Below are 144,179 nucleotides of genomic sequence, written 5' to 3'. Positions count from 1 at the left end.
CAGAGAAATTATTTAAAATAAATTAAAGTGGTAATATTAAGCAAAAAGGATCAAAGATCGTTGGCGAGAGACTTCAATGTTCATATTGAATCCATGGCAAAGCGCTTCATGCCTTTTGCCTTTAAGAAATTTTGCAGAAAATGTAATTTAATTAAAAGTTGATGGATCTGCTAGATCACAATTTCAATTTCCTTCAGAGAAATTATTTAAAATAAATTAAAGTGGTAATATTAAGCAAAAAGGATCAAAGATCGTTGGCGAGAGACTTCAATGTTCATATTGAATCCATGGCAAAGCCCTTCATGCCTTTTGCCTTTAAGAAATTTTGCAGAAAATGTAATTTAATTAGAAGTTGGTGGATCTGCTAGATCACTATTTCAATTTCCTTCAGAGAAATTATTTAAAATAAATTAAAGTCGTAATATTAAGCAAAAAGGATCAAAGATCGTTGGCGAGGGACTTCAAAGTTCATATTGAATCCATGGCAAAGCCCTTCATGCCTTTTGCCTTTAAGAAATTTTGCAGAAAATGTAATTTAATTAGAAGTTGATGGATCTGCTAGATCACAATTTCAATTTCCTTCAGAGAAATAATTTAAAATAAATTAAAGTGGTAATATTAAGCAAAAAGGATCAAAGGTAGTTGGCGAGAGACTTCAAAGTTCATATTGAATCCATGGCAAAGCCCTTCATGCCTTTTGCCTTTAAGAAATTTTGCAGAAAATGTAATTTAATTAGAAGTTGGTGGATCTGCTAGATCAATATTTTAATTTCCTTCAGAGAAATTATTTAAAATAAATTAAAGTGGTAATATTAGGCAAAAATGATCAAAGATCGTTGGCGAGAGACTTCAAGGTTCTTATTGAATCCATGGCAAAGCCCTTCATGCCTTTTGCCTTTAAGAAATTTTGCAGAAAATGTAATTTAATTAGAAGTTGGTGGATCTGCTAGTTCAATATTTCAATTTCCTTCAGAGAAATTATTTAAAATAAATTAAAGTGGTAATATTAAGCAAAAAGGATCAAAGATCGTTGGCGAGAGACTTCAAAGTTCATATTGAATCCATGGTAAAGCCCTTCATGCCTTTTGCCTTTAAGAAATTTTGCAGAAAATGTAATTTAATTAAAAGTTGGTGGATCTGCTAGATCACAATTTCAATTTCCTTCAGAGAAATTATTTAAAATAAATTAAAGTGGTAATATTAAGCAAAAAGGATCAAAGATCGTTGGCGAGAGACTTCAAAGTTCATATTGAATCCATGGCAAAGCCCTTCATGCCTTTTGCCTTTAAGAAATTTTGCAGAAAATGTAATTTAATTATAAGTTGGTGGATCTGCTAGTTCAATATTTCAATTTCCTTCAGAGAAATTATTTAAAATAAATTAAAGTGGTAATATTAAGCAAAAAGGATCAAAGATCGTTGGCGAGAGACTTCAAAGTTCATATTGAATCCATGGCAAAGCCCTTCATGCCTTTTGCCTTTAAGAAATTTTGCAGAAAATGTAATTTAATTAGAAGTTGGTGGATCTGCTAGATCAATATTTTAATTTCCTTCAGAGAAATTATTTAAAATAAATTAAAGTGGTAATATTAGGCAAAAAGGATCAAAGATCGTTGGCGAGAGACTTCAAGGTTCTTATTGAATCCATGGCAAAGCCCTTCATGCCTTTTGCCTTTAAGAAATTTTGCAGAAAATGTAATTTAATTAGAAGTTGGTGGATCTGCTAGATCACAATTTCAATTTCCTTCAGAGAAATTATTTAAAATAAATTAAAGTGGTAATATTATGCAAAAAGGATCAAAGATCGTTGGCGAGAGACTTCAAAGTTCATATTGAATCCATGGCAAAGCCCTTCATGCCTTTTGCCTTAAAGAAATTTTGCAGAAAATGTAATTTAATAATAAGTTGGTGGATCTGCTAGTTCAATATTTCAATTTCCTTCAGAGAAATTATTTAAAATAAATTAAAGTCGTAATATTAAGCAAAAAGATTGTTGGCGAGGGACTTCAAAGTTCATATTGAATCCATGGCAAAGCCCTTCATGCCTTTTGCCTTTAAGAAATTTTACAGAAAATGTAATTTAATTAGAAGTTGGTTGATCTGCTAGATCAATATTTCAAGAAATTTCAAAAAGGCGAGAAAAAGTTCATATTGAATCCATGGCAAAGCCCTTCATGTTTTGCCTTTAAGAAATTTTACAGAAAATGTAATTTAATTAGAAGTTGGTTGATCTGCTAGATCAATATTTCAATTTCCTTCAGAGAAATTATTTAAAATAAATTAAAGTGGTAATATTAAGCAAAAAGGATCAAAGATCGTTGGCGAGAGACTTCAAAGTTCATATTGAATCCATGGCAAAGCCCTTCATGCCTTTTGCCTTTAAGAAATTTTGCAGAAAATGTAATTTAATTAGAAGTTGATGGATCTGCTAGATCACAATTTCAATTTCCTTCAGAGAAATTATTTAAAATAAATTAAAGTGGTAATATTAAGCAAAAAGGATCAAAGATCGTTGGCGAGAGACTTCAAAGTTCATATTGAATCCATGGCAAAGCCCTTCATGCCTTTTGCCTTTAAGAAATTTTACAGAAAATGTAATTTAATTAGAAGTTGTTGGATCTGCTAGATCACAATTTCAATTTCCTTCAGAGAAATTATTTAAAATAAATTAAAGTGGTAATATTATGCAAAAAGGATCAAAGATCGTTGGCGAGAGACTTCAAAGTTCATATTGAATCCATGGTAAAGCCCTTCATGCCTTTTGCCTTTAAGAAATTTTGCAGAAAATGTAATTTAATTAGAAGTTGATGGATCTGCTAGATCACAATTTCAATTTCCTTCAGAGAAATAATTTAAAATAAATTAAAGTGGTAATATTAAGCAAAAAGGATCAAAGGTAGTTGGCGAGAGACTTCAAAGTTCATATTGAATCCATGGCAAAGCCCTTCATGCCTTTTGCCTTTAAGAAATTTTGCAGAAAATGTAATTTAATTAGAAGTTGGTGGATCTGCTAGATCAATATTTTAATTTCCTTCAGAGAAATTATTTAAAATAAATTAAAGTGGTAATATTAGGCAAAAAGGATCAAAGATCGTTGGCGAGAGACTTCAAGGTTCTTATTGAATCCATGGCAAAGCCCTTCATGCCTTTTGCCTTTAAGAAATTTTGCAGAAAATGTAATTTAATTAGAAGTTGGTGGATCTGCTAGATCACAATTTCAATTTCCTTCAGAGAAATTATTTAAAATAAATTAAAGTGGTAATATTATGCAAAAAGGATCAAAGATCGTTGGCGAGAAACTTCAAAGTTCATATTGAATCCATGGCAAAGCCCTTCATGCCTTTTGCCTTTAAGAAATTTTGCAGAAAATGTAATTTAATTAGAAGTTGGTGGATCTGCTAGATCACTATTTCAATTTCCTTCAGAGAAATTATTTAAAATAAATTAAAGTGGTAATATTATGCAAAAAGGATCAAAGATCGTTGGCGAGGGACTTCAAAGTTCATATTGAATCCATGGCAAGGGCCTTCATACCTTTTGCCTTTAAGAAATTTTGCAGAAAATGTAATTTAATTAGAAGTTGGTGGATCTGCTAGATCACAATTTCAATTTCCTTCAGAGAAATTATTTAAAATAAATTAAAGTGGTAATATTAAGCAAAAAGGATCAAAGATCAGAGACTTCAAAGTTCATATTGAATCCATGGCAAAGCCCTTCATGCCTTTTGCCTTTAAGAAATTTTGCAGAAAATGTAATTTAATTAGAAGTTGGTGGATCTGCTAGTTCAATATTTCAATTTCCTTCAGAGAAATTATTTAAAATAAATTAAAGTGGTAATATTAAGCAAAAAGGATCAAAGGTCGTTGGCGAGAGACTTCAAAGTTCATATTGAATCCATGGCAAAGCCCTTCATGCCTTTTGCCTTTAAGAAATTTTGCAGAAAATGTAATTTAATTATAAGTTGGTGGATCTGCTAGTTCAATATTTCAATTTCCTTCAGAGAAATTATTTAAAATAAATTAAAGTCGTAATATTAAGCAAAAAGATCGTTGGCGAGGGACTTCAAAGTTCATATTGAATCCATGGCAAAGCCCTTCATGCCTTTTGCCTTTAAGAAATTTTGCAGAAAATGTAATTTAATTAGAAGTTGGTTGATCTGCTAGATCACAATTTCAATTTCCTTCAGAGAAATTATTTAAAATAAATTAAAGTGGTAATATTAAGCAAAGAGGATCAAAGATCGTTGGCGAGAGACTTCAAAGTTCATATTGAATCCATGGCAAAGCCCTTCATGCCTTTTGCCTTTAAGAAATTTTGCAGAAAATGTAATTTAATTAGAAGTTGATGGATCTGCTAGATTACAATTTCAATTTCCTTCAGAGAAATAATTTAAAATAAATTAAAGTGGTAATATTAAGCAAAAAGGATCAAAGATCGTTGGCGAGAGACTTCAAAGTTCATATTGAATCCATGGCAAAGCCCTTCATGCCTTTTGCCTTTAAGAAATTTTGCAGAAAATGTAATTTAATTATAAGTTGGTGGATCTGCTAGTTCAATATTTCAATTTCCTTCAGAGAAATTATTTAAAATAAATTAAAGTCGTAATATTAAGCAAAAAGATCGTTGGCGAGGGACTTCAAAGTTCATATTGAATCCATGGCAAAGCCCTTCATGCCTTTTGCCTTTAAGAAATTTTGCAGAAAATGTAATTTAATTATAAGTTGGTGGATCTGCTAGTTCAATATTTCAATTTCCTTCAGAGAAATTATTTAAAATAAATTAAAGTGGTAATATTAAGCAAAAAGGATCAAAGGTCGTTGGCGAGAGACTTCAAAGTTCATATTGAATCCATGGCAAAGCCCTTCATGCCTTTTGCCTTTAAGAAATTTTGCAGAAAATGTAATTTAATAATAAGTTGGTGGATCTGCTAGTTCAATATTTCAATTTCCTTCAGAGAAATTATTTAAAATAAATTAAAGTCGTAATATTAAGCAAAAAGATTGTTGGCGAGGGACTTCAAAGTTCATATTGAATCCATGGCAAAGCCCTTCATGCCTTTTGCCTTTAAGAAATTTTACAGAAAATGTAATTTAATTAGAAGTTGGTTGATCTGCTAGATCAATATTTCAATTTCCTTCAGAGAAATTATTTAAAATAAATTAAAGTCGTAATATTAAGCAAAAAGGATCAAAGATCGTTGGCGAGAGACTTCAAAGTTCATATTGAATCCATGGCAAAGCCCTTCATGCCTTTTGCCTTTAAGAAATTTTGCAGAAAATGTAATTTAATTAGAAGTTGATGGATCTGCTAGATCACAATTTCAATTTCCTTCAGAGAAATTATTTAAAATAAATTAAAGTGGTAATATTAAGCAAAAAGGATCAAAGATCGTTGGCGAGAGACTTCAAAGTTCATATTGAATCCATGGCAAAGCCCTTCATGCCTTTTGCCTTTAAGAAATTTTACAGAAAATGTAATTTAATTAGAAGTTGTTGGATCTGCTAGATCACAATTTCAATTTCCTTCAGAGAAATTATTTAAAATAAATTAAAGTGGTAATATTATGCAAAAAGGATCAAAGATCGTTGGCGAGAGACTTCAAAGTTCATATTGAATCCATGGTAAAGCCCTTCATGCCTTTTGCCTTTAAGAAATTTTGCAGAAAATGTAATTTAATTAGAAGTTGATGGATCTGCTAGATCACAATTTCAATTTCCTTCAGAGAAATTATTTAAAATAAATTAAAGTGGTAATATTAAGCAAAAAGGATCAAAGGTAGTTGGCGAGAGACTTCAAAGTTCATATTGAATCCATGGCAAAGCCCTTCATGCCTTTTGCCTTTAAGAAATTTTACAGAAAATGTAATTTAATTAGAAGTTGTTGGATCTGCTAGATCACAATTTCAATTTCCTTCAGAGAAATTATTTAAAATAAATTAAAGTGGTAATATTATGCAAAAAGGATCAAAGATCGTTGGCGAGAGACTTCAAAGTTCATATTGAATCCATGGTAAAGCCCTTCATGCCTTTTGCCTTTAAGAAATTTTGCAGAAAATGTAATTTAATTAGAAGTTGATGGATCTGCTAGATCACAATTTCAATTTCCTTCAGAGAAATAATTTAAAATAAATTAAAGTGGTAATATTAAGCAAAAAGGATCAAAGGTCGTTGGCGAGAGACTTCAAAGTTCATATTGAATCCATGGTAAAGCCCTTCATGCCTTTTGCCTTTAAGAAATTTTGCAGAAAATGTAATTTAATTAGAAGTTGATGGATCTGCTAGATCACAATTTCAATTTCCTTCAGAGAAATTATTTAAAATAAATTAAAGTGGTAATATTAAGCAAAAAGGATCAAAGGTAGTTGGCGAGAGACTTCAAAGTTCATATTGAATCCATGGCAAAGCCCTTCATGCCTTTTGCGTTTAAGAAATTTTGCAGAAAATGTAATTTAATTAGAAGTTGGTGGATCTGCTAGATCACAATTTCAATTTCCTTCAGAGAAATTATTTAAAATAAATTAAAGTGGTAATATTAAGCAGAAAGGATCAAAGATCGTTGGCGAGAGACTTCAAAGTTCATATTGAATCCATGGCAAAGCCCTTCATGCCTTTTACCTTTAAGAAATTTTGCAGAAAATGTAATTTAATTAGAAGTTGGTGGATCTGCTAGATCAATATTTCAATTTCCTTCAGAGAAATTATTTAAAATAAATTAAAGTGGTAATATTAAGCAAAAAGGATCAAAGGTCGTTGGCGAGAGACTTCAAAGTTCATATTGAATCCATGGTAAAGCCCTTCATGCCTTTTGCCTTTAAGAAATTTTGCAGAAAATGTAATTTAATTAAAAGTTGGTGGATCTGCTAGATCACAATTTCAATTTCCTTCAGAGAAATTATTTAAAATAAATTAAAGTGGTAATATTAAGCAAAAAGGATCAAAGATCGTTGGCGAGAGACTTCAAAGTTCATATTGAATCCATGGCAAAGCCCTTCATGCCTTTTGCCTTTAAGAAATTTTGCAGAAAATGTAATTTAATTATAAGTTGGTGGATCTGCTAGTTCAATATTTCAATTTCCTTCAGAGAAATTATTTAAAATAAATTAAAGTGGTAATATTAAGCAAAAAGGATCAAAGATCGTTGGCGAGAGACTTCAAAGTTCATATTGAATCCATGGCAAAGCCCTTCATGCCTTTTGCCTTTAAGAAATTTTGCAGAAAATGTAATTTAATTAGAAGTTGGTGGATCTGCTAGATCAATATTTTAATTTCCTTCAGAGAAATTATTTAAAATAAATTAAAGTGGTAATATTAGGCAAAAAGGATCAAAGATCGTTGGCGAGAGACTTCAAGGTTCTTATTGAATCCATGGCAAAGCCCTTCATGCCTTTTGCCTTTAAGAAATTTTGCAGAAAATGTAATTTAATTAGAAGTTGGTGGATCTGCTAGATCACAATTTCAATTTCCTTCAGAGAAATTATTTAAAATAAATTAAAGTGGTAATATTATGCAAAAAGGATCAAAGATCGTTGGCGAGAGACTTCAAAGTTCATATTGAATCCATGGCAAAGCCCTTCATGCCTTTTGCCTTAAAGAAATTTTGCAGAAAATGTAATTTAATAATAAGTTGGTGGATCTGCTAGTTCAATATTTCAATTTCCTTCAGAGAAATTATTTAAAATAAATTAAAGTCGTAATATTAAGCAAAAAGATTGTTGGCGAGGGACTTTGAATCAGGCAAAGCCCTTCATGCCTTTTGCCTTTAAGAAATTTTACAGAAAATGTAATTTAATTAGAAGTTGTTGGATCTGCTAGATCACAATTTCAATTTCCTTCAGAGAAATTATTTAAAATAAATTAAAGTGGTAATATTATGCAAAAAGGATCAAAGATCGTTGGCGAGAGACTTCAAAGTTCATATTGAATCCATGGTAAAGCCCTTCATGCCTTTTGCCTTTAAGAAATTTTGCAGAAAATGTAATTTAATTAGAAGTTGATGGATCTGCTAGATCACAATTTCAATTTCCTTCAGAGAAATAATTTAAAATAAATTAAAGTGGTAATATTAAGCAAAAAGGATCAAAGGTAGTTGGCGAGAGACTTCAAAGTTCATATTGAATCCATGGCAAAGCCCTTCATGCCTTTTGCCTTTAAGAAATTTTGCAGAAAATGTAATTTAATTAGAAGTTGGTGGATCTGCTAGATCAATATTTTAATTTCCTTCAGAGAAATTATTTAAAATAAATTAAAGTGGTAATATTAGGCAAAAAGGATCAAAGATCGTTGGCGAGAGACTTCAAGGTTCTTATTGAATCCATGGCAAAGCCCTTCATGCCTTTTGCCTTTAAGAAATTTTGCAGAAAATGTAATTTAATTAGAAGTTGGTGGATCTGCTAGATCACAATTTCAATTTCCTTCAGAGAAATTATTTAAAATAAATTAAAGTGGTAATATTATGCAAAAAGGATCAAAGATCGTTGGCGAGAGACTTCAAAGTTCATATTGAATCCATGGCAAAGCCCTTCATGCCTTTTGCCTTTAAGAAATTTTGCAGAAAATGTAATTTAATTAGAAGTTGGTGGATCTGCTAGATCACTATTTCAATTTCCTTCAGAGAAATTATTTAAAATAAATTAAAGTGGTAATATTATGCAAAAAGGATCAAAGATCGTTGGCGAGAGACTTCAAAGTTCATATTGAATCCATGGCAAAGGCCCTTGGCGAGGGACTTCAAAGTTCATATTGAATCCATGGCAAAGGCCTTCATACCTTTTGCCTTTAAGAAATTTTGCAGAAAATGTAATTTAATTAGAAGTTGGTGGATCTGCTAGATCACAATTTCAATTTCCTTCAGAGAAATTATTTAAAATAAATTAAAGTGGTAATATTAAGCAAAAAGGATCAAAGATCTTTGGCGAGAGACTTCAAAGTTCATATTGAATCCATGGCAAAGCCCTTCATGCCTTTTGCCTTTAAGAAATTTTGCAGAAAATGTAATTTAATTAGAAGTTGGTGGATCTGCTAGTTCAATATTTTAATTTCCTTCAGAGAAATTATTTAAAATAAATTAAAGTGGTAATATTAAGCAAAAAGGATCAAAGGTCGTTGGCGAGAGACTTCAAAGTTCATATTGAATCCATGGCAAAGCCCTTCATGCCTTTTGCCTTTAAGAAATTTTGCAGAAAATGTAATTTAATTATAAGTTGGTGGATCTGCTAGTTCAATATTTCAATTTCCTTCAGAGAAATTATTTAAAATAAATTAAAGTCGTAATATTAAGCAAAAAGATCGTTGGCGAGGGACTTCAAAGTTCATATTGAATCCATGGCAAAGCCCTTCATGCCTTTTGCCTTTAAGAAATTTTGCAGAAAATGTAATTTAATTAGAAGTTGGTTGATCTGCTAGATCACAATTTCAATTTCCTTCAGAGAAATTATTTAAAATAAATTAAAGTGGTAATATTAAGCAAAGAGGATCAAAGATCGTTGGCGAGAGACTTCAAAGTTCATATTGAATCCATGGCAAAGCCCTTCATGCCTTTTGCCTTTAAGAAATTTTGCAGAAAATGTAATTTAATTAGAAGTTGATGGATCTGCTAGATTACAATTTCAATTTCCTTCAGAGAAATAATTTAAAATAAATTAAAGTGGTAATATTAAGCAAAAAGGATCAAAGATCGTTGGCGAGAGACTTCAAAGTTCATATTGAATCCATGGCAAAGCCCTTCATGCCTTTTGCCTTTAAGAAATTTTGCAGAAAATGTAATTTAATTATAAGTTGGTGGATCTGCTAGTTCAATATTTCAATTTCCTTCAGAGAAATTATTTAAAATAAATTAAAGTCGTAATATTAAGCAAAAAGATCGTTGGCGAGGGACTTCAAAGTTCATATTGAATCCATGGCAAAGCCCTTCATGCCTTTTGCCTTTAAGAAATTTTGCAGAAAATGTAATTTAATTAGAAGTTGGTGGATCTGCTAGATCACAATTTCAATTTCCTTCAGAGAAATTATTTAAAATAAATTAAAGTGGTAATATTATGCAAAAAGGATCAAAGATCGTTGGCGAGAGACTTCAAAGTTCATATTGAATCCATGGCAAAGCCCTTCATGCCTTTTGCCTTTAAGAAATTTTGCAGAAAATGTAATTTAATTAGAAGTTGGTGGATCTGCTAGATCACTATTTCAATTTCCTTCAGAGAAATTATTTAAAATAAATTAAAGTGGTAATATTATGCAAAAAGGATCAAAGATCGTTGGCGAGGGACTTCAAAGTTCATATTGAATCCATGGCAAAGGCCTTCATACCTTTTGCCTTTAAGAAATTTTGCAGAAAATGTAATTTAATTAGAAGTTGGTGGATCTGCTAGATCACAATTTCAATTTCCTTCAGAGAAATTATTTAAAATAAATTAAAGTGGTAATATTAAGCAAAAAGGATCAAAGATCTTTGGCGAGAGACTTCAAAGTTCATATTGAATCCATGGCAAAGCCCTTCATGCCTTTTGCCTTTAAGAAATTTTGCAGAAAATGTAATTTAATTAGAAGTTGGTGGATCTGCTAGTTCAATATTTTAATTTCCTTCAGAGAAATTATTTAAAATAAATTAAAGTGGTAATATTAAGCAAAAAGGATCAAAGGTCGTTGGCGAGAGACTTCAAAGTTCATATTGAATCCATGGCAAAGCCCTTCATGCCTTTTGCCTTTAAGAAATTTTGCAGAAAATGTAATTTAATTATAAGTTGGTGGATCTGCTAGTTCAATATTTCAATTTCCTTCAGAGAAATTATTTAAAATAAATTAAAGTCGTAATATTAAGGAAAAAGATCGTTGGCGAGGGACTTCAAAGTTCATATTGAATCCATGGCAAAGCCCTTCATGCCTTTTGCCTTTAAGAAATTTTGCAGAAAATGTAATTTAATTAGAAGTTGGTTGATCTGCTAGATCACAATTTCAATTTCCTTCAGAGAAATTATTTAAAATAAATTAAAGTGGTAATATTAAGCAAAGAGGATCAAAGATCGTTGGCGAGAGACTTCAAAGTTCATATTGAATCCATGGCAAAGCCCTTCATGCCTTTTGCCTTTAAGAAATTTTGCAGAAAATGTAATTTAATTAGAAGTTGATGGATCTGCTAGATTACAATTTCAATTTCCTTCAGAGAAATAATTTAAAATAAATTAAAGTGGTAATATTAAGCAAAAAGGATCAAAGATCGTTGGCGAGAGACTTCAAAGTTCATATTGAATCCATGGCAAAGCCCTTCATGCCTTTTGCCTTTAAGAAATTTTGCAGAAAATGTAATTTAATTATAAGTTGGTGGATCTGCTAGTTCAATATTTCAATTTCCTTCAGAGAAATTATTTAAAATAAATTAAAGTCGTAATATTAAGCAAAAAGATCGTTGGCGAGGGACTTCAAAGTTCATATTGAATCCATGGCAAAGCCCTTCATGCCTTTTGCCTTTAAGAAATTTTGCAGAAAATGTAATTTAATTATAAGTTGGTGGATCTGCTAGTTCAATATTTCAATTTCCTTCAGAGAAATTATTTAAAATAAATTAAAGTGGTAATATTAAGCAAAAAGGATCAAAGGTCGTTGGCGAGAGACTTCAAAGTTCATATTGAATCCATGGCAAAGCCCTTCATGCCTTTTGCCTTTAAGAAATTTTGCAGAAAATGTAATTTAATTATAAGTTGGTGGATCTGCTAGTTCAATATTTCAATTTCCTTCAGAGAAATTATTTAAAATAAATTAAAGTCGTAATATTAAGCAAAAAGATTGTTGGCGAGGGACTTCAAAGTTCATATTGAATCCATGGCAAAGCCCTTCATGCCTTTTGCCTTTAAGAAATTTTACAGAAAATGTAATTTAATTAGAAGTTGGTTGATCTGCTAGATCAATATTTCAATTTCCTTCAGAGAAATTATTTAAAATAAATTAAAGTCGTAATATTAAGCAAAAAGGATCAAAGATCGTTGGCGAGAGACTTCAAAGTTCATATTGAATCCATGGCAAAGCCCTTCATGCCTTTTGCCTTTAAGAAATTTTGCAGAAAATGTAATTTAATTAGAAGTTGATGGATCTGCTAGATCACAATTTCAATTTCCTTCAGAGAAATTATTTAAAATAAATTAAAGTGGTAATATTAAGCAAAAAGGATCAAAGATCGTTGGCGAGAGACTTCAAAGTTCATATTGAATCCATGGCAAAGCCCTTCATGCCTTTTGCCTTTAAGAAATTTTACAGAAAATGTAATTTAATTAGAAGTTGTTGGATCTGCTAGATCACAATTTCAATTTCCTTCAGAGAAATTATTTAAAATAAATTAAAGTGGTAATATTATGCAAAAAGGATCAAAGATCGTTGGCGAGAGACTTCAAAGTTCATATTGAATCCATGGCAAAGCCCTTCATGCCTTTTGCCTTTAAGAAATTTTGCAGAAAATGTAATTTAATTAGAAGTTGATGGATCTGCTAGATCACAATTTCAATTTCCTTCAGAGAAATAATTTAAAATAAATTAAAGTGGTAATATTAAGCAAAAAGGATCAAAGGTAGTTGGCGAGAGACTTCAAAGTTCATATTGAATCCATGGCAAAGCCCTTCATGCCTTTTGCCTTTAAGAAATTTTGCAGAAAATGTAATTTAATTAGAAGTTGGTGGATCTGCTAGATCAATATTTTAATTTCCTTCAGAGAAATTATTTAAAATAAATTAAAGTGGTAATATTAGGCAAAAAGGATCAAAGATCGTTGGCGAGAGACTTCAAGGTTCTTATTGAATCCATGGCAAAGCCCTTCATGCCTTTTGCCTTTAAGAAATTTTGCAGAAAATGTAATTTAATTAGAAGTTGGTGGATCTGCTAGATCACAATTTCAATTTCCTTCAGAGAAATTATTTAAAATAAATTAAAGTGGTAATATTATGCAAAAAGGATCAAAGATCGTTGGCGAGAGACTTCAAAGTTCATATTGAATCCATGGCAAAGCCCTTCATGCCTTTTGCCTTTAAGAAATTTTGCAGAAAATGTAATTTAATTAGAAGTTGGTGGATCTGCTAGATCACTATTTCAATTTCCTTCAGAGAAATTATTTAAAATAAATTAAAGTGGTAATATTATGCAAAAAGGATCAAAGATCGTTGGCGAGGGACTTCAAAGTTCATATTGAATCCATGGCAAAGGCCTTCATACCTTTTGCCTTTAAGAAATTTTGCAGAAAATGTAATTTAATTAGAAGTTGGTGGATCTGCTAGATCACAATTTCAATTTCCTTCAGAGAAATTATTTAAAATAAATTAAAGTGGTAATATTAAGCAAAAAGGATCAAAGATCTTTGGCGAGAGACTTCAAAGTTCATATTGAATCCATGGCAAAGCCCTTCATGCCTTTTGCCTTTAAGAAATTTTGCAGAAAATGTAATTTAATTAGAAGTTGGTGGATCTGCTAGTTCAATATTTTAATTTCCTTCAGAGAAATTATTTAAAATAAATTAAAGTGGTAATATTAAGCAAAAAGGATCAAAGGTCGTTGGCGAGAGACTTCAAAGTTCATATTGAATCCATGGCAAAGCCCTTCATGCCTTTTGCCTTTAAGAAATTTTGCAGAAAATGTAATTTAATTATAAGTTGGTGGATCTGCTAGTTCAATATTTCAATTTCCTTCAGAGAAATTATTTAAAATAAATTAAAGTCGTAATATTAAGCAAAAAGATCGTTGGCGAGGGACTTCAAAGTTCATATTGAATCCATGGCAAAGCCCTTCATGCCTTTTGCCTTTAAGAAATTTTGCAGAAAATGTAATTTAATTAGAAGTTGGTTGATCTGCTAGATCACAATTTCAATTTCCTTCAGAGAAATTATTTAAAATAAATTAAAGTGGTAATATTAAGCAAAGAGGATCAAAGATCGTTGGCGAGAGACTTCAAAGTTCATATTGAATCCATGGCAAAGCCCTTCATGCCTTTTGCCTTTAAGAAATTTTGCAGAAAATGTAATTTAATTAGAAGTTGATGGATCTGCTAGATTACAATTTCAATTTCCTTCAGAGAAATAATTTAAAATAAATTAAAGTGGTAATATTAAGCAAAAAGGATCAAAGATCGTTGGCGAGAGACTTCAAAGTTCATATTGAATCCATGGCAAAGCCCTTCATGCCTTTTGCCTTTAAGAAATTTTGCAGAAAATGTAATTTAATTATAAGTTGGTGGATCTGCTAGTTCAATATTTCAATTTCCTTCAGAGAAATTATTTAAAATAAATTAAAGTCGTAATATTAAGCAAAAAGATCGTTGGCGAGGGACTTCAAAGTTCATATTGAATCCATGGCAAAGCCCTTCATGCCTTTTGCCTTTAAGAAATTTTGCAGAAAATGTAATTTAATTAGAAGTTGGTGGATCTGCTAGATCACAATTTCAATTTCCTTCAGAGAAATTATTTAAAATAAATTAAAGTGGTAATATTATGCAAAAAGGATCAAAGATCGTTGGCGAGAGACTTCAAAGTTCATATTGAATCCATGGCAAAGCCCTTCATGCCTTTTGCCTTTAAGAAATTTTGCAGAAAATGTAATTTAATTAGAAGTTGGTGGATCTGCTAGATCACTATTTCAATTTCCTTCAGAGAAATTATTTAAAATAAATTAAAGTGGTAATATTATGCAAAAAGGATCAAAGATCGTTGGCGAGGGACTTCAAAGTTCATATTGAATCCATGGCAAAGGCCTTCATACCTTTTGCCTTTAAGAAATTTTGCAGAAAATGTAATTTAATTAGAAGTTGGTGGATCTGCTAGATCACAATTTCAATTTCCTTCAGAGAAATTATTTAAAATAAATTAAAGTGGTAATATTAAGCAAAAAGGATCAAAGATCTTTGGCGAGAGACTTCAAAGTTCATATTGAATCCATGGCAAAGCCCTTCATGCCTTTTGCCTTTAAGAAATTTTGCAGAAAATGTAATTTAATTAGAAGTTGGTGGATCTGCTAGTTCAATATTTTAATTTCCTTCAGAGAAATTATTTAAAATAAATTAAAGTGGTAATATTAAGCAAAAAGGATCAAAGGTCGTTGGCGAGAGACTTCAAAGTTCATATTGAATCCATGGCAAAGCCCTTCATGCCTTTTGCCTTTAAGAAATTTTGCAGAAAATGTAATTTAATTATAAGTTGGTGGATCTGCTAGTTCAATATTTCAATTTCCTTCAGAGAAATTATTTAAAATAAATTAAAGTCGTAATATTAAGCAAAAAGATCGTTGGCGAGGGACTTCAAAGTTCATATTGAATCCATGGCAAAGCCCTTCATGCCTTTTGCCTTTAAGAAATTTTGCAGAAAATGTAATTTAATTAGAAGTTGGTTGATCTGCTAGATCACAATTTCAATTTCCTTCAGAGAAATTATTTAAAATAAATTAAAGTGGTAATATTAAGCAAAGAGGATCAAAGATCGTTGGCGAGAGACTTCAAAGTTCATATTGAATCCATGGCAAAGCCCTTCATGCCTTTTGCCTTTAAGAAATTTTGCAGAAAATGTAATTTAATTAGAAGTTGATGGATCTGCTAGATTACAATTTCAATTTCCTTCAGAGAAATAATTTAAAATAAATTAAAGTGGTAATATTAAGCAAAAAGGATCAAAGATCGTTGGCGAGAGACTTCAAAGTTCATATTGAATCCATGGCAAAGCCCTTCATGCCTTTTGCCTTTAAGAAATTTTGCAGAAAATGTAATTTAATTATAAGTTGGTGGATCTGCTAGTTCAATATTTCAATTTCCTTCAGAGAAATTATTTAAAATAAATTAAAGTCGTAATATTAAGCAAAAAGATCGTTGGCGAGGGACTTCAAAGTTCATATTGAATCCATGGCAAAGCCCTTCATGCCTTTTGCCTTTAAGAAATTTTGCAGAAAATGTAATTTAATTATAAGTTGGTGGATCTGCTAGTTCAATATTTCAATTTCCTTCAGAGAAATTATTTAAAATAAATTAAAGTGGTAATATTAAGCAAAAAGGATCAAAGGTCGTTGGCGAGAGACTTCAAAGTTCATATTGAATCCATGGCAAAGCCCTTCATGCCTTTTGCCTTTAAGAAATTTTGCAGAAAATGTAATTTAATTATAAGTTGGTGGATCTGCTAGTTCAATATTTAAATTTCCTTCAGAGAAATTATTTAAAATAAATTAAAGTCGTAATATTAAGCAAAAAGATTGTTGGCGAGGGACTTCAAAGTTCATATTGAATCCATGGCAAAGCCCTTCATGCCTTTTGCCTTTAAGAAATTTTACAGAAAATGTAATTTAATTAGAAGTTGGTTGATCTGCTAGATCAATATTTCAATTTCCTTCAGAGAAATTATTTAAAATAAATTAAAGTCGTAATATTAAGCAAAAAGGATCAAAGATCGTTGGCGAGAGACTTCAAAGTTCATATTGAATCCATGGCAAAGCCCTTCATGCCTTTTGCCTTTAAGAAATTTTGCAGAAAATGTAATTTAATTAGAAGTTGATGGATCTGCTAGATCACAATTTCAATTTCCTTCAGAGAAATTATTTAAAATAAATTAAAGTGGTAATATTAAGCAAAAAGGATCAAAGATCGTTGGCGAGAGACTTCAAAGTTCATATTGAATCCATGGCAAAGCCCTTCATGCCTTTTGCCTTTAAGAAATTTTACAGAAAATGTAATTTAATTAGAAGTTGTTGGATCTGCTAGATCACAATTTCAATTTCCTTCAGAGAAATTATTTAAAATAAATTAAAGTGGTAATATTATGCAAAAAGGATCAAAGATCGTTGGCGAGAGACTTCAAAGTTCATATTGAATCCATGGCAAAGCCCTTCATGCCTTTTGCCTTTAAGAAATTTTGCAGAAAATGTAATTTAATTAGAAGTTGATGGATCTGCTAGATCACAATTTCAATTTCCTTCAGAGAAATAATTTAAAATAAATTAAAGTGGTAATATTAAGCAAAAAGGATCAAAGGTAGTTGGCGAGAGACTTCAAAGTTCATATTGAATCCATGGCAAAGCCCTTCATGCCTTTTGCCTTTAAGAAATTTTGCAGAAAATGTAATTTAATTAGAAGTTGGTGGATCTGCTAGATCAATATTTTAATTTCCTTCAGAGAAATTATTTAAAATAAATTAAAGTGGTAATATTAAGCAAAAAGGATCAAAGATCGTTGGCGAGAGACTTCAAAGTTCATATTGAATCCATGGCAAAGCCCTTCATGCCTTTTGCCTTTAAGAAATTTTGCAGAAAATGTAATTTAATTAGAAGTTGGTGGATCTGCTAGATCAATATTTTAATTTCCTTCAGAGAAATTATTTAAAATAAATTAAAGTGGTAATATTAGGCAAAAAGGATCAAAGATCGTTGGCGAGAGACTTCAAGGTTCTTATTGAATCCATGGCAAAGCCCTTCATGCATTTTGCCTTTAAGAAATTTTGCAGAAAATGTAATTTAATTAGAAGTTGGTGGATCTGCTAGATCACAATTTCAATTTCCTTCAGAGAAATTATTTAAAATAAATTAAAGTGGTAATATTATGCAAAAAGGATCAAAGATCGTTGGCGAGAGACTTCAAAGTTCATATTGAATCCATGGCAAAGCCCTTCATGCCTTTTGCCTTAAAGAAATTTTGCAGAAAATGTAATTTAATAATAAGTTGGTGGATCTGCTAGTTCAATATTTCTATTTCCTTCAGAGAAATTATTTAAAATAAATTAAAGTCGTAATATTAAGCAAAAAGATTGTTGGCGAGGGACTTCAAAGTTCATATTGAATCCATGGCAAAGCCCTTCATGCCTTTTGCCTTTAAGAAATTTTACAGATAATGTAATTTAATTAGAAGTTGGTTGATCTGCTAGATCAATATTTCAATTTCCTTCAGAGAAATTATTTAAAATAAATTAAAGTGGTAATATTAAGCAAAAAGGATCAAAGATCGTTGGCGAGAGACTTCAAAGTTCATATTGAATCCATGGCAAAGCCCTTCATGCCTTTTGCCTTTAAGAAATTTTGCAGAAAATGTAATTTAATTAGAAGTTGATGGATCTGCTAGATCACAATTTCAATTTCCTTCAGAGAAATTATTTAAAATAAATTAAAGTGGTAATATTAAGCAAAAAGGATCAAAGATCGTTGGCGAGAGACTTCAAAGTTCATATTGAATCCATGGCAAAGCCCTTCATGCCTTTTGCCTTTAAGAAATTTTACAGAAAATGTAATTTAATTAGAAGTTGTTGGATCTGCTAGATCACAATTTCAATTTCCTTCAGAGAAATTATTTAAAATAAATTAAAGTGGTAATATTATGCAAAAAGGATCAAAGATCGTTGGCGAGAGACTTCAAAGTTCATATTGAATCCATGGTAAAGCCCTTCATGCCTTTTGCCTTTAAGAAATTTTGCAGAAAATGTAATTTAATTAGAAGTTGATGGATCTGCTAGATCACAATTTCAATTTCCTTCAGAGAAATAATTTAAAATAAATTAAAGTGGTAATATTAAGCAAAAAGGATCAAAGGTAGTTGGCGAGAGACTTCAAAGTTCATATTGAATCCATGGCAAAGCCCTTCATGCCTTTTGCCTTTAAGAAATTTTGCAGAAAATGTAATTTAATTAGAAGTTGGTGGATCTGCTAGATCACAATTTCAATTTCCTTCAGAGAAATTATTTAAAATAAATTAAAGTGGTAATATTATGCAAAAAGGATCAAAGATCGTTGGCGAGAGACTTCAAAGTTCATATTGAATCCATGGCAAAGCCCTTCATGCCTTTTGCCTTTAAGAAATTTTGCAGAAAATGTAATTTAATTAGAAGTTGGTGGATCTGCTAGATCACAATTTCAATTTCCTTCAGAGAAATTATTTAAAATAAATTAAAGTGGTAATATTAGGCAAAAAGGATCAAAGATCGTTGGCGAGAGACTTCAAGGTTCTTATTGAATCCATGGCAAAGCCCTTCATGCCTTTTGCCTTTAAGAAATTTTGCAGAAAATGTAATTTAATTAGAAGTTGGTGGATCTGCTAGATCACAATTTCAATTTCCTTCAGAGAAATTATTTAAAATAAATTAAAGTGGTAATATTATGCAAAAAGGATCAAAGATCGTTGGCGAGAGACTTCAAAGTTCATATTGAATCCATGGCAAAGCCCTTCATGCCTTTTGCCTTTAAGAAATTTTGCAGAAAATGTAATTTAATAATAAGTTGGTGGATCTGCTAGTTCAATATTTCAATTTCCTTCAGAGAAATTATTTAAAATAAATTAAAGTCGTAATATTAAGCAAAAAGATTGTTGGCGAGGGACTTCAAAGTTCATATTGAATCCATGGCAAAGCCCTTCATGCCTTTTGCCTTTAAGAAATTTTACAGAAAATGTAATTTAATTAGAAGTTGGTTGATCTGCTAGATCACAATTTCAATTTCCTTCAGAGAAATTATTTAAAATAAATTAAAGTGGTAATATTAAGCAAAGAGGATCAAAGATCGTTGGCGAGAGACTTCAAAGTTCATATTGAATCCATGGCAAAGCCCTTCATGCCTTTTGCCTTTAAGAAATTTTGCAGAAAATGTAATTTAATTAGAAGTTGATGGATCTGCTAGATTACAATTTCAATTTCCTTCAGAGAAATAATTTAAAATAAATTAAAGTGGTAATATTAAGCAAAAAGGATCAAAGATCGTTGGCGAGAGACTTCAAAGTTCATATTGAATCCATGGCAAAGCCCTTCATGCCTTTTGCCTTTAAGAAATTTTACAGAAAATGTAATTTAATTAGAAGTTGTTGGATCTGCTAGATCACAATTTCAATTTCCTTCAGAGAAATTATTTAAAATAAATTAAAGTGGTAATATTATGCAAAAAGGATCAAAGATCGTTGGCGAGAGACTTCAAAGTTCATATTGAATCCATGGTAAAGCCCTTCATGCCTTTTGCCTTTAAGAAATTTTGCAGAAAATGTAATTTAATAATAAGTTGGTGGATCTGCTAGTTCAATATTTCAATTTCCTTCAGAGAAATTATTTAAAATAAATTAAAGTCGTAATATTAAGCAAAAAGATTGTTGGCGAGGGACTTCAAAGTTCATATTGAATCCATGGCAAAGCCCTTCATGCCTTTTGCCTTTAAGAAATTTTACAGATAATGTAATTTAATTAGAAGTTGGTTGATCTGCTAGATCAATATTTCAATTTCCTTCAGAGAAATTATTTAAAATAAATTAAAGTGGTAATATTAAGCAAAAAGGATCAAAGATCGTTGGCGAGAGACTTCAAAGTTCATATTGAATCCATGGCAAAGCCCTTCATGCCTTTTGCCTTTAAGAAATTTTGCAGAAAATGTAATTTAATTAGAAGTTGATGGATCTGCTAGATCACAATTTCAATTTCCTTCAGAGAAATTATTTAAAATAAATTAAAGTGGTAATATTAAGCAAAAAGGATCAAAGATCGTTGGCGAGAGACTTCAAAGTTCATATTGAATCCATGGCAAAGCCCTTCATGCCTTTTGCCTTTAAGAAATTTTACAGAAAATGTAATTTAATTAGAAGTTGTTGGATCTGCTAGATCACAATTTCAATTTCCTTCAGAGAAATTATTTAAAATAAATTAAAGTGGTAATATTATGCAAAAAGGATCAAAGATCGTTGGCGAGAGACTTCAAAGTTCATATTGAATCCATGGTAAAGCCCTTCATGCCTTTTGCCTTTAAGAAATTTTGCAGAAAATGTAATTTAATTAGAAGTTGATGGATCTGCTAGATCACAATTTCAATTTCCTTCAGAGAAATAATTTAAAATAAATTAAAGTGGTAATATTAAGCAAAAAGGATCAAAGGTAGTTGGCGAGAGACTTCAAAGTTCATATTGAATCCATGGCAAAGCCCTTCATGCCTTTTGCCTTTAAGAAATTTTGCAGAAAATGTAATTTAATTAGAAGTTGGTGGATCTGCTAGATCAATATTTTAATTTCCTTCAGAGAAATTATTTAAAATAAATTAAAGTGGTAATATTAGGCAAAAAGGATCAAAGATCGTTGGCGAGAGACTTCAAGGTTCTTATTGAATCCATGGCAAAGCCCTTCATGCCTTTTGCCTTTAAGAAATTTTGCAGAAAATGTAATTTAATTAGAAGTTGGTGGATCTGCTAGATCACAATTTCAATTTCCTTCAGAGAAATTATTTAAAATAAATTAAAGTGGTAATATTATGCAAAAAGGATCAAAGATCGTTGGCGAGAGACTTCAAAGTTCATATTGAATCCATGGCAAAGCCCTTCATGCCTTTTGCCTTTAAGAAATTTTGCAGAAAATGTAATTTAATTAGAAGTTGGTGGATCTGCTAGATCACTATTTCAAGTTCCTTCAGAGAAATTATTTAAAATAAATTAAAGTGGTAATATTATGCAAAAAGGATCAAAGATCGTTGGCGAGGGACTTCAAAGTTCATATTGAATCCATGGCAAAGCCCTTCATACCTTTTGCCTTTAAGAAATTTTGCAGAAAATGTAATTTAATTATAAGTTGGTGGATCTGCTAGTTCAATATTTCAATTTCCTTCAGAGAAATTATTTAAAATAAATTAAAGTCGTAATATTAAGCAAAAAGATCGTTGGCGAGGGACTTCAAAGTTCATATTGAATCCATGGCAAAGCCCTTCATGCCTTTTGCCTTTAAAAAATTTTGCAGAAAATGTAATTTAATTAGAAGTTGGTTGATCTGCTAGATCACAATTTCAATTTCCTTCAGAGAAATTATTTAAAATAAATTAAAGTGGTAATATTAAGCAAAGAGGATCAAAGATCGTTGGCGAGAGACTTCAAAGTTCATATTGAATCCATGGCAAAGCCCTTCATGCCTTTTGCCTTTAAGAAATTTTGCAGAAAATGTAATTTAATTAGAAGTTGATGGATCTGCTAGATTACAATTTCAATTTCCTTCAGAGAAATAATTTAAAATAAATTAAAGTGGTAATATTAAGCAAAAAGGATCAAAGATCGTTGGCGAGAGACTTCAAAGTTCATATTGAATCCATGGCAAAGCCCTTCATGCCTTTTGCCTTTAAGAAATTTTGCAGAAAATGTAATTTAATTATAAGTTGGTGGATCTGCTAGTTCAATATTTCAATTTCCTTCAGAGAAATTATTTAAAATAAATTAAAGTCGTAATATTAAGCAAAAAGATCGTTGGCGAGGGACTTCAAAGTTCATATTGAATCCATGGCAAAGCCCTTCATGCCTTTTGCCTTTAAGAAATTTTGCAGAAAATGTAATTTAATTATAAGTTGGTGGATCTGCTAGTTCAATATTTCAATTTCCTTCAGAGAAATTATTTAAAATAAATTAAAGTGGTAATATTAAGCAAAAAGGATCAAAGGTCGTTGGCGAGAGACTTCAAAGTTCATATTGAATCCATGGCAAAGCCCTTCATGCCTTTTGCCTTTAAGAAATTTTGCAGAAAATGTAATTTAATTATAAGTTGGTGGATCTGCTAGTTCAATATTTCAATTTCCTTCAGAGAAATTATTTAAAATAAATTAAAGTGGTAATATTAAGCAAAAAGGATCAAAGGTCGTTGGCGAGAGACTTCAAAGTTCATATTGAATCCATGGCAAAGCCCTTCATGCCTTTTGCCTTTAAGAAATTTTGCAGAAAATGTAATTTAATTATAAGTTGGTGGATCTGCTAGTTCAATATTTCAATTTCCTTCAGAGAAATTATTTAAAATAAATTAAAGTGGTAATATTAAGCAAAAAGATCGTTGGCGAGGGACTTCAAAGTTCATATTGAATCCATGGCAAAGCCCTTCATGCCTTTTGCCTTTAAGAAATTTTGCAGAAAATGTAATTTAATTAGAAGTTGGTTGATCTGCTAGATCAATATTTCAATTTCCTTCAGAGAAATAATTTAAAACAAATTAAAGTGGTAATATTAAGCAAAAAGGATCAAAGATCGTTGGCGAGAGACTTCAATGTTCATATTGAATCCATGGCAAAGCCCTTCATGCCTTTTGCCTTTAAGAAATTTTGCAGAAAATGTAATTTAATTAGAAGTTGGTGGATCTGCTAGATCACAATTCAAATTTCCTTCAGAGAAATTATTTAAAATAAATTAAAGTAGTAATATTAAGCAAAAAGGATCAAAGATCGTTGGCGAGAGACTTCAAAGTTCATATTGAATCCATGGCAAAGCCCTTCATGCCTTTTGCCTTTAAGAAATTTTGCAGAAAATGTAATTTAATTAGAAGTTGGTGGATCTGCTAGATCACTATTTCAATTTCCTTCAGAGAAATTATTTAAAATAAATTAAAGTGGTAATATTATGCAAAAAGGATCAAAGATCGTTGGCGAGAGACTTCAAAGTTCATATTGAATCCATGGCAAAGCCCTTCATACCTTTTGCCTTTAAGAAATTTTGCAGAAAATGTAATTTAATTAGAAGTTGGTGGATCTGCTAGATCACAATTTCAATTTCCTTCAGAGAAATTATTTAAAATAAATTAAAGTGGTAATATTAAGCAAAAATGGAAAGCCCTTCAAAGATCTTTGGCGAGAGACTTCAAAGTTCATATTGAATCCATGGCAAAACCCTTCATGCCTTTTGCCTTTAAGAAATTTTGCAGAAAATGTAATTTAATTAGAAGTTGGTGGATCTGCTAGTTCAATATTTCAATTTCCTTCAGAGAAATTATTTAAAATAAATTAAAGTGATAATATTAAGCAAAAAGGATCAAAGGTCGTTGGCGAGAGACTTCAAAGTTCATATTGAATCCATGGCAAAGCCCTTCATGCCTTTTGCCTTTAAGAAATTTTGCAGAAAATGTAATTTAATTAGAAGTTGGTGGATCTGCTAGTTCAATATTTCAATTTCCTTCAGAGAAATTATTTAAAATAAATTAAAGTCGTAATATTAAGCAAAAAGATCGTTGGCGAGGGACTTCAAAGTTCATATTGAATCCATGGCAAAGCCCTTCATGCCTTTTGCCTTTAAGAAATTTTGCAGAAAATGTAATTTAATTAGAAGTTGGTTGATCTGCTAGATCACAATTTCAATTTCCTTCAGAGAAATTATTTAAAATAAATTAAAGTGGTAATATTAAGCAAAGAGGATCAAAGATCGTTGGCGAGAGACTTCAAAGTTAATATTGAATCCATGGCAAAGCCCTTCATGCCTTTTGCCTTTAAGAAATTTTGCAGAAAATGTAATTTAATTAGAAGTTGGTGGATCTGCTAGATCACAATTTCAATTTCCTTCAGAGAAATTATTTAAAATAAATTAAAGTGGTAATATTAAGCAAAAAGGATCAAAGATCGTTGGCGAGAGACTTCAAAGTTCATATTGAATCCATGGCAAAGCCCTTCATGCCTTTTGCCTTTAAGAAATTTTGCAGAAAATTTAATTTAATTAGAAGTTGGTGGATCTGCTAGATCACAATTTCAATTTCCTTCAGAGAAATTATTTAAAATAAATTAAAGTGGTAATATTAAGCAAAAAGGATCAAAGATCGTTGGCGAGAGACTTCAAAGTTCATATTGAATCCATGGCAAAGCCCTTCATGCCTTTTGCCTTTAAGAAATTTTGCAGAAAATGTAATTTAATTATAAGTTGGTGGATCTGCTAGTTCAATATTTCAATTTCCTTCAGAGAAATTATTTAAAATAAATTAAAGTGGTAATATTAAGCAAAAAGGATCAAAGGTCGTTGGCGAGAGACTTCAAAGTTCATATTGAATCCATGGCAAAGCCCTTCATGCCTTTCGCCTTTAAGAAATTTTGCAGAAAATGTAATTTAATTATAAGTTGGTGGATCTGCTAGTTCAATATTTCAATTTCCTTCAGAGAAATTATTTAAAATAAATTAAAGTGGTAATATTAAGCAAAAAGGATCAAAGGTCGTTGGCGAGAAACTTCAAAGTTCATATTGAATCCATGGCAAAGCCCTTCATGCCTTTTGCCTTTAAGAAATTTTGCAGAAAATGTAATTTAATTATAAGTTGGTGGATCTGCTAGTTCAATATTTCAATTTCCTTCAGAGAAATTATTTAAAATAAATTAAAGTCGTAATATTAAGCAAAAAGATCGTTGGCGAGGGACTTCAAAGTTCATATTGAATCCATGGCAAAGCCTTTCATGCCTTTTGCCTTTAAGAAATTTTGCAGAAAATGTAATTTAATTAGAAGTTGGTTGATCTGCTAGATCAATATTTCAATTTCCTTCAGAGAAATAATTTAAAACAAATTAAAGTGGTAATATTAAGCAAAAAGGATCAAAGATCGTTGGCGAGAGACTTCAATGTTCATATTGAATCCATGGCAAAGCCCTTCATGCCTTTTGCCTTTAAGAAATTTTGCAGAAAATGTAATTTAATTAGAAGTTGGTGGATCTGCTAGATCACAATTTCAATTTCCTTCAGAGAAATTATTTAAAATAAATTAAAGTAGTAATATTAAGCAAAAAGGATCAAAGATCGTTGGCGAGAGACTTCAAAGTTCATATTGAATCCATGGCAAAGCCCTTCATGCCTTTTGCCTTTAAGAAATTTTGCAGAAAATGTAATTTAATTAGAAGTTGGTGGATCTGCTAGATCACAATTTCAATTTCCTTCAGAGAAATTATTTAAAATAAATTAAAGTGGTAATATTATGCAAAAAGGATCAAAGATCGTTGGCGAGGGACTTCAAAGTTCATATTGAATCCATGGCAAAGCCCTTCATACCTTTTGCCTTTAAGAAATTTTGCAGAAAATGTAATTTAATTAGAAGTTGGTGGATCTGCTAGTTCAATATTTCAATTTCCTTCAGAGAAATTATTTAAAATAAATTAAAGTGATAATATTAAGCAAAAAGGATCAAAGGTCGTTGGCGAGAGACTTCAAAGTTCATATTGAATCCATGGCAAAGCCCTTCATGCCTTTTGCCTTTAAGAAATTTTGCAGAAAATGTAATTTAATTAGAAGTTGGTGGATCTGCTAGTTCAATATTTCAATTTCCTTCAGAGAAATTATTTAAAATAAATTAAAGTGATAATATTAAGCAAAAAGGATCAAAGGTCGTTGGCGAGAGACTTCAAAGTTCATATTGAATCCATGGCAAAGCCCTTCATACCTTTTGCCTTTAAGAAATTTTGCAGAAAATGTAATTTAATTAGAAGTTGGTGGATCTGCTAGTTCAATATTTCAATTTCCTTCAGAGAAATTATTTAAAATAAATTAAAGTGGTAATATTAAGCAAAAAGGATCAAAGATCGTTGGCGAGAGACTTCAAAGTTCATATTGAATCCATGGCAAAGCCCTTCATGCCTTTTGCCTTTAAGAAATTTTGCAGAAAATGTAATTTAATTAGAAGTTGGTGGATCTGCTAGATCACTATTTCAATTTCCTTCAGAGAAATTATTTAAAATAAATTAAAGTGGTAATATTATGCAAAAAGGATCAAAGATCGTTGGCGAGGGACTTCAAAGTTCATATTGAATCCATGGCAAAGCCCTTCATACCTTTTGCCTTTAAGAAATTTTGCAGAAAATGTAATTTAATTAGAAGTTGGTTGATCTGCTAGATCAATATTTCAATTTCCTTCAGAGAAATAATTTAAAACAAATTAAAGTGGTAATATTAAGCAAAAAGGATCAAAGATCGTTGGCGAGAGACTTCAATGTTCATATTGAATCCATGGCAAAGCCCTTCATGCCTTTTGCCTTTAAGAAATTTTGCAGAAAATGTAATTTAATTAGAAGTTGGTGGATCTGCTAGTTCAATATTTCAATTTCCTTCAGAGAAATTATTTAAAATAAATTAAAGTGATAATATTAAGCAAAAAGGATCAAAGGTCGTTGGCGAGAGACTTCAATGTTCATATTGAATCCATGGCAAAGCCCTTCATGCCTTTTGCCTTTAAGAAATTTTGCAGAAAATGTAATTTAATTAGAAGTTGGTGGATCTGCTAGTTCAATATTTCAATTTCCTTCAGAGAAATTATTTAAAATAAATTAAAGTCGTAATATTAAGCAAAAAGATCGTTGGCGAGGGACTTCAAAGTTCATATTGAATCCATGGCAAAGCCCTTCATGCCTTTTGCCTTTAAGAAATTTTGCAGAAAATGTAATTTAATTAGAAGTTGGTGGATCTGCTAGATCACAATTTCAATTTCCTTCAGAGAAATTATTTAAAATAAATTAAAGTGGTAATATTAAGCAAAGAGGATCAAAGATCGTTGGCGAGAGACTTCAAAGTTCATATTGAATCCATGGCAAAGCCCTTCATGCCTTTTGCCTTTAAGAAATTTTGCAGAAAATGTAATTTAATTAGAAGTTGGTGGATCTGCTAGATCACAATTTCAATTTCCTTCAGAGAAATTATTTAAAATAAATTAAAGTGGTAATATTAAGCAAAAAGGATCAAAGATCGTTGGCGAGAGACTTCAAAGTTCATATTGAATCCATGGCAAAGCCCTTCATGCCTTTTGCCTTTAAGAAATTTTGCAGAAAATTTAATTTAATTAGAAGTTGGTGGATCTGCTATAGATCACAATTTCAATTTCCTTCAGAGAAATAATTTAAAATAAATTAAAGTGGTAATATTAAGCAAAAAGGATCAAAGATCGTTGGCGAGAGACTTCAAAGTTCATATTGAATCCATGGCAAAGCCCTTCATGCCTTTTGCCTTTAAGAAATTTTGCAGAAAATGTAATTTAATTAGAAGTTGGTGGATCTGCTAGATCACAATTTCAATTTCCTTCAGAGAAATCATTTAAAATAAACTAAAGTGGTAATATTAAGCAAAAAGGATCAAAGATCGTTGGCGAGAGACTTCAAAGTTCATATTGAATCCATGGCAAAGCCCTTCATGCCTTTTGCCTTTAAGAAATTTTGCAGAAAATGTAATTTAATTAGAAGTTGATGGATCTGCTAGATTACAATTTCAATTTCCTTCAGAGAAATTATTTAAAATAAATTAAAGTCGTAATATTAAGCAAAAAGATCGTTGGCGAGAGACTTCAAAGTTCATATTGAATCCATGGCAAAGCCCTTCATGCCTTTTGCCTTTAAGAAATTTTGCAGAAAATGTAATTTAATTAGAAGTTGGTGGATCTGCTAGATCACAATTTCAATTTCCTTCAGAGAAATTATTTAAAATAAATTAAAGTGGTAATATTAAGCAAAGAGGATCAAAGATCGTTGGCGAGAGACTTCAAAGTTCATATTGAATCCATGGCAAAGCCCTTCATGCCTTTTGCCTTTAAGAAATTTTGCAGAAAATGTAATTTAATTAGAAGTTGGTGGATCTGCTAGATCACAATTTCAATTTCCTTCAGAGAAATTATTTAAAATAAATTAAAGTGGTAATATTAAGCAAAAAGGATCAAAGATCGTTGGCGAGAGACTTCAAAGTTCATATTGAATCCATGGCAAAGCCCTTCATGCCTTTTGCCTTTAAGAAATTTTGCAGAAAATGTAATTTAATTAGAAGTTGATGGATCTGCTAGATCACAATTTCAATTTCCTTCAGAGAAATTATTTAAAATAAATTAAAGTGGTAATATTAAGCAAAAAGGATCAAAGATCGTTGGCGAGAGACTTCAAGGTTCTTATTGAATCCATGGCAAAGCCCTTCATGCCTTTTGCCTTTAAGAAATTTTGCAGAAAATGTAATTTAATTAGAAGTTGGTGGATCTGCTAGATCACAATTTCAATTTCCTTCAGAGAAATTATTTAAAATAAACTAAAGTGGTAATATTAAGCAAAAAGGATCAAAGATCGTTGGCGAGAGACTTCAAAGTTCATATTGAATCCATGGCAAAGCCCTTCATGCCTTTTGCCTTTAAGAAATTTTGCAGAAAATGTAATTTAATTAGAAGTTGATGGATCTGCTAGATCACAATTTCAATTTCCTTCAGAGAAATTATTTAAAATAAATTAAAGTGGTAATATTAAGCAAAAAGGATCAAAGATCGTTGGCGAGAGACTTCAAAGTTCATATTGAATCCATGGCAAAGCCCTTCATGCCTTTTGCCTTTAAGAAATTTTGCAGAAAATGTAATTTAATTAGAAGTTGGTGGTTCTGCTAGATCAATATTTTAATTTCCTTCAGAGAAATTATTTAAAATAAATTAAAGTGGTAATATTAGGCAAAAAGGATCAAAGATCGTTGGCGAGAGACTTCAAGGTTCTTATTGAATCCATGGCAAAGCCCTTCATGCCTTTTGCCTTTAATAAATTTTGCAGAAAATGTAATTTAATTAGAAGTTGATGGATCTGCTAGATCACAATTTCAATTTCCTTCAGAGAAATTATTTAAAATAAATTAAAGTGGTAATATTAAGCAAAAAGGATCAAAGATCGTTGGCGAGAGACTTCAAAGTTCATATTGAATCCATGGCAAAGCCCTTCATGCCTTTTGCGTTTAAGAAATTTTGCAGAAAATGTAATTTAATTAGAAGTTGGTGGATCTGCTAGATCACAATTTCAATTTCCTTCAGAGAAATTATTTAAAATAAATTAAAGTGGTAATATTAAGCAAAAAGGATCAAAGATCGTTGGCGAGAGACTTCAAAGTTCATATTGAATCCATGGCAAAGCCCTTCATGCCTTTTGCCTTTAAGAAATTTTGCAGAAAATGTAATTTAATTAGAAGTTGGTTGATCTGCTAGATCACAATTTCAATTTCCTTCAGAGAAATTATTTAAAATAAATTAAAGTGGTAATATTAAGCAAAAAGGATCAAAGATCGTTGTCGAGAGACTTCAAAGTTCATATTGAATCCATGGCAAAGCCCTTCATGCCTTTTGCCTTTAAGAAATTTTGCAGAAAATGTAATTTAATTATAAGTTGGTGGATCTGCTAGTTCAATATTTCAATTTCCTTCAGAGAAATTATTTAAAATAAATTAAAGTCGTAATATTAAGCAAAAAGATCGTTGGCGAAGGACTTCAAAGTTCATATTGAATCCATGGCAAAGCCCTTCATACCTTTTGCCTTTAAGAAATTTTGCAGAAAATGTAATTTAATTAGAAGTTGGTGGATCTGCTAGATCACAATTTCAATTTCCTTCAGAGAAATTATTTAAAATAAATTAAAGTGGTAATATTAAGCAAAAAGGATCAAAGATCTTTGGCGAGAGACTTCAAAGTTCATATTGAATCCATGGCAAAGCTCTTCATGCCTTTTGCCTTTAAGAAATTTTGCAGAAAATGTAATTTAATTATAAGTTGGTGGATCTGCTAGTTCAATATTTCAATTTCCTTCAGAGAAATTATTTAAAATAAATTAAAGTGGTAATATTAAGCAAAAAGGATCAAAGGTCGTTGGCGAGAGACTTCAAAGTTCATATTGAATCCATGGCAAAGCCCTTCATGCCTTTTGCCTTTAAGAAATTTTGCAGAAAATGTAATTTAATTATAAGTTGGTGGATCTGCTAGTTCAATATTTCAATTTCCTTCAGAGAAATTATTTAAAATAAATTAAAGTCGTAATATTAAGCAAAAAGATCGTTGGCGAGGGACTTCAAAGTTCATATTGAATCCATGGCAAAGCCCTTCATGCCTTTTGCCTTTAAGAAATTTTGCAGAAAATGTAATTTAATTAGAAGTTGGTTGATCTGCTAGATCAATATTTCAATTTCCTTCAGAGAAATTATTTAAAATAAATTAAAGTGGTAATATTAAGCAAAAAGGATCAAAGATCGTTGGCGAGAGACTTCAATGTTCATATTGAATCCATGGCAAAGCCCTTCATGCCTTTTGCCTTTAAGAAATTTTGCAGAAAATGTAATTTAATTAGAAGTTGGTGGATCTGCTAGATCACAATTTCAATTTCCTTCAGAGAAATTATTTAAAATAAATTAAAGTAGTAATATTAAGCAAAAAGGATCAAAGATCGTTGGCGAGAGACTTCAAAGTTCATATTGAATCCATGGCAAAGCCCTTCATGCCTTTTGCCTTTAAGAAATTTTGCAGAAAATGTAATTTAATTAGAAGTTGGTGGATCTGCTAGATCACTATTTCAATTTCCTTCAGAGAAATTATTTAAAATAAATTAAAGTGGTAATAGTATGCAAAAATGATCAAAGATCGTTGGCGAGGGACTTCAAAGTTCATATTGAATCCATGGCAAAGCCCTTCATACCTTTTGCCTTTAAGAAATTTTGCAGAAAATGTAATTTAATTAGAAGTTGGTGGATCTGCTAGTTCAATATTTCAATTTCCTTCAGAGAAATTATTTAAAATAAATTAAAGTGGTAATATTAAGCAAAAAGGATCAAAGATCGTTGGCGAGAGACTTCAAAGTTCATATTGAATCCATGGCAAAGCCCTTCATGCCTTTTGCCTTTAAGAAATTTTGCAGAAAATGTAATTTAATTAGAAGTTGGTGGATCTGCTAGTTCAATATTTCAATTTCCTTCAGAGAAATTATTTAAAATAAATTAAAGTGGTAATATTAAGCAAAGAGGATCAAAGATCGTTGGCGAGAGACTTCAAAGTTCATATTGAATCCATGGCAAAGCCCTTCATGCCTTTTGCCTTTAAGAAATTTTGCAGAAAATGTAATTTAATTAGAAGTTGGTGGATCTGCTAGATCACAATTTCAATTTCCTTCAGAGAAATTATTTAAAATAAATTAAAGTGGTAATATTAAGCAAAAAGGATCAAAGATCGTTGGCGAGAGACTTCAAAGTTCATATTGAATCCATGGCAAAGCCCTTCATGCCTTTTGCCTTTAAGAAATTTTGCAGAAAATTTAATTTAATTAGAAGTTGGTGGATCTGCTAGATCACAATTTCAATTTCCTTCAGAGAAATAATTTAAAATAAATTAAAGTGGTAATATTAAGCAAAAAGGATCAAAGATCGTTGGCGAGAGACTTCAAAGTTCATATTGAATCCATGGCAAAGCCCTTCATGCCTTTTGCCTTTAAGAAATTTTGCAGAAAATGTAATTTAATTAGAAGTTGGTGGATCTGCTAGATCACAATTTCAATTTCCTTCAGAGAAATTATTTAAAATAAACTAAAGTGGTAATATTAAGCAAAAAGGATCAAAGATCGTTGGCGAGAGACTTCAAAGTTCATATTGAATCCATGGCAAAGCCCTTCATGCCTTTTGCCTTTAAGAAATTTTGCAGAAAATGTAATTTAATTAGAAGTTGATGGATCTGCTAGATCACAATTTCAATTTCCTTCAGAGAAATAATTTAAAATAAATTAAAGTGGTAATATTAAGCAAAAAGGATCAAAGATCGTTGGCGAGAGACTTCAAAGTTCATATTGAATCCATGGCAAAGCCCTTCATGCCTTTTGCCTTTAAGAAATTTTGCAGAAAATGTAATTTAATTAGAAGTTGGTGGTTCTGCTAGATCAATATTTTAATTTCCTTCAGAGAAATTATTTAAAATAAATTAAAGTGGTAATATTAGGCAAAAAGGATCAAAGATCGTTGGCGAGAGACTTCAAGGTTCATATTGAATCCATGGCAAAGCCCTTCATGCCTTTTGCCTTTAATAAATTTTGCAGAAAATGTAATTTAATTAGAAGTTGATGGATCTGCTAGATCACAATTTCAATTTCCTTCAGAGAAATTATTTAAAATAAATTAAAGTGGTAATATTAAGCAAAAAGGATCAAAGATCGTTGGCGAGAGACTTCAAAGTTCATATTGAATCCATGGCAAAGCCCTTCATGCCTTTTGCCTTTAAGAAATTTTGCAGAAAATTTAATTTAATTAGAAGTTGGTGGATCTGCTAGATCACAATTTCAATTTCCTTCAGAGAAATTATTTAAAATAAATTAAAGTGGTAATATTAAGCAAAAAGGATCAAAGATCGTTGGCGAGAGACTTCAAAGTTCATATTGAATCCATGGCAAAGCCCTTCATGCCTTTTGCCTTTAAGAAATTTTGCAGAAAATGTAATTTAATTATAAGTTGGTGGATCTGCTAGATCACTATTTCAATTTCCTTCAGAGAAATTATTTAAAATAAATTAAAGTGGTAATATTATGCAAAAAGGATCAAAGTTCGTTGGCTAGGGACTCCAAAGTTCATATTGAATCCATGGCAAAGCCCTTCACACCTTTTGCCTTTAAGAAATTTTGCAGAAAATGTAATTTAATTAGAAGTTGGTGGATCTGCTAGATCACAATTTCAATTTCCTTCAGAGAAATTATTTAAAATAAACTAAAGTGGTAATATTAAGCAAAAAGAATCAAAGATCGTTGGCGAGAGACTTCAAAGTTCATATTGAATCCATGGCAAAGCCCTTCAGATCACAATTTCAATTTCCTTCAGAGAAATTATTTAAAATAAATTAAAGTAGTAATATTATGCAAAAAGGATCAAAGATCGTTGGCGAGAGACTTCAAAGTTCATATTGAATCCATGGCAAAGCCCTTCATGCCTTTTGCCTTTAAGAAATTTTGCAGAAAATGTAATTTAATTAGAAGTTGGTTGATCTGCTAGATCAATATTTCAATTTCCTTCAGAGAAATTATTTAAAATAAATTAAAGTGGTAATATTAAGCAAAAAGGATCAAAGATCGTTGGCGAGAGACTTCAAAGTTCATATTGAATCCATGGCAAAGCCCTTCATGCCTTTTGCCTTTAAGAAATTTTGCAGAAAATGTAATTTAATTATAAGTTGGTGGATCTGCTAGATCACAATTTCAATTTCCTTCAGAGAAATTATTTAAAATAAATTAAAGTGGTAATATTAAGCAAAAAGGATCAAAGATCGTTGGCGAGAGACTTCAAAGTTCATATTGAATCCATGGCAAAGCCCTTCATGCCTTTTGCCTTTAAGAAATTTTGCAGAAAATGTAATTTAATTAGAAGTTGATGGATCTGCTAGATCACAATTTCAATTTCCTTCAGAGAAATTATTTAAAATAAACTAAAGTGGTAATATTAAGCAAAAAGAATCAAAGATCGTTGGCGAGAGACTTCAAAGTTCATATTGAATCCATGGCAAAGCCCTTCATGCCTTTTGCCTTTAATAAATTTTGCAGAAAATGTAATTTAATTAGAAGTTGATGGATCTGCTAGATCACAATTTCAATTTCCTTCAGAGAAATTATTTAAAATAAATTAAAGTAGTAATATTATGCAAAAAGGATCAAAGATCGTTGGCGAGAGACTTCAAAGTTCATATTGAATCCATGGCAAAGCCCTTCATGCCTTTTGCCTTTAAGAAATTTTGCAGAAAATGTAATTTAATTATAAGTTGGTGGATCTGCTAGATCACAATTTCAATTTCCTTCAGAGAAATTATTTAAAATAAATTAAAGTGGTAATATTAAGCAAAAAGGATCAAAGATCGTTGGCGAGAGACTTCAAAGTTCATATTGAATCCATGGCAAAGCCCTTCATGCCTTTTGCCTTTAAGAAATTTTGCAGAAAATGTAATTTAATTAGAAGTTGGTGGATCTGCTAGATCAATATTTTAATTTCCTTCAGAGAAATTATTTAAAATAAATTAAAGTGGTAATATTAGGCAAAAAGGATCAAAGATCGTTGGCGAGAGACTTCAAGGTTCTTATTGAATCCATGGCAAAGCCCTTCATGCCTTTTGCCTTTAAGAAATTTTGCAGAAAATGTAATTTAATTAGAAGTTGATGGATCTGCTAGATCACAATTTCAATTTCCTTCAGAGAAATTATTTAAAATAAATTAAAGTAGTAATATTATGCAAAAAGGATCAAAGATCGTTGGCGAGAGACTTCAAAGTTCATATTGAATCCATGGCAAAGCCCTTCATGCCTTTTGCCTTTAAGAAATTTTGCAGAAAATGTAATTTAATTAGAAGTTGGTTGATCTGCTAGATCAATATTTCAATTTCCTTCAGAGAAATTATTTAAAATAAATTAAAGTGGTAATATTAAGCAAAAAGGATCAAAGATCGTTGGCGAGAGACTTCAATGTTCATATTGAATCCATGGCAAAGCCCTTCATGCCTTTTGCCTTTAAGAAATTTTGCAGAAAATGTAATTTAATTAGAAGTTGGTGGATCTGCTAGATCACAATTTCAATTTCCTTCAGAGAAATTATTTAAAATAAATTAAAGTAGTAATATTAAGCAAAAAGGATCAAAGATCGTTGGCGAGAGACTTCAAAGTTCATATTGAATCCATGGCAAAGCCCTTCATGCCTTTTGCCTTTAAGAAATTTTGCAGAAAATGTAATTTAATTAGAAGTTGATGGATCTGCTAGATCACAATTTCAATTTCCTTCAGAGAAATTATTTAAAATAAATTAAAGTGGTAATATTAAGCAAAAAGGATCAAAGATCGGTGGCGAGAGACTTCAAAGTTCATATTGAATCCATGGCAAAGCCCTTCATGCCTTTTGCCTTTAAGAAATTTTGCAGAAAATGTAATTTAATTAGAAGTTGGTGGATCTGCTAGATCAATATTTTAATTTCCTTCAGAGAAATTATTTAAAATAAATTAAAGTGGTAATATTAGGCAAAAAGGATCAAAGATCGTTGGCGAGAGACTTCAAAGTTCATATTGAATCCATGGCAAAGCCCTTCATGCCTTTTGCCTTTAAGAAATTTTGCAGAAAATGTAATTTAATTAAAAGTTGGTGGATCTGCTAGATCACAATTTCAATTTCCTTCAGAGAAATTATTTAAAATAAATTAAAGTGGTAATATTATGCAAAAATGATCAAAGATCGTTGGCGAGAGACTTCAAAGTTCATATTGAATCCATGGCAAAGCCCTTCATGCCTTTTGCCTTTAAGAAATTTTGCAGAAAATGTAATTTAATTAGAAGTTGGTGGATCTGCTAGATCTATATTTTAATTTCCTTCAGAGAAATTATTTAAAATAAATTAAAGTCGTAATATTAAGCAAAAAGGATCAAAGATCGTTGGCGAGAGACTTCAAGGTTCTTATTGAATCCATGGCAAAGCCCTTCATGCCTTTTGCCTTTAAGAAATTTTGCAGAAAATGTAATTTAATTAGAAGTTGATGGATCTGCTAGATCACAATTTCAATTTCCTTCAGAGAAATTATTTAAAATAAATTAAAGTGGTAATATTATGCAAAAAGGATCAAAGATCGTTGGCGAGGGACTTCAAAGTTCATATTGAATCCATGGCAAAGCCCTTCACACCTTTTGCCTTTAAGAAATTTTGCAGAAAATGTAATTTAATTATAAGTTGGTGGATCTGCTAGATCAATATTTTAAATTCCTTCAGAGAAATTATTTAAAATAAATTAAAGTCGTAATATTAAGCAAAAAGGATCAAAGATCGTTGGCGAGAGACTTCAAGGTTCTTATTGAATCCATGGCAAAGCCCTTCATGCCTTTTGCCTTTAAGAAATTTTGCAGAAAATGTAATTTAATTAGAAGTTGATGGATCTGCTAGATCACAATTTCAATTTCCTTCAGAGAAATTATTTAAAATAAATTAAAGTGGTAATATTAAGCAAAAAGGATCAAAGATCGTTGGCGAGAGACTTCAAAGTTCATATTGAATCCATGGCAAAGCCCTTCATGCCTTTTGCCTTTAAGAAATTTTGCAGAAAATGTAATTTAATTAGAAGTTGGTGGATCTGCTAGATCAATATTTTAATTTCCTTCAGAGAAATTATTTAAAATAAATTAAAGTGGTAATATTAGGCAAAAAGGATCAAAGATCGTTGGCGAGAGACTTCAAAGTTCATATTGAATCCATGGCAAAGCCCTTCATGCCTTTTGCCTTTAAGAAATTTTGCAGAAAATGTAATTTAATTAGAAGTTGATGGATCTGCTAGATCAATATTAGGTGAGATTCTTAACAATCTCACCTACTATAATCCTAACAAAATTTCATGTCGTCCGATCGACCTCAAATTTGGCCAAAATGTGTTTCAGCACTTCCTGATCACGAATATATATGTGGCTAATTTACGTTCCCGGCCGGCCGGCCGGCCGGCCGGCCGCTCTTTGGAGCTTAATAGCTCCTAAACTAAAAAAGATATCGACTTGCGGTTTTCGGCAAAGGTTATATATCGGGTGAAAATTGCAACTTGGTGCATTGACCCCCCACCCCCCACCCCTCCTTCCGCCATTTTGAAGACCCCCCTTTTTTTGTTTTCTCAATAGCTCCGCCCCTATGGCATTCAGCGGACTCAAATTTTAGTATGTTATAGCTGGGCCTTAGAGCTTTCCATCAATACCAAACTTAAGGTCCCCCGACCCCCCTGACCCGAGCTATAAGGGTCCAGAAAAAAATTCTTAAAATGGCCATAACTCCGGTTCTAATTGTCAGAATTTAAAAAGTGAGGGCTTTTTGGAAAGCTCTCGTGAAATGCCACTTCCCCTTCTAACATCGCAAGTTCATAAAACCACCGCTAGGGGCGCTTTTTTTAAAAAGAAAATTTTTAAATCTTAAAAGTTAAATAACTCAAAAATTCCATTGTGCATCGGGCTGAAAATTTAGTATGTTGTAGCCGTTGATTATACCTATCAAACAAAAAAAACCTTAAGTCGATCCATAACCCCTGACCCGAGCTATAAGGGGTCAAAGTTCGAACATTGACCGGCCTCTATCTCCGGTTCTAATTAACATAGCGACATAAATTTTACCTTTTTGGTTTCGTCTCGATGAGCACTTTCAGATGGAAGTTCAAAAAGTCACCACAGGTGGCGCTGTGATAGCGTCAAAATTCATCGAAATTCAAAGTCACTTTTCTCAAAAACGGCATTGTGCAAGTTAATGAAATTTTAGTATGTTGTAGTCCAGTCTAGGACGTTTCCAAAATGGTGCGTATGCGCGCTGTGGTTTCAATAGAACCGGAGATATGAGGGGTCAAAGTTCACGAAATTCAAAAAATCATATCTCCGGTTCTATTTGACCGATTTTGATGAATGAGGGCTTAAACGAAAGATCTCACCAAATGCTACAACTTTCTAGAATATTTGAACTTCGTGAGACCAACACCAGGGGCGCCACAGTCGAAAAACCAATTTCAATATCACATAACCTCAATTATCTCGACTGTCGCTGAACCGATTTTGATGATTACTTCAACATAATTGTAGAGCACATTTGTCTCTACATTTCGTCCATACATCATTTTCCGCTCAGACTACGCTATCACTCCGATTTTGCCGTTTAAGTGTGAAAAAATTGATTTTTCCCATAATAACGCTTTGAAATCACTCAGATGCCAATTTGACTGCCTCTACTCCACCAAGACACTTAAAATAGGGTTTTAAATGGAAAGTCCCACAAAAGACAACAATTCTTTGATATAGTTGAAGTTCAACAAATGACTACTTGGGGCACTCTGGATGAAAAAACGAGTTAAGAAACAAAAAACCTCGCTTATCTTGGCTTCTGAGTAATCGATGAGTTCAAGTTCTACGGCAAAATTATAGAGAACATTATGGTCTACATTTCACCCATATAACACTTTTCTGTCAGTTCATTCAAATCCTTGACATTTTGGTTCAAATACAAAACTTGTATAATTTCACGAATTTGGTTCAAGATAACTGAATGGCGTCTCCCTACTTCAGCATCAAATCGAATTTGCATGCACTCCGAGTTAGCTCACGTTAAGAATCTCACCTACATAAGCCGGTTAGGATTATCTGTCCCTTTTAATTTCCTTCAGAGAAATAATTTAAAATAAATTAAAGTGGTAATATTAAGCAAAAAGGATCAAAGATCGTTGGCGAGAGACTTCAAAGTTCATATTGAATCCATGGCAAAGCCCTTCATGCCTTTTGCCTTTAAGAAATTTTGCAGAAAATGTAATTTAATTAAAAGTTGGTGGATCTGCTAGATCAATATTTTAATTTCCTTCAGAGAAATTATTTAAAATAAATTAAAGTGGTAATATTATGCAAAAAGGATCAAAGATCGTTGGCGAGAGACTTCAAAGTTCATATTGAATCCATGGCAAAGCCCTTCATGCCTTTTGCCTTTAAGAAATTTTGCAGAAAATGTAATTTAATTAGAAGTTGGTGGATCTGCTAGATCAATATTTTAATTTCCTTCAGAGAAATTATTTAAAATAAATTAAAGTGGTAATATTAAGCAAAAAGATCGTTGGCGAAGGACTTCAAAGTTCATATTGAATCCATGGCAAAGCCCTTCATGCCTTTTGCCTTTAAGAAATTTTGCAGAAAATTTAATTTAATTAGAAGTTCATGGATCTGCTAGATCACAATTTCAATTTCCTTCAGAGAAATTATTTAAAATAAATTAAAGTGGTAATATTAAGCAAAAAGGATCAAAGGTCGTTGGCGAGAGACTTCAAAGTTCATATTGAATCCATGGCAAAGCCCTTCATGCCTTTTGCCTTTAAGAAATTTTGCAGAAAATGTAATTTAATTATAAGTTGGTGGATCTGCTAGATCAATATTTCAATTTCCTTCAGAGAAATTATTTAAAATAAATTAAAGTCATAATATTAAGCAAAAAGATCGTTGGCGAGGGACTTCAAAGTTCATATTGAATCCATGGCAAAGCCCTTCATGCCTTTTGCCTTTAAAAAATTTTGCAGAAAATGTAATTTAATTAGAAGTTGGTTGATCTGCTAGATCAATATTTCAATTTCCTTCAGAGAAATTATTTAAAATAAATTAAAGTGGTAATATTAAGCAAAAAGGATCAAAGATCGTTGGCGAGAGACTTCAATGTTCATATTGAATCCATGGCAAAGCCCTTCATGCCTTTTGCCTTTAAGAAATTTTGCAGAAAATGTAATTTAATTAGAAGTTGGTGGATCTGCTAGATCACAATTTCAATTTCCTTCAGAGAAATTATTTAAAATAAATTAAAGTAGTAATATTAAGCAAAAAGGATCAAAGATCGTTGGCGAGAGACTTCAAAGTTCATATTGAATCCATGGCAAAGCCCTTCATGCCTTTTGCCTTTAAGAAATTTTGCAGAAAATGTAATTTAATTAGAAGTTGGTGGATCTGCTAGTTCAATATTTCAATTTCCTTCAGAGAAATTATTTAAAATAAATTAAAGTCGTAATATTAAGCAAAAAGATCGTTGGCGAGGGACTTCAAAGTTCATATTGAATCCATGGCAAAGCCCTTCATGCCTTTTGCCTTTAAGAAATTTTGCAGAAAATGTAATTTAATTAGAAGTTGGTTGATCTGCTAGATCACAATTTCAATTTCCTTCAGAGAAATTATTTAAAATAAATTAAAGTGGTAATATTAAGCAAAGAGGATCAAAGATCGTTGGCGAGAGACTTCAAAGTTCATATTGAATCCATGGCAAAGCCCTTCATGCCTTTTGCCTTTAAGAAATTTTGCAGAAAATGTAATTTAATTAGAAGTTGGTGGATCTGCTAGATCACAATTTCAATTTCCTTCAGAGAAATTATTTAAAATAAATTAAAGTGGTAATATTAAGCAAAAAGGATCAAAGATCGTTAGCGAGAGACTTCAAAGTTCATATTGAATCCATGGCAAAGCCCTTCATGCCTTTTGCCTTTAAGAAATTTTGCAGAAAATTTAATTTAATTAGAAGTTGGTGGATCTGCTAGATCACAATTTCAATTTCCTTCAGAGAAATTATTTAAAATAAATTAAAGTCGTAATATTAAGCAAAAAGGATCAAAGATCGTTGGCGAGAGACTTCAAAGTTCATATTGAATCCATGGCAAAGCCCTTCATGCCTTTTGCCTTTAAGAAATTTTGCAGAAAATGTAATTTAATTAGAAGTTGATGGATCTGCTAGATCACAATTTCAATTTCCTTCAGAGAAATTATTTAAAATAAATTAAAGTGGTAATATTAAGCAAAAAGGATCAAAGATCGTTGGCGAGAGACTTCAAAGTTCATATTGAATCCATGGCAAAGCCCTTCATGCCTTTTGCCTTTAAGAAATTTTGCAGAAAATGTAATTTAATTATAAGTTGGTGGATCTGCTAGATCACTATTTCAATTTCCTTCAGAGAAATTATTTAAAATAAATTAAAGTGGTAATATTATGCAAAAAGGATCAAAGTTCGTTGGCTAGGGACTCCAAAGTTCATATTGAATCCATGGCAAAGCCCTTCACACCTTTTGCCTTTAAGAAATTTTGCAGAAAATGTAATTTAATTAGAAGTTGGTGGATCTGCTAGATCACAATTTCAATTTCCTTCAGAGAAATTATTTAAAATAAACTAAAGTGGTAATATTAAGCAAAAAGAATCAAAGATCGTTGGCGAGAGACTTCAAAGTTCATATTGAATCCATGGCAAAGCCCTTCATGCCTTTTGCCTTTAATAAATTTTGCAGAAAATGTAATTTAATTAGAAGTTGATGGATCTGCTAGATCACAATTTCAATTTCCTTCAGAGAAATTATTTAAAATAAATTAAAGTGGTAATATTAAGCAAAAAGGATCAAAGATCGTTGGCGAGAGACTTCAAAGTTCATATTGAATCCATGGCAAAGCCCTTCATGCCTTTTGCCTTTAAGAAATTTTGCAGAAAATGTAATTTAATTAGAAGTTGGTGGATCTGCTAGATCAATATTTTAATTTCCTTCAGAGAAATTATTTAAAATAAATTAAAGTGGTAATATTAAGCAAAAAGGATCAAAGATCGTTGGCGAGAGACTTCAAGGTTCTTATTGAATCCATGGCAAAGCCCTTCATGCCTTTTGCCTTTAAGAAATTTTGCAGAAAATGTAATTTAATTAGAAGTTGATGGATCTGCTAGATCACAATTTCAATTTCCTTCAGAGAAATTATTTAAAATAAATTAAAGTAGTAATATTATGCAAAAAGGATCAAAGATCGTTGGCGAGAGACTTCAAAGTTCATATTGAATCCATGGCAAAGCCCTTCATGCCTTTTGCCTTTAAGAAATTTTGCAGAAAATGTAATTTAATTAGAAGTTGGTTGATCTGCTAGATCAATATTTCAATTTCCTTCAGAGAAATTATTTAAAATAAATTAAAGTGGTAATATTAAGCAAAAAGGATCAAAGATCGTTGGCGAGAGACTTCAATGTTCATATTGAATCCATGGCAAAGCCCTTCATGCCTTTTGCCTTTAAGAAATTTTGCAGAAAATGTAATTTAATTAGAAGTTGGTGGATCTGCTAGATCACAATTTCAATTTCCTTCAGAGAAATTATTTAAAATAAATTAAAGTAGTAATATTAAGCAAAAAGGATCAAAGATCGTTGGCGAGAGACTTCAAAGTTCATATTGAATCCATGGCAAAGCCCTTCATGCCTTTTGCCTTTAAGAAATTTTGCAGAAAATGTAATTTAATTAGAAGTTGATGGATCTGCTAGATCACAATTTCAATTTCCTTCAGAGAAATTATTTAAAATAAATTAAAGTGGTAATATTAAGCAAAAAGGATCAAAGATCGGTGGCGAGAGACTTCAAAGTTCATATTGAATCCATGGCAAAGCCCTTCATGCCTTTTGCCTTTAAGAAATTTTGCAGAAAATGTAATTTAATTAGAAGTTGGTGGATCTGCTAGATCAATATTTTAATTTCCTTCAGAGAAATTATTTAAAATAAATTAAAGTGGTAATATTAGGCAAAAAGGATCAAAGATCGTTGGCGAGAGACTTCAAAGTTCATATTGAATCCATGGCAAAGCCCTTCATGCCTTTTGCCTTTAAGAAATTTTGCAGAAAATGTAATTTAATTAAAAGTTGGTGGATCTGCTAGATCACAATTTCAATTTCCTTCAGAGAAATTATTTAAAATAAATTAAAGTGGTAATATTATGCAAAAATGATCAAAGATCGTTGGCGAGAGACTTCAAAGTTCATATTGAATCCATGGCAAAGCCCTTCATGCCTTTTGCCTTTAAGAAATTTTGCAGAAAATGTAATTTAATTAGAAGTTGGTGGATCTGCTAGATCTATATTTTAATTTCCTTCAGAGAAATTATTTAAAATAAATTAAAGTCGTAATATTAAGCAAAAAGGATCAAAGATCGTTGGCGAGAGACTTCAAGGTTCTTATTGAATCCATGGCAAAGCCCTTCATGCCTTTTGCCTTTAAGAAATTTTGCAGAAAATGTAATTTAATTAGAAGTTGATGGATCTGCTAGATCACAATTTCAATTTCCTTCAGAGAAATTATTTAAAATAAATTAAAGTGGTAATATTATGCAAAAAGGATCAAAGATCGTTGGCGAGGGACTTCAAAGTTCATATTGAATCCATGGCAAAGCCCTTCACACCTTTTGCCTTTAAGAAATTTTGCAGAAAATGTAATTTAATTATAAGTTGGTGGATCTGCTAGATCAATATTTTAAATTCCTTCAGAGAAATTATTTAAAATAAATTAAAGTCGTAATATTAAGCAAAAAGGATCAAAGATCGTTGGCGAGAGACTTCAAGGTTCTTATTGAATCCATGGCAAAGCCCTTCATGCCTTTTGCCTTTAAGAAATTTTGCAGAAAATGTAATTTAATTAGAAGTTGATGGATCTGCTAGATCACAATTTCAATTTCCTTCAGAGAAATTATTTAAAATAAATTAAAGTGGTAATATTAAGCAAAAAGGATCAAAGATCGTTGGCGAGAGACTTCAAAGTTCATATTGAATCCATGGCAAAGCCCTTCATGCCTTTTGCCTTTAAGAAATTTTGCAGAAAATGTAATTTAATTAGAAGTTGGTGGATCTGCTAGATCAATATTTTAATTTCCTTCAGAGAAATTATTTAAAATAAATTAAAGTGGTAATATTAGGCAAAAAGGATCAAAGATCGTTGGCGAGAGACTTCAAAGTTCATATTGAATCCATGGCAAAGCCCTTCATGCCTTTTGCCTTTAAGAAATTTTGCAGAAAATGTAATTTAATTAGAAGTTGATGGATCTGCTAGATCAATATTAGGTGAGATTCTTAACAATCTCACCTACTATAATCCTAACAAAATTTCATGTCGTCCGATCGACCTCAAATTTGGCCAAAATGTGTTTCAGCACTTCCTGATCACGAATATATATGTGGCTAATTTACGTTCCCGGCCGGCCGGCCGGCCGGCCGGCCGCTCTTTGGAGCTTAATAGCTCCTAAACTAAAAAAGATATCGACTTGCGGTTTTCGGCAAAGGTTATATATCGGGTGAAAATTGCAACTTGGTGCATTGACCCCCCACCCCCCACCCCTCCTTCCGCCATTTTGAAGACCCCCCTTTTTTTGTTTTCTCAATAGCTCCGCCCCTATGGCATTCAGCGGACTCAAATTTTAGTATGTTATAGCTGGGCCTTAGAGCTTTCCATCAATACCAAACTTAAGGTCCCCCGACCCCCTTGACCCGAGCTATAAGGGTCCAAAAAAAAATTCTTAAAATGGCCATAACTCCGGTTCTAATTGTCAGAATTTAAAAAGTGAGGGCTTTTTGGAAAGCTCTCGTGAAATGCCACTTCCCCTTCTAACATCGCAAGTTCATAAAACCACCGCTAGGGGCGCTTTTTTTAAAAAGAAAATTTTTAAATCTTAAAAGTTAAATAACTCAAAAATTCCATTGTGCATCGGGCTGAAAATTTAGTATGTTGTAGCCGTTGATTATACCTATCAAACAAAAAAAACCTTAAGTCGATCCATAACCCCTGACCCGAGCTATAAGGGGTCAAAGTTCGAACATTGACCGGCCTCTATCTCCGGTTCTAATTAACATAGCGACATAAATTTTACCTTTTTGGTTTCGTCTCGATGAGCACTTTCAGATGGAAGTTCAAAAAGTCACCACAGGTGGCGCTGTGATAGCGTCAAAATTCATCGAAATTCAAAGTCACTTTTCTCAAAAACGGCATTGTGCAAGTTAATGAAATTTTAGTATGTTGTAGTCCAGTCTAGGACGTTTCCAAAATGGTGCGTATGCGCGCTGTGGTTTCAATAGAACCGGAGATATGAGGGGTCAAAGTTCACGAAATTCAAAAAATCATATCTCCGGTTCTATTTGACCGATTTTGATGAATGAGGGCTTAAACGAAAGATCTCACCAAATGCTACAACTTTCTAGAATATTTGAACTTCGTGAGACCAACACCAGGGGCGCCACAGTCGAAAAACCAATTTCAATATCACATAACCTCAATTATCTCGACTGTCGCTGAACCGATTTTGATGATTACTTCAACATAATTGTAGAGCACATTTGTCTCTACATTTCGTCCATACATCATTTTCCGCTCAGACTACGCTATCACTCCGATTTTGCCGTTTAAGTGTGAAAAAATTGATTTTTCCCATAATAACGCTTTGAAATCACTCAGATGCCAATTTGACTGCCTCTACTCCACCAAGACACTTAAAATAGGGTTTTAAATGGAAAGTCCCACAAAAGACAACAATTCTTTGATATAGTTGAAGTTCAACAAATGACTACTTGGGGCACTCTGGATGAAAAAACGAGTTAAGAAACAAAAAACCTCGCTTATCTTGGCTTCTGAGTAATCGATGAGTTCAAGTTCTACGGCAAAATTATAGAGAACATTATGGTCTACATTTCACCCATATAACACTTTTCTGTCAGTTCATCCAAATCCTTGACATTTTGGTTCAAATACAAAACTTGTATAATTTCACGAATTTGGTTCAAGATAACTGAATGGCGTCTCCCTACTTCAGCATCAAATCGAATTTGCATGCACTCCGAGTTAGCTCACGTTAAGAATCTCACCTACATAAGCCGGTTAGGATTATCTGTCCCTTTTAATTTCCTTCAGAGAAATAATTTAAAATAAATTAAAGTGGTAATATTAAGCAAAAAGGATCAAAGATCGTTGGCGAGAGACTTCAAAGTTCATATTGAATCCATGGCAAAGCCCTTCATGCCTTTTGCCTTTAAGAAATTTTGCAGAAAATGTAATTTAATTAAAAGTTGGTGGATCTGCTAGATAAATATTTTAATTTCCTTCAGAGAAATTATTTAAAATAAATTAAAGTGGTAATATTATGCAAAAAGGATCAAAGATCGTTGGCGAGAGACTTCAAAGTTCATATTGAATCCATGGCAAAGCCCTTCATGCCTTTTGCCTTTAAGAAATTTTGCAGAAAATGTAATTTAATTAGAAGTTGGTGGATCTGCTAGATCAATATTTTAATTTCCTTCAGAGAAATTATTTAAAATAAATTAAAGTGGTAATATTAAGCAAAAAGGATCAAAGATCGTTGGCGAGAGACTTCAAGGTTCTTATTGAATCCATGGCAAAGCCCTTCATGCCTTTTGCCTTTAAGAAATTTTGCAGAAAATGTAATTTAATTAGAAGTTGATGGATCTGCTAGATCACAATTTCAATTTCCTTCAGAGAAATTATTTAAAATAAATTAAAGTGGTAATATTATGCAAAAAGGATCAAAGATCGTTGGCGAGGGACTTCAAAGTTCATATTGAATCCATGGCAAAGCCCTTCACACCTTTTGCCTTTAAGAAATTTTGCAGAAAATGTAATTTAATTATAAGTTGGTGGATCTGCTAGATCAATATTTTAAATTCCTTCAGAGAAATTATTTAAAATAAATTAAAGTCGTAATATTAAGCAAAAAGGATCAAAGATCGTTGGCGAGAGACTTCAAGGTTCTTATTGAATCCATGGCAAAGCCCTTCATGCCTTTTGCCTTTAAGAAATTTTGCAGAAAATGTAATTTAATTAGAAGTTGGTGGATCTGCTAGATCAATATTTCAATTTCCTTCAGAGAAATTATTTAAAATAAATTAAAGTGGTAATATTAAGCAAAAAGGATCAAAGATCGTTGGCGAGAGACTTCAATGTTCATATTGAATCCATGGCAAAGCCCTTCATGCCTTTTGCCTTTAAGAAATTTTGCAGAAAATGTAATTTAATTAGCTAAGTTGGTGGATCTGCTAGATCACAATTTCAATTTCCTTCAGAGAAATTATTTAAAATAAATTAAAGTAGTAATATTAAGCAAAAAGGATCAAAGATCGTTGGCGAGAGACTTCAAAGTTCATATTGAATCCATGGCAAAGCCCTTCATGCCTTTTGCCTTTAAGAAATTTTGCAGAAAATGTAATTTAATTAGAAGTTGGTGGATCTGCTAGTTCAATATTTCAATTTCCTTCAGAGAAATTATTTAAAATAAATTAAAGTCGTAATATTAAGCAAAAAGATCGTTGGCGAGGGACTTCAAAGTTCATATTGAATCCATGGCAAAGCCCTTCATGCCTTTTGCCTTTAAGAAATTTTGCAGAAAATGTAATTTAATTAGAAGTTGGTTGATCTGCTAGATCACAATTTCAATTTCCTTCAGAGAAATTATTTAAAATAAATTAAAGTGGTAATATTAAGCAAAGAGGATCAAAGATCGTTGGCGAGAGACTTCAAAGTTCATATTGAATCCATGGCAAAGCCCTTCATGCCTTTTGCCTTTAAGAAATTTTGCAGAAAATGTAATTTAATTAGAAGTTGGTGGATCTGCTAGATCACAATTTCAATTTCCTTCAGAGAAATTATTTAAAATAAATTAAAGTGGTAATATTAAGCAAAAAGGATCAAAGATCGTTAGCGAGAGACTTCAAAGTTCATATTGAATCCATGGCAAAGCCCTTCATGCCTTTTGCCTTTAAGAAATTTTGCAGAAAATTTAATTTAATTAGAAGTTGGTGGATCTGCTAGATCACAATTTCAATTTCCTTCAGAGAAATTATTTAAAATAAATTAAAGTCGTAATATTAAGCAAAAAGGATCAAAGATCGTTGGCGAGAGACTTCAAAGTTCATATTGAATCCATGGCAAAGCCCTTCATGCCTTTTGCCTTTAAGAAATTTTGCAGAAAATGTAATTTAATTAGAAGTTGATGGATCTGCTAGATCACAATTTCAATTTCCTTCAGAGAAATTATTTAAAATAAATTAAAGTGGTAATATTAAGCAAAAAGGATCAAAGATCGTTGGCGAGAGACTTCAAAGTTCATATTGAATCCATGGCAAAGCCCTTCATGCCTTTTGCCTTTAAGAAATTTTGCAGAAAATGTAATTTAATTATAAGTTGGTGGATCTGCTAGATCACTATTTCAATTTCCTTCAGAGAAATTATTTAAAATAAATTAAAGTGGTAATATTATGCAAAAAGGATCAAAGTTCGTTGGCTAGGGACTCCAAAGTTCATATTGAATCCATGGCAAAGCCCTTCACACCTTTTGCCTTTAAGAAATTTTGCAGAAAATGTAATTTAATTAGAAGTTGGTGGATCTGCTAGATCACAATTTCAATTTCCTTCAGAGAAATTATTTAAAATAAACTAAAGTGGTAATATTAAGCAAAAAGAATCAAAGATCGTTGGCGAGAGACTTCAAAGTTCATATTGAATCCATGGCAAAGCCCTTCATGCCTTTTGCCTTTAATAAATTTTGCAGAAAATGTAATTTAATTAGAAGTTGATGGATCTGCTAGATCACAATTTCAATTTCCTTCAGAGAAATTATTTAAAATAAATTAAAGTGGTAATATTAAGCAAAAAGGATCAAAGATCGTTGGCGAGAGACTTCAAAGTTCATATTGAATCCATGGCAAAGCCCTTCATGCCTTTTGCCTTTAAGAAATTTTGCAGAAAATGTAATTTAATTAGAAGTTGGTGGATCTGCTAGATCAATATTTTAATTTCCTTCAGAGAAATTATTTAAAATAAATTAAAGTGGTAATATTAAGCAAAAAGGATCAAAGATCGTTGGCGAGAGACTTCAAGGTTCTTATTGAATCCATGGCAAAGCCCTTCATGCCTTTTGCCTTTAAGAAATTTTGCAGAAAATGTAATTTAATTAGAAGTTGATGGATCTGCTAGATCACAATTTCAATTTCCTTCAGAGAAATTATTTAAAATAAATTAAAGTAGTAATATTATGCAAAAAGGATCAAAGATCGTTGGCGAGAGACTTCAAAGTTCATATTGAATCCATGGCAAAGCCCTTCATGCCTTTTGCCTTTAAGAAATTTTGCAGAAAATGTAATTTAATTAGAAGTTGGTTGATCTGCTAGATCAATATTTCAATTTCCTTCAGAGAAATTATTTAAAATAAATTAAAGTGGTAATATTAAGCAAAAAGGATCAAAGATCGTTGGCGAGAGACTTCAATGTTCATATTGAATCCATGGCAAAGCCCTTCATGCCTTTTGCCTTTAAGAAATTTTGCAGAAAATGTAATTTAATTAGAAGTTGGTGGATCTGCTAGATCACAATTTCAATTTCCTTCAGAGAAATTATTTAAAATAAATTAAAGTAGTAATATTAAGCAAAAAGGATCAAAGATCGTTGGCGAGAGACTTCAAAGTTCATATTGAATCCATGGCAAAGCCCTTCATGCCTTTTGCCTTTAAGAAATTTTGCAGAAAATGTAATTTAATTAGAAGTTGATGGATCTGCTAGATCACAATTTCAATTTCCTTCAGAGAAATTATTTAAAATAAATTAAAGTGGTAATATTAAGCAAAAAGGATCAAAGATCGGTGGCGAGAGACTTCAAAGTTCATATTGAATCCATGGCAAAGCCCTTCATGCCTTTTGCCTTTAAGAAATTTTGCAGAAAATGTAATTTAATTAGAAGTTGGTGGATCTGCTAGATCAATATTTTAATTTCCTTCAGAGAAATTATTTAAAATAAATTAAAGTGGTAATATTAGGCAAAAAGGATCAAAGATCGTTGGCGAGAGACTTCAAAGTTCATATTGAATCCATGGCAAAGCCCTTCATGCCTTTTGCCTTTAAGAAATTTTGCAGAAAATGTAATTTAATTAAAAGTTGGTGGATCTGCTAGATCACAATTTCAATTTCCTTCAGAGAAATTATTTAAAATAAATTAAAGTGGTAATATTATGCAAAAATGATCAAAGATCGTTGGCGAGAGACTTCAAAGTTCATATTGAATCCATGGCAAAGCCCTTCATGCCTTTTGCCTTTAAGAAATTTTGCAGAAAATGTAATTTAATTAGAAGTTGGTGGATCTGCTAGATCTATATTTTAATTTCCTTCAGAGAAATTATTTAAAATAAATTAAAGTCGTAATATTAAGCAAAAAGGATCAAAGATCGTTGGCGAGAGACTTCAAGGTTCTTATTGAATCCATGGCAAAGCCCTTCATGCCTTTTGCCTTTAAGAAATTTTGCAGAAAATGTAATTTAATTAGAAGTTGATGGATCTGCTAGATCACAATTTCAATTTCCTTCAGAGAAATTATTTAAAATAAATTAAAGTGGTAATATTATGCAAAAAGGATCAAAGATCGTTGGCGAGGGACTTCAAAGTTCATATTGAATCCATGGCAAAGCCCTTCACACCTTTTGCCTTTAAGAAATTTTGCAGAAAATGTAATTTAATTATAAGTTGGTGGATCTGCTAGATCAATATTTTAAATTCCTTCAGAGAAATTATTTAAAATAAATTAAAGTCGTAATATTAAGCAAAAAGGATCAAAGATCGTTGGCGAGAGACTTCAAGGTTCTTATTGAATCCATGGCAAAGCCCTTCATGCCTTTTGCCTTTAAGAAATTTTGCAGAAAATGTAATTTAATTAGAAGTTGATGGATCTGCTAGATCACAATTTCAATTTCCTTCAGAGAAATTATTTAAAATAAATTAAAGTGGTAATATTAAGCAAAAAGGATCAAAGATCGTTGGCGAGAGACTTCAAAGTTCATATTGAATCCATGGCAAAGCCCTTCATGCCTTTTGCCTTTAAGAAATTTTGCAGAAAATGTAATTTAATTAGAAGTTGGTGGATCTGCTAGATCAATATTTTAATTTCCTTCAGAGAAATTATTTAAAATAAATTAAAGTGGTAATATTAGGCAAAAAGGATCAAAGATCGTTGGCGAGAGACTTCAAAGTTCATATTGAATCCATGGCAAAGCCCTTCATGCCTTTTGCCTTTAAGAAATTTTGCAGAAAATGTAATTTAATTAGAAGTTGATGGATCTGCTAGATCAATATTAGGTGAGATTCTTAACAATCTCACCTACTATAATCCTAACAAAATTTCATGTCGTCCGATCGACCTCAAATTTGGCCAAAATGTGTTTCAGCACTTCCTGATCACGAATATATATGTGGCTAATTTACGTTCCCGGCCGGCCGGCCGGCCGGCCGGCCGCTCTTTGGAGCTTAATAGCTCCTAAACTAAAAAAGATATCGACTTGCGGTTTTCGGCAAAGGTTATATATCGGGTGAAAATTGCAACTTGGTGCATTGACCCCCCACCCCCCACCCCTCCTTCCGCCATTTTGAAGACCCCCCTTTTTTTGTTTTCTCAATAGCTCCGCCCCTATGGCATTCAGCGGACTCAAATTTTAGTATGTTATAGCTGGGCCTTAGAGCTTTCCATCAATACCAAACTTAAGGTCCCCCGACCCCCTTGACCCGAGCTATAAGGGTCCAAAAAAAAATTCTTAAAATGGCCATAACTCCGGTTCTAATTGTCAGAATTTAAAAAGTGAGGGCTTTTTGGAAAGCTCTCGTGAAATGCCACTTCCCCTTCTAACATCGCAAGTTCATAAAACCACCGCTAGGGGCGCTTTTTTTAAAAAGAAAATTTTTAAATCTTAAAAGTTAAATAACTCAAAAATTCCATTGTGCATCGGGCTGAAAATTTAGTATGTTGTAGCCGTTGATTATACCTATCAAACAAAAAAAACCTTAAGTCGATCCATAACCCCTGACCCGAGCTATAAGGGGTCAAAGTTCGAACATTGACCGGCCTCTATCTCCGGTTCTAATTAACATAGCGACATAAATTTTACCTTTTTGGTTTCGTCTCGATGAGCACTTTCAGATGGAAGTTCAAAAAGTCACCACAGGTGGCGCTGTGATAGCGTCAAAATTCATCGAAATTCAAAGTCACTTTTCTCAAAAACGGCATTGTGCAAGTTAATGAAATTTTAGTATGTTGTAGTCCAGTCTAGGACGTTTCCAAAATGGTGCGTATGCGCGCTGTGGTTTCAATAGAACCGGAGATATGAGGGGTCAAAGTTCACGAAATTCAAAAAATCATATCTCCGGTTCTATTTGACCGATTTTGATGAATGAGGGCTTAAACGAAAGATCTCACCAAATGCTACAACTTTCTAGAATATTTGAACTTCGTGAGACCAACACCAGGGGCGCCACAGTCGAAAAACCAATTTCAATATCACATAACCTCAATTATCTCGACTGTCGCTGAACCGATTTTGATGATTACTTCAACATAATTGTAGAGCACATTTGTCTCTACATTTCGTCCATACATCATTTTCCGCTCAGACTACGCTATCACTCCGATTTTGCCGTTTAAGTGTGAAAAAATTGATTTTTCCCATAATAACGCTTTGAAATCACTCAGATGCCAATTTGACTGCCTCTACTCCACCAAGACACTTAAAATAGGGTTTTAAATGGAAAGTCCCACAAAAGACAACAATTCTTTGATATAGTTGAAGTTCAACAAATGACTACTTGGGGCACTCTGGATGAAAAAACGAGTTAAGAAACAAAAAACCTCGCTTATCTTGGCTTCTGAGTAATCGATGAGTTCAAGTTCTACGGCAAAATTATAGAGAACATTATGGTCTACATTTCACCCATATAACACTTTTCTGTCAGTTCATCCAAATCCTTGACATTTTGGTTCAAATACAAAACTTGTATAATTTCACGAATTTGGTTCAAGATAACTGAATGGCGTCTCCCTACTTCAGCATCAAATCGAATTTGCATGCACTCCGAGTTAGCTCACGTTAAGAATCTCACCTACATAAGCCGGTTAGGATTATCTGTCCCTTTTAATTTCCTTCAGAGAAATAATTTAAAATAAATTAAAGTGGTAATATTAAGCAAAAAGGATCAAAGATCGTTGGCGAGAGACTTCAAAGTTCATATTGAATCCATGGCAAAGCCCTTCATGCCTTTTGCCTTTAAGAAATTTTGCAGAAAATGTAATTTAATTAAAAGTTGGTGGATCTGCTAGATAAATATTTTAATTTCCTTCAGAGAAATTATTTAAAATAAATTAAAGTGGTAATATTATGCAAAAAGGATCAAAGATCGTTGGCGAGAGACTTCAAAGTTCATATTGAATCCATGGCAAAGCCCTTCATGCCTTTTGCCTTTAAGAAATTTTGCAGAAAATGTAATTTAATTAGAAGTTGGTGGATCTGCTAGATCAATATTTTAATTTCCTTCAGAGAAATTATTTAAAATAAATTAAAGTGGTAATATTAAGCAAAAAGGATCAAAGATCGTTGGCGAGAGACTTCAAGGTTCTTATTGAATCCATGGCAAAGCCCTTCATGCCTTTTGCCTTTAAGAAATTTTGCAGAAAATGTAATTTAATTAGAAGTTGATGGATCTGCTAGATCACAATTTCAATTTCCTTCAGAGAAATTATTTAAAATAAATTAAAGTGGTAATATTATGCAAAAAGGATCAAAGATCGTTGGCGAGGGACTTCAAAGTTCATATTGAATCCATGGCAAAGCCCTTCACACCTTTTGCCTTTAAGAAATTTTGCAGAAAATGTAATTTAATTATAAGTTGGTGGATCTGCTAGATCAATATTTTAAATTCCTTCAGAGAAATTATTTAAAATAAATTAAAGTCGTAATATTAAGCAAAAAGGATCAAAGATCGTTGGCGAGAGACTTCAAGGTTCTTATTGAATCCATGGCAAAGCCCTTCATGCCTTTTGCCTTTAAGAAATTTTGCAGAAAATGTAATTTAATTAGAAGTTGATGGATCTGCTAGATCACAATTTCAATTTCCTTCAGAGAAATTATTTAAAATAAATTAAAGTGGTAATATTAAGCAAAAAGGATCAAAGATCGTTGGCGAGAGACTTCAAAGTTCATATTGAATCCATGGCAAAGCCCTTCATGCCTTTTGCCTTTAAGAAATTTTGCAGAAAATGTAATTTAATTAGAAGTTGGTGGATCTGCTAGATCAATATTTTAATTTCCTTCAGAGAAATTATTTAAAATAAATTAAAGTGGTAATATTAGGCAAAAAGGATCAAAGATCGTTGGCGAGAGACTTCAAAGTTCATATTGAATCCATGGCAAAGCCCTTCATGCCTTTTGCCTTTAAGAAATTTTGCAGAAAATGTAATTTAATTAGAAGTTGATGGATCTGCTAGATCACAATTTCAATTTCCTTCAGAGAAATTATTTAAAATAAATTAAAGTGGTAATATTATGCAAAAAGGATCAAAGATCGTTGGCGAGGGACTTCAAAGTTCATATTGAATCCATGGCAAAGCCCTTCACACCTTTTGCCTTTAAGAAATTTTGCAGAAAATGTAATTTAATTATAAGTTGGTGGATCTGCTAGATCAATATTTTAAATTCCTTCAGAGAAATTATTTAAAATAAATTAAAGTCGTAATATTAAGCAAAAAGGATCAAAGATCGTTGGCGAGAGACTTCAAGGTTCTTATTGAATCCATGGCAAAGCCCTTCATGCCTTTTGCCTTTAAGAAATTTTGCAGAAAATGTAATTTAATTAGAAGTTGATGGATCTGCTAGATCACAATTTCAATTTCCTTCAGAGAAATTATTTAAAATAAATTAAAGTGGTAATATTAAGCAAAAAGGATCAAAGATCGTTGGCGAGAGACTTCAAAGTTCATATTGAATCCATGGCAAAGCCCTTCATGCCTTTTGCCTTTAAGAAATTTTGCAGAAAATGTAATTTAATTAGAAGTTGGTGGATCTGCTAGATCAATATTTTAATTTCCTTCAGAGAAATTATTTAAAATAAATTAAAGTGGTAATATTAGGCAAAAAGGATCAAAGATCGTTGGCGAGAGACTTCAAAGTTCATATTGAATCCATGGCAAAGCCCTTCATGCCTTTTGCCTTTAAGAAATTTTGCAGAAAATGTAATTTAATTAGAAGTTGATGGATCTGCTAGATCAATATTAGGTGAGATTCTTAACAATCTCACCTACTATAATCCTAACAAAATTTCATGTCGTCCGATCGACCTCAAATTTGGCCAAAATGTGTTTCAGCACTTCCTGATCACGAATATATATGTGGCTAATTTACGTTCCCGGCCGGCCGGCCGGCCGGCCGGCCGCTCTTTGGAGCTTAATAGCTCCTAAACTAAAAAAGATATCGACTTGCGGTTTTCGGCAAAGGTTATATATCGGGTGAAAATTGCAACTTGGTGCATTGACCCCCCACCCCCCACCCCTCCTTCCGCCATTTTGAAGACCCCCCTTTTTTTGTTTTCTCAATAGCTCCGCCCCTATGGCATTCAGCGGACTCAAATTTTAGTATGTTATAGCTGGGCCTTAGAGCTTTCCATCAATACCAAACTTAAGGTCCCCCGACCCCCCTGACCCGAGCTATAAGGGTCCAAAAAAAAATTCTTAAAATGGCCATAACTCCGGTTCTAATTGTCAGAATTTAAAAAGTGAGGGCTTTTTGGAAAGCTCTCGTGAAATGCCACTTCCCCTTCTAACATCGCAAGTTCATAAAACCACCGCTAGGGGCGCTTTTTTTAAAAAGAAAATTTTTAAATCTTAAAAGTTAAATAACTCAAAAATTCCATTGTGCATCGGGCTGAAAATTTAGTATGTTGTAGCCGTTGATTATACCTATCAAACAAAAAAAACCTTAAGTCGATCCATAACCCCTGACCCGAGCTATAAGGGGTCAAAGTTCGAACATTGACCGGCCTCTATCTCCGGTTCTAATTAACATAGCGACATAAATTTTACCTTTTTGGTTTCGTCTCGATGAGCACTTTCAGATGGAAGTTCAAAAAGTCACCACAGGTGGCGCTGTGATAGCGTCAAAATTCATCGAAATTCAAAGTCACTTTTCTCAAAAACGGCATTGTGCAAGTTAATGAAATTTTAGTATGTTGTAGTCCAGTCTAGGACGTTTCCAAAATGGTGCGTATGCGCGCTGTGGTTTCAATAGAACCGGAGATATGAGGGGTCAAAGTTCACGAAATTCAAAAAATCATATCTCCGGTTCTATTTGACCGATTTTGATGAATGAGGGCTTAAACGAAAGATCTCACCAAATGCTACAACTTTCTAGAATATTTGAACTTCGTGAGACCAACACCAGGGGCGCCACAGTCGAAAAACCAATTTCAATATCACATAACCTCAATTATCTCGACTGTCGCTGAACCGATTTTGATGATTACTTCAACATAATTGTAGAGCACATTTGTCTCTACATTTCGTCCATACATCATTTTCCGCTCAGACTACGCTATCACTCCGATTTTGCCGTTTAAGTGTGAAAAAATTGATTTTTCCCATAATAACGCTTTGAAATCACTCAGATGCCAATTTGACTGCCTCTACTCCACCAAGACACTTAAAATAGGGTTTTAAATGGAAAGTCCCACAAAAGACAACAATTCTTTGATATAGTTGAAGTTCAACAAATGACTACTTGGGGCACTCTGGATGAAAAAACGAGTTAAGAAACAAAAAACCTCGCTTATCTTGGCTTCTGAGTAATCGATGAGTTCAAGTTCTACGGCAAAATTATAGAGAACATTATGGTCTACATTTCACCCATATAACACTTTTCTGTCAGTTCATCCAAATCCTTGACATTTTGGTTCAAATACAAAACTTGTATAATTTCACGAATTTGGTTCAAGATAACTGAATGGCGTCTCCCTACTTCAGCATCAAATCGAATTTGCATGCACTCCGAGTTAGCTCACGTTAAGAATCTCACCTACATAAGCCGGTTAGGATTATCTGTCCCTTTTAATTTCCTTCAGAGAAATAATTTAAAATAAATTAAAGTGGTAATATTAAGCAAAAAGGATCAAAGATCGTTGGCGAGAGACTTCAAAGTTCATATTGAATCCATGGCAAAGCCCTTCATGCCTTTTGCCTTTAAGAAATTTTGCAGAAAATGTAATTTAATTAAAAGTTGGTGGATCTGCTAGATAAATATTTTAATTTCCTTCAGAGAAATTATTTAAAATAAATTAAAGTGGTAATATTATGCAAAAAGGATCAAAGATCGTTGGCGAGAGACTTCAAAGTTCATATTGAATCCATGGCAAAGCCCTTCATGCCTTTTGCCTTTAAGAAATTTTGCAGAAAATGTAATTTAATTAGAAGTTGGTGGATCTGCTAGATCAATATTTTAATTTCCTTCAGAGAAATTATTTAAAATAAATTAAAGTGGTAATATTAGGCAAAAAGGATCAAAGATCGTTGGCGAGAGACTTCAAAGTTCATATTGAATCCATGGCAAAGCCCTTCATGCCTTTTGCCTTTAAGAAATTTTGCAGAAAATGTAATTTAATTAGAAGTTGGTGGATCTGCTAGATCACAATTTCAATTTCCTTCAGAGAAATTATTTAAAATAAATTAAAGTGGTAATATTATGCAAAAAGGATCAAAGATCGTTGGCGAGGGACTTCAAAGTTCATATTGAATCCATGGCAAAGCCCTTCACACCTTTTGCCTTTAAGAAATTTTGCAGAAAATGTAATTTAATTAGAAGTTGGTGGATCTGCTAGATCAATATTTTAATTTCCTTCAGAGAAATTATTTAAAATAAATTAAAGTGGTAATATTAAGCAAAAAGGATCAAAGATCGTTGGCGAGAGACTTCAAGGTTCTTATTTAATCCATGGCAAAGCCCTTCATGCCTTTTGCCTTTAAGAAATTTTGCAGAAAATGTAATTTAATTAGAAGTTGATGGATCTGCTAGATCACAATTTCAATTTCCTTCAGAGAAATTATTTAAAATAAATTAAAGTGGTAATATTAAGCAAAAAGGATCAAAGATCGTTGGCGAGAGACTTCAAAGTTCATATTGAATCCATGGCAAAGCCCTTCATGCCTTTTGCCTTTAAGAAATTTTGCAGAAAATGTAATTTAATTAGAAGTTGGTGGATCTGCTAGATCAATATTTTAATTTCCTTCAGAGAAATTATTTAAAATAAATTAAAGTCGTAATATTAAGCAAAAAGGATCAAAGATCGTTGGCGAGAGACTTCAAGGTTTTTATTGAATCCATGGCAAAGCCCTTCATGCCTTTTGCCTTTAAGAAATTTTGCAGAAAATGTAATTTAATTAGAAGTTGATGGATCTGCTAGATCACAATTTCAATTTCCTTCAGAGAAATTATTTAAAATAAATTAAAGTGGTAATATTAAGCAAAAAGGATCAAAGATCGTTGGCGAGAGACTTCAAAGTTCATATTGAATCCATGGCAAAGCCCTTCATGCCTTTTGCATTTAAGAAATTTTGCAGAAAATGTAATTTAATTAGAAGTTGGTGGATCTGCTAGATCAATATTTTAATTTCCTTCAGAGAAATTATTTAAAATAAATTAAAGTGGTAATATTAGGCAAAAAGGATCAAAGATCGTTGGCGAGAGACTTCAAAGTTCATATTGAATCCATGGCAAAGCCCTTCATGCCTTTTGCCTTTAAGAAATTTTGCAGAAAATGTAATTTAATTATAAGTTGGTGGATCTGCTAGATCAATATTTTAATTTCCTTCAGAGAAATAATTTAAAATAAATTAAAGTGGTAATATTAAGCAAAAAGGATCAAAGATCGTTGGCGAGAGACTTCAAAGTTCATATTGAATCCATGGCAAAGCCCTTCATGCCTTTTGCCTTTAAGAAATTTTGCAGAAAATGTAATTTAATTAAAAGTTGGTGGATCTGCTAGATCAATATTTTAATTTCCTTCAGAGAAATTATTTAAAATAAATTAAAGTGGTAATATTATGCAAAAAGGATCAAAGATCGTTGGCGAGAGACTTCAAAGTTCATATTGAATCCATGGCAAAGCCCTTCATGCCTTTTGCCTTTAAGAAATTTTGCAGAAAATGTAATTTAATTAGAAGTTGGTGGATCTGCTAGATCAATATTTTAATTTCCTTCAGAGAAATTATTTAAAATAAATTAAAGTGGTAATATTAGGCAAAAAGGATCAAAGATCGTTGACGAGAGACTTCAAAGTTCATATTGAATCCATGGCAAAGCCCTTCATGCCTTTTGCCTTTAAGAAATTTTGCAGAAAATGTAATTTAATTAGAAGTTGGTGGATCTGCTAGATCACAATTTCAATTTCCTTCAGAGAAATTATTTAAAATAAATTAAAGTGGTAATATTATGCAAAAAGGATCAAAGATCGTTGGCGAGGGACTTCAAAGTTCATATTGAATCCATGGCAAAGCCCTTCACACCTTTTGCCTTTAAGAAATTTTGCAGAAAATGTAATTTAATTAGAAGTTGGTGGATCTGCTAGATCAATATTTTAATTTCCTTCAGAGAAATTATTTAAAATAAATTAAAGTCGTAATATTAAGCAAAAAGGATCAAAGATCGTTGGCGAGAGACTTCAAGGTTCTTATTTAATCCATGGCAAAGCCCTTCATGCCTTTTGCCTTTAAGAAATTTTGCAGAAAATGTAATTTAATTAGAAGTTGGTGGATCTGCTAGATCAATATTTTAATTTCCTTCAGAGAAATTATTTAAAATAAATTAAAGTGGTAATATTAGGCAAAAAGGATCAAAGATCGTTGGCGAGAGACTTCAAAGTTCATATTGAATCCATGGCAAAGCCCTTCATGCCTTTTGCCTTTAAGAAATTTTGCAGAAAATGTAATTTAATTAGGAGTTGATGGATCTGCTAGATCACAATTTCAATTTCCTTCAGAGAAATTATTTAAAATAAATTAAAGTGGTAATATTAAGCAAAAAGGATCAAAGATCGTTGGCGAGAGACTTCAAAGTTCATATTGAATCCATGGCAAAGCCCTTCATGCCTTTTGCCTTTAAGAAATTTTGCAGAAAATGTAATTTAATTAGAAGTTGGTGGATCTGCTAGATCAATATTTTAATTTCCTTCAGAGAAATTATTTAAAATAAATTAAAGTGGTAATATTAGGCAAAAAGGATCAAAGATCGTTGGCGAGAGACTTCAAAGTTCATATTGAATCCATGGCAAAGCCCTTCATGCCTTTTGCCTTTAAGAAATTTTGCAGAAAATGTAATTTAATTAAAAGTTGGTGGATCTGCTAGATCACAATTTCAATTTCCTTCAGAGAAATTATTTAAAATAAATTAAAGTGGTAATATTATGCAAAAATGATCAAAGATCGTTGGCGAGAGACTTCAAAGTTCATATTGAATCCATGGCAAAGCCCTTCATGCCTTTTGCCTTTAAGAAATTTTGCAGAAAATGTAATTTAATTAGAAGTTGGTGGATCTGCTAGATCACAATTTCAATTTCCTTCAGAGAAATTATTTAAAATAAATTAAAGTGGTAATATTAAGCAAAAAGGATCAAAGATCGTTGGCGAGGGACTTCAAAGTTCATATTGAATCCATGGCAAAGCCCTTCATGCCTTTTGCCTTTAAGAAATTTTGCAGAAAATGTAATTTAATTAGAAATTGGTGGATCTGCTAGTTCAATATTTCAATTTCCTTCAGAGAAATTATTTAAAATAAATTAAAGTGGTAATATTAAGCAAAAAGGATCAAAGGTCGTTGGCGAGAGACTTCAAAGTTCATATTGAATCCATGGCAAAGCCCTTCATGCCTTTTGCCTTTAAGAAATTTTGCAGAAAATGTAATTTAATTAGAAGTTGGTGGATCTGCTAGATCACAATTTCAATTTCCTTCAGAGAAATTATTTAAAATAAATTAAAGTGGTAATATTAAGCAAAAAGGATCAAAGATCGTTGGCGAGGGACTTCAAAGTTCATATTGAATCCATGGCAAAGCCCTTCATGCCTTTTGCCTTTAAGAAATTTTGCAGAAAATGTAATTTAATTAGAAATTGGTGGATCTGCTAGTTCAATATTTCAATTTCCTTCAGAGAAATTATTTAAAATAAATTAAAGTCGTAATATTAAGCAAAAAGATCGTTGGCGAGGGACTTCAAAGTTCATATTGAATCCATGGCAAAGCCCTTCATGCCTTTTGCCTTTAAGAAATTTTGCAGAAAATGTAATTTAATTAGAAGTTGGTTGGTCTGCTAGATCAATATTTCAATTTCCTTCAGAGAAATAATTTAAAATAAATTAAAGTGGTAATATTAAGCAAAAAGGATCAAAGATCGTTGGCGAGAGACTTCAATGTCCATATTGAATCCATGGCAAAGCCCTTCATGCCTTTTGCCTTTAAGAAATTTTGCAGAAAATGTAATTTAATTAGAAGTTGGTGGATCTGCTAGATCACAATTTCAATTTCCTTCAGAAAAATTATTTAAAATAAATTAAAGTGGTAATATTAAGCAAAAAGGATCAAAGATCGTTGGCGAGAGACTTCAAAGTTCATATTGAATCCATGGCAAAGCCCTTCATGCCTTTTGCCTTTAAGAAATTTTGCAGAAAATGTAATTTAATTAGAAGTTGGTTGGTCTGCTAGATCAATATTTCAATTTCCTTCAGAGAAATAATTTAAAATAAATTAAAGTGGTAATATTAAGCAAAAAGGATCAAAGATCGTTGGCGAGAGACTTCAATGTTCATACTGAATCCATGGCAAAGCCCTTCGTGCCTTTTGCCTTTAAGAAATTTTGCAGAAAATGTAATTTAATTAGAAGTTGGTGGATCTGCTAGATCAATATTTTAATTTCCTTCAGAGAAATTATTTAAAATAAATTAAAGTGGTAATATTATGCAAAAAGGATCAAAGATCGTTGGCGAGAGACTTCAAAGTTCATATTGAATCCATGGCAAAGCCCTTCATGCCTTTTGCCTTTAAGAAATTTTGCAGAAAATGTAATTTAATTAGAAGTTGATGGATCTGCTAGATCACAATTTCAATTTCCTTCAGAGAAATTATTTAAAATAAATTAAAGTGGTAATATTAAGCAAAAAGGATCAAAGATCGTTGGCGAGAGACTTCAAAGTTCATATTGAATCCATGGCAAAGCCCTTCATGCCTTTTGCCTTTAAGAAATTTTGCAGAAAATGTAATTTAATTAGAAGTTGGTGGATCTGCTAGATCAATATTTTAATTTCCTTCAGAGAAATTATTTAAAATAAATTAAAGTGGTAATATTAGGCAAAAAGGATCAAAGATCGTTGGCGAGAGACTTCAAAGTTCATATTGAATCCATGGCAAAGCCCTTCATGCCTTTTGCCTTTAAGAAATTTTGCAGAAAATGTAATTTAATTAAAAGTTGGTGGATCTGCTAGATCAATATTTTAATTTCCTTCAGAGAAATAATTTAAAATAAATTAAAGTGGTAATATTAAGCAAAAAGGATCAAAGATCGTTGGCGAGAGACTTCAAAGTTCATATTGAATCCATGGCAAAGCCCTTCATGCCTTTTGCCTTTAAGAAATTTTGCAGAAAATGTAATTTAATTAAAAGTTGGTGGATCTGCTAGATCAATATTTTAATTTCCTTCAGAGAAATTATTTAAAATAAATTAAAGTGGTAATATTATGCAAAAAGGATCAAAGATCGTTGGCGAGAGACTTCAAAGTTCATATTGAATCCATGGCAAAGCCCTTCATGCCTTTTGCCTTTAAGAAATTTTGCAGAAAATGTAATTTAATTAGAAGTTGGTGGATCTGCTAGATCAATATTTTAATTTCCTTCAGAGAAATTATTTAAAATAAATTAAAGTGGTAATATTAGGCAAAAAGGATCAAAGATCGTTGGCGAGAGACTTCAAAGTTCATATTGAATCCATGGCAAAGCCCTTCATGCCTTTTGCCTTTAAGAAATTTTGCAGAAAATGTAATTTAATTAGAAGTTGGTGGATCTGCTAGATCACTATTTCAATTTCCTTCAGAGAAATTATTTAAAATAAATTAAAGTGGTAATATTATGCAAAAAGGATCAAAGATCGTTGGCGAGGGACTTCAAAGTTCATATTGAATCCATGGCAAAGCCCTTCACACCTTTTGCCTTTAAGAAATTTTGCAGAAAATGTAATTTAATTAGAAGTTGGTGGATCTGCTAGATCAATATTTTAATTTCCTTCAGAGAAATTATTTAAAATAAATTAAAGTCGTAATATTAAGCAAAAAGGATCAAAGATCGTTGGCGAGAGACTTCAAGGTTCTTATTTAATCCATGGCAAAGCCCTTCATGCCTTTTGCCTTTAAGAAATTTTGCAGAAAATGTAATTTAATTAGAAGTTGATGGATCTGCTAGATCACAATTTCAATTTCCTTCAGAGAAATTATTTAAAATAAATTAAAGTGGTAATATTAAGCAAAAAAGATCAAAGATCGTTGGCGAGAGACTTCAAAGTTCATATTGAATCCATGGCAAAGCCCTTCATGCCTTTTGCCTTTAAGAAATTTTGCAGAAAATGTAATTTAATTAGAAGTTGGTGGATCTGCTAGATCAATATTTTAATTTCCTTCAGAGAAATTATTTAAAATAAATTAAAGTGGTAATATTAGGCAAAAAGGATCAAAGATCGTTGGCGAGAGACTTCAAAGTTCATATTGAATCCATGGCAAAGCCCTTCATGCCTTTTGCCTTTAAGAAATTTTGCAGAAAATGTAATTTAATTAGAAGTTGATGGATCTGCTAGATCACAATTTCAATTTCCTTCAGAGAAATTATTTAAAATAAATTAAAGTGGTAATATTAAGCAAAAAGGATCAAAGATCGTTGGCGAGAGACTTCAAAGTTCATATTGAATCCATGGCAAAGCCCTTCATGCCTTTTGCCTTTAAGAAATTTTGCAGAAAATGTAATTTAATTAGAAGTTGGTGGATCTGCTAGATCAATATTTTAATTTCCTTCAGAGAAATTATTTAAAATAAATTAAAGTGGTAATATTAGGCAAAAAGGATCAAAGATCGTTGGCGAGAGACTTCAAAGTTCATATTGAATCCATGGCAAAGCCCTTCATGCCTTTTGCCTTTAAGAAATTTTGCAGAAAATGTAATTTAATTAAAAGTTGGTGGATCTGCTAGATCACAATTTCAATTTCCTTCAGAGAAATTATTTAAAATAAATTAAAGTGGTAATATTATGCAAAAATGATCAAAGATCGTTGGCGAGAGACTTCAAAGTTCATATTGAATCCATGGCAAAGCCCTTCATGCCTTTTGCCTTTAAGAAATTTTGCAGAAAATGTAATTTAATTAGAAGTTGGTGGATCTGCTAGATCACAATTTCAATTTCCTTCAGAGAAATTATTTAAAATAAATTAAAGTGGTAATATTAAGCAAAAAGGATCAAAGATCGTTGGCGAGGGACTTCAAAGTTCATATTGAATCCATGGCAAAGCCCTTCATGCCTTTTGCCTTTAAGAAATTTTGCAGAAAATGTAATTTAATTAGAAATTGGTGGATCTGCTAGTTCAATATTTCAATTTCCTTCAGAGAAATTATTTAAAATAAATTAAAGTCGTAATATTAAGCAAAAAGGATCAAAGGTCGTTGGCGAGAGACTTCAAAGTTCATATTGAATCCATGGCAAAGCCCTTCATGCCTTTTGCCTTTAAGAAATTTTGCAGAAAATGTAATTTAATTAGAAGTTGGTGGATCTGCTAGATCACAATTTCAATTTCCTTCAGAGAAATTATTTAAAATAAATTAAAGTGGTAATATTAAGCAAAAAGGATCAAAGATCGTTGGCGAGGGACTTCAAAGTTCATATTGAATCCATGGCAAAGCCCTTCATGCCTTTTGCCTTTAAGAAATTTTGCAGAAAATGTAATTTAATTAGAAATTGGTGGATCTGCTAGTTCAATATTTCAATTTCCTTCAGAGAAATTATTTAAAATAAATTAAAGTCGTAATATTAAGCAAAAAGATCGTTGGCGAGGGACTTCAAAGTTCATATTGAATCCATGGCAAAGCCCTTCATGCCTTTTGCCTTTAAGAAATTTTGCAGAAAATGTAATTTAATTAGAAGTTGGTTGGTCTGCTAGATCAATATTTCAATTTCCTTCAGAGAAATAATTTAAAATAAATTAAAGTGGTAATATTAAGCAAAAAGGATCAAAGATCGTTGGCGAGAGACTTCAAAGTTCATATTGAATCCATGGCAAAGCCCTTCATGCCTTTTGCCTTTAAGAAATTTTGCAGAAAATGTAATTTAATTAGAAGTTGGTGGATCTGCTAGATCACAATTTCAATTTCCTTCAGAAAAATTATTTAAAATAAATTAAAGTGGTAATATTAAGCAAAAAGGATCAAAGATCGTTGGCGAGAGACTTCAAAGTTCATATTGAATCCATGGCAAAGCCCTTCATGCCTTTTGCCTTTAAGAAATTTTGCAGAAAATGTAATTTAATTAGAAGTTGGTGGATCTGCTAGATCACAATTTCAATTTCCTTCAGAGAAATTATTTAAAATAAATTAAAGTCATAATATTAAGCAAAAAGGATCAAAGATCGTTGGCGAGAGACTTCAAAGTTCATATTGAATCCATGGCAAAGCCCTTCATGCCTTTTGCCTTTAAGAAATTTTGCAGAAAATGTAATTTAATTAGAAGTTGATGGATCTGCTAGATCACAATTTCAATTTCCTTCAGAGAAATAATTTAAAATAAGCTAAAGTGGTAATATTAAGCAAAAAGGATCAAAGATCGTTGGCGAGAGACTTCAAAGTTCATATTGAATCCATGGCAAAGCCCTTCATGCCTTTTGCCTTTAAGAAATTTTGCAGAAAATGTAATTTAATTAGAAGTTGGTGGATCTGCTAGATCACAATTTCAATTTCCTTCAGAGAAATTATTTAAAATAAATTAAAGTGGTAATATTAAGCAAAAAGGATCAAAGATCGTTGGCGAGAGACTTCAAAGTTCATATTGAATCCATGGCAAAGCCCTTCATGCCTTTTGCCTTTAAGAAATTTTGCAGAAAATGTAATTTAATTAGAAGTTGGTGGATCTGCTAGTTCAATATTTCAATTTCCTTCAGAGAAATTATTTAAAATAAATTAAAGTCGTAATATTAAGCAAAAAGATCGTTGGCGAGGGACTTCAAAGTTCATATTGAATCCATGGCAAAGCCCTTCATGCCTTTTGCCTTTAAGAAATTTTGCAGAAAATGTAATTTAATTAGAAGTTGGTTGATCTGCTAGATCAATATTTCAATTTCCTTCAGAGAAATTCATTTAAAATAAAGCCCTTTAAAGTGGTAATATTAAGCAAAAAGGATCAAAGATCGTTGGCGAGAGACTTCAAAGTTCATATTGAATCCATGGCAAAGCCCTTCATGCCTTTTGCCTTTAAGAAATTTTGCAGAAAATGTAATTTAATTAGAAGTTGGTGGATCTGCTAGATCACAATTTCAATTTCCTTCAGAGAAATTATTTAAAATAAATTAAAGTGGTAATATTAAGCAAAAAGGATCAAAGATCGTTGGCGAGAGACTTCAAAGTTCATATTGAATCCATGGCAAAGCCCTTCATGCCTTTTGCCTTTAAGAAATTTTGCAGAAAATGTAATTTAATTATAAGTTGGTGGATCTGCTAGTTCAATATTTCAATTTCCTTCAGAGAAATTATTTAAAATAAATTAAAGTCGTAATATTAAGCAAAAAGATCGTTGGCGAGGGACTTCAAAGTTCATATTGAATCCATGGCAAAGCCCTTCATGCCTTTTGCCTTTAAGAAATTTTGCAGAAAATGTAATTTAATTAGAAGTTGGTTGATCTGCTAGATCAATATTTCAATTTCCTTCAGAGAAATTATTTAAAATAATTTAAAGTGGTAATATTAAGCAAAAAGGATCAAAGATCGTTGGCGAGAGACTTCAAAGTTCATATTGAATCCATGGCAAAGCCCTTCATGCCTTTTGCCTTTAAGAAATTTTGCAGAAAATGTAATTTAATTATAAGTTGGTGGATCTGCTAGTTCAATATTTCAATTTCCTTCAGAGAAATATTATTTAAAATAATTTAAAGTCGTAATATTAAGCAAAAAGGATCAAAGATCGTTGGCGAGAGACTTCAAAGTTCATATTGAATCCATGGCAAAGCCCTTCATGCCTTTTGCCTTTAAGAAATTTTGCAGAAAATGTAATTTAATTAGAAGTTGGTGGATCTGCTAGATCACTATTTCAATTTCCTTCAGAGAAATTATTTAAAATAAATTAAAGTGGTAATATTGAGCAAAAAGGATCAAAGATCGTTGGCGAGAGACTTCAAAGTTCATATTGAATCCATGGCAAAGCCCTTCATGCCTTTTGCCTTTAAGAAATTTTGCAGAAAATGTAATTTAATTAGAAGTTGGTGGATCTGCTAGATCACAATTTCAATTTCCTTCAGAGAAATTATTTAAAATAAATTAAAGTGGTAATATTAAGCAAAAAGGATCAAAGGTCGTTGGCGAGAGACTTCAAAGTTCATATTGAATCCATGGCAAAGCCCTTCATGCCTTTTGCCTTTAAGAAATTTTGCAGAAAATTTAATTTAATTAGAAGTTGGTGGATCTGCTAGATCACAATTTCAATTTCCTTCAGAGAAATTATTTAAAATAAATTAAAGTGGTAATATTATGCAAAAAGGATCAAAGATCGTTGGCGAGGGACTTCAAAGTTCATATTGAATCCATGGCAAAGCCCTTCACACCTTTTGCCTTTAAGAAATTTTGCAGAAAATGTAATTTAATTAGAAGTTGGTGGATCTGCTAGTTCAATATTTCAATTTCCTTCAGAGAAATTATTTAAAATAAATTAAAGTCGTAATATTAAGCAAAAAGGATCAAAGATCGTTGGCGAGGGACTTCAAAGTTCATATTGAATCCATGGCAAAGCCCTTCATGCCTTTTGCCTTTAAGAAATTTTGCAGAAAATGTAATTTAATTAGAAGTTGATGGATCTGCTAGATCACAATTTCAATTTCCTTCAGAGAAATTATTTAAAATAAATTAAAGTGGTAATATTAAGCAAAAAGGATCAAAGATCGTTGGCGAGAGACTTCAAAGTTCATATTGAATCCATGGCAAAGCCCTTCATGCCTTTTGCCTTTAAGAAATTTTGCAGAAAATGTAATTTAATTAGAAGTTGGTGGATCTGCTAGATCAATATTTTAATTTCCTTCAGAGAAATTATTTAAAATAAATTAAAGTGGTAATATTAGGCAAAAAGGATCAAAGATCGTTGGCGAGAGACTTCAAGGTTCTTATTGAATCCATGGCAAAGCCCTTCATGCCTTTTGCCTTTAAGAAATTTTGCAGAAAATGTAATTTAATTAGAAGTTGGTGGATCTGCTAGATCACAATTTCAATTTCCTTCAGAGAAATTATTTAAAATAAATTAAAGTGGTAATATTAAGCAAAAAGGATCAAAGATCGTTGGCGAGAGACTAGATCACAATTTCAATTTCCTTCAGAGAAATTATTTAAAATAAATTAAAGTGGTAATATTAAGCAAAAAGGATCAAAGATCGTTGGCGAGAGACTTCAAAGTTCATATTGAATCCATGGCAAAGCCCTTCATGCCTTTTGCCTTTAAGAAATTTTGCAGAAAATGTAATTTAATTAGAAGTTGGTGGATCTGCTAGATCAATATTTTAATTTCCTTCAGAGAAATTATTTAAAATAAATTAAAGTGGTAATATTATGCAAAAAGGATCAAAGATCGTTGGCGAGAGACTTCAAAGTTCATATTGAATCCATGGCAAAGCCCTTCATGCCTTTTGCCTTTAAGAAATTTTGCAGAAAATGTAATTTAATTAGAAGTTGGTGGATCTGCTAGATCACAATTTCAATTTCCTTCAGAGAAATTATTTAAAATAAATTAAGGTGGTAATATTATGCAAAAAGGATCAAAGATCGTTGGCGAGAGACTTCAAAGTTCATATTGAATCCATGGCAAAGCCCTTCATGGCTTTTTGCCTTTAAGAAATTTTGCAGAAAATGTAATTTAATTAGAAATTGGTGGATCTGCTAGTTCAATATTTCAATTTCCTTCAGAGAAATTATTTAAAATAAATTAAAGTCGTAATATTAAGCAAAAAGGATCAAAAGTCGTTGGCGAGAGACTTCAAAGTTCATATTGAATCCATGGCAAAGCCCTTCATGCCTTTTGCCTTTAAGAAATTTTGCAGAAAATGTAATTTAATTATAAGTTGGTGGATCTGCTAGTTCAATATTTCAATTTCCTTCAGAGAAATTATTTAAAATAAATTAAAGTCGTAATATTAAGCAAAAAGATCGTTGGCGAGGGACTTCAAAGTTCATATTGAATCCATGGCAAAGCCCTTCATGCCTTTTGCCTTTAAGAAATTTTGCAGAAAATGTAATTTAATTAGAAGTTGGTTGGTCTGCTAGATCAATATTTCAATTTCCTTCAGAGAAATAATTTAAAATAAATTAAAGTGGTAATATTAAGCAAAAAGGATCAAAGATCGTTGGCGAGAGACTTCAAAGTTCATATTGAATCCATGGCAAAGCCCTTCATGCCTTTTGCCTTTAAGAAATTTTGCAGAAAATGTAATTTAATTAGAAGTTGGTGGATCTGCTAGATCACAATTTCAATTTCCTTCAGAGAAATTATTTAAAATAAATTAAAGTGGTAATATTATGCAAAAAGGATCAAAGATCGTTGGCGAGAGACTTCAAAGTTCATATTGAATCCATGGCAAAGCCCTTCATGCCTTTTGCCTTTAAGAAATTTTGCAGAAAATGTAATTTAATTAGAAGTTGGTTGGTCTGCTAGATCAATATTTCAATTTCCTTCAGAGAAATTATTTAAAATAAATTAAAGTGGTAATATTAGGCAAAAAGGATCAAAGATCGTTGGCGAGAGACTTCAAGGTTCTTATTGAATCCATGGCAAAGCCCTTCATGCCTTTTGCCTTTAAGAAATTTTGCAGAAAATGTAATTTAATTAGAAGTTGGTGGATCTGCTAGATCACAATTTCAATTTCCTTCAGAGAAATTATTTAAAATAAATTAAAGTGGTAATATTATGCAAAAAGGATCAAAGATCGTTGGCGAGAGACTTCAAAGTTCATATTGAATCCATGGCAAAGCCCTTCATGCCTTTTGCCTTTAAGAAATTTTGCAGAAAATGTAATTTAATTAGAAATTGGTGGATCTGCTAGTTCAATATTTCAATTTCCTTCAGAGAAATTATTTAAAATAAATTAAAGTCGTAATATTAAGCAAAAAGGATCAAAAGTCGTTGGCGAGAGACTTCAAAGTTCATATTGAATCCATGGCAAAGCCCTTCATGCCTTTTGCCTTTAAGAAATTTTGCAGAAAATGTAATTTAATTAGAAGTTGGTGGATCTGCTAGATCACAATTTCAATTTCCTTCAGAGAAATTATTTAAAATAAATTAAAGTGGTAATATTAAGCAAAAAGGATCAAAGATCGTTGGCGAGAGACTTCAAAGTTCATATTGAATCCATGGCAAAGCCCTTCATGGCTTTTTGCCTTTAAGAAATTTTGCAGAAAATGTAATTTAATTAGAAATTGGTGGATCTGCTAGTTCAATATTTCAATTTCCTTCAGAGAAATTATTTAAAATAAATTAAAGTCGTAATATTAAGCAAAAAGGATCAAAAGTCGTTGGCGAGAGACTTCAAACTTCATATTGAATCCATGGCAAAGCCCTTCATGCCTTTTGCCTTTAAGAAATTTTGCAGAAAATGTAATTTAATTAGAAGTTGGTGGATCTGCTAGATCACAATTTCAATTTCCTTCAGAGAAATTATTTAAAATAAATTAAAGTGGTAATATTATGCAAAAAGGATCAAAGATCGTTGGCGAGAGACTTCAAAGTTCATATTGAATCCATGGCAAAGCCCTTCATGCCTTTTGCCTTTAAGAAATTTTGCAGAAAATGTAATTTAATTAGAAATTGGTGGATCTGCTAGTTCAATATTTCAATTTCCTTCAGAGAAATTATTTAAAATAAATTAAAGTCGTAATATTAAGCAAAAAGGATCAAAAGTCGTTGGCGAGAGACTTCAAAGTTCATATTGAATCCATGGCAAAGCCCTTCATGCCTTTTGCCTTTAAGAAATTTTGCAGAAAATGTAATTTAATTAGAAGTTGGTGGATCTGCTAGATCACAATTTCAATTTCCTTCAGAGAAATTATTTAAAATAAATTAAAGTGGTAATATTATGCAAAAAGGATCAAAGATCGTTGGCGAGAGACTTCAAAGTTCATATTGAATCCATGGCAAAGCCCTTCATGCCTTTTGCCTTTAAGAAATTTTGCAGAAAATGTAATTTAATTAGAAATTGGTGGATCTGCTAGTTCAATATTTCAATTTCCTTCAGAGAAATTATTTAAAATAAATTAAAGTCGTAATATTAAGCAAAAAGGATCAAAAGTCGTTGGCGAGAGACTTCAAAGTTCATATTGAATCCATGGCAAAGCCCTTCATGCCTTTTGCCTTTAAGAAATTTTGCAGAAAATGTAATTTAATTAGAAGTTGGTGGATCTGCTAGATCACAATTTCAATTTCCTTCAGAGAAATTATTTAAAATAAATTAAAGTGGTAATATTAAGCAAAAAGGATCAAAGATCGTTGGCGAGAGACTTCAAAGTTCATATTGAATCCATGGCAAAGCCCTTCATGGCTTTTTGCCTTTAAGAAATTTTGCAGAAAATGTAATTTAATTAGAAATTGGTGGATCTGCTAGTTCAATATTTCAATTTCCTTCAGAGAAATTATTTAAAATAAATTAAAGTCGTAATATTAAGCAAAAAGGATCAAAAGTCGTTGGCGAGAGACTTCAAAGTTCATATTGAATCCATGGCAAAGCCCTTCATGCCTTTTGCCTTTAAGAAATTTTGCAGAAAATGTAATTTAATTAGAAGTTGGTTGGTCTGCTAGATCAATATTTCAATTTCCTTCAGAGAAATAATTTAAAATAAATTAAAGTGGTAATATAAAGCAAAAAGGATCAAAGATCGTTGGCGAGAGACTTCAATGTTCATATTGAATCCATGGCAAAGCCCTTCATGCCTTTTGCCTTTAAGAAATTTTGCAGAAAATGTAATTTAATTAGAAGTTGGTGGATCTGCTTAATCACAATTTCAATTTCCTTCAGAGAAATTATTTAAAATAAATTAAAGTCATAATATTAAGCAAAAAGGATCAAAGATCGTTGGCGAGAGACTTCAAAGTTCATATTGAATCCATGGCAAAGCCCTTCATGCCTTTTGCCTTTAAGAAATTTTGCAGAAAATGTAATTTAATTAGAAGTTGATGGATCTGCTAGATCACAATTTCAATTTCCTTCAGAGAAATAATTTAAAATAAATTAAAGTGGTAATATTAAGCAAAAAGGATCAAAGATAGTTGGCGAGAGACTTCAAAGTTCATATTGAATCCATGGCAAAGCCCTTCATGCCTTTTGCCTTTAAGAAATTTTGCAGAAAATGTAATTTAATTTAACTCACAGGGAAGCACCAGGAGCTTGAGAGCGAAGCAAAAAGATTCCAATTAGATATAATTGGTGTTTCGTCTACTAAGCAAAGAGGTAGTGGAACTGTGGATCTTGAGGAAGGGTGGCAACTTTTCCTGTCCGGAGTGGCACCGGAAATGTCTGCACAGGCGGGTGTGGGGATACTCACAAGCCCTCGGCTGTCAGACAGGGTTTGTGATGTCTGGACACACAGTGGGAGAGTGATGGGTATCAAGATCAAACTTGAGAGATCTTCCCTGGCGGTGTTGCAGGTGTACGCACCGAACGCATCGTCAGAGTACCCAGCTTTCCTAGATGAAGTGGAGGAAGTCCTGAATAAGGCATCTTCTGAAGCGGATTCAGTTGTGTTGTTTGGGGATTTCAATGCCCATGTTGGTGTTGACTCTGAGACATGGACGGGTGTGATTGGGAAGAACGGGGATAAGAGTGAGAACCCGAACGGTAAAATGTTGCTGGATTTCTGCGCAATCAAAGGTTATTCGATCATGAATACCTTTTTCCAGCACAAGGAGATTCATAAATACACCTGGGAAGACACAAAACGAGGACTTAAGACAATAATTGACTTTGTCCTGGTTCCCGGTGTTGATAGAAGAATTGTCCAAGACGTTCGAGTTTTTAACAGTGCTGAACTGTCAACTGATCACCACCTGCTCTTTGCAAAAATTAACCTCAACGAAGATCCTCCCGCTCTACCTAAGGGTAAGAGCAAAGTGCTTAAATGCATTAGGTGGGAGAGTCTCAAGAAGAAAGACGTTGAGGAAAAATTTGTGAAGGGCATACAAGAAAGGTTTGAACAAATTCCACAGTCTCCTTCTGACATAGAGGCTGAATGGGCCTGCTTCCAAACAGCCATTTTGGCCTCGGCTACAGAAGCTTGTGGCGTTAAGCGCATTAATGTGACGAACAACGTGAAACGGTCATCTTGGTGGGGAACACCGGGAGTAAAAGAAGCCGTTGGAGAGAAAAAGAAGGCTTACAAGTTGTACATACAACGTAAGGATTCTGATTCTCGTGATCGTTATGTTGAGGCGCGAAAGGCTGCAAAGCTCGCAGTTAAAGCCGCTAGAGAGGAGGCGTGGAAAAAGTTCGGTGAAAAGCTGGAGCTTGACTATAGGACGGCAAACAAAACTTTCTGGCAAACAGTCCGAAGACTCCGAGGGAAGAAGAGCAATTCCATCCAAGGAGTAACATCCAAGGAAGGGAATCTTCTGACCAAAGAGGAAGAGGTTTTAAATCGCTGGAAAGAGTACTTCTCAGAATTGCTCAATCCTCAGCAAGGCACTGATGATGACGTACCCACGAGTAAAGACAGGGAGGAAAGTAGTCCTTCAGAGAGTGAAGTCCTGTATGCGATTAGTAAATTGAAGGATGGAAAAGCTGCAGGAATTGACGAAATACGTCCCGAAATGCTAAAACTCATGGGTATAGTGGGTGTTAATTGGCTCACGCGTGTCATTAAGGTGGCTTGGCAAAGTGGGAGAGCACCAAAGGACTGGCAAGTTGGGGTCATTGTACCCATATTCAAGAAGGGAAACAAGAAAGATTGCTCCAATTATAGGGGAATTTCCCTTCTGAGCTTGCCCGGCAAAGTGTATGCCAAAATCCTTGAGAGAAGATGCCGAGAAATAGTCGAACCCAGACTGGGTGAGGAACAATGCGGTTTCAGACCTGGTAGAAGCACCACGGATCAGCTTTTTACCCTGAGGATGATTGTCGAAAAGGCTTGGGAGTATGCAATTCCACTCTATGCTTGTTTCATAGATTTGGAAAAAGCATATGACCGAGTACCGAGAGAACAACTTTGGGATGTACTGCACGAGTACGGACTGGATGAAGAATTGGTAGGAGCCATTCAGTCATTGTACAGAGACTGCAGTAGCTGTGTTCGTGTAAACGGATCCAAATCGGAAGGTTTTCAAGTGGGTGTTGGACTGCGTCAAGGGTGTGTTCTATCACCATTGTTGTTCATAATATACATGGACAAGATTATGGAACGCAGTCGGGGGCGGAATGCGATTCGTATTGGGGATTTCAGGGTGAGCCATCTCCTCTATGCAGATGATTTGGTTCTTTTTGGATCTTCCGAAGAAGAGCTTCAGCGCACACTTGACCGATTTGTAAATATTTGTGCCGAAACAGGTATGAAGGTGAACGTGGGTAAGTCGGAAGTAATGGTGATTTCCCGACAATCTGTGGAATGCACTCTACATGTTAGTGGAGACTCATTGACACAGGTGGAGAAGTTCAAGTATCTCGGGGTGTTATTCACGAGTGATGGTAGGATGGAGGCAGAACTCTCGTCGCGAATCGGTCAGGCTTCTGCAGTAATGAGGGAGCTTGGCAGAAGCGTGCTGAGGAAGGTCGAGCTTAGTCGATCGGCTAAATTATCGGTCTTTAAAGCTGTGTTCATTCCTATTCTCACCTATGGTCATGAGATTTGGGTAATGGCCGAAAGGGTAAGATCGCGAGTACAAGCTGCCGAGATGAGGTACCTTCGAGCGGTTAAGGGAATCACTCGTAGAGATCGAGTGAGGAATGTGGCCGTTCGTGAGGAACTAAGAGTCGAGGAGCTGCTTCTTCGGGTTGAGAGATCACAACTTCGATGGTATGGACATGTTCAACGCATGAATGAAGAAAGATTCCCCAGAAAAGCTATGCAAGCCATTGTGAGGAGACCTCGGCCTCGAGGCAGACCTAGGACAAGGTGGCTGAATCAAATTCAGAATCTTGCCTTGGAACGCCTCGGGATCGAACCCGAACATCTTCCTGAAGTGGCGGAGGATCGACAAGCGTGGGCTGCTAATTTGGATGTCATGGGCCCGCGACCCCAATAAGGATAAGCGGTTGAAAATGAATGAATGAATGTAATTTAATTAGAAGTTGGTGGATCTGCTAGATCACAATTTCAATTTCCTTCAGAGAAATTATTTAAAATAAATTAAAGTGGTAATATTATGCAAAAAGGATCAAAGATCGTTGGCGAGGGACTTCAAAGTTCATATTGAATCCATGGCAAAGCCCTTCATACCTTTTGCCTTTAAGAAATTTTGCAGAAAATGTAATTTAATTAGAAGTTGGTTGATCTGCTAGATCAACATTTCAATTTCCTTCAGAGAAATAATTTAAAATAAATTAAAGTGGTAATATTAAGCAAAAAGGATCAAAGATCGTTGGCGAGAGACTTCAATGTTCATATTGAATCCATGGCAAAGCCCTTCATGCCTTTTGCCTTTAAGAAATTTTGCAGAAAATGTAATTTAATTAGAAGTTGGTGGACCTGCTAGATCACAATTTCAATTTCCTTCAGAGAAATAATTTAAAATAAATTAAAGTGGTAATATTAAGCAAAAAGGATCAAAGATCGTTGGCGAGAGACTTCAAAGTTCATATTGAATCCATGTCAAAGCCCTTCATGCCTTTTGCCTTTAAGAATTTTTGCAAAAAATGTAATTTAATTATAAGTTGATGGATCTGCTAGATCACAATTTCAATTTCCTTCAGAGAAATAATTTAAAATAAATTAAAGTGGTAATATTAAGCAAAAAGGATCAAAGATCGTTGGCGAGAGACTTCAAAGTTCATATTGAATCCATGGCAAAGCCCTTCATGCCTTTTGCCTTTAAGAAATTTTGCAGAAAATGTAATTTAATTAGAAGTTGGTGGATCTGCTAGATCACAATTTCAATTTCCTTCAGAGAAATTATTTAAAATAAATTAAAGTGGTAATATTAAGCAAAAAGGATCAAAGATCGTTGGCGAGGGACTTCAAAGTTCATATTGAATCCATGGCAAAGCCCTTCATGCCTTTTGCCTTTAAGAAATTTTGCAGAAAATGTAATTTAATTAGAAGTTGATGGATCTGCTAGATCACAATTTCAATTTCCTTCAGAGAAATAATTTAAAATAAATTAAAGTGGTAATATTAAGCAAAAAGGATCAAAGATCGTTGGCGAGAGACTTCAAAGTTCATATTGAATCCATGGCAAAGCCCTTCATGCCTTTTGCCTTTAAGAAATTTTGCAGAAAATGTAATTTAATTAGAAGTTGGTGGATCTGCTAGATCACAATTTCAATTTCCTTCAGAGAAATTATTTAAAATAAATTAAAGTGGTAATATTAAGCAAAAAGGATCAAAGATCGTTGGCGAGAGACTTCAAAGTTCATATTGAATCCATGGCAAAGCCCTTCATGCCTTTTGCCTTTAAGAAATTTTGCAGAAAATGTAATTTAATTAAAAGTTGGTGGATCTGCTAGATCACAACTTCAATTTCCTTCAGAGAAATTATTTAAAATAAATTAAAGTGGTAATATTAAGCAAAAAGGATCAAAGATCTTTGGCGAGAGACTTCAAAGTTCATATTGAATCCATGGCAAAGCCCTTCATGCCTTTTGCCTTTAAGAAATTTTGCAGAAAATGTAATTTAATTAGAAGTTGGTGGATCTGCTAGTTCAATATTTCAATTTCCTTTAGAGAAATTATTTAAAATAAATTAAAGTGGTAATATTAAGCAAAAAGGATCAAAGGTCGTTGGCGAGAGACTTCAAAGTTCATATTGAATCCATGGCAAAGCCCTTCATGCCTTTTGCCTTTAAGAAATTTTGCAGAAAATGTAATTTAATTAGAAGTTGGTGGATCTGCTAGATCACAATTTCAATTTCCTTCAGAGAAATTATTTAAAATAAATTAAAGTGGTAATATTAAGCAAAAAGGATCAAAGATCGTTGGCGAGAGACTTCAAAGTTCATATTGAATCCATGGCAAAGCTCTTCATACCTTTTGCCTTTAAGAAATTTTGCAGAAAATGTAATTTAATTAGAAGTTGGTGGATCTGCTAGATCACAATTTCAATTTCCTTCAGAGAAATTATTTAAAATAAATTAAAGTGGTAATATTGAGCAAAAAGGATCAAAGATCGTTGGCGAGAGACTTCAAAGTTCATATTGACTCCATGGCAAAGCCCTTCATGCCTTTTGCCTTTAAGAAATTTTGCAGAAAATGTAATTTAATTAGAAGTTGGTTGATCTGCTAGATCAATATTTCAATTTCCTTCAGAGAAATTATTTAAAATAAATTAAAGTGGTAATATTAAGCAAAAAGGATCAAAGATCGTTGGCGAAAGTTCATATTGAATCCATGTAAAGAAAATATGTAAGCAAAAAGGATCAAAGATCGTTGGCGAGAGACTTCAAAGTTCATATTGAATCCATGGCAAAGCCCTTCATGCCTTTTGCCTTTAAGAAAATTTGCAGAAAATGTAATTTAATTAGAAGTTGGTGGATCTGCTAGTTCAATATTTCAATTTCCTTCAGAGAAATTATTTAAAATAAATTAAAGTGGTAATATTAAGCAAAAAGGATCAAAGATCGTTGGCGAGAGACTTCAAAGTTCATATTGAATCCATGGCAAAGCCCTTCATGCCTTTTGCCTTTAAGAAAATTTGCAGAAAATGTAATTTAGTTAGAAGTTGGTGGATCTGCTAGTTCAATATTTCAATTTCCTTCAGAGAAATTATTTAAAATAAATTAAAGTCGTAATATTAAGCAAAAAGATCGTTGGCGAGGGACTTCAAAGTTCATATTGAATCCATGGCAAAGCCCTTCATGCCTTTTGCCTTTAAGAAATTTTGCAGAAAATGTAATTTAATTAGAAGTTGGTTGATCTGCTAGATCAATATTTCAATTTCCTTCAGAGAAATTATTTAAAATAATTTAAAGTCGTAATATTAAGCAAAAAGGATCAAAGATCGTTGGCGAGAGACTTCAAAGTTCATATTGAATCCATGGCAAAGCCCTTCATGCCTTTTGCCTTTAAGAAATTTTGCAGAAAATGTAATTTAATTAGAAGTTGGTGGATCTGCTAGATCACAATTTCAATTTCCTTCAGAGAAATTATTTAAAATAAATTAAAGTGGTAATATTAAGCAAAAAGGATCAAAGATCGTTGGCGAGAGACTTCAAAGTTCATATTGAATCCATGGCAAAGCCCTTCATGCCTTTTGCCTTTAAGAAATTTTGCAGAAAATGTAATTTAATTAGAAGTTGATGGATCTGCTAGATCACTATTTCAATTTCCTTCAGAGAAATTATTTAAAATAAATCAAAGTCATAATATTAAGCAAAAAGGATCAAAGATCGTTGGCGAGGGACTTCAAAGTTCATATTGAATCCATGGCAAAGCCCTTCATGCCTTTTGCCTTTAAGAAAATTTGCAGAAAATGTAATTTAATTAGAAGTTGGTGGATCTGCTAGTTCAATATTTCAATTTCCTTCAGAGAAATTATTTAAAATAAATTAAAGTCGTAATATTAAGCAAAAAGATCGTTGGCGAGGGACTTCAAAGTTCATATTGAATCCATGGCAAAGCCCTTCATGCCTTTTGCCTTTAAGAAATTTTGCAGAAAATGTAATTTAATTAGAAGTTGGTTGATCTGCTAGATCAATATTTCAATTTCCTTCAGAGAAATTATTTAAAATAAATTAAAGTGGTAATATTAAGCAAAAAGGATCAAAGATCGTTGGCGAGAGACTTCAAAGTTCATATTGAATCCATGGCAAAGCCCTTCATGCCTTTTGCCTTTAAGAAAATTTGCAGAAAATGTAATTTAATTAGAAGTTGGTGGATCTGCTAGTTCAATATTTCAATTTCCTTCAGAGAAATTATTTAAAATAAATTAAAGTCGTAATATTAAGCAAAAAGATCGTTGGCGAGGGACTTCAAAGTTCATATTGAATCCATGGCAAAGCCCTTCATGCCTTTTGCCTTTAAGAAATTTTGCAGAAAATGTAATTTAATTAGAAGTTGGTTGATCTGCTAGATCAATATTTCAATTTCCTTCAGAGAAATTATTTAAAATAATTTAAAGTCGTAATATTAAGCAAAAAGGATCAAAGATCGTTGGCGAGAGACTTCAAAGTTCATATTGAATCCATGGCAAAGCCCTTCATGCCTTTTGCCTTTAAGAAATTTTGCAGAAAATGTAATTTAATTAGAAGTTGGTGGATCTGCTAGATCACAATTTCAATTTCCTTCAGAGAAATTATTTAAAATAAATTAAAGTGGTAATATTAAGCAAAAAGGATCAAAGATCGTTGGCGAGAGACTTCAAAGTTCATATTGAATCCATGGCAAAGCCCTTCATGCCTTTTGCCTTTAAGAAAATTTGCAGAAAATGTAATTTAATTATAAGTTGGTGGATCTGCTAGTTCAATATTTCAATTTCCTTCAGAGAAATTATTTAAAATAAATTAAAGTCGTAATATTAAGCAAAAAGATCGTTGGCGAGGGACTTCAAAGTTCATATTGAATCCATGGCAAAGCCCTTCATGCCTTTTACCTTTAAGAAATTTTGCAGAAAATGTAATTTAATTAGAAGTTGGTTGATCTGCTAGATCAATATTTCAATTTCCTTCAGAGAAATTATTTAAAATAATTTAAAGTGGTAATATTAAGCAAAAAGGATCAAAGATCGTTGGCGAGAGACTTCAAAGTTCATATTGAATCCATGGTAAAGCCCTTCATGCCTTTTGCCTTTAAGAAATTTTGCAGAAAATGTAATTTAATTAGAAGTTGGTGGATCTGCTAGATCACAATTTCAATTTCCTTCAGAGATATTATTTAAAATAATTTAAAGTCGTAATATTAAGCAAAAAGGATCAAAGATCGTTGGCGAGAGACTTCAAAGTTCATATTGAATCCATGGCAAAGCCCTTCATGCCTTTTGCCTTTAAGAAATTTTGCAGAAAATGTAATTTAATTAGAAGTTGGTGGATTTGCTAGATCACTATTTCAATTTCCTTCAGAGAAATAATTTAAAATAAGTTAAAGTGGTAATATTATGCAAAAAGGATCAAAGATCGTTGGCGAGGGACTTCAAAGTTCATATTGAATCCATGGCAAAGCTCTTCATACCTTTTGCCTTTAAGAAATTTTGCAGAAAATGTAATTTAATTAGAAGTTGGTGGATCTGCTAGATCACAATTTCAATTTTCTTCAGAGAAATTATTTAAAATAAATTAAAGTGGTAATATTGAGCAAAAAGGATCAAAGATCGTTGGCGAGAGACTTCAAAGTTCATATTGACTCCATGGCAAAGCCCTTCATGCCTTTTGCCTTTAAGAAATTTTGCAGAAAATGTAATTTAATTAGAAGTTGGTTGATCTGCTAGATCAATATTTCAATTTCCTTCAGAGAAATTATTTAAAATAAATTAAAGTGGTAATATTAAGCAAAAAGGATCAAAGATCGTTGGCGAGAGACTTCAAAGTTCATATTGAATCCATGGCAAAGCCCTTCATGCCTTTTGCCTTTAAGAAAATTTGCAGAAAATGTAATTTAATTATAAGTTGGTGGATCTGCTAGTTCAATATTTCAATTTCCTTCAGAGAAATTATTTAAAATAAATTAAAGTCGTAATATTAAGCAAAAAGATCGTTGGCGAGGGACTTCAAAGTTCATATTGAATCCATGGCAAAGCCCTTCATGCCTTTTGCCTTTAAGAAATTTTGCAGAAAATGTAATTTAATTAGAAGTTGGTTGATCTGCTAGATCAATATTTCAATTTCCTTCAGAGAAATTATTTAAAATAATTTAAAGTCGTAATATTAAGCAAAAAGGATCAAAGAAATATTTAATTTAATTAGAAGTTGGTGGATCTGCTAATCACAATTTCCTTCAGAGAAATTATTTAAAATAAATTTAATATTATGCAAAAAGGATCAGAAAATGTAATTTAATTATAAGTTGGTGGATCTGCTAGTTCAATATTTCAATTTCCTTCAGAGAAATTATTTAAAATAAATTAAAGTCGTAATATTAAGCAAAAAGATCGTTGGCGAGGGACTTCAAAGTTCATATTGAATCCATGGCAAAGCCCTTCATGCCTTTTGCCTTTAAGAAATTTTGCAGAAAATGTAATTTAATTAGAAGTTGGTTGATCTGCTAGATCAATATTTCAATTTCCTTCAGAGAAATTATTTAAAATAATTTAAAGTCGTAATATTAAGCAAAAAGGATCAAAGATCGTTGGCGAGAGACTTCAAAGTTCATATTGAATCCATGGCAAAGCCCTTCATGCCTTTTGCCTTTAAGAAATTTTGCAGAAAATGTAATTTAATTAGAAGTTGGTGGATCTGCTAGATCACAATTTCAATTTCCTTCAGAGAAATTATTTAAAATAAATTAAAGTGGTAATATTAAGCAAAAAGGATCAAAGATCGTTGGCGAGAGACTTCAAAGTTCATATTGAATCCATGGCAAAGCCCTTCATGCCTTTTGCCTTTAAGAAAATTTGCAGAAAATGTAATTTAATTATAAGTTGGTGGATCTGCTAGTTCAATATTTCAATTTCCTTCAGAGAAATTATTTAAAATAAATTAAAGTCGTAATATTAAGCAAAAAGATCGTTGGCGAGGGACTTCAAAGTTCATATTGAATCCATGGCAAAGCCCTTCATGCCTTTTGCCTTTAAGAAATTTTGCAGAAAATGTAATTTAATTAGAAGTTGGTTGATCTGCTAGATCAATATTTCAATTTCCTTCAGAGAAATTATTTAAAATAATTTAAAGTCGTAATATTAAGCAAAAAGGATCAAAGATCGTTGGCGAGAGACTTCAAAGTTCATATTGAATCCATGGCAAAGCCCTTCATGCCTTTTGCCTTTAAGAAATTTTGCAGAAAATTTAATTTAATTATAAGTTGGTGGATCTGCTAGTTCAATATTTCAATTTCCTTCAGAGATATTATTTAAAATAATTTAAAGTCGTAATATTAAGCAAAAAGGATCAAAGATCGTTGGCGAGAGACTTCAAAGTTCATATTGAATCCACGGCAAAGCCCTTCATGCCTTTTGCCTTTAAGAAATTTTGCAGAAAATGTAATTTAATTAGAAGTTGGTGGATTTGCTAGATCACTATTTCAATTTCCTTCAGAGAAATTATTTAAAATAAATTAAAGTGGTAATATTGAGCAAAAAGGATCAAAGATCGTTGGCGAGAGACTTCAAAGTTCATATTGACTCCATGGCAAAGCCCTTCATGCCTTTTGCCTTTAAGAAATTTTGCAGAAAATGTAATTTAATTAGAAGTTGGTGGATCTGCTAGATCACAATTTCAATTTCCTTCAGAGAAATTATTTAAAATAAATTAAAGTGGTAATATTAAGCAAAAAGGATCAAAGATCGTTGGCGAGAGACTTCAAAGTTCATATTGAATCCATGGCAAAGCCCTTCATGCCTTTTGCCTTTAAGAAATTTTGCAGAAAATTTAATTTAATTAGAAGTTGATGGATCTGCTAGATCACTATTTCAATTTCCTTCAGAGAAATTATTTAAAATAAATTAAAGTCGTAATATTAAGCAAAAAGGATCAAAGATCGTTGGCGAGGGACTTCAAAGTTCATATTGAATCCATGGCAAAGCCCTTCATACCTTTTGCCTTTAAGAAATTTTGCAGAAAATGTAATTTAATTAGAAGTTGGTGGATCTGCTAGATCACAATTTCAATTTCCTTCAGAGAAATTATTTAAAATAAATTAAAGTGGTAATATTAAGCAAAAAGGATCAAAGATCGTTGGCGAGAGACTTCAATGTTCATATTGAATCCATGGCAAAGCCCTTCATGCCTTTTGCCTTTAAGAAATTTTGCAGAAAATGTAATTTAATTAGAAGTTGATGGATCTGCTAGATCACTATTTCAATTTCCTTCAGAGAAATTATTTAAAATAAATCAAAGTCATAATATTAAGCAAAAAGGATCAAAGATCGTTGGCGAGGGACTTCAAAGTTCATATTGAATCCATGGCAAAGCCCTTCATGCCTTTTGCCTTTAAGAAATTTTGCAGAAAATGTAATTTAATTAGAAGTTGGTGGATCTGCTAGATCACAATTTCAATTTCCTTCAGAGAAATTATTTAAAATAAATTAAAGTCATAATATTAAGCAAAAAGGATCAAAGATCGTTGGCGAGAGACTTCAAAGTTCATATTGAATCCATGGCAAAGCCCTTCATGCCTTTTGCCTTTAAGAAATTTTACAGAAAATGTAATTTAATTAGAAGTTGTTGGATCTGCTAGATCACAATTTCAATTTCCTTCAGAGAAATTATTTAAAATAAATTAAAGTGGTAATATTATGCAAAAAGGATCAAAGATCGTTGGCGAGAGACTTCAATGTTCATATTTAATCCATGGTAAAGCCCTTCATGCCTTTTGCCTTTAAGAAATTTTGCAGAAAATGTAATTTAATTAGAAGTTGGTGGATCTGCTAGATCACAATTTCAATTTCCTTCAGAGAAATTATTTAAAATAAATCAAAGTCATAATATTAAGCAAAAAGGATCAAAGATCGTTGGCGAGGGACTTCAAAGTTCATATTGAATCCATGGCAAAGCCCTTCATGCCTTTTGCCTTTAAGAAATTTTGCAGAAAATGTAATTTAATTAGAAGTTGATGGATCTGCTAGATCACAATTTCAATTTCCTTCAGAGAAATAATTTAAAATAAATTAAAGTGGTAATATTAAGCAAAAAGGATCAAAGATCGTTGGCGAGAGACTTCAAAGTTCATATTGAATCCATGGCAAAGCCCTTTATGCCTTTTGCCTTTAAGAAATTTTGCAGAAAATGTAATTTAATTAGAAGTTGGTGGATCTGCTAGATCACAATTTCAATTTCCTTCAGAGAAATTATTTAAAATACATTAAAGTGGTAATATTAAGCAAAAAGGATCAAAGATCGTTGGCGAGAGACTTCAAAGTTCATATTGAATCCATGGCAAAGCCCTTCATGCCTTTTGCCTTTAAGAAATTTTGCAGAAAATGTAATTTAATTAGAAGTTGGTGGATCTGCTAGATCACAATTTCAATTTCCTTCAGAGAAATTATTTAAAATAAATTAAAGTCATAATATTAAGCAAAAAGGATCAAAGATCGTTGGCGAGAGACTTCAAAGTTCATATTGAATCCATGGCAAAGCCCTTCATGCCTTTTGCCTTTAAAAAATTTTGCAGAAAATGTAATTTAATTAGAAGTTGGTGGATCTGCTAGATCAATATTTTAATTTCCTTCAGAGAAATTATTTAAAATAAATTAAAGTGGTAATATTAAGCAAAAAGGATCAAAGGTCGTTGGCGAGAGACTTCAAAGTTCATATTGAATCCATGGCAAAGCCCTTCATGCCTTTTGCCTTTAAGAAATTTTGCAGAAAATGTAATTTAATTAGAAGTTGGTGGATCTGCTAGTTCAATATTTCAATTTCCTTCAGAGAAATTATTTAAAATAAATTAAAGTGGTAATATTAAGCAAAAAGGATCAAAGGTCGTTGGCGAGAGACTTCAAGGTTCATATTGAATCCATGGCAAAGCCCTTCATGCCTTTTGCCTTTAAGAAATTTTGCAGAAAATGTAATTTAATTAGAAGTTGGTGGATCTGCTAGATCACAATTTCAATTTCCTTCAGAGAAATTATTTAAAATAAATTAAAGTGGTAATATTAAGCAAAAAGGATCAAAGATCGTTGGCGAGAGACTTCAAAGTTCATATTGAATCCATGGCAAAGCCCTTCATGCCTTTTGCCTTTAAGAAATTTTGCAGAAAATGTAATTTAATTAGAAGTTGGTGGATCTGCTAGTTCAATATTTCAATTTCCTTCAGAGAAATTATTTAAAATAAATTAAAGTGGTAACATTAAGCAAAAAGGATCAAAGGTCGTTGGCGAGAGACTTCAAAGTTCATATTGAATCCATGGCAAAGCCCTTCATGCCTTTTGCCTTTAAGAAATTTTGCAGAAAATGTAATTTAATTAAAAGTTGGTGGATCTGCTAGATCACAATTTCAATTTCCTTCAGAGAAATTATTTAAAATAAATTAAAGTGGTAATATTAAGCAAAAAGGATCAAAGATCGTTGGCGAGAGACTTCAAAGTTCATATTGAATCCATGGCAAAGCCCTTCATGCCTTTTGCCTTTAAGAAATTTTGCAGAAAATGTAATTTAATTATAAGTTGGTGGATCTGCTAGTTCAATATTTCAATTTCCTTCAGAGAAATTATTTAAAATAAATTAAAGTCGTAATATTAAGCAAAAAGATCGTTGGCGAGGGACTTCAAAGTTCATATTGAATCCATGGCAAAGCCCTTCATGCCTTTTGCCTTTAAGAAATTTTGCAGAAAATGTAATTTAATTAGAAGTTGGTTGATCTGCTAGATCAATATTTCAATTTCCTTCAGAGAAATTATTTAAAATAAATTAAAGTGGTAATATTAAGCAAAAAGGATCAAAGATCGTTGGCGAGAGACTTCAACGTTCATATTGAATCCATGGCAAAGCCCTTCATGCCTTTTGCCTTTAAGAAATTTTGCAGAAAATGTAATTTAATTAGAAGTTGGTGGATCTGCTAGATCACAATTTCAATTTCCTTCAGAGATATTATTTAAAATAATTTAAAGTCGTAATATTAAGCAAAAAGGATCAAAGATTGTTGGCGAGAGACTTCAAAGTTCATATTGAATCCATGGCAAAGCCCTTCATGCCTTTTGCCTTTAAGAAATTTTGCAGAAAATGTAATTTAATTAGAAGTTGGTGGATCTGCTAGTTCAATATTTCAATTTCCTTCAGAGATATTATTTAAAATAATTTAAAGTCGTAATATTAAGCAAAAAGGATCAAAGATCGTTGGCGAGAGACTTCAATGTTCATATTGAATCCATGGCAAAGCCCTTCATGCCTTTTGCCTTTAAGAAATTTTGCAGAAAATGTAATTTAATTAGAAGTTGGTGGATCTGCTAGATCACAATTTCAATTTCCTTCAGAGAAATTATTTAAAATACATTAAAGTGGTAATATTAAGCAAAAAGGATCAAAGATCGTTGGCGAGAGACTTCAAAGTTCATATTGAATCCATGGCAAAGCCCTTCATGCCTTTTGCCTTTTTTTGCAGAAAATGTAATTTAATTAGAAGTTGGTGGATCTTTCAAATTTCAATTTCCTTCAGAAAATTTTGCAGAAAATGTAATTTAATTAGAAGTTGGTGGATCTGCTAGATCACAATTTCAATTTCCTTCAGTAAATTAAAGTGGTAATATTAAGCAAAAAGGATCAAAGATCGTTGGCGAGAGACTTCAAAGTTCATATTGAATCCATGGCAAAGCCCTTCATGCCTTTTGCCTTTAAAAAATTTTGCAGAAAATGTAATTTAATTAGAAGTTGGTGGATCTGCTAGATCAATAATTTAATTTCCTTCAGAGAAATTATTTAAAATAAATTAAAGTGGTAATATTAAGCAAAAAGGATCAAAGGTCGTTGGCGAGAGACTTCAAAGTTCATATTGAATCCATGGCAAAGCCCTTCATGCCTTTTGCCTTTAAGAAATTTTGCAGAAAATGTAATTTAATTAGAAGTTGGTGGATCTGCTAGTTCAATATTTCAATTTCCTTCAGAGAAATTATTTAAAATAAATTAAAGTGGTAATATTAAGCAAAAAGGATCAAAGGTCGTTGGCGAGAGACTTCAAGGTTCATATTGAATCCATGGCAAAGCCCTTCATACCTTTTGACTTTAAGAAATTTTGCAGAAAATGTAATTTAATTAGAAGTTGGTGGATCTGCTAGATCACAATTTCAATTTCCTTCAGAGAAATTATTTAAAATAAATTAAAGTGGTAATATTAAGCAAAAAGGATCAAAGATCGTTGGCGAGAGACTTCAAAGTTCATATTGAATCCATGGCAAAGCCCTTCATGCCTTTTGCCTTTAAGAAATTTTGCAGAAAATGTAATTTAATTAGAAGTTGGTGGATCTGCTAGATCAATATTTCAATTTCCTTCAGAGAAATTATTTAAAATAAATTAAAGTTGTAACATTAAGCAAAAAGGATCAAAGGTCGTTGGCGAGAGACTTCAAAGTTCATATTGAATCCATGGCAAAGCCCTTCATGCCTTTTGCCTTTAAGAAATTTTGCAGAAAATGTAATTTAATTAGAAGTTGGTGGATCTGCTAGTTCAATATTTCAATTTCCTTCAGAGAAATTATTTAAAATAAATTAAAGTCGTAATATTAAGCAAAAAGATCGTTGGCGAGGGACTTCAAAGTTCATATTGAATCCATGGCAAAGCCCTTCATGCCTTTTGCCTTTAAGAAATTTTGCAGAAAATGTAATTTAATTATAAGTTGGTGGATCTGCTAGTTCAATATTTCAATTTCCTTCAGAGAAATTATTTAAAATAAATTAAAGTCGTAACATTAAGCAAAAAGATCGTTGGCGAGGGACTTCAAAGTTCATATTGAATCCATGGCAAAGCCCTTCATGCCTTTTGCCTTTAAGAAATTTTGCAGAAAATGTAATTTAATTAAAAGTTGGTGGATCTGCTAGATCACAATTTCAATTTCCTTCAGAGAAATTATTTAAAATAAATTAAAGTGGTAATATTAAGCAAAAAGGATCAAAGATCGTTGGCGAGAGACTTCAAAGTTCATATTGAATCCATGGCAAAGCCCTTCATGCCTTTTGCCTTTAAGAAATTTTGCAGAAAATGTAATTTAATTATAAGTTGGTGGATCTGCTAGTTCAATATTTCAATTTCCTTCAGAGAAATTATTTAAAATAAATTAAAGTCGTAATATTAAGCAAAAAGATCGTTGGCGAGAGACTTCAAAGTTTATATTGAATCCATGGCAAAGCCCTTCATGCCTTTTGCCTTTAAGAAATTTTGCAGAAAATGTAATTTAATTAGAAGTTGGTTGATCTGCGAGATCAATATTTCAATTTCCTTCAGAGAAATTATTTAAAATAAATTAAAGTGGTAATATTAAGCAAAAAGGATCAAAGATCGTTGGCGAGAGACTTCAATGTTCATATTGAATCCATGGCAAAGCCCTTCATGCCTTTTGCCTTTAAGAAATTTTGCAGAAAATGTAATTTAATTAGAAGTTGGTGGATCTGCTAGATCACAATTTCAATTTCCTTCAGAGATATTATTTAAAATAATTTAAAGTCGTAATATTAAGCAAAAAGGATCAAAGATTGTTGGCGAGAGACTTCAAAGTTCATATTGAATCCATGGCAAAGCCCTTCATGCCTTTTGCCTTTAAGAAATTTTGCAGAAAATGTAATTTAATTATAAGTTGGTGGATCTGCTAGTTCAATATTTCAATTTCCTTCAGAGATATTATTTAAAATAATTTAAAGTCGTAATATTAAGCAAAAAGGATCAAAGATCGTTGGCGAGAGACTTCAATGTTCATATTGAATCCATGGCAAAGCCCTTCATGCCTTTTGCCTTTAAGAAATTTTGCAGAAAATGTAATTTAATTAGAAGTTGGTGGATTTGCTAGATCACTATTTCAATTTCCTTCAGAGAAATAATTTAAAATAAGTTAAAGTGGTAATATTAAGCAAAAAGGATCAAAGATCGTTGGCGAGAGACTTCAAAGTTCATATTGAATCCATGGCAAAGCCCTTCATACCTTTTGCCTTTAAGAAATTTTGCAGAAAATGTAATTTAATTAGAAGTTGATGGATCTGCTAGATCACAATTTCAATTTCCTTCAGAGAAATTATTTAAAATAAATTAAAGTGGTAATATTAAGCAAAAAGGATCAAAGATCGTTGGCGAGAGACTTCAAAGTTCATATTGAATCCATGGCAAAGCCCTTCATGCCTTTTGCCTTTAAGAAATTTTGCAGAAAATGTAATTTAATTAGAAGTTGGTGGATCTGCTAGTTCAATATTTCAATTTCCTTCAGAGATATTATTTAAAATAATTTAAAGTCGTAATATTAAGCAAAAAGGATCAAAGATCGTTGGCGAGAGACTTCAATGTTCATATTGAATCCATGGCAAAGCCCTTCATGCCTTTTGCCTTTAAGAAATTTTGCAGAAAATGTAATTTAATTAGAAGTTGATGGATTTGCTAGATCACAATTTCAATTTCCTTCAGAGAAATTATTTAAAATAAATTAAAGTGGTAATATTAAGCAAAAAGGATCAAAGATCGTTGGCGAGAGACTTCAAAGTTCATATTGACTCCATGGCAAAGCCCTTCATGCCTTTTGCCTTTAAGAAATTTTGCAGAAAATGTAATTTAATTAGAAGTTGATGGATCTGCTAGATCACAATTTCAATTTCCTTCAGAGAAATTATTTAAAATAAATTAAAGTGGTAATATTAAGCAAAAAGGATCAAAGATCGTTGGCGAGAGACTTCAAAGTTCATATTGAATCCATGGCAAAGCCCTTCATGCCTTTTGCCTTTAAGAAATTTTGCAGAAAATGTAATTTAATTAGAAGTTGGTGGATCTGCTAGATCACAATTTCAATTTCCTTCAGAGAAATTATTTAAAATAAATTAAAGTGGTAATATTAAGCAAAAAGGATCAAAGATCGTTGGCGAGAGACTTCAAAGTTCATATTGAATCCATGGCAAAGCCCTTCATGCCTTTTGCCTTTAAGAAATTTTGCAGAAAATTTAATTTAATTAGAAGTTGGTGGATCTGCTAGATCACAATTTCAATTTCCTTCAGAGAAATTATTTAAAATAAATTAAAGTGGTAATATTAAGCAAAAAGGATCAAAGATCGTTGGCGAGAGACTTCAAAGTTCATATTGAATCCATGGTAAAGCCCTTCACGCCTTTTGCCTTTAAGAAATTTTGCAGAAAATGTAATTTAATTAGAAGTTGGTGGATCTGCTAGATCACAATTTCAATTTCCTTCAGAGAAATTATTTAAAATAAATTAAAGTGGTAATATTAAGCAAAAAGGATCAAAGATCGTTGGCGAGAGACTTCAAAGTTCATATTGAATCCATGGCAAAGCCCTTCATGCCTTTTGCCTTTAAGAAATTTTGCAGAAAATTTAATTTAATTAGAAGTTGGTGGATCTGCTAGATCACAAATTCAATTTCCTTCAGAGAAATTATTTAAAATAAATCAAAGTCATAATATTAAGCAAAAAGGATCAAAGATCGTTGGCGAGGGACTTCAAAGTTCATATTGAATCCATGGCAAAGCCCTTCATGCCTTTTGCCTTTAAGAAATTTTACAGAAAATGTAATTTAATTAGAAGTTGTTGGATCTGCTAGATCACAATTTCAATTTCCTTCAGAGAAATAATTTAAAATAAATTAAAGTGGTAATATTAAGCAAAAAGGATCAAAGATCGTTGGCGAGGGACTTCAAAGTTCATATTGAATCCATGGTAAAGCCCTTCATGCCTTTTGCCTTTAAGAAATTTTGCAGAAAATGTAATTTAATTAGAAGTTGGTGGATCTGCTAGATCACAATTTCAATTTCCTTCAGAGAAATTATTTAAAATAAATCAAAGTCATAATATTAAGCAAAAAGGATCAAAGATCGTTGGCGAGGGACTTCAAAGTTCATATTGAATCCATGGCAAAGCCCTTCATGCCTTTTGCCTTTAAGAAATTTTGCAGAAAATGTAATTTAATTAGAAGTTGATGGATCTGCTAGATCACAATTTCAATTTCCTTCAGAGAAATAATTTAAAATAAATTAAAGTGGTAATATTAAGCAAAAAGGATCAAAGATCGTTGGCGAGAGACTTCAAAGTTCATATTGAATCCATGGCAAAGCCCTTTATGCCTTTTGCCTTTAAGAAATTTTGCAGAAAATGTAATTTAATTAGAAGTTGGTGGATCTGCTAGATCACAATTTCAATTTCCTTCAGAGAAATTATTTAAAATAAATTAAAGTGGTAATATTAAGCAAAAAGGATCAAAGATTGTTGGCGAGAGACTTCAAAGTTCATATTGAATCCATGGCAAAGCCCTTCATGCCTTTTGCCTTTAAGAAATTTTGCAGAAAATGTAATTTAATTAGAAGTTGGTGGATCTGCTAGATCAATATTTTAATTTCCTTCAGAGAAATTATTTAAAATAAATTAAAGTGGTAATATTAGGCAAAAAGGATCAAAGATCGTTGGCGAGAGACTTCAAAGTTCATATTGAATCCATGGCAAAGCCCTTCATGCCTTTTGCCTTTAAGAAATTTTGCAGAAAATTTAATTTAATTAGAAGTTGGTGGATCTGCTAGATCACAATTTCAATTTCCTTCAGAGAAATTATTTAAAATAAATCAAAGTCATAATATTAAGCAAAAAGGATCAAAGATCGTTGGCGAGAGACTTCAAAGTTCATATTGAATCCATGGTAAAGCCCTTCATGCCTTTTGCCTTTAAGAAATTTTGCAGAAAATGTAATTTAATTAGAAGTTGGTGGATCTGCTAGATCACAATTTCAATTTCCTTCAGAGAAATTATTTAAAATAAATTAAAGTGGTAATATTAAGCAAAAAGGATCAAAGATCGTTGGCGAGAGACTTCAAAGTTCATATTGAATCCATGGTAAAGCCCTTCATGCCTTTTGCCTTTAAGAAATTTTGCAGAAAATGTAATTTAATTAGAAGTTGGTGGATCTGCTAGATCACAATTTCAATTTCCTTCAGAGAAATTATTTAAAATAAATCAAAGTCATAATATTAAGCAAAAAGGATCAAAGATCGTTGGCGAGGGACTTCAAAGTTCATATTGAATCCATGGCAAAGCCCTTCATGCCTTTTGCCTTTAAGAAATTTTGCAGAAAATGTAATTTAATTAGAAGTTGTTGGATCTGCTAGATCACAATTTCAATTTCCTTCAGAGAAATTATTTAAAATAAATTAAAGTGGTAATATTATGCAAAAAGGATCAAAGATCGTTGGCGAGGGACTTCAAAGTTCATATTGAATCCATGGTAAAGCCCTTCATGCCTTTTGCCTTTAAGAAATTTTGCAGAAAATGTAATTTAATTAGAAGTTGGTGGATCTGCTAGATCACAATTTCAATTTCCTTCAGAGAAATTATTTAAAATAAATCAAAGTCATAATATTAAGCAAAAAGGATCAAAGATCGTTGGCGAGGGACTTCAAAGTTCATATTGAATCCATGGCAAAGCCCTTCATGCCTTTTGCCTTTAAGAAATTTTGCAGAAAATGTAATTTAATTAGAAGTTGATGGATCTGCTAGATCACAATTTCAATTTCCTTCAGAGAAATAATTTAAAATAAATTAAATAGTGGTAATATTAAGCAAAAAGGATCAAAGATCGTTGGCGAGAGACTTCAAAGTTCATATTGAATCCATGGCAAAGCCCTTTATGCCTTTTGCCTTTAAGAAATTTTGCAGAAAATGTAATTTAATTAGAAGTTGGTGGATCTGCTAGATCACAATTTCAATTTCCTTCAGAGAAATTATTTAAAATAAATTAAAGTGGTAATATTAAGCAAAAAGGATCAAAGATCGTTGGCGAGAGACTTCAAAGTTCATATTGAATCCATGGCAAAGCCCTTCATGCCTTTTGCCTTTAAGAAATTTTACAGAAAATGTAATTTAATTAGAAGCTGATGGATCTGCTAGATCAATATTTCAATTTCCTTCAGAGAAATTATTTAAAATAAATTAAGGTGGTAATATTATGCAAAAAGGATCAAAGATCGTTGGCGAGAGACTTCAAAGTTCATATTGAATCCATGGTAAAGCCCTTCATGCCTTTTGCCTTTAAGAAATTTTGCAGAAAATGTAATTTAATTAGAAGTTGGTGGATCTGCTAGATCAATATTTCAATTTCCTTCAGAGAAATTATTTAAAATAAATTAAAGTCATAATATTAAGCAAAAAGGATCAAAGATCGTTGGCGAGAGACTTCAAAGTTCATATTGAATCCATGGCAAAGCCCTTCATGCCTTTTGCCTTTAAGAAATTTTGCAGAAAATGTAATTTAATTAGAAGTTGGTGGATCTGCTAGTTCAATATTTCAATTTCCTTCAGAGAAATTATTTAAAATAAATTAAAGTGGTAATATTAAGCAAAAAGGATCAAAGATTGTTGGCGAGAGACTTCAAAGTTCATATTGAATCCATGGCAAAGCCCTTCATGCCTTTTGCCTTTAAGAAATTTTGCAGAAAATGTAATTTAATTAGAAGTTGGTGGATCTGCTAGATCAATATTTTAATTTCCTTCAGAGAAATTATTTAAAATAAATTAAAGTGGTAATATTAAGCAAAAAGGATCAAAGATTGTTGGCGAGAGACTTCAAAGTTCATATTGAATCCATGGCAAAGCCCTTCATGCCTTTTGCCTTTAAGAAATTTTGCAGAAAATGTAATTTAATTAGAAGTTGGTGGATCTGCTAGATCAATATTTTAATTTCCTTCAGAGAAATTATTTAAAATAAATTAAAGTGGTAATATTAGGCAAAAAGGATCAAAGATCGTTGGCGAGAGACTTCAAAGTTCATATTGAATCCATGGCAAAGCCCTTCATGCCTTTTGCCTTTAAGAAATTTTGCAGAAAATTTAATTTAATTAGAAGTTGGTGGATCTGCTAGATCACAATTTCAATTTCCTTCAGAGAAATTATTTAAAATAAATTAAAGTGGTAATATTAAGCAAAAAGGATCAAAGATCGTTGGCGAGAGACTTCAAAGTTCATATTGAATCCATGGTAAAGCCCTTCATGCCTTTTGCCTTTAAGAAATTTTGCAGAAAATGTAATTTAATTAGAAGTTGGTGGATCTGCTAGATCACAATTTCAATTTCCTTCAGAGAAATTATTTAAAATAAATTAAAGTGGTAATATTAAGCAAAAAGGATCAAAGATCGTTGGCGAGAGACTTCAAAGTTCATATTGAATCCATGGTAAAGCCCTTCATGCCTTTTGCCTTTAAGAAATTTTGCAGAAAATGTAATTTAATTAGAAGTTGGTGGATCTGCTAGATCACAATTTCAATTTCCTTCAGAGAAATTATTTAAAATAAATCAAAGTCATAATATTAAGCAAAAAGGATCAAAGATCGTTGGCGAGGGACTTCAATGTTCATATTGAATCCATGGCAAAGCCCTTCATGCCTTTTGCCTTTAAGAAATTTTGCAGAAAATGTAATTTAATTAGAAGTTGTTGGATCTGCTAGATCACAATTTCAATTTCCTTCAGAGAAATTATTTAAAATAAATTAAAGTGGTAATATTATGCAAAAAGGATCAAAGATCGTTGGCGAGGGACTTCAAAGTTCATATTGAATCCATGGTAAAGCCCTTCATGCCTTTTGCCTTTAAGAAATTTTGCAGAAAATGTAATTTAATTAGAAGTTGGTGGATCTGCTAGATCACAATTTCAATTTCCTTCAGAGAAATTATTTAAAATAAATCAAAGTCATAATATTAAGCAAAAAGGATCAAAGATCGTTGGCGAGGGACTTCAAAGTTCATATTGAATCCATGGCAAAGCCCTTCATGCCTTTTGCCTTTAAGAAATTTTGCAGAAAATGTAATTTAATTAGAAGTTGATGGATCTGCTAGATCACAATTTCAATTTCCTTCAGAGAAATAATTTAAAATAAATTAAAGTGGTAATATTAAGCAAAAAGGATCAAAGATCGTTGGCGAGAGACTTCAAAGTTCATATTGAATCCATGGCAAAGCCCTTTATGCCTTTTGCCTTTAAGAAATTTTGCAGAAAATGTAATTTAATTAGAAGTTGGTGGATCTGCTAGATCACAATTTCAATTTCCTTCAGAGAAATTATTTAAAATAAATTAAAGTGGTAATATTAAGCAAAAAGGATCAAAGATCGTTGGCGAGAGACTTCAAAGTTCATATTGAATCCATGGCAAAGCCCTTCATGCCTTTTGCCTTTAAGAAATTTTACAGAAAATGTAATTTAATTAGAAGCTGATGGATCTGCTAGATCAATATTTCAATTTCCTTCAGAGAAATTATTTAAAATAAATTAAGGTGGTAATATTATGCAAAAAGGATCAAAGATCGTTGGCGAGAGACTTCAAAGTTCATATTGAATCCATGGTAAAGCCCTTCATGCCTTTTGCCTTTAAGAAATTTTGCAGAAAATGTAATTTAATTAGAAGTTGGTGGATCTGCTAGATCAATATTTCAATTTCCTTCAGAGAAATTATTTAAAATAAATTAAAGTCATAATATTAAGCAAAAAGGATCAAAGATCGTTGGCGAGAGACTTCAAAGTTCATATTGAATCCATGGCAAAGCCCTTCATGCCTTTTGCCTTTAAGAAATTTTGCAGAAAATGTAATTTAATTAGAAGTTGGTGGATCTGCTAGTTCAATATTTCAATTTCCTTCAGAGAAATTATTTAAAATAAATTAAAGTGGTAATATTAAGCAAAAAGATCGTTGGCGAGGGACTTCAAAGTTCATATTGAATCCATGGCAAAGCCCTTCATGCCTTTTGCCTTTAAGAAATTTTGCAGAAAATGTAATTTAATTAGAAGTTGGTTGATCTGCTAGATCAATATTTCAATTTCCTTCAGAGAAATTATTTAAAATAAATTAAAGTGGTAATATTAAGTAAAAAGGATCAAAGATCGTTGGCGAGAGACTTCAATGTTCATATTGAATCCATGGCAAAGCCCTTCATGCCTTTTGCCTTTAAGAAATTTTGCAGAAAATGTAATTTAATTAGAAGTTGGTGGATCTGCTAGATCACAATTTCAATTTCCTTCAGAGAAATTATTTAAAATACATTAAAGTGGTAATATTAAGCAAAAAGGATCAAAGATCGTTGGCGAGAGACTTCAAAGTTCATATTGAATCCATGGCAAAGCCCTTCATGCCTTTTGCCTTTAAGAAATTTTGCAGAAAATGTAATTTAATTAGAAGTTGGTGGATCTGCTAGATCACAATTTCAATTTCCTTCAGAGAAATTATTTAAAATAAATTAAAGTCATAATATTAAGCAAAAAGGATCAAAGATCGTTGGCTAGGGACTTCAAAGTTCATATTGAATCCATGGCAAAGCCCTTCATGCCTTTTGCCTTTAAGAAATTTTGCAGAAAATGTAATTTAATTAGAAGTTGATGGATCTGCTAGATCACAATTTCAATTTCCTTCAGAGAAATAATTTAAAATAAATTAAAGTGGTAATATTAAGCAAAAAGGATCAAAGATCTTTGGCGAGAGACTTCAAAGTTCATATTGAATCCATGGCAAAGCCCTTCATGCCTTTTGCCTTTAAAAAATTTTGCAGAAAATGTAATTTAATTAGAAGTTGGTGGATCTGCTAGATCAATATTTTAATTTCCTTCAGAGAAATTATTTAAAATAAATTAAAGTGGTAATATTAAGCAAAAAGGATCAAAGGTCGTTGGCGAGAGACTTCAAAGTTCATATTGAATCCATGGCAAAGCCCTTCATGCCTTTTGCCTTTAAGAAATTTTGCAGAAAATGTAATTTAATTATAAGTTGGTGGATCTGCTAGATCACAATTTCAATTTCCTTCAGAGAAATTATTTAAAATAAATTAAAGTCATAATATTAAGCAAAAAGGATCAAAGATCGTTGGCTAGGGACTTCAAAGTTCATATTGAATCCATGGCAAAGCCCTTCATGCCTTTTGCCTTTAAGAAATTTTGCAGAAAATGTAATTTAATTAGAAGTTGGTGGATCTGCTAGTTCAATATTTCAATTTCCTTCAGAGAAATTATTTAAAATAAATTAAAGTGGTAATATTAAGCAAAAAGGATCAAAGATCGTTGGCGAGAGACTTCAAGGTTCATATTGAATCCATGGCAAAGCCCTTCATGCCTTTTGCCTTTAAGAAATTTTGCAGAAAATGTAATTTAATTAGAAGTTGGTGGATCTGCTAGATCACAATTTCAATTTCCTTCAGAGAAATTATTTAAAATAAATTAAAGTGGTAATATTAAGCAAAAAGGATCAAAGATCGTTGGCGAGAGACTTCAAAGTTCATATTGAATCCATGGCAAAGCCCTTCATGCCTTTTGCCTTTAAGAAATTTTGCAGAAAATGTAATTTAATTAGAAGTTGGTGGATCTGCTAGTTCAATATTAGGTGAGATTCTTAACAAAATCTCACCTACTATAATCCTAACAAAATTTCATGTCGTCCGATCGACCTCAAATTTGGCCAAAATGTGTTTCGCCACTTCCTGATTCCGAATATATATGTGGCTAAGTTACGTTCCCGGCCGGCCGGCCGGCCGGCCGCTCTTTGGAGCTTAATAGCTCCTAAACTAAAAAAGATATCGACTTGCGGTTTTCGGCAAAGGTTATATATCGGGTGAAAATTGCAACTTGGTGCATAGACCCCCCACCCCCCACCCCTCCTTCCGCCATTTTGAAGACCCTCCTTTTTTGTTTTCTCAATAGCTCCGCCCCTATGGCATTCAGCGGACTCAAATTTTAGTATGTTATAGCTGGGCCTTAGAGCTTTCCATCAATACCAAACTTAAGGTCCCCCGACCCCCCTGACCCGAGCTATAAGGGTCCAAAAAAAATTTCTTAAAATGACCATAACTCCGGTTCTAATTGTCAGAATTTAAAAAGTGAGGGCTTTTTGGAAAGCTCTCGTGAAATGCCACTTCCCCTTCTAACATCGCAAGTTCATAAAACCACCGCTAGGGGCGCTTTTTTTAAAAAGAAAATTTTTAAATCTTAAAAGTTAAATAACTCAAAAATTCCATTGTGCATCGGGCTGAAATTTTAGTATGTTGTAGCCGTTGATTATACCTATCAAACAAAAAAAACCTTAAGTCGATCCATAACCCCTGACCCGAGCTATAAGGGGTCAAAGTTCGAACATTGACCGGCCTCTATCTCCGGTTCTAATTAACATAGCGACCTAAGTTTTACCTTTTTGGTTTCGTCTCGATGAGCACTTTCAGATGGAAGTTCAAAAAGTCACCACAGGTGGCGCTGTGATAGCGTCAAAATTCATCGAAATTCAAAGTCACTTTTCTCAAAAACGGCATTGTGCAAGTTAATGAAATTTTAGTATGTTGTAGTCCAGTCTAGGACGTTTCCAAAATGGTGCGTATGCGCGCTGTGGTTAAAACAGAACCGGAGATATGAGGGGTCAAAGTTCACAAAATTCAAAAAATCATATCTCCGGTTCTATGTGACCGATTTTGATGAGTGAGGGCTTATACGAAAGATCTCACCAAGTGCTACAACTTTCTAGAATATTTGAACTTCGTGGGACCAACACCAGGGGCGCCACAGTCGAAAAACCAATTTCAATATCACATAACCTCAATTATCTCGACTGTCGCTAAACCGATTTTGATGATTACTTCAACATAATTGTAGAGGACATTTGTCTCTACATTTCGTCCATACATCATTTTCCGGTCAGACTACGCTATCACTCCGATTTTGCCGTTTAAGTGTGAAAAAAATGATTTTTCCCATAAAAACGCTTTGAAACCACTCAGATGCCAATTTGACTGCCTCTACTCCACCAAGACACTTAAAATAGGGTTTTAAATGGAAAGTCCCACAAAATACAACAATTCTTTGAAATAGTTGAAGCTCAACAAATGACTACTTGGGGCACTCTGGATGAAAAAACGAGTTAAGAAACAAAAAACCTCGCTTATCTTGGCTTCTGAGTAATCAATGAGATCATGTTCTATGGGAAAATTATAGAGAACATTCTGGTCTACATTTCATCCATATATCACTTTTCTATCAGTTCATCCAAATCCTTGCTATTTTGGTTTAAATACAAAATTTGTATAATTTCACGAATTTGATTCAAGATAACTGAATGGCGTCTCCCAACTTCAGCTCTAAATCGAATTTGCATGCACTCCGAGTTAGCTCACGTTAAGAATCTCACCTACATAAGCCGGTTAGGATTATCTGTCCCTATCAATTTCCTTCAGAGAAATTATTTAAAATAAATTAAAGTGGTAATATTAAGCAAAAAGGATCAAAGATCGTTGGCGAGAGACTTCAAAGTTCATATTGAATCCATGGCAAAGCCCTTCATGCCTTTTGCCTTTAAGAAACTTTGCAGAAAATGTAATTTAATTAGAAGTTGATGGATCTGCTAGATCACAATTTCAATTTCCTTCAGAGAAATTATTTAAAATAAATTAAAGTGGTAATATTAAGCAAAAAGGATCAAAGATCGTTGGCGAGAGACTTCAAAGTTCATATTGAATCCATGGCAAAGCCCTTCATGCCTTTTGCCTTTAAGAAATTTTGCAGAAAATTTAATTTAATTAGAAGTTGGTGGATCTGCTAGATCACTATTTCAATTTCCTTCAGAGAAATTATTTAAAATAAATTAAAGTGGTAATATTAAGCAAAAAGGATCAAAGATCGTTGGCGAGAGACTTCAAAGTTCATATTGAATCCATGGCAAAGCCCTTCATGCCTTTTGCCTTTAAGAAATTTTGCAGAAAATGTAATTTAATTAGAAGTTGATGGATCTGCTAGATCACAATTTCAATTTCCTTCAGAGAAATTATTTAAAATAAATTAAAGTGGTAATATTAAGCAAAAAGGATCAAAGATCGTTGGCGAGAGACTTCAAAGTTCATATTGAATCCATGGCAAAGCCCTTCATGCCTTTTGCCTTTAAGAAATTTTGCAGAAAATGTAATTTAATTAGAAGTTGGTGGATCTGCTAGATCACAATTTCAATTTCCTTCAGAGAAATTATTTAAAATAAATTAAAGTGGTAATATTAAGCAAAAAGGATCAAAGATCGTTGGCGAGAGACTTCAATGTTCATATTGAATCCATGGCAAAGCCCTTCATGCCTTTTGCCTTTAAGAAATTTTGCAGAAAATGTAATTTAATTAGAAGTTGATGGATCTGCTAGATCACAATTTCAATTTCCTTCAGAGAAATTATTTAAAATAAATTAAAGTCATAATATTAAGCAAAAAGGATCAAAGATCGTTGGCGAGGGACTTCAAAGTTCATATTGAATCCATGGCAAAGCCCTTCATGCCTTTTGCCTTTAAGAAATTTTACAGAAAATGTAATTTAATTAGAAGTTGTTGGATCTGCTAGATCACAATTTCAATTTCCTTCAGAGAAATTATTTAAAATAAATTAAAGTGGTAATATTAAGCAAAAAGGATCAAAGATCGTTGGCGAGAGACTTCAAAGTTCATATTGACTCCATGGCAAAGCCCTTCATGCCTTTTGCCTTTAAGAAATTTTGCAGAAAATGTAATTTAATTAGAAGTTGATGGATCTGCTAGATCACAATTTCAATTTCCTTCAGAGAAATTATTTAAAATAAATTAAAGTGGTAATATTAAGCAAAAAGGATCAAAGATCGTTGGCGAGAGACTTCAAAGTTCATATTGACTCCATGGCAAAGCTCTTCATGCCTTTTGCCTTTAAGAAATTTTGCAGAAAATGTAATTTAATTAGAAGTTGGTGGATCTGCTAGATCACAATTTCAATTTCCTTCAGAGAAATTATTTAAAATAAATTAAAGTGGTAATATTAAGCAAAAAGGATCAAAGATCGTTGGCGAGAGACTTCAAAGTTCATATTGAATCCATGGCAAAGCCCTTCATGCCTTTTGCCTTTATGAAATTTTGCAGAAAATGTAATTTAATTAGAAGTTGGTGGATCTGCTAGATCACAATTTCAATTTCCTTCAGAGAAATTATTTAAAATAAATTAAAGTGGTAATATTAAGCAAAAAGGATCAAAGATCGTTGGCGAGAGACTTCAAAGTTCATATTGACTCCATGGCAAAGCCCTTCATGCCTTTTGCCTTTAAGAAATTTTGCAGAAAATGTAATTTAATTAGAAGTTGATGGATCTGCTAGATCACAATTTCAATTTCCTTCAGAGAAATTATTTAAAATAAATTAAAGTGGTAATATTAAGCAAAAAGGATCAAAGATCGTTGGCGAGAGACTTCAAAGTTCATATTGAATCCATGGCAAAGCCCTTCATGCCTTTTGCCTTTAAGAAATTTTGCAGAAAATGTAATTTAATTAGAAGTTGATGGATCTGCTAGATCACAATTTCAATTTCCTTCAGAGAAATAATTTAAAATAAATTAAAGTGGTAATATTAAGCAAAAAGGATCAAAGATCGTTGGCGAGAGACTTCAAAGTTCATATTGAATCCATGGCAAAGCCCTTCATGCCTTTTGCCTTTATGAAATTTTGCAGAAAATGTAATTTAATTAGAAGTTGGTGGATCTGCTAGATCACAATTTCAATTTCCTTCAGAGAAATTATTTAAAATAAATTAAAGTGGTAATATTAAGCAAAAAGGATCAAAGATCGTTGGCGAGAGACTTCAAAGTTCATATTGAATCCATGGCAAAGCCCTTCATGCCTTTTGCCTTTATGAAATTTTGCAGAAAATGTAATTTAATTAGAAGTTGATGGATCTGCTAGATCACAATTTCAATTTCCTTCAGAGAAATTATTTAAAATAAATTAAAGTGGTAATATTAAGCAAAAAGGATCAAAGATCGTTGGCGAGAGACTTCAAAGTTCATATTGACTCCATGGCAAAGCCCTTCATGCCTTTTGCCTTTAAGAAATTTTGCAGAAAATGTAATTTAATTAGAAGTTGATGGATCTGCTAGATCACAATTTCAATTTCCTTCAGAGAAATTATTTAAAATAAATTAAAGTGGTAATATTAAGCAAAAAGGATCAAAGATCGTTGGCGAGAGACTTCAAAGTTCATATTGAATCCATGGCAAAGCCCTTCATGCCTTTTGCCTTTAAGAAATTTTGCAGAAAATGTAATTTAATTAAAAGTTGATGGATCTGCTAGATCACAATTTCAATTTCCTTCAGAGAAATTATTTAAAATAAATTAAAGTCGTAATATTAAGCAAAAAGATCGTTGGCGAGAGACTTCAAAGTTCATATTGAATCCATGGCAAAGCCCTTCATGCCTTTTGCCTTTAAGAAATTTTGCAGAAAATGTAATTTAATTAGAAGTTGGTGGATCTGCTAGATCAATATTTCAATTTCCTTCAGAGAAATTATTTAAAATAAATTAAAGTGGTAATATTAAGCAAAAAGGATCAAAGATCGTTGGCGAGAGACTTCAATGTTCATATTGAATCCATGGCAAAGCCCTTCATGCCTTTTGCCTTTAAGAAATTTTGCAGAAAATGTAATTTAATTAGAAGTTGATGGATCTGCTAGATCACAATTTCAATTTCCTTCAGAGAAATTATTTAAAATAAATTAAAGTCATAATATTAAGCAAAAAGGATCAAAGATCGTTGGCGAGGGACTTCAAAGTTCATATTGAATCCATGGCAAAGCCCTTCATGCCTTTTGCCTTTAAGAAAATTTTGCAGAAAATGTAATTTAATTAGAAGTTGATGAATCTGCTAGATCAATATTTCAATTTCCTTCAGAGAAATTATTTAAAATAAATTAAAGTGGTAATATTAAGCAAAAAGGATCAAAGATCGTTGGCGAGAGACTTCAAAGTTTATATTGAATCCATGGCAAAGCCCTTCATGCCTTTTGCCTTTAAGAAATTTTACAGAAAATGTAATTTAATTAGAAGTTGTTGGATCTGCTAGATGACAATTTCAATTTCCTTCAGAGAAATTATTTAAAATAAATTAAAGTGGTAATATTATGCAAAAAGGATCAAAGATCGTTGGCGAGAGACTTCAAAGTTCATATTGAATCCATGGCAAAGCCCTTCATGCCTTTTGCCTTTAAGAAATTTTGCAGAAAATGTAATTTAATTAGAAGTTGGTGGATCTGCTAGATCACAATTTCAATTTCCTTCAGAGAAATTATTTAAAATAAATTAAAGTGGTAATATTAAGCAAAAAGGATCAAAGATCGTTGGCGAGAGACTTCAAAGTTCATATTGAATCCATGGCAAAGCCCTTCATGCCTTTTGCCTTTAAGCAAAAAGGATCAAAGATCGTTGGCGAGAGACTTCAAAGTTCATATTGAATCCATGGCAAAGCCCTTCATGCCTTTTGCCTTTAAGAAATTTTGCAGAAAATGTAATTTAATTAAAAGTTGGTGGATCTGCTAGTTCAATATTTCAATTTCCTTCAGAGAAATTATTTAAAATAAATTAAAGTGGTAATATTAAGCAAAAAGATCGTTGGCGAGAGACTTCAAAGTTCATATTGAATCCATGGCAATGCCCTTCATGCCTTTTGCCTTTAAGAAATTTTGCAGAAAATGTAATTTAATTAGAAGTTGGTGGATCTGCTAGTTCAATATTTCAATTTCCTTCAGAGAAATTATTTAAAATAAATTAAAGTGGTAATATTAAGCAAAAAGGATCAAAGGTCGTTGGCGAGAGACTTCAAAGTTCATATTGAATCCATGGCAAAGCCCTTCATGCCTTTTGCCTTTAAGAAATTTTGCAGAAAATGTAATTTAATTAAAAGTTGGTGGATCTGCTAGATCACAATTTCAATTTCCTTCAGAGAAATTATTTAAAATAAATTAAAGTGGTAATATAAAGCAAAAAGGATCAAAGATCGTTGGCGAGAGACTTCAAAGTTCATATTGAATCCATGGCAAAGCCCTTCATGCCTTTTGCCTTTAAGAAATTTTGCAGAAAATGTAATTTAATTATAAGTTGGTGGATCTGTTAGTTCAATATTTCAATTTCCTTCAGAGAAATTATTTAAAATAAATTAAAGTCGTAATATTAAGCAAAAAGATCGTTGGCGAGAGACTTCAAAGTTCATATTGAATCCATGGCAAAGCCCTTCATGCCTTTTGCCTTTAAGAAATTTTGCAGAAAATGTAATTTAATTAGAAGTTGGTGGATCAGCTAGATCACAATTTCAATTTCCTTCAGAGAAATTATTTAAAATACATTAAAGTGGTAATATTAAGCAAAAAGGATCAAAGATCGTTGGCGAGAGACTTCAAAGTTCATATTGAATCCATGGCAAAGCCCTTCATGCCTTTTGCCTTTAAGAAATTTTGCAGAAAATGTAATTTAATTATAAGTTGGTGGATCTGCTAGTTCAATATTTCAATTTCCTTCAGAGATATTATTTAAAATAATTTAAAGTGGTAATATTAAGCAAAAAGGATCAAAGATCGTTGGCGAGAGACTTCAAAGTTCATATTGAATCCATGGCAAAGCCCTTCATGCCTTTTGCCTTTAAGAAATTTTGCAGAAAATGTAATTTAATTAGAAGTTGGTTGATCTGCTAGATCAATATTTCAATTTCCTTCAGAGAAATTATTTAAAATAAATTAAAGTGGTAATATTAAGCAAAAAGGATCAAAGATCGTTGGCGAGAGACTTCAATGTTCATATTGAATCCATGGCAAAGCCCTTCATGCCTTTTGCCTTTAAGAAATTTTGCAGAAAATGTAATTTAATTAGAAGTTGGTGGATCTGCTAGTTCAATATTTCAATTTCCTTCAGAGAAATTATTTAAAATAAATTAAAGTCGTAATATTAAGCAAAAAGATCGTTGGCGAGGGACTTCAAAGTTCATATTGAATCCATGGCAAAGCCCTTCATGCCTTTTGCCTTTAAGAAATTTTGCAGAAAATGTAATTTAATTAGAAGTTGGTTGATCTGCTAGATCAATATTTCAATTTCCTTCAGAGAAATTATTTAAAATAAATTAAAGTGGTAATATTAAGCAAAAAGGATCAAAGATCGTTGGCGAGAGACTTCAATGTTCATATTGAATCCATGGCAAAGCCCTTCATGCCTTTTGCCTTTAAGAAATTTTGCAGAAAATGTAATTTAATTAGAAGTTGGTGGATCTGCTAGATAACAATTTCAATTTCCTTCAGAGAAATTATTTAAAATAAATTAAAGTCGTAATATTAAGCAAAAAGGATCAAAGATCGTTGGCGAGAGACTTCAAAGTTCATATTGAATCCATGGCAAAGCCCTTCATGCCTTTTGCCTTTAAGAAATTTTGCAGAAAATGTAATTTAATTAGAAGTTGATGGATCTGCTAGATCACAATTTCAATTTCCTTCAGAGAAATTATTTAAAATAAATTAAAGTGGTAATATTAAGCAAAAAGGATCAAAGATCGTTAGCGAGAGACTTCAAAGTTCATATTGAATCCATGGCAAAGCCCTTCATGCCTTTTGCCTTTAAGAAATTTTGCAGAAAATGTAATTTAATTAGAAGTTGATGGATCTGCTAGATCACAATTTCAATTTCCTTCAGAGAAATTATTTAAAATAAATTAAAGTGGTAATATTAAGCAAAAAGGATCAAAGATCGTTGGCGAGAGACTTCAAAGTTCATATTGAATCCATGGCAAAGCCCTTCATGCCTTTTGCCTTTAAGAAATTTTGCAGAAAATTTAATTTAATTAGAAGTTGGTGGATCTGCTAGATCACTATTTCAATTTCCTTCAGAGAAATTATTTAAAATAAATTAAAGTGGTTGGAACATCGCAGAGTGCCCGTTAGAAATTTAAAATTCACTTGCGATGTTTTCTACATCAATTTCGCCGCAACAACCATTCACCACGAAATCACGTATGGCGAATTTTGACAGACAAGAGTTTTTTTACCGCGATTGAATGAGAGAAGAAAAAAGTTTTTGTTCCGTGAAATTTATTTAGACTCTGAATTTGATTTGTTCAATAAAAAGTAGTGAAGTAAAAAATCGCCTTTCGATCCAGATAGTATTCAATATTTAACTATTCCAGGTATTTGAGGCAGTCCTCTGGAGCCTTCCGGATAGGTCTAATCACATTTCTTTGTATTATTTAATCCAGGTATTTGAGGCAGTCCTCTGGAGCCTTCCGGATAGGTCTAATCACATTTCTTTGTATTATTTAATCCAGGTAACACATTACCATTTTAATGGTCCTTCGTCCGCCAACTTTGAAGCAACTCCTGTGGAATAATTCAGACAAATGAACATAACCTCATTTTGCTAAAGCTCGAAGCATGGCCACAATTGCTACTCTACACCGCCAAAGGGGTGCTTACAAGGGGAAATTGACCAAGCTTGAGGGTCTCATTAGCCAGAAGTTTGATCATTCTTCTCAAGAACTCCTTGTCTATGAGAAAGAGCTTCAAACCCTCAGTGAGAAGTTCGACAGTGTTCAGCAGCAAGTATACAGCGCGCCAGCACTCAGTGATGAAGGTTTTTCCGCAGAACAAGAGGAAGAGTCACAGTTCAGTGATCGAATTTTGGCACTGCAGATAAAACTCAAGAAGCTTTTGAGCGAAATTGAAGCACAAGATGATGCCCAATCTACAACCAGTCACGACAACATCAATTCAGAGTCAATGCAGAGTCTCACACGCATGTGGGAAGAACAACTCAAGCTCAACAGCAAGCTTATGGAGTCCATGAATGGCTCAGCGTCAGGCAGCACCAAATTGCCCCAGCTCTCGGTTCCTAAGTTTTCTGGAAACTATACCGAATGGATATCATTCAGGGAAATGTTCACCAGCGCTGTTCACAACAAAAGCTCTCTCTCAGACGCCGAAAAATTCCAATATCTGAAAGGCTACCTGTGCGGAGAAGCAGAGTCTGTAGTACATCATCTCGCAATGACAGGCGAAAATTACCATGTGGCATGGGAGCTCATTCAGGATGAATACGAGAAGAAGCAGAATATCACCACAGAATATCTGCGCACATTCTTTGAGCAGCCAAATATTGCTGATGCAAACCCGAAAGTTCTACGCAGCCTTTACATCACATCCAACAAGGTTATACAGGCCCTGGACACCATCGGTTGCACTGAACGCGACATTTGGCTCATTTACATCATTCTTAACAAACTGGATAGTGAGACAAAGACACTTTGGTCCAGGGAGATCACAGCTTCAGAGGTTCCCACATGGCAACAATTCATGAAATTCCTTAAGAAACGCTGTGATTCTCTGGGAATGGTCTGCTCTGGCGACGCTTCTGCAGTCAAGAAATCCAAGGATTTCAAGCCAGCTAAGGCTGACGGAAAATCTGAGGCTAAACCCACTCAACGGGTCAGTTGCGCTGTCACTACTGACAAAAAGTGTGTCATTTGCTCTCGAGGATCCCACAGGATCATTCAGTGCTACAAGTTCCTGAACTCATCTCCATCTAATCAGTTGGAATTGGTCAGGGCACACAAGATTTGTATCAATTGCCTCAGACATTCTCATCCCATTGAGTCTTGTGAGTCATCCAATTGTAGACGCTGTGGCTTGCGTCACAATACGCTTCTGCATGAAGCAATTACGGCAGGCACTTCTTCAGGAAACACTTCAGTTTCACCACAAGTGCGCTCGCAATCAATTGAAGACACAGCAGCTTCACCTCAGGCCACATCAGGGACCTCAGCAGTTCCACAATCGACGCAAACACAGAAACCGTCTCAATTGTCAGCTCCAGCTACACTTGTCAGTCACCCAGCAGTGGCCCAGCATTCTCTCCTTCCCACAATCAGTCTCTTCATCATTGACAGCGATGGAAGAAGGCAGAGATGTAGAGCTTTGCTTGACTCTTGTAGTCAAGTCAATTTCATTACAAAACGATTTGCTGAAAAGATTCACCTGCGAACATACGTGAAGCCAAATTTCACTATTGCTGGCATTGGCAATACGTGTACAGACATTCCTCATGCCACGCAGGCGACCATTGCGTCCAGAGATTTTTCATTCACCGCCAAATGTGAGTTTCTCATATTGGACAAGATCGTCAATAATCAGCCCACAGCAAAGGTTTCAGCAAATTGGACACTTCCTCAAGGAATCAATTTTGCAGACCCGCAGTTTGCATACCCAAGTTCAATCGACATGCTTTTGGGAGTTGATATATTTGCCAAGGTGATCCTCCCGGGGAAGATTGAAGGCTCACCAATGCTACTTGAAACTGTTTTTGGGTATGTGGTGGCCGGAAGCTTCACCTCAACACAGACCAGTGGGGATGCCAATTGCTTTTGTGTAGTCGACACCTGTGAGCAATCCGATTCACTTCAGCACCAGCTGGAAAAGTTCTGGAAAATAGAGGAGCTGGAAGCAACCAAGCCCATCCTATCCAAGGAAGAAAGTAATTGCGAAGCTCACTACAAACAGAACACACATCGAGATGAACGTGGTAGATATGTCGTCTCTCTCCCTACCAGGGACAATTTGCATCTCTTGGGTGATTCACATGACATTGCCAGGAAGAGGTTCCTCTGTATAGAGCGAAAACTTCGCAAAAACCCAGAGTTGCGCGAGAAGTACATCAAGTTCATGACAGAGTATGAACAGCTCGGACACATGAGATTGATGCCCCCGGACTACTCATCCACCAAACCAGCAGTATATCTTCCTCACCACCCGGTTGTGAAAGAATCATCCTCGTCTACGCCCGTCAGAGTGGTTTTTGATGCATCCGCCAAAACCACTACAGGAGTAGCCCTCAATGATGTTCTCATGGTGGGCCCAAGGACTCAAGAGGATATTTTCAACATCTTGATTCGCTTCAGACAGTACAATGTTGTGATCAAAGCCGATATACGTAAGATGTTCCGACAGGTGTTGGTTCAGGAGGAAGATCAAAATCTTCAACGCATCTTGTGGAGGAATGACCCTTACAAGCCAATCCAAACATTTCTATTGTCAACTGTTACGTATGGGACAGCCAGCGCGACATACTTGAGTACCAGAACAATTCAGCAGCTTGCAGTTGACGAGGGGAATCAGTATCCATTAGCTCAAAAGGCAGCAGTTACCGATTTTTATGTTGATGATTTTCTTTCTGGTCAGGCAACATTGGAGTCTGCCAAGGAACTTCGTCATAAGATGAGTGAGCTAATGGAGAAGGGAGGCTTTCATCTTACCAAGTGGATGTCTAGTGACTCTGCAGCACTAGATGGAGTACCTGAGGAAGAGTGTGAAGTCCAATCAGCGGATTTACCAGGAGCAGATGACAGCATCAAAGCACTCGGAGTCAGGTGGAGCCCTTCACAAGACGTTTTCACTTTCACAACTTCACCATGCAGTGAGATCATCACAAAACGTGTCATTTTGTCAGAAATTTCCAGAGTCTTTGATCCATTGGGATTTCTGGCACCAGTAGTTATAACCGCTAAGATTCTCATGCAGTCATTGTGGCAGTTGAAAGTCGATTGGGACACTGATTTGTCTGGAGAAGAAGAAATCGTGCAAAGATGGCTTATCTACAGGCAAAGCATCATGGATGTCACACATATTCACGTTCCGCGACACGTCACTTCCCACCAGGAGCCAACAGAGTATCACATTCTACTTTTTTGTGATGCGTCCGAGAAAGCCTATGCGGCTTGTGCCTACATCATGACTGTCAACAAGAATCAGGAGACAAGTTGCAGACTTCTGTGCTCCAAGACAAGAGTGGCACCACTCAAGCAAGTTACATTGCCACGTCTTGAATTGTGTGCAGCGGTACTGGCAGTTAAACTTCTACAATCAATCAAGGGAGCACTCACAGTCAAAATTATGTCTGTGAAGGCATACTCAGACTCAAAAATCGTGCTTTACTGGCTTGCCAAGGAACCCCAGAAGTGGAAAACCTTCGTTGCCAACCGGGTCTCAGAAATTCAAAGTGAAATTCCACGCCATCTTTGGAATCATGTTCCATCAGAATTGAACCCCGCAGATGTAGCTTCAAGAGGAATATCTCCAAGTGAACTGGCAAGGCATACACTCTGGTGGTACGGTCCAGATATTTCCGCCCTTGATAACTCACTCACAGATGACATCTCCGATTCTGAAGAACTAGAGAACACTCCAATCACTTGCACAGTGAGTTTTGAAACTAGCTTCTGGAAGGTAATTGAAGATTTTTCATCCCATTCCAAAATGATCAGACTTTTGTCGTACTGGAGAAGATTCATTTTCAACGCGAGAGCGAAGATTACACACACAAGTGGCCAATCTGGTCCACTCACCGCTTCCGAGCTACGTGCGACAAACACTCACATCATTTTTCACATTCAAGCCCAAGCTTTTCGCCAAGAAATTCAAGCCTTGAGTTCCAAGAAGCCATTGCCTAGGCAGTCGCGAATTCTTGACTTGAATCCTTTCATCGATGAATCAGGACTCATCAGAGTCGGAGGTAGGATTCAAAAGTCGAACTTGCCAGTTTCTCAGAAGCATCAGGTGCTACTCCCGGACAAACATCGTTTCACACATTTGATTGCGGAAAGGGTTCACTTGGAAACTTGCCACGGTGGTCCACAAATGATTTTATCTACCATGCGACAGCAATACTGGCCTCTCCGTGGACTCGACATCGCCAAGAAAGTCGCTCACAAATGTGTTCAATGCTTCAGATGCAATCCGAGATCAGCACATCAAATCATGGGAAATCTTCCGGCAGATAGAGTGCAGTTTTCACGCCCTTTCTCGAAAGTTGGTGTTGATTTTTGCGGCCCTTTTCACGTCAAGTTACCGATTCGTCGTGGAACTACTGTGAAGATGTACGTGGCTGTCTTTATCTGTTTCGTGAGCAAGGCCATTCACCTGGAGTTGGTCACAGAACTGTCTGCAGAAGCATTCATCGCAGCGCTGAAGAGATTCACTGCTAGACGAGGAAAACCATCAGACATATTCTGTGACAACGCAACAAATTTCGTGGGTGCCTCTGGACAACTCACCGAAATCCATCGATTCCTCACAGAGAAATCTCTTAAGGAGAAAATCATCAAGTATTCAGCTCAGGACAGTACAACATTTCATTTCATCCCTCCACGAAGTCCACACTTTGGGGGTTTGTGGGAAAGCGCAGTAAAGATGTTCAAGAGACATTTTTATCGAGTCACCGGAAATGTCAAGCTCACCCAGGAAAACTTTCTCACAGTACTTGCAGAGGTAGAAATGTGCCTAAACTCGAGACCGCTTACATCACAATCATCAGATCCTTCAGACATGGACGTCCTTACCCCTGGGCACTTCATCATTGGAGGACCAATGAACTCACTACCATCTCATGACGTCACGAACATTCCTCCCAACCGACTCAATCAGTGGAGGATCAATGACCAACTCGTGCAGCACTTTTGGCGACGTTGGAGTCGCGAAGTTCTTCTCAACATGCAGAAAAGACGCAAATGGAAGACGGCTCAACCCAATGTTCAGCCAGGAGATTTAGTTCTTCTCATTGAGGAAAACATGCCGCCACTTGCTTGGATTCTGGGAAGAATTACGGATGTTCATCCCGGGGAAGACCAGAAGATAAGGGTGGTGACAGTTCGCACGAAGAATGGTACGTACAAACGAGCAGTCACACGAATCGCTCCACTTCCGATGCCAGAGGAAACAGAACAAGAAGTTCTGAAGCAGCCGCTTCATCCCGGGGAATATGGAACATCGCAGAGTGACCGTTAGAAATTTAAAATTCACTTGCGATGTTTTCTACATCAATTTCGCCGCAACAACCATTCACCACGAAATCACGTATGGCGAATTTTGACAGACAAGAGTTTTTTTACCGCGATTGAATGAGAGAAGAAAAAAGTTTTTGTTCCGTGAAATTTATTTAGACTCTGAATTTGATTTGTTCAATAAAAAGTAGTGAAGTAAAAAATCGCCTTTCGATCCAGATAGTATTCAATATTTAACTATTCCAGGTATTTGAGGCAGTCCTCTGGAGCCTTCCGGATAGGTCTAATCACATTTCTTTGTATTATTTAATCCAGGTATTTGAGGCAGTCCTCTGGAGCCTTCCGGATAGGTCTAATCACATTTCTTTGTATTATTTAATCCAGGTAACACATTACCAGTGGTAATATTAAGCAAAAAGGATCAAAGATCGTTGGCGAGAGACTTCAAAGTTCATATTGAATCCATGGCAAAGCCCTTCATGCCTTTTGCCTTTAAGAAATTTTGCAGAAAATGTAATTTAATTAGAAGTTGATGGATCTGCTAGATTACAATTTCAATTTCCTTCAGAGAAATTATTTAAAATAAATTAAAGTGGTAATATTAAGCAAAAAGGATCAAAGATCGTTGGCGAGAGACTTCAAAGTTCATATTGAATCCATGGCAAAGCCCTTCATGCCTTTTGCCTTTAAGAAAATTTGCAGAAAATGTAATTTAATTATAAGTTGGTGGATCTGCTAGTTCAATATTTCAATTTCCTTCAGAGAAATTATTTAAAATAAATTAAAGTCGTAATATTAAGCAAAAAGATCGTTGGCGAGGGACTTCAAAGTTCATATTGAATCCATGGCAAAGCCCTTCATGCCTTTTGCCTTTAAGAAATTTTGCAGAAAATGTAATTTAATTAGAAGTTGGTTGATCTGCTAGATCAATATTTCAATTTCCTTCAGAGAAATTATTTAAAATAATTTAAAGTCGTAATATTAAGCAAAAAGGATCAAAGATCGTTGGCGAGAGACTTCAAAGTTCATATTGAATCCATGGCAAAGCCCTTCATGCCTTTTGCCTTTAAGAAATTTTGCAGAAAATGTAATTTAATTAGAAGTTGGTGGATCTGCTAGATCACAATTTCAATTTCCTTCAGAGAAATTATTTAAAATAAATTAAAGTGGTAATATTAAGCAAAGAGGATCAAAGATCGTTGGCGAGAGACTTCAATGTTCATATTGAATCCATGGCAAAGCCCTTCATGCCTTTTGCCTTTAAGAAATTTTGCAGAAAATGTAATTTAATTAGAAGTTGATGGATCTGCTAGATCACAATTTCAATTTCCTTCAGAGAAATTATTTAAAATAAATTAAAGTCATAATATTAAGCAAAAAGGATCAAAGATCGTTGGCGAGGGACTTCAAAGTTCATATTGAATCCATGGCAAAGCCCTTCATGCCTTTTGCCTTTAAGAAATTTTACAGAAAATGTAATTTAATTAGAAGTTGTTGGATCTGCTAGATCACAATTTCAATTTCCTTCAGAGAAATTATTTAAAATAAATTAAAGTGGTAATATTAAGCAAAAAGGATCAAAGATCGTTGGCGAGAGACTTCAAAGTTCATATTGACTCCATGGCAAAGCCCTTCATGCCTTTTGCCTTTAAGAAATTTTGCAGAAAATGTAATTTAATTAGAAGTTGATGGATCTGCTAGATCACAATTTCAATTTCCTTCAGAGAAATTATTTAAAATAAATTAAAGTGGTAATATTAAGCAAAAAGGATCAAAGATCGTTGGCGAGAGACTTCAAAGTTCATATTGACTCCATGGCAAAGCCCTTCATGCCTTTTGCCTTTAAGAAATTTTGCAGAAAATGTAATTTAATTAGAAGTTGGTGGATCTGCTAGATCACAATTTCAATTTCCTTCAGAGAAATTATTTAAAATAAATTAAAGTGGTAATATTAAGCAAAAAGGATCAAAGATCGTTGGCGAGAGACTTCAAAGTTCATATTGAATCCATGGCAAAGCCCTTCATGCCTTTTGCCTTTAAGAAATTTTGCAGAAAATGTAATTTAATTAGAAGTTGGTGGATCTGCTAGATCACAATTTCAATTTCCTTCAGAGAAATAATTTAAAATAAATTAAAGTGGTAATATTAAGCAAAAAGGATCAAAGATCGTTGGCGAGAGACTTCAAAGTTCATATTGAATCCATGGCAAAGCCCTTCATGCCTTTTGCCTTTAAGAAATTTTGCAGAAAATGTAATTTAATTAGAAGTTGGTGGATCTGCTAGATCACAATTTCAATTTCCTTCAGAGAAATTATTTAAAATAAATTAAAGTGGTAATATTAAGCAAAAAGGATCAAAGATCGTTGGCGAGAGACTTCAAAGTTCATATTGACTCCATGGCAAAGCCCTTCATGCCTTTTGCCTTTAAGAAATTTTGCAGAAAATGTAATTTAATTAGAAGTTGGTGGATCTGCTAGATCACAATTTCAATTTCCTTCAGAGAAATAATTTAAAATAAATTAAAGTGGTAATATTAAGCAAAAAGGATCAAAGATCGTTGGCGAGAGACTTCAAAGTTCATATTGAATCCATGGCAAAGCCCTTCATGCCTTTTGCCTTTAAGAAATTTTGCAGAAAATGTAATTTAATTAGAAGTTGGTGGATCTGCTAGATCACAATTTCAATTTCCTTCAGAGAAATTATTTAAAATAAATTAAAGTGGTAATATTAAGCAAAAAGGATCAAAGATCGTTGGCGAGAGACTTCAAAGTTCATATTGAATCCATGGCAAAGCCCTTCATGCCTTTTGCCTTTAAGAAAATTTGCAGAAAATGTAATTTAATTATAAGTTGGTGGATCTGCTAGATCACAATTTCAATTTCCTTCAGAGAAATTATTTAAAATAAATTAAAGTGGTAATATTAAGCAAAAAGGATCAAAGATCGTTGGCGAGGGACTTCAAAGTTCATATTGAATCCATGGGAAAGCCCTTCATGCCTTTTGCCTTTAAGAAATTTTGCAGAAAATGTAATTTAATTAGAAGTTGGTTGATCTGCTAGATCAATATTTCAATTTCCTTCAGAGAAATTATTTAAAATAATTTAAAGTGGTAATATTAAGCAAAAAGGATCAAAGATCGTTGGCGAGAGACTTCAAAGTTCATATTGAATCCATGGTAAAGCCCTTCATGCCTTTTGCCTTTAAGAAATTTTGCAGAAAATGTAATTTAATTAGAAGTTGGTGGATCTGCTAGATCACAATTTCAATTTCCTTCAGAGAAATTATTTAAAATAAATTAAAGTGGTAATATTGAGCAAAAAGGATCAAAGATCGTTGGCGAGAGACTTCAAAGTTCATATTGACTCCATGGCAAAGCCCTTCATGCCTTTTGCCTTTAAGAAATTTTGCAGAAAATGTAATTTAATTAGAAGTTGGTTGATCTGCTAGATCAATATTTCAATTTCCTTCAGAGAAATTATTTAAAATAAATTAAAGTGGTAATATTAAGCAAAAAGGATCAAAGATCGTTGGCGAGAGACTTCAAAGTTCATATTGAATCCATGGCAAAGCCCTTCATGACTTTTGCCTTTAAGAAAATTTGCAGAAAATGTAATTTAATTATAAGTTGGTGGATCTGCTAGTTCAATATTTCAATTTCCTTCAGAGAAATTATTTAAAATAAATTAAAGTCGTAATATTAAGCAAAAAGATCGTTGGCGAGGGACTTCAAAGTTCATATTGAATCCATGGCAAAGCCCTTCATGCCTTTTGCCTTTAAGAAATTTTGCAGAAAATGTAATTTAATTAAAAGTTGGTGGATCTGCTAGATCACAATTTCAATTTCCTTCAGAGAAATTATTTAAAATAAATTAAAGTGGTAATATTAAGCAAAAAGGATCAAAGATCGTTGGCGAGAGACTTCAAAGTTCATATTGAATCCATGGCAAAGCCCTTCATGCCTTTTGCCTTTAAGAAATTTTGCAGAAAATGTAATTTAATTAGAAGTTGGTGGATCTGCTAGATCACAATTTCAATTTCCTTCAGAGAAATTATTTAAAATAAATTAAAGTGGTAATATTAAGCAAAAAGGATCAAAGATCGTTGGCGAGAGACTTCAAAGTTCATATTGAATCCATGGCAAAGCCCTTCATGCCTTTTGCCTTTAAGAAAATTTGCAGAAAATGTAATTTAATTATAAGTTGGTGGATCTGCTAGTTCAATATTTCAATTTCCTTCAGAGAAATTATTTAAAATAAATTAAAGTCGTAATATTAAGCAAAAAGATCGTTGGCGAGGGACTTCAAAGTTCATATTGAATCCATGGCAAAGCCCTTCATGCCTTTTGCCTTTAAGAAATTTTGCAGAAAATGTAATTTAATTAGAAGTTGGTTGATCTGCTAGATCAATATTTCAATTTCCTTCAGAGAAATTATTTAAAATAATTTAAAGTCGTAATATTAAGCAAAAAGGATCAAAGATCGTTGGCGAGAGACTTCAAAGTTCATATTGAATCCATGGCAAAGCCCTTCATGCCTTTTGCCTTTAAGAAATTTTGCAGAAAATTTAATTTAATTATAAGTTGGTGGATCTGCTAGTTCAATATTTCAATTTCCTTCAGAGATATTATTTAAAATAATTTAAAGTCGTAATATTAAGCAAAAAGGATCAAAGATCGTTGGCGAGAGACTTCAAAGTTCATATTGAATCCATGGCAAAGCCCTTCATGCCTTTTGCCTTTAAGAAATTTTGCAGAAAATGTAATTTAATTAGAAGTTGGTGGATTTGCTAGATCACTATTTCAATTTCCTTCAGAGAAATTATTTAAAATAAATTAAAGTGGTAATATTGAGCAAAAAGGATCAAAGATCGTTGGCGAGAGACTTCAAAGTTCATATTGACTCCATGGCAAAGCCCTTCATGCCTTTTGCCTTTAAGAAATTTTGCAGAAAATGTAATTTAATTAGAATTTGGTGGATCTGCTAGATCACAATTTCAATTTCCTTCAGAGAAATTATTTAAAATAAATTAAAGTGGTAATATTAAGCAAAAAGGATCAAAGATCGTTGGCGAGAGACTTCAAAGTTCATATTGAATCCATGGCAAAGCCCTTCATGCCTTTTGCCTTTAAGAAATTTTGCAGAAAATTTAATTTAATTAGAAGTTGATGGATCTGCTAGATCACTATTTCAATTTCCTTCAGAGAAATTATTTAAAATAAATTAAAGTCGTAATATTAAGCAAAAAGGATCAAAGATCGTTGGCGAGGGACTTCAAAGTTCATATTGAATCCATGGCAAAGCCCTTCATACCTTTTGCCTTTAAGAAATTTTGCAGAAAATGTAATTTAATTAGAAGTTGGTGGATCTGCTAGATCACAATTTCAATTTCCTTCAGAGAAATTATTTAAAATAAATTAAAGTGGTAATATTAAGCAAAAAGGATCAAAGATCGTTGGCGAGAGACTTCAATGTTCATATTGAATCCATGGCAAAGCCCTTCATGCCTTTTGCCTTTAAGAAATTTTGCAGAAAATGTAATTTAATTAGAAGTTGATGGATCTGCTAGATCACTATTTCAATTTCCTTCAGAGAAATTATTTAAAATAAATCAAAGTCATAATATTAAGCAAAAAGGATCAAAGATCGTTGGCGAGGGACTTCAAAGTTCATATTGAATCCATGGCAAAGCCCTTCATGCCTTTTGCCTTTAAGAAATTTTGCAGAAAATGTAATTTAATTATAAGTTGGTGGATCTGCTAGTTCAATATTTCAATTTCCTTCAGAGAAATTATTTAAAATAAATTAAAGTCATAATATTAAGCAAAAAGGATCAAAGATCGTTGGCGAGAGACTTCAAAGTTCATATTGAATCCATGGCAAAGCCCTTCATGCCTTTTGCCTTTAAGAAATTTTACAGAAAATGTAATTTAATTAGAAGTTGTTGGATCTGCTAGATCACAATTTCAATTTCCTTCAGAGAAATTATTTAAAATAAATTAAAGTGGTAATATTATGCAAAAAGGATCAAAGATCGTTGGCGAGAGACTTCAATGTTCATATTTAATCCATGGTAAAGCCCTTCATGCCTTTTGCCTTTAAGAAATCTTGCAGAAAATGTAATTTAATTAGAAGTTGGTGGATCTGCTAGATCACAATTTCAATTTCCTTCAGAGAAATTATTTAAAATAAATCAAAGTCATAATATTAAGCAAAAAGGATCAAAGATCGTTGGCGAGGGACTTCAAAGTTCATATTGAATCCATGGCAAAGCCCTTCATGCCTTTTGCCTTTAAGAAATTTTGCAGAAAATGTAATTTAATTAGAAGTTGATGGATCTGCTAGATCACAATTTCAATTTCCTTCAGAGAAATAATTTAAAATAAATTAAAGTGGTAATATTAAGCAAAAAGGATCAAAGATCGTTGGCGAGAGACTTCAAAGTTCATATTGAATCCATGGCAAAGCCCTTTATGCCTTTTGCCTTTAAGAAATTTTGCAGAAAATGTAATTTAATTAGAAGTTGGTGGATCTGCTAGATCACAATTTCAATTTCCTTCAGAGAAATTATTTAAAATAAATTAAAGTGGTAATATTAAGCAAAAAGGATCAAAGGTCGTTGGCGAGAGACTTCAAAGTTCATATTGAATCCATGGCAAAGCCCTTCATGCCTTTTGCCTTTAAGAAATTTTGCAGAAAATGTAAATTAATTAAAAGTTGGTGGATCTGCTAGATCACAATTTCAATTTCCTTCAGAGAAATTATTTAAAATAAATTAAAGTGGTAATATTATGCAAAAAGAATCAAAGATCGTTGGCGAGAGACTTCAAAGTTCATATTGAATCCATGGCAAAGCCCTTCATGCCTTTTGCCTTTAAGAAATTTTGCAGAAAATGTAATTTAATTATAAGTTGGTGGATCTGCTAGTTCAATATTTCAATTTCCTTCAGAGAAATTATTTAAAATAAATTAAAGTCGTAATATTAAGCAAATAGATCGTTGGCGAGGGACTTCAAAGTTCATATTGAATCCATGGCAAAGCCCTTCATGCCTTTTGCCTTTAAGAAATTTTGCAGAAAATGTAATTTAATTAGAAGTTGGTTGATCTGCTAGATCAATATTTCAATTTCCTTCAGAGAAATTATTTAAAATAAATTAAAGTGGTAATATTAAGCAAAAAGGATCAAAGATCGTTGGCGAGAGACTTCAATGTTCATATTGAATCCATGGCAAAGCCCTTCATGCCTTTTGCCTTTAAGAAATTTTGCAGAAAATGTAATTTAATTAGAAGTTGGTGGATCTGCTAGATCACAATTTCAATTTCCTTCAGAGAAATTATTTAAAATACATTAAAGTGGTAATATTAAGCAAAAAGGATCAAAGATCGTTGGCGAGAGACTTCAAAGTTCATATTGAATCCATGGCAAAGCCCTTCATGCCTTTTGCCTTTAAGAAATTTTGCAGAAAATGTAATTTAATTAGAAGTTGGTGGATCTGCTAGATCACAATTTCAATTTCCTTCAGAGAAATTATTTAAAATAAATTAAAGTCATAATATTAAGCAAAAAGGATCAAAGATCGTTGGCGAGAGACTTCAAAGTTCATATTGAATCCATGGCAAAGCCCTTCATGCCTTTTGCCTTTAAAAAATTTTGCAGAAAATGTAATTTAATTAGAAGTTGGTGGATCTGCTAGATCAATATTTTAATTTCCTTCAGAGAAATTATTTAAAATAAATTAAAGTGGTAATATTAAGCAAAAAGGATCAAAGGTCGTTGGCGAGAGACTTCAAAGTTCATATTGAATCCATGGCAAAGCCCTTCATGCCTTTTGCCTTTAAGAAATTTTGCAGAAAATGTAATTTAATTAGAAGTTGGTGGATCTGCTAGTTCAATATTTCAATTTCCTTCAGAGAAATTATTTAAAATAAATTAAAGTGGTAATATTAAGCAAAAAGGATCAAAGGTCGTTGGCGAGAGACTTCAAGGTTCATATTGAATCCATGGCAAAGCCCTTCATGCCTTTTGCCTTTAAGAAATTTTGCAGAAAATGTAATTTAATTAGAAGTTGGTGGATCTGCTAGATCACAATTTCAATTTCCTTCAGAGAAATTATTTAAAATAAATTAAAGTGGTAATATTAAGCAAAAAGGATCAAAGATCGTTGGCGAGAGACTTCAAAGTTCATATTGAATCCATGGCAAAGCCCTTCATGCCTTTTGCCTTTAAGAAATTTTGCAGAAAATGTAATTTAATTAGAAGTTGGTGGATCTGCTAGTTCAATATTTCAATTTCCTTCAGAGAAATTATTTAAAATAAATTAAAGTGGTAACATTAAGCAAAAAGGATCAAAGGTCGTTGGCGAGAGACTTCAAAGTTCATATTGAATCCATGGCAAAGCCCTTCATGCCTTTTGCCTTTAAGAAATTTTGCAGAAAATGTAATTTAATTAAAAGTTGGTGGATCTGCTAGATCACAATTTCAATTTCCTTCAGAGAAATTATTTAAAATAAATTAAAGTGGTAATATTAAGCAAAAAGGATCAAAGATCGTTGGCGAGAGACTTCAAAGTTCATATTGACTCCATGGCAAAGCCCTTCATGCCTTTTGCCTTTAAGAAATTTTGCAGAAAATGTAATTTAATTAGAAGTTGATGGATCTGCTAGATCACAATTTCAATTTCCTTCAGAGAAATTATTTAAAATAAATTAAAGTGGTAATATTAAGCAAAAAGGATCAAAGATCGTTGGCGAGAGACTTCAAAGTTCATATTGACTCCATGGCAAAGCCCTTCATGCCTTTTGCCTTTAAGAAATTTTGCAGAAAATGTAATTTAATTAGAAGTTGGTGGATCTGCTAGATCACAATTTCAATTTCCTTCAGAGAAATTATTTAAAATAAATTAAAGTGGTAATATTAAGCAAAAAGGATCAAAGATCGTTGGCGAGAGACTTCAAAGTTCATATTGAATCCATGGCAAAGCCCTTCATGCCTTTTGCCTTTAAGAAATTTTGCAGAAAATGTAATTTAATTAGAAGTTGGTGGATCTGCTAGATCACAATTTCAATTTCCTTCAGAGAAATAATTTAAAATAAATTAAAGTGGTAATATTAAGCAAAAAGGATCAAAGATCGTTGGCGAGAGACTTCAAAGTTCATATTGAATCCATGGCAAAGCCCTTCATGCCTTTTGCCTTTAAGAAATTTTGCAGAAAATGTAATTTAATTAGAAGTTGGTGGATCTGCTAGATCACAATTTCAATTTCCTTCAGAGAAATTATTTAAAATAAATTAAAGTGGTAATATTAAGCAAAAAGGATCAAAGATCGTTGGCGAGAGACTTCAAAGTTCATATTGACTCCATGGCAAAGCCCTTCATGCCTTTTGCCTTTAAGAAATTTTGCAGAAAATGTAATTTAATTAGAAGTTGGTGGATCTGCTAGATCACAATTTCAATTTCCTTCAGAGAAATTATTTAAAATAAATTAAAGTGGTAATATTAAGCAAAAAGGATCAAAGATCGTTGGCGAGAGACTTCAAAGTTCATATTGACTCCATGGCAAAGCCCTTCATGCCTTTTGCCTTTAAGAAATTTTGCAGAAAATGTAATTTAATTAGAAGTTGGTGGATCTGCTAGATCACAATTTCAATTTCCTTCAGAGAAATAATTTAAAATAAATTAAAGTGGTAATATTAAGCAAAAAGGATCAAAGATCGTTGGCGAGAGACTTCAAAGTTCATATTGAATCCATGGCAAAGCCCTTCATGCCTTTTGCCTTTAAGAAATTTTGCAGAAAATGTAATTTAATTAGAAGTTGGTGGATCTGCTAGATCACAATTTCAATTTCCTTCAGAGAAATTATTTAAAATAAATTAAAGTGGTAATATTAAGCAAAAAGGATCAAAGATCGTTGGCGAGAGACTTCAAAGTTCATATTGAATCCATGGCAAAGCCCTTCATGCCTTTTGCCTTTAAGAAAATTTGCAGAAAATGTAATTTAATTATAAGTTGGTGGATCTGCTAGTTCAATATTTCAATTTCCTTCAGAGAAATTATTTAAAATAAATTAAAGTCGTAATATTAAGCAAAAAGATCGTTGGCGAGGGACTTCAAAGTTCATATTGAATCCATGGCAAAGCCCTTCATGCCTTTTGCCTTTAAGAAATTTTGCAGAAAATGTAATTTAATTAGAAGTTGGTTGATCTGCTAGATCAATATTTCAATTTCCTTCAGAGAAATTATTTAAAATAATTTAAAGTGGTAATATTAAGCAAAAAGGATCAAAGATCGTTGGCGAGAGACTTCAAAGTTCATATTGAATCCATGGTAAAGCCCTTCATGCCTTTTGCCTTTAAGAAATTTTGCAGAAAATGTAATTTAATTAGAAGTTGGTGGATCTGCTAGATCACAATTTCAATTTCCTTCAGAGAAATTATTTAAAATAAATTAAAGTGGTAATATTGAGCAAAAAGGATCAAAGATCGTTGGCGAGAGACTTCAAAGTTCATATTGACTCCATGGCAAAGCCCTTCATGCCTTTTGCCTTTAAGAAATTTTGCAGAAAATGTAATTTAATTAGAAGTTGGTTGATCTGCTAGATCAATATTTCAATTTCCTTCAGAGAAATTATTTAAAATAAATTAAAGTGGTAATATTAAGCAAAAAGGATCAAAGATCGTTGGCGAGAGACTTCAAAGTTCATATTGAATCCATGGCAAAGCCCTTCATGACTTTTGCCTTTAAGAAAATTTGCAGAAAATGTAATTTAATTATAAGTTGGTGGATCTGCTAGTTCAATATTTCAATTTCCTTCAGAGAAATTATTTAAAATAAATTAAAGTCGTAATATTAAGCAAAAAGATCGTTGGCGAGGGACTTCAAAGTTCATATTGAATCCATGGCAAAGCCCTTCATGCCTTTTGCCTTTAAGAAATTTTGCAGAAAATGTAATTTAATTAGAAGTTGGTGGATCTGCTAGATCACAATTTCAATTTCCTTCAGAGAAATTATTTAAAATAAATTAAAGTGGTAATATTAAGCAAAGAGGATCAAAGATCGTTGGCGAGAGACTTCAATGTTCATATTGAATCCATGGCAAAGCCCTTCATGCCTTTTGCCTTTAAGAAATTTTGCAGAAAATGTAATTTAATTAGAAGTTGATGGATCTGCTAGATCACAATTTCAATTTCCTTCAGAGAAATTATTTAAAATAAATTAAAGTCATAATATTAAGCAAAAAGGATCAAAGATCGTTGGCGAGGGACTTCAAAGTTCATATTGAATCCATGGCAAAGCCCTTCATGCCTTTTGCCTTTAAGAAATTTTACAGAAAATGTAATTTAATTAGAAGTTGTTGGATCTGCTAGATCACAATTTCAATTTCCTTCAGAGAAATTATTTAAAATAAATTAAAGTGGTAATATTAAGCAAAAAGGATCAAAGATCGTTGGCGAGAGACTTCAAAGTTCATATTGACTCCATGGCAAAGCCCTTCATGCCTTTTGCCTTTAAGAAATTTTGCAGAAAATGTAATTTAATTAGAAGTTGATGGATCTGCTAGATCACAATTTCAATTTCCTTCAGAGAAATTATTTAAAATAAATTAAAGTGGTAATATTAAGCAAAAAGGATCAAAGATCGTTGGCGAGAGACTTCAAAGTTCATATTGACTCCATGGCAAAGCCCTTCATGCCTTTTGCCTTTAAGAAATTTTGCAGAAAATGTAATTTAATTAGAAGTTGGTGGATCTGCTAGATCACAATTTCAATTTCCTTCAGAGAAATTATTTAAAATAAATTAAAGTGGTAATATTAAGCAAAAAGGATCAAAGATCGTTGGCGAGAGACTTCAAAGTTCATATTGAATCCATGGCAAAGCCCTTCATGCCTTTTGCCTTTAAGAAATTTTGCAGAAAATGTAATTTAATTAGAAGTTGGTGGATCTGCTAGATCACAATTTCAATTTCCTTCAGAGAAATAATTTAAAATAAATTAAAGTGGTAATATTAAGCAAAAAGGATCAAAGATCGTTGGCGAGAGACTTCAAAGTTCATATTGAATCCATGGCAAAGCCCTTCATGCCTTTTGCCTTTAAGAAATTTTGCAGAAAATGTAATTTAATTAGAAGTTGGTGGATCTGCTAGATCACAATTTCAATTTCCTTCAGAGAAATTATTTAAAATAAATTAAAGTGGTAATATTAAGCAAAAAGGATCAAAGATCGTTGGCGAGAGACTTCAAAGTTCATATTGACTCCATGGCAAAGCCCTTCATGCCTTTTGCCTTTAAGAAATTTTGCAGAAAATGTAATTTAATTAGAAGTTGATGGATCTGCTAGATCACAATTTCAATTTCCTTCAGAGAAATTATTTAAAATAAATTAAAGTGGTAATATTAAGCAAAAAGGATCAAAGATCGTTGGCGAGAGACTTCAAAGTTCATATTGAATCCATGGCAAAGCCCTTCATGCCTTTTGCCTTTAAGAAATTTTGCAGAAAATGTAATTTAATTAGAAGTTGGTGGATCTGCTAGATCACAATTTCAATTTCCTTCAGAGAAATTATTTAAAATAAATTAAAGTGGTAATATTAAGCAAAAAGGATCAAAGATCGTTGGCGAGAGACTTCAAAGTTCATATTGAATCCATGGCAAAGCCCTTCATGCCTTTTGCCTTTAAGAAATTTTGCAGAAAATGTAATTTAATTAGAAGTTGATGGATCTGCTAGATCACAATTTCAATTTCCTTCAGAGAAATTATTTAAAATAAATTAAAGTCATAATATTAAGCAAAAAGGATCAAAGATCGTTGGCGAGAGACTTCAAAGTTCATATTGAATCCATGGCAAAGCCCTTCATGCCTTTTGCCTTTAAGAAATTTTGCAGAAAATGTAATTTAATTAGAAGTTGTTGGATCTGCTAGATCACAATTTCAATTTCCTTCAGAGAAATTATTTAAAATAAATTAAAGTGGTAATATTAAGCAAAAAGGATCAAAGATCGTTGGCGAGAGACTTCAAAGTTCATATTGAATCCATGGCAAAGCCCTTCATGCCTTTTGCCTTTAAGAAATTTTGCAGAAAATGTAATTTAATTAGAAGTTGATGGATCTGCTAGATCACAATTTCAATTTCCTTCAGAGAAATTATTTAAAATAAATTAAAGTGGTAATATTAAGCAAAAAGGATCAAAGATCGTTGGCGAGAGACTTCAAAGTTCATATTGAATCCATGGCAAAGCCCTTCATGCCTTTTGCCTTTAAGAAATTTTGCAGAAAATGTAATTTAATTAGAAGTTGGTGGATCTGCTAGATCACAATTTCAATTTCCTTCAGAGAAATTATTTAAAATAAATTAAAGTGGTAATATTAAGCAAAAAGGATCAAAGATCGTTGGCGAGAGACTTCAAAGTTCATATTGAATCCATGGCAAAGCCCTTCATGCCTTTTGCCTTTAAGAAATTTTGCAGAAAATGTAATTTAATTAGAAGTTGGTGGATCTGCTAGATCACAATTTCAATTTCCTTCAGAGAAATTATTTAAAATAAATTAAAGTGGTAATATTAAGCAAAAAGGATCAAAGATCGTTGGCGAGAGACTTCAAAGTTCATATTGAATCCATGGCAAAGCCCTTCATGCCTTTTGCCTTTAAGAAATTTTGCAGAAAATGTAATTTAATTAGAAGTTGGTGGATCTGCTAGATCACAATTTCAATTTCCTTCAGAGAAATTATTTAAAATAAATTAAAGTGGTAATATTAAGCAAAAAGGATCAAAGATCGTTGGCGAGAGACTTCAAAGTTCATATTGAATCCATGGCAAAGCCCTTCATGCCTTTTGCCTTTAAGAAATTTTGCAGAAAATGTAATTTAATTAGAAGTTGGTGGATCTGCTAGATCACAATTTCAATTTCCTTCAGAGAAATTATTTAAAATAAATTAAAGTGGTAATATTAAGCAAAAAGGATCAAAGATCGTTGGCGAGAGACTTCAAAGTTCATATTGAATCCATGGCAAAGCCCTTCATGCCTTTTGCCTTTAAGAAATTTTGCAGAAAATGTAATTTAATTAGAAGTTGGTGGATCTGCTAGATCACAATTTCAATTTCCTTCAGAGAAATTATTTAAAATAAATTAAAGTGGTAATATTAAGCAAAAAGGATCAAAGATCGTTGGCGAGAGACTTCAAAGTTCATATTGAATCCATGGCAAAGCCCTTCATGCCTTTTGCCTTTAAGAAATTTTGCAGAAAATGTAATTTAATTAGAAGTTGGTGGATCTGCTAGATCACAATTTCAATTTCCTTCAGAGAAATTATTTAAAATAAATTAAAGTGGTAATATTAAGCAAAAAGGATCAAAGATCGTTGGCGAGAGACTTCAAAGTTCATATTGAATCCATGGCAAAGCCCTTCATGCCTTTTGCCTTTAAGAAAATTTGCAGAAAATGTAATTTAATTATAAGTTGGTGGATCTGCTAGTTCAATATTTCAATTTCCTTCAGAGAAATTATTTAAAATAAATTAAAGTCGTAATATTAAGCAAAAAGATCGTTGGCGAGGGACTTCAAAGTTCATATTGAATCCATGGCAAAGCCCTTCATGCCTTTTGCCTTTAAGAAATTTTGCAGAAAATGTAATTTAATTAGAAGTTGGTTGATCTGCTAGATCAATATTTCAATTTCCTTCAGAGAAATTATTTAAAATAATTTAAAGTGGTAATATTAAGCAAAAAGGATCAAAGATCGTTGGCGAGAGACTTCAAAGTTCATATTGAATCCATGGTAAAGCCCTTCATGCCTTTTGCCTTTAAGAAATTTTGCAGAAAATGTAATTTAATTAGAAGTTGGTGGATCTGCTAGATCACAATTTCAATTTCCTTCAGAGAAATTATTTAAAATAAATTAAAGTGGTAATATTGAGCAAAAAGGATCAAAGATCGTTGGCGAGAGACTTCAAAGTTCATATTGACTCCATGGCAAAGCCCTTCATGCCTTTTGCCTTTAAGAAATTTTGCAGAAAATGTAATTTAATTAGAAGTTGGTTGATCTGCTAGATCAATATTTCAATTTCCTTCAGAGAAATTATTTAAAATAAATTAAAGTGGTAATATTAAGCAAAAAGGATCAAAGATCGTTGGCGAGAGACTTCAAAGTTCATATTGAATCCATGGCAAAGCCCTTCATGACTTTTGCCTTTAAGAAAATTTGCAGAAAATGTAATTTAATTATAAGTTGGTGGATCTGCTAGTTCAATATTTCAATTTCCTTCAGAGAAATTATTTAAAATAAATTAAAGTCGTAATATTAAGCAAAAAGATCGTTGGCGAGGGACTTCAAAGTTCATATTGAATCCATGGCAAAGCCCTTCATGCCTTTTGCCTTTAAGAAATTTTGCAGAAAATGTAATTTAATTAAAAGTTGGTGGATCTGCTAGATCACAATTTCAATTTCCTTCAGAGAAATTATTTAAAATAAATTAAAGTGGTAATATTAAGCAAAAAGGATCAAAGATCGTTGGCGAGAGACTTCAAAGTTCATATTGAATCCATGGCAAAGCCCTTCATGCCTTTTGCCTTTAAGAAATTTTGCAGAAAATGTAATTTAATTAGAAGTTGGTGGATCTGCTAGATCACAATTTCAATTTCCTTCAGAGAAATTATTTAAAATAAATTAAAGTGGTAATATTAAGCAAAAAGGATCAAAGATCGTTGGCGAGAGACTTCAAAGTTCATATTGAATCCATGGCAAAGCCCTTCATGCCTTTTGCCTTTAAGAAAATTTGCAGAAAATGTAATTTAATTATAAGTTGGTGGATCTGCTAGTTCAATATTTCAATTTCCTTCAGAGAAATTATTTAAAATAAATTAAAGTCGTAATATTAAGCAAAAAGATCGTTGGCGAGGGACTTCAAAGTTCATATTGAATCCATGGCAAAGCCCTTCATGCCTTTTGCCTTTAAGAAATTTTGCAGAAAATGTAATTTAATTAGAAGTTGGTTGATCTGCTAGATCAATATTTCAATTTCCTTCAGAGAAATTATTTAAAATAATTTAAAGTCGTAATATTAAGCAAAAAGGATCAAAGATCGTTGGCGAGAGACTTCAAAGTTCATATTGAATCCATGGCAAAGCCCTTCATGCCTTTTGCCTTTAAGAAATTTTGCAGAAAATTTAATTTAATTATAAGTTGGTGGATCTGCTAGTTCAATATTTCAATTTCCTTCAGAGATATTATTTAAAATAATTTAAAGTCGTAATATTAAGCAAAAAGGATCAAAGATCGTTGGCGAGAGACTTCAAAGTTCATATTGAATCCATGGCAAAGCCCTTCATGCCTTTTGCCTTTAAGAAATTTTGCAGAAAATGTAATTTAATTAGAAGTTGGTGGATTTGCTAGATCACTATTTCAATTTCCTTCAGAGAAATTATTTAAAATAAATTAAAGTGGTAATATTGAGCAAAAAGGATCAAAGATCGTTGGCGAGAGACTTCAAAGTTCATATTGACTCCATGGCAAAGCCCTTCATGCCTTTTGCCTTTAAGAAATTTTGCAGAAAATGTAATTTAATTAGAATTTGGTGGATCTGCTAGATCACAATTTCAATTTCCTTCAGAGAAATTATTTAAAATAAATTAAAGTGGTAATATTAAGCAAAAAGGATCAAAGATCGTTGGCGAGAGACTTCAAAGTTCATATTGAATCCATGGCAAAGCCCTTCATGCCTTTTGCCTTTAAGAAATTTTGCAGAAAATTTAATTTAATTAGAAGTTGATGGATCTGCTAGATCACTATTTCAATTTCCTTCAGAGAAATTATTTAAAATAAATTAAAGTCGTAATATTAAGCAAAAAGGATCAAAGATCGTTGGCGAGGGACTTCAAAGTTCATATTGAATCCATGGCAAAGCCCTTCATACCTTTTGCCTTTAAGAAATTTTGCAGAAAATGTAATTTAATTAGAAGTTGGTGGATCTGCTAGATCACAATTTCAATTTCCTTCAGAGAAATTATTTAAAATAAATTAAAGTGGTAATATTAAGCAAAAAGGATCAAAGATCGTTGGCGAGAGACTTCAATGTTCATATTGAATCCATGGCAAAGCCCTTCATGCCTTTTGCCTTTAAGAAATTTTGCAGAAAATGTAATTTAATTAGAAGTTGATGGATCTGCTAGATCACTATTTCAATTTCCTTCAGAGAAATTATTTAAAATAAATCAAAGTCATAATATTAAGCAAAAAGGATCAAAGATCGTTGGCGAGGGACTTCAAAGTTCATATTGAATCCATGGCAAAGCCCTTCATGCCTTTTGCCTTTAAGAAATTTTGCAGAAAATGTAATTTAATTATAAGTTGGTGGATCTGCTAGTTCAATATTTCAATTTCCTTCAGAGAAATTATTTAAAATAAATTAAAGTCATAATATTAAGCAAAAAGGATCAAAGATCGTTGGCGAGAGACTTCAAAGTTCATATTGAATCCATGGCAAAGCCCTTCATGCCTTTTGCCTTTAAGAAATTTTACAGAAAATGTAATTTAATTAGAAGTTGTTGGATCTGCTAGATCACAATTTCAATTTCCTTCAGAGAAATTATTTAAAATAAATTAAAGTGGTAATATTATGCAAAAAGGATCAAAGATCGTTGGCGAGAGACTTCAATGTTCATATTTAATCCATGGTAAAGCCCTTCATGCCTTTTGCCTTTAAGAAATCTTGCAGAAAATGTAATTTAATTAGAAGTTGGTGGATCTGCTAGATCACAATTTCAATTTCCTTCAGAGAAATTATTTAAAATAAATCAAAGTCATAATATTAAGCAAAAAGGATCAAAGATCGTTGGCGAGGGACTTCAAAGTTCATATTGAATCCATGGCAAAGCCCTTCATGCCTTTTGCCTTTAAGAAATTTTGCAGAAAATGTAATTTAATTAGAAGTTGATGGATCTGCTAGATCACAATTTCAATTTCCTTCAGAGAAATAATTTAAAATAAATTAAAGTGGTAATATTAAGCAAAAAGGATCAAAGATCGTTGGCGAGAGACTTCAAAGTTCATATTGAATCCATGGCAAAGCCCTTTATGCCTTTTGCCTTTAAGAAATTTTGCAGAAAATGTAATTTAATTAGAAGTTGGTGGATCTGCTAGATCACAATTTCAATTTCCTTCAGAGAAATTATTTAAAATAAATTAAAGTGGTAATATTAAGCAAAAAGGATCAAAGGTCGTTGGCGAGAGACTTCAAAGTTCATATTGAATCCATGGCAAAGCCCTTCATGCCTTTTGCCTTTAAGAAATTTTGCAGAAAATGTAAATTAATTAAAAGTTGGTGGATCTGCTAGATCACAATTTCAATTTCCTTCAGAGAAATTATTTAAAATAAATTAAAGTGGTAATATTATGCAAAAAGAATCAAAGATCGTTGGCGAGAGACTTCAAAGTTCATATTGAATCCATGGCAAAGCCCTTCATGCCTTTTGCCTTTAAGAAATTTTGCAGAAAATGTAATTTAATTATAAGTTGGTGGATCTGCTAGTTCAATATTTCAATTTCCTTCAGAGAAATTATTTAAAATAAATTAAAGTCGTAATATTAAGCAAATAGATCGTTGGCGAGGGACTTCAAAGTTCATATTGAATCCATGGCAAAGCCCTTCATGCCTTTTGCCTTTAAGAAATTTTGCAGAAAATGTAATTTAATTAGAAGTTGGTTGATCTGCTAGATCAATATTTCAATTTCCTTCAGAGAAATTATTTAAAATAAATTAAAGTGGTAATATTAAGCAAAAAGGATCAAAGATCGTTGGCGAGAGACTTCAATGTTCATATTGAATCCATGGCAAAGCCCTTCATGCCTTTTGCCTTTAAGAAATTTTGCAGAAAATGTAATTTAATTAGAAGTTGGTGGATCTGCTAGATCACAATTTCAATTTCCTTCAGAGAAATTATTTAAAATACATTAAAGTGGTAATATTAAGCAAAAAGGATCAAAGATCGTTGGCGAGAGACTTCAAAGTTCATATTGAATCCATGGCAAAGCCCTTCATGCCTTTTGCCTTTAAGAAATTTTGCAGAAAATGTAATTTAATTAGAAGTTGGTGGATCTGCTAGATCACAATTTCAATTTCCTTCAGAGAAATTATTTAAAATAAATTAAAGTCATAATATTAAGCAAAAAGGATCAAAGATCGTTGGCGAGAGACTTCAAAGTTCATATTGAATCCATGGCAAAGCCCTTCATGCCTTTTGCCTTTAAAAAATTTTGCAGAAAATGTAATTTAATTAGAAGTTGGTGGATCTGCTAGATCAATATTTTAATTTCCTTCAGAGAAATTATTTAAAATAAATTAAAGTGGTAATATTAAGCAAAAAGGATCAAAGGTCGTTGGCGAGAGACTTCAAAGTTCATATTGAATCCATGGCAAAGCCCTTCATGCCTTTTGCCTTTAAGAAATTTTGCAGAAAATGTAATTTAATTAGAAGTTGGTGGATCTGCTAGTTCAATATTTCAATTTCCTTCAGAGAAATTATTTAAAATAAATTAAAGTGGTAATATTAAGCAAAAAGGATCAAAGGTCGTTGGCGAGAGACTTCAAGGTTCATATTGAATCCATGGCAAAGCCCTTCATGCCTTTTGCCTTTAAGAAATTTTGCAGAAAATGTAATTTAATTAGAAGTTGGTGGATCTGCTAGATCACAATTTCAATTTCCTTCAGAGAAATTATTTAAAATAAATTAAAGTGGTAATATTAAGCAAAAAGGATCAAAGATCGTTGGCGAGAGACTTCAAAGTTCATATTGAATCCATGGCAAAGCCCTTCATGCCTTTTGCCTTTAAGAAATTTTGCAGAAAATGTAATTTAATTAGAAGTTGGTGGATCTGCTAGTTCAATATTTCAATTTCCTTCAGAGAAATTATTTAAAATAAATTAAAGTGGTAACATTAAGCAAAAAGGATCAAAGGTCGTTGGCGAGAGACTTCAAAGTTCATATTGAATCCATGGCAAAGCCCTTCATGCCTTTTGCCTTTAAGAAATTTTGCAGAAAATGTAATTTAATTAAAAGTTGGTGGATCTGCTAGATCACAATTTCAATTTCCTTCAGAGAAATTATTTAAAATAAATTAAAGTGGTAATATTAAGCAAAAAGGATCAAAGATCGTTGGCGAGAGACTTCAAAGTTCATATTGACTCCATGGCAAAGCCCTTCATGCCTTTTGCCTTTAAGAAATTTTGCAGAAAATGTAATTTAATTAGAAGTTGATGGATCTGCTAGATCACAATTTCAATTTCCTTCAGAGAAATTATTTAAAATAAATTAAAGTGGTAATATTAAGCAAAAAGGATCAAAGATCGTTGGCGAGAGACTTCAAAGTTCATATTGACTCCATGGCAAAGCCCTTCATGCCTTTTGCCTTTAAGAAATTTTGCAGAAAATGTAATTTAATTAGAAGTTGGTGGATCTGCTAGATCACAATTTCAATTTCCTTCAGAGAAATTATTTAAAATAAATTAAAGTGGTAATATTAAGCAAAAAGGATCAAAGATCGTTGGCGAGAGACTTCAAAGTTCATATTGAATCCATGGCAAAGCCCTTCATGCCTTTTGCCTTTAAGAAATTTTGCAGAAAATGTAATTTAATTAGAAGTTGGTGGATCTGCTAGATCACAATTTCAATTTCCTTCAGAGAAATAATTTAAAATAAATTAAAGTGGTAATATTAAGCAAAAAGGATCAAAGATCGTTGGCGAGAGACTTCAAAGTTCATATTGAATCCATGGCAAAGCCCTTCATGCCTTTTGCCTTTAAGAAATTTTGCAGAAAATGTAATTTAATTAGAAGTTGGTGGATCTGCTAGATCACAATTTCAATTTCCTTCAGAGAAATTATTTAAAATAAATTAAAGTGGTAATATTAAGCAAAAAGGATCAAAGATCGTTGGCGAGAGACTTCAAAGTTCATATTGACTCCATGGCAAAGCCCTTCATGCCTTTTGCCTTTAAGAAATTTTGCAGAAAATGTAATTTAATTAGAAGTTGGTGGATCTGCTAGATCACAATTTCAATTTCCTTCAGAGAAATTATTTAAAATAAATTAAAGTGGTAATATTAAGCAAAAAGGATCAAAGATCGTTGGCGAGAGACTTCAAAGTTCATATTGACTCCATGGCAAAGCCCTTCATGCCTTTTGCCTTTAAGAAATTTTGCAGAAAATGTAATTTAATTAGAAGTTGGTGGATCTGCTAGATCACAATTTCAATTTCCTTCAGAGAAATAATTTAAAATAAATTAAAGTGGTAATATTAAGCAAAAAGGATCAAAGATCGTTGGCGAGAGACTTCAAAGTTCATATTGAATCCATGGCAAAGCCCTTCATGCCTTTTGCCTTTAAGAAATTTTGCAGAAAATGTAATTTAATTAGAAGTTGGTGGATCTGCTAGATCACAATTTCAATTTCCTTCAGAGAAATTATTTAAAATAAATTAAAGTGGTAATATTAAGCAAAAAGGATCAAAGATCGTTGGCGAGAGACTTCAAAGTTCATATTGAATCCATGGCAAAGCCCTTCATGCCTTTTGCCTTTAAGAAAATTTGCAGAAAATGTAATTTAATTATAAGTTGGTGGATCTGCTAGTTCAATATTTCAATTTCCTTCAGAGAAATTATTTAAAATAAATTAAAGTCGTAATATTAAGCAAAAAGATCGTTGGCGAGGGACTTCAAAGTTCATATTGAATCCATGGCAAAGCCCTTCATGCCTTTTGCCTTTAAGAAATTTTGCAGAAAATGTAATTTAATTAGAAGTTGGTTGATCTGCTAGATCAATATTTCAATTTCCTTCAGAGAAATTATTTAAAATAATTTAAAGTGGTAATATTAAGCAAAAAGGATCAAAGATCGTTGGCGAGAGACTTCAAAGTTCATATTGAATCCATGGTAAAGCCCTTCATGCCTTTTGCCTTTAAGAAATTTTGCAGAAAATGTAATTTAATTAGAAGTTGGTGGATCTGCTAGATCACAATTTCAATTTCCTTCAGAGAAATTATTTAAAATAAATTAAAGTGGTAATATTGAGCAAAAAGGATCAAAGATCGTTGGCGAGAGACTTCAAAGTTCATATTGACTCCATGGCAAAGCCCTTCATGCCTTTTGCCTTTAAGAAATTTTGCAGAAAATGTAATTTAATTAGAAGTTGGTTGATCTGCTAGATCAATATTTCAATTTCCTTCAGAGAAATTATTTAAAATAAATTAAAGTGGTAATATTAAGCAAAAAGGATCAAAGATCGTTGGCGAGAGACTTCAAAGTTCATATTGAATCCATGGCAAAGCCCTTCATGACTTTTGCCTTTAAGAAAATTTGCAGAAAATGTAATTTAATTATAAGTTGGTGGATCTGCTAGTTCAATATTTCAATTTCCTTCAGAGAAATTATTTAAAATAAATTAAAGTCGTAATATTAAGCAAAAAGATCGTTGGCGAGGGACTTCAAAGTTCATATTGAATCCATGGCAAAGCCCTTCATGCCTTTTGCCTTTAAGAAATTTTGCAGAAAATGTAATTTAATTAGAAGTTGGTGGATCTGCTAGATCACAATTTCAATTTCCTTCAGAGAAATTATTTAAAATAAATTAAAGTGGTAATATTAAGCAAAGAGGATCAAAGATCGTTGGCGAGAGACTTCAATGTTCATATTGAATCCATGGCAAAGCCCTTCATGCCTTTTGCCTTTAAGAAATTTTGCAGAAAATGTAATTTAATTAGAAGTTGATGGATCTGCTAGATCACAATTTCAATTTCCTTCAGAGAAATTATTTAAAATAAATTAAAGTCATAATATTAAGCAAAAAGGATCAAAGATCGTTGGCGAGGGACTTCAAAGTTCATATTGAATCCATGGCAAAGCCCTTCATGCCTTTTGCCTTTAAGAAATTTTACAGAAAATGTAATTTAATTAGAAGTTGTTGGATCTGCTAGATCACAATGTAATTTAATTAGAAGTTGTTGGATCTGCTAGATCACAATTTCAATTTCCTTCAGAGAAATTATTTAAAATAAATTAAAGTGGTAATATTAAGCAAAAAGGATCAAAGATCGTTGGCGAGAGACTTCAAAGTTCATATTGACTCCATGGCAAAGCCCTTCATGCCTTTTGCCTTTAAGAAATTTTGCAGAAAATGTAATTTAATTAGAAGTTGATGGATCTGCTAGATCACAATTTCAATTTCCTTCAGAGAAATTATTTAAAATAAATTAAAGTGGTAATATTAAGCAAAAAGGATCAAAGATCGTTGGCGAGAGACTTCAAAGTTCATATTGACTCCATGGCAAAGCCCTTCATGCCTTTTGCCTTTAAGAAATTTTGCAGAAAATGTAATTTAATTAGAAGTTGGTGGATCTGCTAGATCACAATTTCAATTTCCTTCAGAGAAATTATTTAAAATAAATTAAAGTGGTAATATTAAGCAAAAAGGATCAAAGATCGTTGGCGAGAGACTTCAAAGTTCATATTGAATCCATGGCAAAGCCCTTCATGCCTTTTGCCTTTAAGAAATTTTGCAGAAAATGTAATTTAATTAGAAGTTGGTGGATCTGCTAGATCACAATTTCAATTTCCTTCAGAGAAATAATTTAAAATAAATTAAAGTGGTAATATTAAGCAAAAAGGATCAAAGATCGTTGGCGAGAGACTTCAAAGTTCATATTGAATCCATGGCAAAGCCCTTCATGCCTTTTGCCTTTAAGAAATTTTGCAGAAAATGTAATTTAATTAGAAGTTGGTGGATCTGCTAGATCACAATTTCAATTTCCTTCAGAGAAATTATTTAAAATAAATTAAAGTGGTAATATTAAGCAAAAAGGATCAAAGATCGTTGGCGAGAGACTTCAAAGTTCATATTGACTCCATGGCAAAGCCCTTCATGCCTTTTGCCTTTAAGAAATTTTGCAGAAAATGTAATTTAATTAGAAGTTGATGGATCTGCTAGATCACAATTTCAATTTCCTTCAGAGAAATTATTTAAAATAAATTAAAGTGGTAATATTAAGCAAAAAGGATCAAAGATCGTTGGCGAGAGACTTCAAAGTTCATATTGAATCCATGGCAAAGCCCTTCATGCCTTTTGCCTTTAAGAAATTTTGCAGAAAATGTAATTTAATTAGAAGTTGGTGGATCTGCTAGATCACAATTTCAATTTCCTTCAGAGAAATTATTTAAAATAAATTAAAGTGGTAATATTAAGCAAAGAGGATCAAAGATCGTTGGCGAGAGACTTCAATGTTCATATTGAATCCATGGCAAAGCCCTTCATGCCTTTTGCCTTTAAGAAATTTTGCAGAAAATGTAATTTAATTAGAAGTTGATGGATCTGCTAGATCACAATTTCAATTTCCTTCAGAGAAATTATTTAAAATAAATTAAAGTCATAATATTAAGCAAAAAGGATCAAAGATCGTTGGCGAGGGACTTCAAAGTTCATATTGAATCCATGGCAAAGCCCTTCATGCCTTTTGCCTTTAAGAAATTTTACAGAAAATGTAATTTAATTAGAAGTTGTTGGATCTGCTAGATCACAATTTCAATTTCCTTCAGAGAAATTATTTAAAATAAATTAAAGTGGTAATATTAAGCAAAAAGGATCAAAGATCGTTGGCGAGAGACTTCAAAGTTCATATTGACTCCATGGCAAAGCCCTTCATGCCTTTTGCCTTTAAGAAATTTTGCAGAAAATGTAATTTAATTAGAAGTTGATGGATCTGCTAGATCACAATTTCAATTTCCTTCAGAGAAATTATTTAAAATAAATTAAAGTGGTAATATTAAGCAAAAAGGATCAAAGATCGTTGGCGAGAGACTTCAAAGTTCATATTGACTCCATGGCAAAGCCCTTCATGCCTTTTGCCTTTAAGAAATTTTGCAGAAAATGTAATTTAATTAGAAGTTGGTGGATCTGCTAGATCACAATTTCAATTTCCTTCAGAGAAATTATTTAAAATAAATTAAAGTGGTAATATTAAGCAAAAAGGATCAAAGATCGTTGGCGAGAGACTTCAAAGTTCATATTGAATCCATGGCAAAGCCCTTCATGCCTTTTGCCTTTAAGAAATTTTGCAGAAAATGTAATTTAATTAGAAGTTGGTGGATCTGCTAGATCACAATTTCAATTTCCTTCAGAGAAATAATTTAAAATAAATTAAAGTGGTAATATTAAGCAAAAAGGATCAAAGATCGTTGGCGAGAGACTTCAAAGTTCATATTGAATCCATGGCAAAGCCCTTCATGCCTTTTGCCTTTAAGAAATTTTGCAGAAAATGTAATTTAATTAGAAGTTGGTGGATCTGCTAGATCACAATTTCAATTTCCTTCAGAGAAATTATTTAAAATAAATTAAAGTGGTAATATTAAGCAAAAAGGATCAAAGATCGTTGGCGAGAGACTTCAAAGTTCATATTGACTCCATGGCAAAGCCCTTCATGCCTTTTGCCTTTAAGAAATTTTGCAGAAAATGTAATTTAATTAGAAGTTGGTGGATCTGCTAGATCACAATTTCAATTTCCTTCAGAGAAATTATTTAAAATAAATTAAAGTGGTAATATTAAGCAAAAAGGATCAAAGATCGTTGGCGAGAGACTTCAAAGTTCATATTGACTCCATGGCAAAGCCCTTCATGCCTTTTGCCTTTAAGAAATTTTGCAGAAAATGTAATTTAATTAGAAGTTGGTGGATCTGCTAGATCACAATTTCAATTTCCTTCAGAGAAATAATTTAAAATAAATTAAAGTGGTAATATTAAGCAAAAAGGATCAAAGATCGTTGGCGAGAGACTTCAAAGTTCATATTGAATCCATGGCAAAGCCCTTCATGCCTTTTGCCTTTAAGAAATTTTGCAGAAAATGTAATTTAATTAGAAGTTGGTGGATCTGCTAGATCACAATTTCAATTTCCTTCAGAGAAATTATTTAAAATAAATTAAAGTGGTAATATTAAGCAAAAAGGATCAAAGATCGTTGGCGAGAGACTTCAAAGTTCATATTGAATCCATGGCAAAGCCCTTCATGCCTTTTGCCTTTAAGAAAATTTGCAGAAAATGTAATTTAATTATAAGTTGGTGGATCTGCTAGTTCAATATTTCAATTTCCTTCAGAGAAATTATTTAAAATAAATTAAAGTCGTAATATTAAGCAAAAAGATCGTTGGCGAGGGACTTCAAAGTTCATATTGAATCCATGGCAAAGCCCTTCATGCCTTTTGCCTTTAAGAAATTTTGCAGAAAATGTAATTTAATTAGAAGTTGGTTGATCTGCTAGATCAATATTTCAATTTCCTTCAGAGAAATTATTTAAAATAATTTAAAGTGGTAATATTAAGCAAAAAGGATCAAAGATCGTTGGCGAGAGACTTCAAAGTTCATATTGAATCCATGGTAAAGCCCTTCATGCCTTTTGCCTTTAAGAAATTTTGCAGAAAATGTAATTTAATTAGAAGTTGGTGGATCTGCTAGATCACAATTTCAATTTCCTTCAGAGAAATTATTTAAAATAAATTAAAGTGGTAATATTGAGCAAAAAGGATCAAAGATCGTTGGCGAGAGACTTCAAAGTTCATATTGACTCCATGGCAAAGCCCTTCATGCCTTTTGCCTTTAAGAAATTTTGCAGAAAATGTAATTTAATTAGAAGTTGGTTGATCTGCTAGATCAATATTTCAATTTCCTTCAGAGAAATTATTTAAAATAAATTAAAGTGGTAATATTAAGCAAAAAGGATCAAAGATCGTTGGCGAGAGACTTCAAAGTTCATATTGAATCCATGGCAAAGCCCTTCATGACTTTTGCCTTTAAGAAAATTTGCAGAAAATGTAATTTAATTATAAGTTGGTGGATCTGCTAGTTCAATATTTCAATTTCCTTCAGAGAAATTATTTAAAATAAATTAAAGTCGTAATATTAAGCAAAAAGATCGTTGGCGAGGGACTTCAAAGTTCATATTGAATCCATGGCAAAGCCCTTCATGCCTTTTGCCTTTAAGAAATTTTGCAGAAAATGTAATTTAATTAAAAGTTGGTGGATCTGCTAGATCACAATTTCAATTTCCTTCAGAGAAATTATTTAAAATAAATTAAAGTGGTAATATTAAGCAAAAAGGATCAAAGATCGTTGGCGAGAGACTTCAAAGTTCATATTGAATCCATGGCAAAGCCCTTCATGCCTTTTGCCTTTAAGAAATTTTGCAGAAAATGTAATTTAATTAGAAGTTGGTGGATCTGCTAGATCACAATTTCAATTTCCTTCAGAGAAATTATTTAAAATAAATTAAAGTGGTAATATTAAGCAAAAAGGATCAAAGATCGTTGGCGAGAGACTTCAAAGTTCATATTGAATCCATGGCAAAGCCCTTCATGCCTTTTGCCTTTAAGAAAATTTGCAGAAAATGTAATTTAATTATAAGTTGGTGGATCTGCTAGTTCAATATTTCAATTTCCTTCAGAGAAATTATTTAAAATAAATTAAAGTCGTAATATTAAGCAAAAAGATCGTTGGCGAGGGACTTCAAAGTTCATATTGAATCCATGGCAAAGCCCTTCATGCCTTTTGCCTTTAAGAAATTTTGCAGAAAATGTAATTTAATTAGAAGTTGGTTGATCTGCTAGATCAATATTTCAATTTCCTTCAGAGAAATTATTTAAAATAATTTAAAGTCGTAATATTAAGCAAAAAGGATCAAAGATCGTTGGCGAGAGACTTCAAAGTTCATATTGAATCCATGGCAAAGCCCTTCATGCCTTTTGCCTTTAAGAAATTTTGCAGAAAATTTAATTTAATTATAAGTTGGTGGATCTGCTAGTTCAATATTTCAATTTCCTTCAGAGATATTATTTAAAATAATTTAAAGTCGTAATATTAAGCAAAAAGGATCAAAGATCGTTGGCGAGAGACTTCAAAGTTCATATTGAATCCATGGCAAAGCCCTTCATGCCTTTTGCCTTTAAGAAATTTTGCAGAAAATGTAATTTAATTAGAAGTTGGTGGATTTGCTAGATCACTATTTCAATTTCCTTCAGAGAAATTATTTAAAATAAATTAAAGTGGTAATATTGAGCAAAAAGGATCAAAGATCGTTGGCGAGAGACTTCAAAGTTCATATTGACTCCATGGCAAAGCCCTTCATGCCTTTTGCCTTTAAGAAATTTTGCAGAAAATGTAATTTAATTAGAATTTGGTGGATCTGCTAGATCACAATTTCAATTTCCTTCAGAGAAATTATTTAAAATAAATTAAAGTGGTAATATTAAGCAAAAAGGATCAAAGATCGTTGGCGAGAGACTTCAAAGTTCATATTGAATCCATGGCAAAGCCCTTCATGCCTTTTGCCTTTAAGAAATTTTGCAGAAAATTTAATTTAATTAGAAGTTGATGGATCTGCTAGATCACTATTTCAATTTCCTTCAGAGAAATTATTTAAAATAAATTAAAGTCGTAATATTAAGCAAAAAGGATCAAAGATCGTTGGCGAGGGACTTCAAAGTTCATATTGAATCCATGGCAAAGCCCTTCATACCTTTTGCCTTTAAGAAATTTTGCAGAAAATGTAATTTAATTAGAAGTTGGTGGATCTGCTAGATCACAATTTTAATTTCCTTCAGAGAAATTATTTAAAATAAATTAAAGTGGTAATATTAAGCAAAAAGGATCAAAGATCGTTGGCGAGAGACTTCAATGTTCATATTGAATCCATGGCAAAGCCCTTCATGCCTTTTGCCTTTAAGAAATTTTGCAGAAAATGTAATTTAATTAGAAGTTGATGGATCTGCTAGATCACTATTTCAATTTCCTTCAGAGAAATTATTTAAAATAAATCAAAGTCATAATATTAAGCAAAAAGGATCAAAGATCGTTGGCGAGGGACTTCAAAGTTCATATTGAATCCATGGCAAAGCCCTTCATGCCTTTTGCCTTTAAGAAATTTTGCAGAAAATGTAATTTAATTATAAGTTGGTGGATCTGCTAGTTCAATATTTCAATTTCCTTCAGAGAAATTATTTAAAATAAATTAAAGTCATAATATTAAGCAAAAAGGATCAAAGATCGTTGGCGAGAGACTTCAAAGTTCATATTGAATCCATGGCAAAGCCCTTCATGCCTTTTGCCTTTAAGAAATTTTACAGAAAATGTAATTTAATTAGAAGTTGTTGGATCTGCTAGATCACAATTTCAATTTCCTTCAGAGAAATTATTTAAAATAAATTAAAGTGGTAATATTATGCAAAAAGGATCAAAGATCGTTGGCGAGAGACTTCAATGTTCATATTTAATCCATGGTAAAGCCCTTCATGCCTTTTGCCTTTAAGAAATCTTGCAGAAAATGTAATTTAATTAGAAGTTGGTGGATCTGCTAGATCACAATTTCAATTTCCTTCAGAGAAATTATTTAAAATAAATCAAAGTCATAATATTAAGCAAAAAGGATCAAAGATCGTTGGCGAGGGACTTCAAAGTTCATATTGAATCCATGGCAAAGCCCTTCATGCCTTTTGCCTTTAAGAAATTTTGCAGAAAATGTAATTTAATTAGAAGTTGATGGATCTGCTAGATCACAATTTCAATTTCCTTCAGAGAAATAATTTAAAATAAATTAAAGTGGTAATATTAAGCAAAAAGGATCAAAGATCGTTGGCGAGAGACTTCAAAGTTCATATTGAATCCATGGCAAAGCCCTTTATGCCTTTTGCCTTTAAGAAATTTTGCAGAAAATGTAATTTAATTAGAAGTTGGTGGATCTGCTAGATCACAATTTCAATTTCCTTCAGAGAAATTATTTAAAATAAATTAAAGTGGTAATATTAAGCAAAAAGGATCAAAGGTCGTTGGCGAGAGACTTCAAAGTTCATATTGAATCCATGGCAAAGCCCTTCATGCCTTTTGCCTTTAAGAAATTTTGCAGAAAATGTAAATTAATTAAAAGTTGGTGGATCTGCTAGATCACAATTTCAATTTCCTTCAGAGAAATTATTTAAAATAAATTAAAGTGGTAATATTATGCAAAAAGAATCAAAGATCGTTGGCGAGAGACTTCAAAGTTCATATTGAATCCATGGCAAAGCCCTTCATGCCTTTTGCCTTTAAGAAATTTTGCAGAAAATGTAATTTAATTATAAGTTGGTGGATCTGCTAGTTCAATATTTCAATTTCCTTCAGAGAAATTATTTAAAATAAATTAAAGTCGTAATATTAAGCAAATAGATCGTTGGCGAGGGACTTCAAAGTTCATATTGAATCCATGGCAAAGCCCTTCATGCCTTTTGCCTTTAAGAAATTTTGCAGAAAATGTAATTTAATTAGAAGTTGGTTGATCTGCTAGATCAATATTTCAATTTCCTTCAGAGAAATTATTTAAAATAAATTAAAGTGGTAATATTAAGCAAAAAGGATCAAAGATCGTTGGCGAGAGACTTCAATGTTCATATTGAATCCATGGCAAAGCCCTTCATGCCTTTTGCCTTTAAGAAATTTTGCAGAAAATGTAATTTAATTAGAAGTTGGTGGATCTGCTAGATCACAATTTCAATTTCCTTCAGAGAAATTATTTAAAATAAATTAAAGTGGTAATATTAAGCAAAAAGGATCAAAGATCGTTGGCGAGAGACTTCAAAGTTCATATTGAATCCATGGCAAAGCCCTTCATGCCTTTTGCCTTTAAGAAAATTTGCAGAAAATGTAATTTAATTATAAGTTGGTGGATCTGCTAGTTCAATATTTCAATTTCCTTCAGAGAAATTATTTAAAATAAATTAAAGTCGTAATATTAAGCAAAAAGATCGTTGGCGAGGGACTTCAAAGTTCATATTGAATCCATGGCAAAGCCCTTCATGCCTTTTGCCTTTAAGAAATTTTGCAGAAAATGTAATTTAATTAGAAGTTGGTTGATCTGCTAGATCAATATTTCAATTTCCTTCAGAGAAATTATTTAAAATAATTTAAAGTGGTAATATTAAGCAAAAAGGATCAAAGATCGTTGGCGAGAGACTTCAAAGTTCATATTGAATCCATGGTAAAGCCCTTCATGCCTTTTGCCTTTAAGAAATTTTGCAGAAAATGTAATTTAATTAGAAGTTGGTGGATCTGCTAGATCACAATTTCAATTTCCTTCAGAGAAATTATTTAAAATAAATTAAAGTGGTAATATTGAGCAAAAAGGATCAAAGATCGTTGGCGAGAGACTTCAAAGTTCATATTGACTCCATGGCAAAGCCCTTCATGCCTTTTGCCTTTAAGAAATTTTGCAGAAAATGTAATTTAATTAGAAGTTGGTTGATCTGCTAGATCAATATTTCAATTTCCTTCAGAGAAATTATTTAAAATAAATTAAAGTGGTAATATTAAGCAAAAAGGATCAAAGATCGTTGGCGAGAGACTTCAAAGTTCATATTGAATCCATGGCAAAGCCCTTCATGACTTTTGCCTTTAAGAAAATTTGCAGAAAATGTAATTTAATTATAAGTTGGTGGATCTGCTAGTTCAATATTTCAATTTCCTTCAGAGAAATTATTTAAAATAAATTAAAGTCGTAATATTAAGCAAAAAGATCGTTGGCGAGGGACTTCAAAGTTCATATTGAATCCATGGCAAAGCCCTTCATGCCTTTTGCCTTTAAGAAATTTTGCAGAAAATGTAATTTAATTAAAAGTTGGTGGATCTGCTAGATCACAATTTCAATTTCCTTCAGAGAAATTATTTAAAATAAATTAAAGTGGTAATATTAAGCAAAAAGGATCAAAGATCGTTGGCGAGAGACTTCAAAGTTCATATTGAATCCATGGCAAAGCCCTTCATGCCTTTTGCCTTTAAGAAATTTTGCAGAAAATGTAATTTAATTAGAAGTTGGTGGATCTGCTAGATCACAATTTCAATTTCCTTCAGAGAAATTATTTAAAATAAATTAAAGTGGTAATATTAAGCAAAAAGGATCAAAGATCGTTGGCGAGAGACTTCAAAGTTCATATTGAATCCATGGCAAAGCCCTTCATGCCTTTTGCCTTTAAGAAAATTTGCAGAAAATGTAATTTAATTATAAGTTGGTGGATCTGCTAGTTCAATATTTCAATTTCCTTCAGAGAAATTATTTAAAATAAATTAAAGTCGTAATATTAAGCAAAAAGATCGTTGGCGAGGGACTTCAAAGTTCATATTGAATCCATGGCAAAGCCCTTCATGCCTTTTGCCTTTAAGAAATTTTGCAGAAAATGTAATTTAATTAGAAGTTGGTTGATCTGCTAGATCAATATTTCAATTTCCTTCAGAGAAATTATTTAAAATAATTTAAAGTCGTAATATTAAGCAAAAAGGATCAAAGATCGTTGGCGAGAGACTTCAAAGTTCATATTGAATCCATGGCAAAGCCCTTCATGCCTTTTGCCTTTAAGAAATTTTGCAGAAAATTTAATTTAATTATAAGTTGGTGGATCTGCTAGTTCAATATTTCAATTTCCTTCAGAGATATTATTTAAAATAATTTAAAGTCGTAATATTAAGCAAAAAGGATCAAAGATCGTTGGCGAGAGACTTCAAAGTTCATATTGAATCCATGGCAAAGCCCTTCATGCCTTTTGCCTTTAAGAAATTTTGCAGAAAATGTAATTTAATTAGAAGTTGGTGGATTTGCTAGATCACTATTTCAATTTCCTTCAGAGAAATTATTTAAAATAAATTAAAGTGGTAATATTGAGCAAAAAGGATCAAAGATCGTTGGCGAGAGACTTCAAAGTTCATATTGACTCCATGGCAAAGCCCTTCATGCCTTTTGCCTTTAAGAAATTTTGCAGAAAATGTAATTTAATTAGAATTTGGTGGATCTGCTAGATCACAATTTCAATTTCCTTCAGAGAAATTATTTAAAATAAATTAAAGTGGTAA

The 144,179-nt window shown here is 32.5% G+C and overlaps 2 protein-coding genes across 2 annotated transcripts; both read left to right on the top strand.

The window, feature by feature from the left end:
• The first annotated feature begins 72,321 nt into the window (after positions 1–72,321).
• LOC129808887 (uncharacterized) lies at positions 72,322–105,412 on the top strand. The gene is made up of 2 exons (XM_055858792.1): positions 72,322–73,707; positions 105,401–105,412. The coding sequence occupies exons 1-2, from the start codon at positions 72,322–72,324 to the stop codon at positions 105,410–105,412; spliced, it is 1,398 nt and encodes a 465-aa protein (XP_055714767.1).
• Positions 105,413–105,898: 486 nt separating this feature from the next.
• LOC129808888 (uncharacterized) lies at positions 105,899–111,298 on the top strand. The gene has a single exon (XM_055858793.1). It carries the CDS (start codon positions 105,899–105,901, stop codon positions 111,296–111,298), a length of 5,400 nt encoding a protein of 1,799 aa, XP_055714768.1.
• The last annotated feature ends 32,881 nt before the right edge of the window (positions 111,299–144,179 follow it).

The sequence above is a fragment of the Phlebotomus papatasi genome, unplaced genomic scaffold, assembly GCF_024763615.1.
Source record: "Phlebotomus papatasi isolate M1 unplaced genomic scaffold, Ppap_2.1 HiC_scaffold_17, whole genome shotgun sequence".
Taxonomy (NCBI): Eukaryota; Metazoa; Arthropoda; class Insecta; order Diptera; family Psychodidae; genus Phlebotomus; species Phlebotomus papatasi.
Note: the sequence above shows the minus strand (reverse complement) of the source record. Positions and strands in the feature narration are given on the sequence as shown.

Bases quoted from the DNA above. Each gene is read 5' to 3' on its own strand.
- LOC129808887 (XM_055858792.1), top strand. From the start codon at position 72,322: ATGTCTGCACAGGCGGGTGTGGGGATACTCACAAGCCCTCGGCTGTCA.
- LOC129808888 (XM_055858793.1), top strand. From the start codon at position 105,899: ATGGCCACAATTGCTACTCTACACCGCCAAAGGGGTGCTTACAAGGGG.